General features: G+C 42.4%; 3 protein-coding genes across 5 annotated transcripts in view; 1 reads left to right on the forward strand and 2 right to left on the reverse strand.

Moving 5' to 3' along the window:
* Window positions 1-2,887: 2,887 nt before the first annotated feature.
* Window positions 2,888-37,997, reverse strand: LOC104283002 (transmembrane protease serine 11E-like). The gene is made up of 10 exons (XM_009881143.1): window positions 37,993-37,997; window positions 36,763-36,884; window positions 35,902-36,020; window positions 24,148-24,215; window positions 20,737-20,900; window positions 9,993-10,031; window positions 6,590-6,785; window positions 5,507-5,766; window positions 4,592-4,734; window positions 2,888-3,049 (listed from the first exon to the last, which is right to left on the reverse strand). Exons 1-10 carry the CDS (start codon window positions 37,995-37,997, stop codon window positions 2,888-2,890), a joined length of 1,278 nt encoding a protein of 425 aa, XP_009879445.1.
* An 18,216-nt stretch (window positions 37,998-56,213) lies between these two features.
* LOC104282988 (transmembrane protease serine 11E-like) lies at window positions 56,214-72,922 on the reverse strand. Its single transcript, XM_009881127.1, has 10 exons — window positions 72,830-72,922; window positions 64,845-64,968; window positions 63,576-63,691; window positions 63,080-63,147; window positions 61,386-61,549; window positions 60,327-60,365; window positions 58,299-58,479; window positions 57,805-58,070; window positions 56,778-56,920; window positions 56,214-56,375 (listed from the first exon to the last, which is right to left on the reverse strand). Exons 1-10 carry the CDS (start codon window positions 72,920-72,922, stop codon window positions 56,214-56,216), a joined length of 1,356 nt encoding a protein of 451 aa, XP_009879429.1.
* Window positions 72,923-102,450: 29,528 nt separating this feature from the next.
* YTHDC1 (YTH domain containing 1) overlaps window positions 102,451-102,706 on the forward strand; it is a 21,726-nt gene continuing 21,470 nt past the window's right edge. For 2 of the 3 annotated variants that reach the window (XM_009881131.1, XM_009881132.1), the window contains exon 1: window positions 102,451-102,565. In XM_009881131.1, the coding sequence (XP_009879433.1) occupies window positions 102,538-102,565 (28 nt within the window). In that variant the 5' untranslated portion in view covers window positions 102,451-102,537. The remainder of the gene's footprint in view (window positions 102,566-102,706) is intronic. The other variant, XM_009881130.1, reaches the window with a different exon arrangement.

A 102,706-nucleotide genomic window follows, 5' to 3' on the forward strand; every position in this document is an offset into this window, starting at 1 on the left:
GTGGTGGATTCCTGGATGAAGCTTCAGGTTCATTCTCAAATATATGTAGCGCTAGCTTAACTGAAGTTCCCCTTAGAGTATTTAAGAAAAGCAGATGTCCCACCTTGTCTTTGCTGAAACATCTCTAAAGCTCCAACCACTGTTAAAAACAAACAATTCCTAGGATGGGGAATGAACAGACAAAGCTGCAGTTTCAGAATAGTCTTATATCAAAATAAGAAGATTGTATGTGATTCAAAATATTTTAGCTTGGTTATTATTAAGCAAAAAAAGGACAAAAAAATTAGCAACTGTTTTTAAATACATTTAATATTATGAAACATATTACCTTTATATTGTTTAAATCCATGCTAAATCTTAACATCAACAATAATAAAAGGTTTTTAAAAATATTTTCTTTAACCACACAATATTCTCTTTGTTTTATTCTAGGGCAGAAAACAAACAGAGTCTTCATAAATAAAACACTGACATGGAGTATAAGACAAACCCAGGCCAGACAGTTTGCTAAAAAAATCTGTGAAAAGCGCAGCTGGCTGGCTCAGGACTCCCTGAGTAAGGTAGACATTCTCCCACACACCTCTTGGCTGTTTGGCCTCTCACGAGAAAACCCAAAATAAAGGCTGCCTTTCTCATTTTAAAGGTGTTTTATATACATATCACTTGCAGTGTGAGGTAGGAACTAGTTTATAGGGGTTGTGTCAAATCTGGGCCTCACCCCCTTATTGTTGCCCCTCCATTTTCTAGGCAAAAAGATAGATTTAAGTGCAAAACAAAGCCTTAGCTATCTATGAAAGTGAACTAGTGTTTATTTTCAATTGGAATTCATCAGCTGATTATAAGGAAGGACACTTGTCATGATTTTCGCCTTCAAAGCAATAAGAGGCACAAAAAACTAGTGTAGTTTTTTTCCAAAGGATGCCTTCGAATAAAGGGGACCTGAACACTAGAAGAAAACAGTGTTTCCAGGTGATCTAATATGAAACTATGAAGTTTCTATTTTTTAACTGAACCTGACCCAGAGTAAAATCTTAGTTGAAAAATAGCAGCATCTCAAAAGTGCATAAATTAAAAACTTCATCAATAAATTAAGGAAACGGATTTGCTGCATCTAACTATGCTCCTAACTGTCCCAAGATCCTTTTCATTTTATAACAGACAAGGAATATCAGAACAAAGATACTACTATTTCAATACCAAAACTAATCTAAAATCTTGAATAGATCTCTTTCTGAGATAAGGCATCTTGTATTTTACTGAAACTCAAAAGATATGTACAAAGACTGGAAGGAGCTGAATAATAAGACAACCCCCTCCTCCACCACTGAGGCTTAAACTTAGGCTTTTCCATCCATATGTAGACTTGTAATTCAGGGTGTGAGTTTTCAAGAAATGCAAAGCATCTCATTCCCAGGGATGCTGATTATTGGAGAGCTTGCACAGTAGGAAGGCTGAGGAGAGATCCAGTCCTGAGCAGAAGTGGAGGCAGGATGCTTCAGAGAGATTTTCAGCTGTAGTAGGTTCAGCTGTGGGGCTTGTAGCTTCTCTCATGTCTCATACAGACTCCTGAGAATCCTGCATTCATAACCTAAGCAGTCTGGTGCCCATTCAAAAGCTGAAGGAGACAGTACTGGAGTGACATTTTGGATCCTCATACTGAAGGCGTGGGCTCTACAGGACAGTAAAAGTGATGTCATTGGCCTCTCTTACACCAGCAATCCATGAGACGTCATGCACAGATGTAGGAAAAGTGCTTAATCGGTGGATAAGGATTGCATTTACTCTGAAGTTGTTATCAGGACTGTTCTTTAATACGAAATTACTCTTCAGCCTCATAAGACAGGATGATATTCATTCACAGCAGAGATGAATCCATCAGTTAAGCAATACAGTATCACTAATTGCTTTCTTTGAGTGAGATGGTTTCCACTGGCTGGCATGCCCTTGGAAAAGCACACTATTTCTTGAACGAAAAACGTAGTTCCCAGATTATTTGTGGTGAATATTTTTTTTTCCCTTAGCACAAATTTAAATGCTGGGTTTCCTTCCAGGGAGGTTGTTCGTGGGGACACGCTTACTACAAACAAATTTGGGTAGAGCTTATGTTTCTGTATCTTAAGCATATTGTGAGTTGAACAGAGTAGATCTAGAAGGCAACTGGTACACAGGTAGCAGCACAGTATTGTGATAAAGCATTTCCACGATAGCACTTTCAAGTAACTTGAACTTCACAGAATCCACCAAAAATCTTCTGTTAAAAATGTGCTTTGAAAGAAGAACATTGAGCTTTTCTCTTTTCCTTTCCAACTTGCTGCAAGCACAGAAATCCTCCTTTTCCTTAGCTAGGACCTACTGTCAGTCCTGGTTGATCCACTGTTAGCTACCAAGGCCACTGAGCAGGGTGAGCATCCAGGGTCTTGGCTGCAGTCTGTGCAGATGATTGATAGTCTCTAAGAAAAATAATAATCAAGGATTCGCTTTGCTAGAAACTCAGCTGTGACAGGATTTGCTTCACTGGAGGAAGTAGGTTCAGCTTCAGACCTCAGTCATAGCTGAAGAAAATTTTTTTTTTCCTGGAAAATGTTTACATTTATAAATCAGGTAAATTGGTAGCATTTAAAATTTAGTTTAATGACATCAGTTCCTAATTTCTTATAAGTGAGAATGTTTCAAGGCTCAAAGATGAGGCAAGCAATCTCATATATTTAGTATAAATTCTCAAGGAGTTAGGATCTCTGACAGCAAAGATAGCACTGGCTGTGGGCAAAGGTTGCTTCGGCCAAAACTACACAGGAATATATATACTAAGAAAAATAACCTTTCAGAATTACAGAGAGATATGAGTTGCATGTAGTCTATGTAGTTAAATCCATTTTTGATTTTGGAATTAGATGCCAGTTTTTGAGGTAATCCAGTCACGGAAATAAGTCACTCGTGTGTAAACTCCTGGTTTATTTGGTTTGGCACATTCATCTCCCCAGCTCACTATTCCCACGAGGTACCACATCAGTCTAGAGTCTGGAGTAACCAGTGGTCCCCCAGAGTCCCCCTAGAGAAAGCAGAGGGGAAAAAAAACATTTAATTGATCAGAAGGGAAAATATAATTCTCTCCATAGACAGGAGGATGTGTACAATAAGAGAAGAAAGCAAGCAGTATTTCAAGAGCTGCCATTTATGCAGAATCCAGGCTGTTTCTGAAACTTGAGTAGGAAGCCTGTGGCTTTTTCCTGTTTGCCATAGAACCTCCTGACCTGTCTCTGTGGATTTACAGTAAAAAAAAAAAGTTTCTCTTTGGTTTTGTGAAACACTGCTCCCCACCTGCCTTGTCGTTGTCCTCATACAAATTAGGGAAACACAAATATACATAGCAATCTAAGCCAGGAGTAACTTTTTTTTTTTTTTACAGTAACAACTGTCCTTTCAACAGATTATTTTAGTCACTCGCAGCAGTAACATTTCAAAAAGGATTTAATCAGGAACTTGGTCTTCTAATTAGACAATATCTCCTCAAGATGTTAGCCACTCTCAAAGGCTGAATTCAGATACTGTTAATAGCATGACATGGTAATAATAGTCAAACTGGAAACCTTACAGGCTGAAAAGCGATCTTCACACAACAGACCAAATTCCTCATCTTCCACCAAAATGCTTTACTGAAATAAACAGCAGTTGCATCCTTCTGTTCAGTTCTCTTCAATGCTGAGACAGACAGGAACAGAGGAATTGAACCTCTAAGACTTATTTTGCGAGGAGTTTGGCTTTGGACGTAGATCTGTAAGGACTGGGATTCTGGAAAAGGGTCTGTTTCGAACCAGCACTTAGGAGTACATTCTTTGTAAATAACATAAATAGAAATAACCTTTTAAAAAATTACCATTATGGAAATATTTTAGTTTGAACATAAGCATTTGCTTGCAACATTTGCAAACCTGCACCATGCGTGTATCCTTCCCATTCCATTTACATTCCATTTACGCTTAGCTTCTTTATAGGTATGTTTGTTTCAGACAGTTTTCCTTCCCCTGATCCAAGTCTGTTACCAAAGATGATATCATAACAGATCTGTTATGAGATGAGCTAGTCCAGAATTTCATTTCAATGAATGATAGTGCATTTTTGCTGGCAGCTTAACTGCTGCATTCTTAAACTTCTTCCTTCTCAACTGTACAGATGTCTGCTCTTGGGCTGCTTAAGACATTTAATTTTCAGCTCATATTTAGTATTTCAGCATTTAGTATCTCTGTCAATGTCTTGTCATATCACTTTGCAAACAAATTGTTAGTTAGATTTAACACACAAGAAATTATGAGAATCAAATGGGCTTGTAACAGCTATTCTGAGTTACAGAATAAGAATTTCATTTCGAGCTATGAAAGGTATAAATTCTGAATAGTATACTAATGTAGCTCTCTTAGTATGGGTTTTACGTGCTAAATGATATGTACTAAATGGTATTTCACTTTACAACTTAATTCCTGTTTAAACTGAGCCTATTTAAAGGACTAATAACACTGCCAGTTAAGATTTGGTCAACCAGATACTGGAGTCAGCATTAAAATAGTTTTCCTTTCTAATTTTCAGCTACAGTTACCTGACAAGCATCTACTCCTCCTTCCAAGTATCCTGCACACAGCATCCTGGGTGTTATGTCACCATCGTACACTTCTTTTCTGTTACAAGTGTTTGAGTCGATAAGTTTCACTGTTGCTTCCTGAAGAGCATTTGGAGTTGGACCTGAGGGAAAATATAGTTTAGGTATTTATCAACAGAATTACTTTGCGGTAGTTAAGATACAGGAAGAGCTTTCAATGTTCTCTGATGGAGGACCAGCTTGACTTGGTTTAATATGGAGGTTTTGCTTGTTGATCCATCTAGGTTACGCCCTTAAGGAAAATGTACATACTCATAGTCTCACTTAGGAACTGTACCATTAAGACAGAAGTAACAATTGCATGGTACATAGTGCCTTAAGTGCAAACCCGTATGTTTTATACATGTTCCATATAATACCACGGGACAAAAATTCCTTAGCAGTTTGCACAGATGATACGAAATGAAGGCATCTTGGTTCCATTGCTAAATCTACTCTTAGTATGGCCTGATAAGAGAGCGAGCTTGGGTAAATCACCATCTGCAGCTCACTGCACATTTTCCTGAAAGCCCACAGAGTTGTATGTAGCTTCTGGCTAGGGCTGGGAGAATAAGTTTTTAGGTGCTATATAAACACATGCATGGCTGGACTACCGTTACAATACAAAATGGAAAGGCTGGAAAAAGAGAACAGTCTTGTTCCTGTTTTCTGCTTCAGTGGTCAGTATCTTGTCTTTGTCCAGTCTAATTTTAGAACAAGAAACTGCTGCTCACAATGAAACAAACATATTGCTTATAGACAAAGAATTGGGCTTGCTGCCATACAGCATATGGCTACAGAAGTGGCATCAATTCAGTCGTTGATCACAGCCACTGTTTACATAAATACAGGTCGCCTGGTAGACTTGGGACTCACCGTCATTGGTAAGTGCTCCCCAGCCTGTGATGACAGCATAAATATTGTATGGAAAAGTCTCAGATGGCTCAGGCAGACAAACGCGGTGTATGCTACTCGTAAACTCAACTCGTCTAGAGAGCTGCACAAGTGCAATGTCATAATCATGTTCTGGGTAGCGGTACTTTTCATGAATAATAATAGTCTTGACCGATAGTTTCAAGCTTGGTGGCTTCAAAACAGCTCCAAAAGTAGCAGTCCACTTCTGAGGGTGACTCATGCTGAAAAAGGTAAGAGTCCTGTGAGTATTTAGCTGTAAATATAAGTGTTTGGGACTTTAAACTTGGTGAGCACCTTTACTGTAAAGCTCCTTCAAGCCACCTCCCTACTAGGTTCCTACAGCATCCGTCACTTCCCAAAATACTGTGTCCCATGTAATTGTGGGCTGCTGCTAGAAGAGGGCAATCCTGCATTACCTCCTCAACCACGGTCTTATACTCCTCCATTGCTCCTTGTCCCTAATCTAGCCATTGTGTGGCCACAAGGTGTAATCAAATCAAACAGCTTTTCTGCTAGAAAACTCATTTCCTTTACTCTTTTTGCATGTTAATAATCTGTTCAATCAGCTGTTCCATTTTACGTCCCCTTCAGATTCACAACTGCCACTCTTGAAACAGAAGAGCACTGTGAGTGGATGGCTGAATGGAGGGGTAGGAATGTGGGATTATAACTTCTGGTAGCAGCCTGCAGCAGCAGCAACCTACTTGTAACACGAAGCAGCACCTTTAGAAATGTTTTGTGCAACAGGAAGCAAATACTCTGCCATTTTAGTCACATTACCTTTTCTGTACTTCTTAGCTCAATGTGCCAAATGACTATTGATTTCCACTTGTACAATTGCCAGTTCTGCTCCAAAGAGTCAGCCTTTAATTTGTCATTGAAACATTCAAGTGATGGGTCTGCTTAGCCCTGACTTTTCTCCTCCAAAGCAGAAAATTGTTCCCCTGGAAAGAGTCAGGGGTGCGGTGTAAATCTGGAAAGCCACACAACTTGATATGCGTGGGGAACATTCTGCTGCAGGTTCTTTCTAAAATGGGAACTTACTCTCTGAAGCAGTGAGCTGCAGATACAAGCCAGGTATTGCTGATGAGCGTTGCACCACAGCGATGGATATTATTGTACTGCAAACTGGCTTGCCATGGCCAGTCCCCAGTCTCTGCAGAAGACAATCCGCCAACTATTCGCAATGACGATGATTTTGCCATTGACTTGACTGATCTATTCTGCCGTAACCCGCAGACTGTCAAAAAGGAGAAAGAGAGTATTAGCTACCCTTCTGCTTAGTAAATATGCTTGCCAATGGCTGCTGAAAACACATGTAAAGTTACACACCACCTAGGTTCTCTAACAGTATTAGCATCAACAAGAAAACACACCTTCCACCGGCCCCCCAGATCAGAGATCCTCATGCACAACCCATTCTGTTAGAAGGCTGAATTAACAACTGACTATTATGGAAAGCCATGATGGTCAACCATTCAGGCTTGGCTATGTGAGCAGCCAAAATCAGGAATCAGAACCCTTCACCACACACCCAGGACAGTCCTCAACTACAGGGATTGCCAACTTTAATGTCCCAGGTAATTTGTCATTAGGATAAAACACGAACAAGGCAAAATCTAAGGTGGGAATGATCCAAGCCATGGGTTTTTACCATGCATGCATGCAGATTACGTCAGCAAGATGTCACCTGGAAACAGGAAACTGTGCATTGCACAAATGGCAGTCTGCAAGTGGACCTGGAGAGGCACTTCAGGCAAAGACCATCACACTAATCCAAGCCAGAGATGACAAAGGCATGGATACCTCCAGCAGAGTGTGCATCCATGACGAAAAGTATTATCCTCCAAACTCAGAGAGACATGAAAATATCCATGGTTTCAGCCACTAAACTCAGGATATTCAGGAGCAGCTGAAGCTGTCCAGTAGCTTTAGAAACTTCCTCAATGCACAGAGCTGCTTCAGCTGTCTTCTCCTATCCAAACAGCATCGAATCCATCTTACCTGGACCAAGACCCACTAGTTTTCATCCAGGCTTCGATTTCAGCTAGACATTAGGAAAGTTGACAGACAGGACTATTCCAATCCATTGAAAAAGAGACAGAACTAAGAATTATTTGCATAGTGACAACACAATCCAAACCATTGCACTGCCTGTCCCCTGCAGACAGTGACCCAGAGGGGGACAAAGCAGAAATCGGTAGTGCATCACTGAAGAGCTGCCAGCTCCAGGGCCCTTGAAGTCCTCAGAAGCGAAACACTGGAGCCACGCAGAGAGTAACCTCTGCCCCTTCCTGCTAGGATCTGCACAAGGTTATGTTAACAGCGCCTCATAGTCAAAAGTAGCAGCAATAACACAGCAGATTGAAAGCTGTTCATAAATGTAAAAACAAAAAAACCCCAAAACTAAAACAAAGTCTCATGCAATATTGAGAAGCTCATGTGCCCAGTGTAGAGTCTGCCCTGTTCTGAGATTTAAAACCACAATGAAGGACATCAGTGAAATCTAAATTTACTTGTCCAAAATTTTCCATGTGAAAGGAAAACTGGAGAATATACCATAATTGATAAGACTGTCTCTGCTAGCATCTTTCCTTCCTGAAAGTTATTGGTATCGCTCAATTATTGTTCCTAAAACTGCACAATCCTGTCAGCCACCTGAGCAGTCAATGTTCAAAACACAGGGAAAAATTCCGTTTCATCAGTGCCCAAGAACACCGGCACCTAAAACCAACCCAAAAAGTGATGTTATTTAATTTTCAATTACTTGATAGCCTGCTGCTAAGTAACAGATCAAACCTTCCCAGAGTTAAAACAGACCAAAGTTGTAAGCAAAAATGGCTTTTTATGACTATTAAATCTCCAAACAAGCCAACTTCCTTCTCTGAAAGCTTAAAAACATCTCTAAAACAAACTACCTTAAAAACATCTCTAAAACAAACTACCTCAACTTAACCCCTGCAGCATACCTTGAGAAGCCCAATTCTATTGCCTTATATTTCCATAAGGAACAATTTTGTGCTACTAGCCATTCCAAAATCCAGAACATTTTCATTATAATCACAGGCTGATATAATTTCTATACATTTCCTTATGGTCCTTCCTTCTTTCCAATGCACACTAAAGAAAAGGACGTATTCCCAGTTTCTGAGACCACACGCCTTATTCCAAACTCTTCTGCAAGTGCCTAGTCCTGCTGGCTTTTGGGACACTTCTCCCTAGCGGGCTGTGTTCGCGGTGTCTGCTAGGCTGCCGTCCTTAAAGCACCAATCGAATAACATGCTGGTACATGTTGAGGCGTAAAACTCATCAATTAATGCGTGTATAGGAAAATAACAGGTAGCAAGGTGGCAATGAATTGTTATGCTACAGCATCCAAGACAAGTATACATGAAGCAGATTCTGCAGTCGCTGCTCCAAGATGCAGTTTTAATACTTTACATCAGGGAAACAGAACAGGGTGTCTGCCCTGTGCCGGCAGGATTAGACTTGACAAAGTTTTCTATTTAAGTACATGTTTTAATCTATTTATAATAGAGATTGCTTCTAACTGTAATCTGCTCAAATATAAAATGCGCTCAAATCCACGATAAGGACTCTCCTGCCTTTAGGGCATTATAGTACACCTTTCAGCGAGCTGCTGTGCCCAACACTAAAGCAGTCAACTAGCCCAAGCAATTAATTTCCTTTATTTATTGCAGGTCTTCCTCGCTCACTGAATTTTACTACGTACACCTTGGAGTCATCTGAAATAGCTCAGCTTTCATGTCGAAACGTGGCTTAGTCTCTGTGTGTCCAAATACACAATTAAGCAGACACAGTGTAAAAGCTCTCACTGGCACCAACAGCAAGTGGATCAGGCTAGTAAGTAAACCAGTGGCCTGAACATTACAGTACTCAGCTGTCACTGGCTAAGTCAGTCCTCTGTTTCCTCGATGGCAGGGCTGACATTTAAGATGCACCCTGCAGCTTCCACACCAGCACTGCTGGAGGCAGAAGCGTGCCATAGGCAGTTTTGCAGCAGGACCTGCACGTCTGCTCTCTGCCCACCGCTGGAGATTCCTATAGAGCCCTCAGCACTTGCTCTTTTCTCATTGTTTACTTTTTTCTCACAGAATGGCTGATATTTTTAAGAGAAGGAACATCTCACTGCAAAAAAACTGACCAAGGAACTCAGCAGTGGGTGTAGACTAGAAGGGATTTTCACCCCATCACCACTATTTTCAAGCCAGTCTTCCTAAGTATCCCAGAAGACACTAATAAAAGAGGCTTCCTCATGACTGAGCAGGATTTCTAAACAGATGGCTCATCTGTGTGAAGCACAAGGTCACATTCATTAGACAGGAGGATGAGAAAAGGCTTTTAAGGGTCAGGAAAAGTGCTTAGAGACTATTAATGCTAAATAAAACAATTTGAGATTTCCCAGGCGTAAAAAGCCCTCACTTACTGTCATTGAAGATTGCTTCTGCTCTTTTCGGCTCTATACCTGAAACAAAGAAACAGTCAGGGTAAGGCCAGGACAGCACAGACAAGGTTTCTCATCTGCATGGTCATCCCACCTGGCAGCTATTTGAGTACAGGGCACCACTGGAGGTACGGCTGAGGGGGGCTGCTAGAGAAACCAGTGTAGCCCATATGTGGTCATGTTCTTGTGCTGGCTATTGTACATTGTTCTCCAGGCAGCCAATATCTTCTGAGGACCAGGCACAGGGTCTCCCTGATCCTGCTGGACCCGGATGTTTCTGGAGTGGGGTACAGACAAAACCAGTCCTGTATTACTTAAGATTCACAAATTTGGTAGGAGAGACTTATACAGTGGAAAGTTTTGAAGTTCCTTTTTTTGTGAAAAATCAACTTGCTGCATTTTACAGCAGAGGAATGGCCAGAGGAGATCTGGTACTCGTGCTGTGCCCTCCCCGAGATCAGAAGGCACTGACTTGACTGCAGCAATGCCAGCTTACAACAGCAGTGGCTCACTCTCATTTCTCCTATCTTATTGAACAACAGGGTGTCCGGTACACTATTAATACTAAAAGACATAGTTAATAGCAATTTATTGCATAGCACAGCAGGTTCTAGCACTACATTCCCTCCTTTAATATACATGTTGTATGTTTATGGACAATACAGTATGCTGACAATAACAAGCATTGGCTCAAGGTGTAAGTCTAGTCCCCTTCTTCCAGAATGCTATTTTTACAAGAGCTACCATTTTATTTGCCAGCAGTCAAAACAAATGTAAAAAAAAATAATTAAAAAACCCCCCACACTTTTACTACAATTTTTTAATGATATGGTGATTCTTGTATAGCATCCACAACTTCACATTTTGCAGCTGGAGAGCCTTTCTCAGCAGATCCCTGTCCTTATCCACTTACTTCATTTCCCTTTTCTCTTTACAGCTACACAGAATAATATCCTAGTTCTGATCCAAAACCACACCAAGCCAGGAGGAGTCTCTTTTGAATGCAAAGGGCTCTGGCTCATACTTGTCACCTATTGTGCTTGTATCACTTGTGTTTTGCTTGTGGGCTTGACACTCCTCCTGGTATGCAGGGTAAATTGCATGTTTGTAATCCACCATTACTAGACCTGTACTCATTCATTTCTTAATATGACATTAAGTAGGCTACGATAGAAAAAGGAAACAAGCAGAACTCCAGCGCGTGTACAGCTTGACTGCGGGGAATGATAGAGAGCAAAGGCAGCGTGAGGGCTCCATGTGTGCATGCAGCCACTGCTTTATTTTGTAAGAATGCGAGATGAGTTATAATTGGACATTTATATAGCAACACAGTCTTACGCACTATGCACAGGAACTGTTCACATAATAAAGACAAATAGGTTTTACTGGTGGGCAAGCAACAACTTGCAAGGTCCCCTTTCAGTAAAAATGCTCACTTGCACTTTCTCAGTTGTATGAAAGAAGGAGAAAACCCCTGTATTGGGTCCGCCTGGCCAGGTTTTGGTAGGAGGGGGGGCTACAGGGGTGGGTGCCGTGAGGAGCTGCTAGAAGCTTCCCCTATATCCACTAGAGCCAATGCCAGCCTGCTCCAAGTGGGACCCACCACTGGCCAAGGCCAAGCCCATCAGGGATGGTGGTAGCACCTCTGTGATAACATATTTAAGAAGGGGGAAAACAACTGCGCAACAGCAATTGCAGCAGGAGAGAGGAGTGAGAATATGTGAAAGAAACAACTCTGCAGACACCAAGGTCAGTGAAGAAGGAGGGGGAGGAGGTGCTCCAGGCACCAGAACTGAGATTCTCCTGCAGCCTGTAGTGAAGACCATGGTGAGGCAGGTTGTCCCTCTGGTTTGTGCCCCTGGGGCAAACCCACGCTGGAACAGGCTCCTGACAGGACCGGTTGCACCATGAAGAGAGAAGCCCATGCTGGAGCAGGTTTGCTGGCAGGACTTGTGACCCCACAGGGGTCCCACGCTGGAGCAGTCTGTTCCTGAAGGACCACACCCCATGGAAAGGAAGAACTGCAGCCCATGGGAAGAACTCACATTGGAGAAGTTCATCAAGGATTGTCTCCTGTGGGAGGGAACCCGCACCTGAGCAGGGGAAGAGTCCTCCCCCTGAGGAGGAAGGAGCATCAGAGACAATCTGTGGTGAAATAACCACAACCCCCATTCCCTGTCCCCCCACGCCGCTTGTGGGGAGGAGGTAGAGAAATGGGGAGTGAAGTTGAGCCCGGGAAGGAGGAGTTTTAAGATTTAGCTTTTATTTCTCGCTATCCTCCTCTGATTTGATTGCTAATAAATTAATTTCCCCTAGTCGAGCCTGTTTTGCCTGTGATGGTAATTGCTGAATGATCTCTCCCTGTCCTTATATCGACCCATGAGTCTTTTGTTATATTTTCTCTCCCTTGTCCAGCTGAGGAGGGGAGTGATAGAGTGACTTTGGTGGGCGCCTGGCACCCAGCCAGGGTCAACCCACCACAGTCTTTTTTTGGCCCCCAAGATGGGGCATGAGGAATTTGAAATAAGGATAGTAATTGGGAGAGGTAACAGGCAAAACATGGACAATTGTAATTGTGGTGATGGGATGAGAGGTGGATTGCGTGTAAGTTTTCCACATTTGTTCAGTGTTGTGATGATGTTGTTTTGATTTTGGTGTGGGGAATCCTTTTTTGCTGATGTGAGTGAAGTTTGTGAAGATTGTGTGTTGAATGTGGATTTTAAGGTAATTCTTAAATATGTGATTCACAGAGGAAAGAGGTGGAATGTACAGGTACTTCTGCATTACAGGAATGTCAGGTGAATTCTGTGAATTTCCACAGATAATATGGTCGGTTGTTGCCAAGATCAAAATGTAATTATACCAGACAGTAAAAGCTAGGCCAGCAGGAGGATTCGGCAGTGGTGTAAACATTGCTGTTTGGAAAGTTACAAAGTGAGGAAAAAAAAAAAGGGTGCTGAGCTGTGCTAAGGATTTGGCTACTTCACCTGTATGTTTATATTGGCAAGAAGTGCTTTGAAACATCTGGCCCTACCTCTTTATTTCAACTACGATGAGCATCCAGTATTTTCTTAGAAATCCATATAGCCTTCAGAACTAGCTCATCATTTGAGTCACCCTAAAATTTTATAGATGGAAACTGGTAAGAAACCAACAAATGTAATCAACAATGAAAGAGCATCTTTTGCCTTCAAGTGCAATATTGATAATAATGTTTTATTAGCTCCTCTCTGGGTGGAGAGATTTACCTCATAATGCCTAATTATAAAGCCTGCAGTCAATTATTAACACTTACATTATGTTGCAAAGCTCATCGAGAAGACAAAAGGAGCAACCAGCTTTTTCAAGTGCAGTGCCGGAAGCAATTCAATTGGCATGTTCTCACTGCACTGAGTTTTGCGGTGACTCACGCAGCTGTTCTGCAAGGCACCTGTCTACATCTCCGTTTGCCTTTTTACGAGGCACCTAGAAAAAAGTACAAACCTCACGTGGGCAAAATTTTACCCATCGCTTCCAGTTGGACCGACTTGTGTGTAATCGGAGAAACAAGTATTACACACACACGCTGCAAGTCTTAAATAGCATGTCTGTACAGCTTTGAATTTTAGCGTATTTTATAATGTATGACAACTATGCAGCTGATGTGCTCTTCCACCCACCCACTGCTGAAGGAAAAAGGCCAGTGATGCCTGTCAATAATTTCAGTGCTGTATTCACCAGGGTAGGGGCACTGCTTCGCTTTAGGGATCTGCCAGGGTATCTGACCGTGTAGCCCACACTGGGAGCTGGAACAACAGTACTAAAGAAAACACCACAGCAAATGGAGAAAACCTTAAAGTACAGGGAGTTTTTAAGAGGTGAAAGCAGGTCTGTCTGGCAACAAAACGCATTGTGCAGATCAGGACAGGTGAAATTAAGGCCCAGGAACGCATCGTGCAGATCAGGACAGGTGAAATTAAGGGCACAATACCCAGGACTCAAAACCAAGATCCCAAATCCAAAGCAAACTTAGATGTTTGGAAACCTGAACTGACACTATTTTCAGATAAGCTGAGCCCGCAGTAGATCCCATCAAAAGCGGAAAGCGCTTTGGGTTACATGATACTGCTGAAAATCAGGTTGCTTACTGGCTTGCCTCATTAGGGGCTTGGCTTCGTTTGTTACTAGCTCGACGTTTTTTGCCTGGTCAACAGCATAGCTGTTCACATTGTGCCAGCCAACATGTTGCAAGCCCTGCCTTGAAGCAATCACTTGTAAGGCACGAGAGACAATTTCTCTGCCCTGCTCATTTACTAGTTGCCCTAGTTGTTTGCACTACCAAGAAAAAGCATCAATTAGTAACAATTAAACTGTCATATCTTGTCCCAACCGCATACAGCTGCAAAAATAGTTGTTTGTGTCACATTTAGGAAAACAGTGTTCAGACTTCCACTGTAAACAAGAACAAGTTCAACTTGAACATGCATTCCTACCTGTAAAATGGAACTTGCTATTTAATTAAAGCTTGCCTAACTTAAAAGAGAAAACTAATGTTTAAATTAAAATCACAGCAATCTATTGAAATGCAGCTTAAGGATGCCATTTCTCAGAAGAGGGCTCTTTTCTAACTGGACAAGCAATTTTGTTAATACAGTTATTTTGCATATTTAGTAAATGGAATAACCTTAAAACAGACTTGAAGTATTGGTCTTAATTTCTAACTAATGAGAACAGTGACTTGCAGTTACTATTTAAGATTAATAACTTCTCAGTAAATAACTTCTTTTTACTCCTCAACATATTTGTTTGAGCAAACATGGAAAGAAAAGAGGAGTAAGCAAGAACAGGAAAGCGTTTTCATTTTGGTAATTGTTTATACGCAATAGCTATTTAAGGCCAGGATTTCTAAGGTAGTTCAGTGCCCAAAGCCTGTGATCTATTTGACAACCATCTAAATGTTTGCAAGTTCATAGTTAACTGCAGAGCGAACGTGACCACTTATCTCTAAGGGATTCAGAAATTCCTACAGAAAAATATGCTCATTTTTCCACATCTCTAAATAATATCAGTGTCACTGCATCAGAGTAATTAATCTCGTGTCCACTGCCTCATTTCAGTTTAGCCACAGAGATCAGTTTTATATTAAAAGAAAAATAACAGGGAAAACTCTCAGTGACATAAGTGGACCAGACATTATATTGAAGTAGTTCAAGCAAGGCAGACAAATACATTATTAGGGGATATTATGCATTTTCAGTGTGGAAACAGCCAGAGATGGCAGCAAAATTAAAGACGAGAAACACGTTTTGACAATCCGATACAGCTTTACCCAGTTACATCATTTTTCACAGATGCTGATTCCCACAAGAAAGTTCATTTTCTTTAAAGGTTTCCACCTGTGATTTTCTATATGTCATAATGTAACTGCTAGCTTCAAAGGCAAACTGCATATTCCATCCTCTATTATATCAAGTCCCCATATCTTGCTTGTGTAAGTTGTTTTTTCGCACAGAGAAGGCAAGGTAGAGATTATCTTAAATGGGGTATGAAGGGAGGGAAGGATTGTAAACAGATAAAAAATTAAGAAAAAGTACGTGCTTCAGTACTAATAACACATTCTTGGATATGCATTTCAATTACAGCTTTTTGAAATGCACCAGGGAGCAGAGGAAGCATTTTCCCCACTGTCCTTTGTCACATTTTAATAACAGTTTCCTCAAAAAGAGAGAGAATTACAAAATTCTCAGCTGCATCAAAAACAGGGGGCTCACCTAGTTCAGTGTTATTTAGGGTAACAACAGTGTAGGCAGGCAAAAAAAAAAGGATCTCTGGCAAGTTTCAGTAGGTTACCAACCTGGGCAGCCGAGAGGAACGTCACAGGGTCCATCTGTCCTGCAGTGCAGACAGAGGTGCGGATAATAGCTCTACTCTAATACTCTTTAATTACGTTAAAGACTGTAAAGGCCCAAGGTTCTGAGGTGAAATGGGAATGAGAGCAGTGAGCAGCAGATTCAGTCATGTTCCAAAAACTGTAGCCAAATGGAAATGCAAGAGTTTCCTGAAAGATGGCAAAACATGATGTTTGGGCTCAACAGGAAAGTCGTGGTCTTGTGTGGTTACATAGTGCACACAACTTAAAACATCTCCCCACTAACCTTCAAATATTCTCACCACTATCTCAACAGGGATTACCTCCCCAGAGTTATGCACCCTTGCAGAAGTAGGAAAACATGGCTTAGATACAGGTGATGCAATTCTCATTCCTTCAACAGGGGAGAGTAACCTGGTAGAGACAAGACAAAGGCTTTGTACCTCTAATTGTCCCTGTCACCCAGTCCTTCCCTCCCTACTTCTGTCCACTGGACCTGTCCTCGCATCCATGACTTCCCCCCTGCTGCCATCAACCACATCTTAATGCTGTCCATGAGGACAAAGAGAGGTCCGCACCTCACAGCATATTTACGACAACTCCATGTGGGCGTCCTGCAGCCCGAGGAGGGATCTGCATGAGGAGCTATGTACCAGTTCTGTAGCGTGTATCCAAGCAGATACAGTTTTTAGCATTAATTTTCTCCCTGACCTACACTCACACCCCAGCTGCAATCAAAGTCTCACTACAGTAGGGGCAGCCCAAATCCCTTGCAACCTCTGCAGACGAGGCAGAGAAAGGGAAAAACTAAAATCAAGCAAGGAAATTAATTAAATCAACTTATCTGGGTCGTCTAAGAAGTTAGGATGGTTAGGATGTTTTCCTGCTTAATTCCTTCATCACAAGCATGTCCTTGCAAAATATTAATTTTAAAATGCATTTCAGTCTCTCCCATTTCAGTCAGCCCCTCTAGACTTGTTGCAAACACTGAAATGTACCACTTTGTGCCAAACTAATGGCATCAAAGTGGGGGAATGTCAGATCTCCACTGTACTTCCCAATGCACAGATGCATGTCCTGCTCCACTCCTCCACACTGCTATTGTGGCTAGCAAAGTACAGAAATCCAGACTGCTACATACATTATTTGAGATGAAACTTTGTTCAGTCGTGCAGGTCAGACACTCATCTGTATGTGGCTCAAAGAAGACTCAATAAAGAAGTGAGAATCTGTCTCCTAGGCTCTGTACTTTGTATTTGTAAGGAGCTTTAGCAAGCCCCAGATGCCAGATAAGTAGGAACAATAACAGTTGACTTGTTGATCAAAACCAATTCATGACTCATTGTTCATGGTCAAAACCCTTGGCTATGCAACAGGTGGGAATACTTCCTACTCACTCTAAACAGTGCCAGTGATCTTGCAACCAGTTTCTTTCTGACGTCAGAAGTACATTCCCAAAAATACATTTTGGGAGACTTCCAACCTACCTGACGAATGGAAATAGTCTGGCAAGCTACTCTACGCTTTGCTTAATAGGGATCCAAGCTGTGAGGTGACTCTACTTCTAACCAAGAAACCCTCAAGGAAAAAAAAAAAAAATCAGCTTTGTAGGAGATCTCTTTGGTGCCAGAACTATACAGAGGACAAACTGCAACACCTTCTTCTTTCTGTGCTAGTGAAAGAGCAAGTCCTAACGTGGGTGTTTCCAAGTCACTGACTTTGATATCTCATTTTGCTGGCCCTTGCACTGCTGTTCAGAGAAGATAGGGCTTAGTTTGCTTGATTCTGCACTGTAAAATATTTGGGGTTCCAGTGGGGTTTGTACACAAGTGCAGACATCTCTATCACGTATTTTTTATCAAAGCTACAGTGGATGTCTGGAGATAGCGCTGTCCTTGACCAAGGGACTATGAAGTCTAGCTAAATAAGAAAGAAGGGACTTCAGTAATAACACATCTGAAGATACTCTGATACCAATTTATTTTTGCAGCTGTATGTAAGGAATATGTACTGTTTAGTGATGACACAAAACAGAAACAATATTATTTTGTTTTCCTTCAAGTTTTGCATACTTGTTATTTTTTCACATCTGTACGATCAAGCTTCTCTCTCTTTTTGAAATAAACTGACCTAATAAAACATTGTCAGTTTAGATTTTATCCCCTCTTTATTCCCAATCCTCAGGAATGAAGAGGCAAAGCAAGTTCTACTCCTGGGCTGGCAGACTACTTAGCTTTGTACTGCTGCTGTGAACTGCAGCTGAAGATCCCAAGTGTTGCATCCAGTTTGCAGGAGTTTGTTGGAGCTGATCCCCAAAGCAAATACTTTCAAGTGAAGTGCAAGTTGAGACATGGTGTTGAACAACAAGAGGATTAGATGCAGGGTGGAAGACTTAAGGAGGTTCTCCTTATCAGACCCTCCTCACATGCGAGAGGTGGTGGAGTCTCCCACTCTGGAGACATTCAAAACCCGCCTGGACGCTGTCCTGTGCAACGTGCTGTAGGTGACCCTGCTCTGGCAGGGGGGTTGGACTAGATGATCTCCAGAGGTCCCTTCCAACCCTAACCATTCTGTGATTCTGTGATTCTGTAAGTGTGCGCTTGACCTGGTTTTGTTCAACTAGTTAGCTATGCTTAGCTATATATTATGGCCCCCAAATTAGAATCTTTTGATAAGGTGATTAAAATGAACAGGTTAACATTTTTTTACAAGCCGTTATGAAAATGTTCTGAGATTGCCTCAGTATAAACAAGGATTCCAGTTGGCAAAACCATCAAAGGTACAATGAAGCAAAATTTAGAAAGGTGCTGCAGAGCACGGAAAAGATCTAGGGCTTCTTAGCTTTCCTTGGTTTAAATACTAATGTTGGGCAGGATATTTCAGGAGGGCAGAAAGAAGTGGGAAATGCAAAACCTAGATCCCTCTCTGGACTTCCAGGATCTGTTGAAAATTGTCACTTGTCCTAGATTTAAAGAAGAAAACGAGCTTTATAAATTGAGAACTGCTTATCCTCTAAAAGCATAGGGGTGCTCTGTTCTATAGTCTTCCCTTGAGTCAACCTGGTTTTCTTAAACAGCAGCACCAACAGGAGCTTGCCTAAGCCTCATAGCACTGGTGAAATCCTATTAGCAAAGAAAGATCCAAATGGAACCTTTTATTGTCATCTCCTAGAAATGGCAAGGTATTGTTTATGTTCCTTTGTGTCACGTGTAACAGTTGCACAATGTTAGTCCTGTAGTGAGTAGTAGAACCTATGTAGTCAGTGTTTCATGGTTAGGCTGGCAGAGCCAAGAAAAGCAACATGAAGTTTATCATACAACTGTATCAAAGTAACACAGAGATGCCATCTTTTACTGAGACTGAATATTTAATGAAAACTGTAATTGTGATTCAATTATATGAGCTAATTTTTTAAACTAGCAACTGGTGCATTGCTGTAACAGCCCTGGTGCAGTTCAAGGTCAACTAAAACAGAGTTTTTGAGTCAATTCCCACATTTACCAGAATTAATTAAAGCAGCTAATCAGATAACTCGATGCGAAGATCACAGCATTTTTGTACTCCTTCCAATTTTATCCTTTATGTAAGGCACCAAATTAAACTGAAGCTCCAAAATTCACTAAATCATGACCTGACTGTCATTAAAAAAAAACCCAAACCCCCCAAATGAAAAAAAAAAAACACCAAAACCAAGAACTCTTTGAATCTCTCTAGTTGATGCCCACACACTTTTTTTTATATCTGGGAGAAAAAAAATCACGTCCACTGCTGAACAGGAACTACTGACCTATAAACAACACTGCAGAGAAATGGTGATTCTTTGCCCAAAGAATGTCACCAATCATCTTGAGCCATTCCAATGGGGAAGACTGGTTGGCCCATCAAGAAACGATGGGTGTGTGACAGCTCATATTTGAGTTTCACTGCATTGCCGCAACGCAGCATGCCCAGTTCAAGCACCAAGAGGCAGAATAAGACATTGCTCCTGGTCTTTTCTGAGTGGGAGGAAGTCTGGATCCATCCAGCAGGGAATCTGGCCCAGGCTTCTTGTTCTTTCGACACAGCCGTCTGGCCTCTGCAGATCTCTGCTGGTTTAAGCAGTCCAGCATGGAAAAGGAAGCAGCAAGTACCCACCCATGTACTGTACTGTCACCCTTGTGCTAGGAATAAGCAGAAGGTCTGCAAACACAACTGGAGCAAGTATCTGCCCCTTCCTTGCAACTAGCAACTCATTCTTGAAAAGTCTGACACCCAGAAAAAAGGCTGACTATATATAACCAAAGCCAAGTCAGAGAGAAGAGTCTAAGCCTGCAAAAAAAATTTTCTAACACATTAGAAATGTAGAAGAGGTGGGAAACCCACCTTTCAGTGTCTGCTTGGTAATTCACTAAATCAAAAAGATAATGCTGTTAATGTTCGTATTCTGCAGATGCAGGTCTGCTTTGTGAAGAAAGGGCTAGATCCCCAGCTGAGAAGTCACAGAGATAAGAATATTTTCCCCGTTTTTTTCCCCTTCCTCTGTGGGATTTGCAAGGATTTTGATCTTGGGGAACGCGTTTGTGTTGCTGTGTACTGAAGCACTCTGGTGAGGCTCCTACTCTTTACTCTGTGATAGTAGCATAAGGCTGGTACTGTAGTTTGGAGGGAGGCTAAGGCTATACTGTGAGGCCACAAAGCAACTGCTCCTGTTTATCCATATTTATGATATATTTAAAAGGCTCAGGTGGGGTTTATACATTGCCACTGATTTTGTTCTTACTTAATCAGCAGGGGACTGTCATTCAGACTCAGTAACAGCTATCATCAGAAGGGAAAAGTCAAGCCTCATCAATCAGAAAAGGGTAAGAACTACCATTAAGAGGAACGTAATATACTTACTTGAGATGGTAGAAGATCTGACACTTATTCGCAGGGGCCCTGTGTATTTTTTCAGGCCCCTCCGTAAGATCCTTTCAACTCTTTCTCGCAATGCTTCTCTAGAATCCGTGGCGGAGAACCAGAATGTGAGCAAAGCCTCTGCCATCACACCATCAGCATCTGGGCTACAAACCAACGAAACACAGTCTGGTTACCTTCAGCCCATTTCTGCATTTCTTAGTTTTTATCTCAGCTCCTCTAGCAATGGCAATGTAACAAAAAGAATTAGATACTTTTTTGAACATTTTGTACATTTCTGAGAGAGGGAATTGCCAAAAGAAATCCAAGCAAATTGCTAAATGGTCAAATGCATCTTAGGCTAGAAGAAGCCATGATGCTTTCTGTACAAATGGCCAGACCAATGTTATAATGGAGCCTAAACAGCAGTCACTGACTACATTCTTGGGACACAGGAGCAGGAGGGACTGAACTGATTTGATTGCAATGAAAAGCTGGATACACAGCACTTCAGAAACATCAGGTAGATGGTTAATGATATCTAGACAGGCCTTTCCAGGGTCCTGTACATACACAGAATAAAAATTTCCAATCATCATCACAAAGGTACTTGAGCAAAGGGGAGAGACCACACAACCCAATTCAACCACTGCAACCTCTTGGGAAAATGTGGCTAATAACCTCACGTTGTGCAACAATGAATGAAACTCAGCAGCATATCCACAATCTATTTATCACAGTCCCAGAGACGGACCACAACAAGGGCCTTTAAGATCTCACTGAAAAGTACTAGTGGCACCCACACTGGGACACACGATTCCACGGTTTTGATGTAAGATTAGAGGAAAGAAAAGGAAGAAAAATCTTCTAACAGACTGAATTCACCCAGTAGTAGTATTTGTTTTTCCTTAAAGCATCAGATACTGCAAGAGATTGACTGCTAGACTACAAACACCAAAGTGTCTAATCTGGCATAGTAAATCTTGCTCTGTGCTTGCAGATGGCTTATCCTTGGTCATTACACAGGGAAGATAAGAGCGTGCACCGAGAACCTTCTCCTCTGTGCCGCCTCCTACCTGAGCCAAGAAGCAGTGACACAACCCACAACACGTGGAATCACAGTTACTTCATACAGGAGGCAAGATAAAAGCAGGTTGCTCTGTCTGAAGCATCATTCAGATAGGAAAGGAAAAGAGATCTTCCAGTTGTATCTCACTATCTTGGAAATTTGTAATTACATAAAGGAAAAATAAGAAAATTAAAAATAGAAGGCAAGTAGCTTGTACAGAAGACTATGATCTTTGAAAGGAATGTGCACCAAAATGAAACAGCAATTCCTGCTTTTGCCAGTGAAGGGCAAATAAAAGACCATGTGTTATGAGCACACCAAGGCATGCTGAGTGTTTCGTAGCTGAGCAGAAAGACACGTTCCTTGCCTCAAGGATCTCGTAATTGAGACTGAGTAGCTATACGTGAACTTTCCAACAGGCTGTTTTTTCCCTTTGTGCCAACTTCAGCGTGATTGCCACTCCATTTATTTTCCAGATATTATCTGATCCAACTGTGGGTGTTGCTCTGCATTTCTGAGGTGTTCCCTTACCTCTCCCCCCACTCCTCTTCCTGTGCTGTGCCACACTGGAATTACTGTATCAACTCTTGCAAGCACACCACACCTCTCGAAACCCTCAGGTAAGTACAGCCCGCCTTGAATCACTCACTATATAGCAAAGGTCCAGAGCCAAAGACGCCTAGCCAAGATTTGTTTTGGCTTTCTCAGTGAGCAGTGGGCATTATTACTAACGCAATTTTTACACTGAGCTGAAAATATGTACAGTACTTTCCAAGCAAATTCACAGCAATGACCCTGTTTAAAAGAGCTTGCAGTCTAAGTGCTTAAAGAGGCATGAAGCCTGTATATCTGAAAAAGCAAACAAGCTTTGGCGCATACAAGTCTTGCATCCAGCACAGCAAACATCACAGCAAATACCTCAGTCTATCCTTGGGAACAAAAAGTAAAGAAAAATATTACTTCTTCTTACAGATTGGCCTTTCAGCTCCTCAAATAACCTTTTCTACACTTACAACACTCTAGTTGGTGTTGAAAAATATTCCTGAAGCTACATTCAAATAACAACTTCTGTGATTTGCCTAACTGGGGGTTAAGCTAAGGTAGAGCAGGAGGTAGGATTTCACAAACTGCAGAAGAACAAGGAGAAATACATTCAGAAGAATAAGATCTTGAGGCTGCTGTCATTAGTCTTGCAGCATTAGCGCGTGATTATTAAGACATTCAAGGTTTACTTGCAAAGCAATGGGCACTGTCACTCAGGAACAAGACCTTAGTATTACAATAGACAGTTCTATAAAAAGGCCACTTTCAGCACTCAACAGTGGTCAAAAACTCAAATCAAACATTAGGTATTATTGTGAAATAAACAAAGAATTAATGAGAAAAAAACCCCACATTTCTCAATGATAATCCCAACCACAGGTCTCTCAAAAAGCAGAGACAGAAGATCTGAAAGAGGTACGGAGCAGGGTGACCAGGTGACAAGGAACAGTTCCTGCAAAGAATGGCTAAGAAGGTTGGGACTTTCAACTGACAAAAAGAGTACAGCTCATGGGGTACAGGAGAGAAACGGGATATGATGGGAGTGTCCGATACCACTAATTGCATGGAGAGAAGGGATAGAGATCAACTTTTCATCATCTCTTCCAGCACAAGAACTAGGGGCCACTGAATGATCCAAAGAAGGTGGCTCTTCACAAGTAACTCCTTACTGGGATTGAGGTGCCCGATTTTCAAGAGTCCAGGGGAGACTGGACAAGTCCTTGGAAAACAACTCCACAGGGGGCTGCTAAAAAAAACGCAACCACTTCAGGAAATCCCAAGCAGTAAATAGCTGGAGGTAGGGAGCATACCAAGAAGCAGTTATCATACATGTCTGTCGTGCTGCTACTGTTTCCTAGGGACCTAGTTATGCCCATTCTTAAAGATGTAACCTTGACAAGTAGGACCTTCTGAACCAGCACAGCCATGCTTGAGTTTTACTTGACAAGCCCAGCACAGGAGCAATACTAGAAGTAAATTGATATCTGCATTATAGTGAAGGAAATAGTTTTGAAAATGCTTTTTATTTTTTAGACAGGTCAAGGTATATCTGCTTTATTAGCTAAAGCTTGCTCAAGATCTAAACACAAACTTGTATGGAATTTGGACTGACTAAAGTTTTGTCTTCTGCATCAAGATCCAAAGGAGGGCATGATTCAGAATAAGATTATGCTCAATTGGGGATGATGCTCCAGTCTTACATAAAATACACTTTACTGAATCCGATCAAATGGCTCTCTAGATGGGCTTGGTGTACATTTCATTTTATCTCAGCTGTGTGCATTTATTACAATCTCACATACCTCACTCTGATTAAGCGTGAACGGATGTATTTTTTCCTTAAAATGGAATTGTAAAATGTCTTGTCGATCTGTTGAAAAAAGAAAAATATAAGATAACAAGAAAAAAGGGGGGGAAACGGACATATTGCTGGAAGGACCATTCAGAAAATAGCATCCAGTTACAAACTCACAGCTTAAAGAGACAAGAAATGTAATGCAGCCCAGTCTCTAGATAACAGCTGCTGCAGACTTTTCCTAACCGTTTCCCATTTGGACTAAGGCACATCATAAAAAGTTAACTTATTTTTCTAAATATCCTATCACACATTAGTGTGCCACTATACTGCTGTCCCATCCACTTTCAAGCATAATGAGTGATATTTATAAACATCCTTGAAACACACTACTCCAGTTTCCCAAAGCACATCCTCCTAAATATGGCCTACAGAAAGGATACAGCATGCTGTGCGCCTCTCTTGTAAGGGTCCTTTCTGATACAGCATTTATCCTTGGTCCTATAGAAATTTATAGCAAAACTACCAGTGATCTGAAATTATACCCCCCAATCACCCTTGTGATTTGCCGTGTGCTGGGGGAATTCTCAAGCAATTCTCATCAGAAATAGGAAGTCTAGGACTCATAAGGACTCAATCCCCAAATGACATCTTTGCTGGTGCCTGCTTAACCACATCCTGCTTTAGGCTGAATGTTGTCTCAAGATTGCGTGATCAGCCTGAGACAGCGCAGTGTGATATAACATGCCATGAAATTCTGCCAGGAATGGCTCAGGATCACCGAAGTATTGAGAAATAGCAAAGTCACTAGTGAGCTATGCAGTTCCTTCTATCAGCAAGACCAATAAATGGAACGTATCCTGTAAACATCAAATGCATTACAGGAAAAAACTACATAGAAATGCTTCACAAAATAACGCAAGTTGTCTTTTCTGTGGTTTTTAGCCCATAAAGGCTGTCTGATTTAGCCAAGTGTCCAGATTTTCTGTCTTCCAAAGGAAAGAAAAGTAGTAGCTCTCAAACTTCTAGTATGTTGAAATCTTTCAGATACAGAAACAAGCACATAAGCATGAAATCTGGGGTGATTCCTCCCAAAGAACACAAAGCCTTTCTTTCCAGCCTTGGCTGTCATAAGATGAAGCCTCATGCCATTACACAGTGATACTGAAGCAGAATAATTTCAAGATGAAAACTGCAGATTTTATTATTTTAAGGTGATTTTAAGCATACGTTAGTAAGGGAAAAAAAAGAAAAGTTCTTAATGGTCATTCACGGAGCTGATCTTTTATCTTGCTGCCACTGGCAGTTATCTGGAATTACTTTGGAACAGACAAAATTCTATGGAAAAAATATATCAACTGTGACAAGCTACTATATATATGCAGAATGTGCTTTATCTTGTCACTTTGCAGATTGCCAGCTGCTACCACTGCATTTTATGAGGCATACAGTTAGAAATGAAGAATAAAATGTTTTGTTTTAACTCTGCAGCCTGTTCCAACACCACCCCTCTTGGTTGTTGGAAGTATCTGCCCTCAGCCAAAAAGTTCTTTGGTTTAGGTTGGTTGTTTTTTTTTTAATGACAAGTTTTGCTTATCATTTCTGTCACAATGTGAACTGCTTCACTGATGATTGTGTAAGCAGAAACGTGTAGTTAAGCAGCACTGCCAGCTTTGTGGCATGCAATGGCATGTGCTGTCTTTGGCCATACTGCTTCTGGGAACTTTTGAGATCTTTGGGACAGAGACTTCCTTGCAGAGTGCTTTGCCAAGAAAAGAGAGCCTTGAGCCAGGCTGAGCTACACCTCAAGCTCCTACATTGCTAAAAAGTAAAAAACTGACTTTCAGCTTGGGACTGAAGAGGGCAAGAATTCACAATCCCTTGCAAGGCAGGAGTAAGTCAATATGACATTCCTGAATCCTTTACCTCCTCCTGGCAATTGTGTTTTCAAGCTATATGTAACGTCTTGCCTCAGAGATTGCAAGTGTTTTTGCTACACTTTCCACCTGCATTTCTGCAGCAGGTACAGGGATCCTCACTTCTGTCGGCTGTTCTCTTGTGTATTTTTGCTACAGCCTGAGCAGCTCATGTGACTGTGTTTTTTTGTACTCCCAACACGTTCAGCTTTCTCCTTTTCTCCTCACCCTGGACCACTTCTTAGATGTTCTACATAGTCTGATCAGGAATACCACGTGCTGCAGCAAAGACAAAGATTTCCAGTGGCATCTGGCAAAACACAACTATACACAGTACTTTTTACGAAGGAGTCCAAATGCAACTGAACTATCAGCAACAGACATTGTTTTCAGAAAATTCAACCCAAAAGAGATGTTAGTTATGTTTATGGAGAGAACAATAAGCATATGCTTTAAAATGATACCAAAATTACTGGATTTGTGTTACTTCCATTCTCTTTCACAATTTCTTATCGGAATGAGAAAGTAGCCGCTTTTCCCTTCCTTTTACATACTGTCACTAACTTTCCTCTCCTTAAGAATTGCCTGAGTACTACATCACCAATAGATTAAAAAAATCCGAAACCTGGAGAGTGGTTTTGTTTCCAGTAATCCTTGCAGGGCCTTTAACGCCTCCAAACTTGACCTGGTATTTTTTACTTTTGTAATCTGCTGTATCTTATCAAGAAAGACATGCTAGCCAAACCTCTGCTCTGTGGCCCCTATCTTCTACCTGCTGATGAATTTGACAGATATGAATATGTCCCAAATCTCCTCTTTCCTTCAACGATGATTTTGGTAACCTGAATTATTAATAGTGATCTTTAAATTCATACAGACTTTATGTAAGAGGAAAAGATGTAGCGAGATGCCTTCAGATAATAACTTACAAAGATTAATGTTCTGTCCCATGTTTTTACTGTTCATCTTCCAGTAAAGCTTTTCACACCCATATCAAACGGCAAACATTTCTCTCCAGCCTGCTTATAGCTTTCTTTTCAGCTTGAGTCACAACCCTGGAAGCAAAAGCAACTTCAACTTCATCCAGTAACTAGGTGGGACTGCCTGGGAGAAGCATCTACACTCACTTTAAGCATTCTCCTTTGATTACAGACACTCAAAAGTGCCACTGTCATGACCAGATGTCTTGAATTCACCACTGATTAAGTGCATCTCACTTGTTTTTCTGGCCCTTGTCTAGCAACCGCTCAATGGTGACAGCTGCTGCTGCAGGCAAGGTTTATGAGCATTCTTAACCAAGTGCCAAGTCCTGCTCCTTTCAAGTGAGCGGCATTTTCCTGACAGCCTTTATTTTAGCATTTGTCCAAACAAGATTTTCTTTGATTTAATGTTTGCTGGCTAGTTTAGCTTAATGCCATCTGGTATTTCCTCAATTTAATTTCATATCCTCTATCCTTTTTACAAAACTTATCTCCATGTAGTATGATTTTGTAAGAGAAACTGGACTTCACTCCTGAACACTGGTCCATCTATGCCAATACAGTAACTAATAGTGGCAGGTACCAAAGATGCGATAAGACAAAATATTCCCACCTGTACAAACCCAGCCACAAAGGAAATTCTTCCTTGTTCCTTGCAGCAAGAAGTTGCTTTACACCATGATGAACAAGCCTTGTTTTCCTATCCTATCTTGAATAACTCCAGATCTCATCATTATCCTCTTTTTCTTGTGTTGCACCATGGCCAACCCTCTGAGGCTCGTAAGCAGCCAACTAAAATCTTTGTGATTTCAGAGTCCCCCAATATACCCTGCCTCCCTGGGACCCAGAAAAGCCCACAAGCTCTGGAAGTAGGCCACATCCGACAGGGATCACATCACTCCAGTGTAGGAGCTGCTGTGAGCTGGGCTTGCCCAGATGTGTAGCTGGGTCTGGAATGACCCAGCAAGGTTGGCTGTGTCAGCCTTTGCTTTCTCCCACTGCACACCGGGCTCCCACTGCACACAGGGTAACAGGGATTTATCAAAAAGGTTATGTTAAATCTAGTTTGACAGAACTTTCCTCTGGAATATTTGCTGAACCCACTGAATTACTTGCGTGGGACGTTCAAAAGCATTCAGTAGGTTTGGGAGCACAAATCCTCTCGTTGCTCAATACTATTGCTCTTTTCCCTGCTGCCAGGTTAGTCCTTCAACAGCTATCCTCATACTGCATTCTTCCTCTTGCTTCACTAGCTCTTTAGGATGTAAAGCCTATTATTAGTGATTTTTTTAAAGCTTTTTGACTATAAATATTAATTGGAACATACCACCTGGTTCAGTGACTCTCTCCATTTTTGTGGCAATCATACAATAATCATACTCATCAGTTGTATTAATTCTGTACTGAGCACCCAACTTGCTGGCCAATTTGCATCCAATTTACAGCTCAACATGTTGAGACCTCCAGAGCTGATCATAATGCAAATTCAGTAGCAGCTCCCTTGAGAACCTGACATATCTCCTGCTCAGGTTTCAGCTGAGAGGTTAGTTGGGAATCCTGCCACGGATTAGAGAGAGAGAGGGCAGGAGGAGAAACAGAGACAGGGACAAGCAAAATCTGAACCTGGCTTTGTCCCAAACCAGAATGTGGACATCACACTCCCCTTAGAAACAGAGATACCAATTACTCGCAGCAGCAGTGACAGCCTTACAGCCACAGTGCTTGCCCAAGGCGAAGAAAATTGACTTGAAGGAGAGTGAATGTAGTGATCCACAGGCCTCCAGCAAACCAGAAGATCAGAAACCACACACATACACAAAGACAGTACGTGTCACAGCGGGCAAGAGCAGTGTGATCCCATACATCTGCAAATGGTATCACAAACTCTTCACAGAGTTTAAACTAACTGGACTGCCCAAGCTGGGAGGGGAGTAAGCACTATCTGACTTTGCACTAAAATAAGGAGCTCACCTGGATGGTTCTTGGAAGCATTGGCTGTAAAAGAGAAATAACTGACCTTGTACAGTAGTTCCTAAAAAGATTGGTCTTTCGGATAAAAGAAATTAAGAGGACTAATATATGGGATAATATCAGGATTTAAAGTACCATGCTTATGCCTAGTGCAACCAATTTCAAAGGCATGTAATGGCCTGAGAGTTTCATTATAGCCATGTAATAGTGACAACTGGAATTAAGGTCACCTAAGTATTCTCGTTCCTACTCCCTGCTTTCAATTGTCCATAATTAGCTTCCTAAAACTTTCACACTGCCATTGAAATTTTGTCTGCTTAGGAAGGAGATTTTCCAACTTTTGGAGAGAAAACCAATTTTGGAGAGGAAATCGTCTGGGCCAATATCCAGAGAAGGGGTTTTGTGGGTTTGGGTTGTTTTTTTTTTTTTCCAAAAAGTATGCTTTTCCCAGGAAAATTACTCCACACCCTCTGTTTTTTTAAACAGCACTTAGAGGTAAAGAGCTGAAATCCAGGAGCAATTAGTTCTTAGGAAAACAATAGTGTTATGAAATCTAAGAAAGATCAATAGTGATGTATTCAGGTTACAAGTGCCCAAATACCATCAACCATTCAAGTTCAGTACCGAATTTGGATTCTTCCGTTTGATAACACCATGTTCTAAACAACCACTCTCTTGACCGGCCAGATTTTGATCTCAGTGACACCAGTTCACATCTTGAATCACTTCATTGATTTAATTACCTGTAAACAAGGCAGCAATTCTGGATTGTGGGTCTATAATTAAGATAAGATTCTACCCTTAATCACACATGCTATCGATAACTGCCCTTTATTACATTTTGAATTCCTTTTCCCAGTTCAGGTTCACATCCATTTTCCTTGTGCACATTTTATAGCTTTTCTTGCCACACACATGGATCTGAATCAGACTTACTTATTTTTTTTGGGGGGGTGGGGGTTGTCTTCTTATGATTTTTCTGGCTTTGTACATGCTTATTAGACCTTCTGCCTTGATGAACCAAGAAAACAATTAAAAGGAAAAATCAGCTTATATGCCTATTACCTAAGAAAATTACATTGCATTAATAAGCCAAAGAATCAGTGAAGTTGAAGGATCATTGAATTTAAGTTAGAGAAAAAGTTCGATATTAGGCATATTGTTGATAACTAATCGTTTCATCCTGGAAATTCATGCTGTTTAGGTAGACCACACTGCCGGTTTGAGATCTTACAGGTGAGGAAAAACACTAAGCGCTACACTGCATCTACTCATGCTGCATTTTAAAGTGCTTTGTATGTTCCTCAATATTTTTTTAGTTCCCTGTGCCACTGTGACCTGTGGAAACAGGAAAAACTGGAAAGAAAAGTTAAAGGAGGAAAGCATCACAGTTTCAAAATCAATGCAGTATATGCCTATGCCAATGGTCTTTTTCTTCTTTTGATTTCCTTAGGAATTTCTGAAAAAAGCATCACCAGTGAGATGCAAGTGCTTTCGGTGAGTTATTTCCTCTCTCAGTATACAGCATTTCACCTATATCTTTAAGGCCACACCTGTGCATATACATACTGACAGTCGAGTGTGGTGTCAACCTCTAATTCCAGAGCTAAATAAACAATTTGCCACACTGTCATCTTGGCCACTGTTACATTGCCATGTTTCCCAGTTGGCTGAATTACTGTGGAAAGATGCTTTCTGCTTTCTTTCTAGCCCCAGTCACCCATAGAGGGCACTCTTACTGTACCATGCTAAACCAAGGACAATGCTTCCTATTTGCGAGAACCATTCCCTTAGAATCATAGTATCGCTAAAGTTGGAAGGGACCTTTAAGATCATCAAGTCCAGCCATCAACCTGCCCTGACAAAACCACCTCTAAACCATGTCCCTAAGTGCCACATCTACCCTTTTTTTAAACACCTCCAGGGATGGCAAATCCACCACCTCCATGGACAGCCTATTCAAATGTCTAATAACCCTTTCAGTGAAAAAATGTTTCCTAATATCCAATCTAAACCTCCCCTGACATAACTTGAATCCATTTCCTCTCGTCCTGTCACTTTTCACCAGGGACAAGAGGTCAGCCCCCACCTCTCTACAGCCTCCTTTCAGGTAGTTGTAGAGGGTGATAAGGTCTCCCCTCAGCCTCCTCTTCTCCAGTCTAAACAACCCCAGTTCCCTCAGTCGTTCTTCATAAGACTTGTCCTCCAGACCCCTCACCAGCTTTTTAGCCCTTCTCTGGACACGCTCCAATGCCTCAATGTCCTTCTTGTAGTGAGAGGCCCAAAACTGAACACAGTACTCAAGGTGGGGCCTCACCAGTGCCGAGTACAGAGGATGATCACTTCCCTAGTCCTGCTGGCCACACTATTCCTGATACAGGCCAGGATGGCGTTGGCCTTCTTGGCCACCTGGGCACACTGCTGTCTCATATTCAGCCAGCTGTCCACCAACACCCCCGGGTCCCTTTCTGCCGGGCAGCTTTCAAGCCACTCCACCCCAAGCCTGTAGCGCTGCATGGGGTTGTTGTGACCCAAGTGCAGGACCCGGCACTTGGCCTCTGCAATACCCAGTAGAGGCACTATTTCTTTCTAAATGAAACTCATACTAATTCAATTCTATCAGACAGGATAAACTTGGAGAGCTGTATTGATTAAAAACTTTCCCCAATGTCTGTACTTAAGGACACAGAAGCTTCTCTTATCACGTCACTGAAGCAAGCTGTCTGTTTCTGAAAGAGATGTCCTGATCCACAATACTGAGTCCCGAGGCAAGAATTACTTGATAAAATTCCATTACTTCAATAGAAATGCCGGGATAGGCAGTAGTTCCCAGGGGAAGTACCGAGGTATCCTCTTAATACAATCCCCAAGCACTCTGCCCCAATCCAGCCAGTTAGTTCTGTGTTGTTTTCAGACAGTGGAAGGACAGGGGAGAGCCCAGGTACCTTGCAGGTGATGAAACGACAGGGGGACTCCATGCCAGTCCGTTCCATGGCTCGAGGCACTCACAGAGAGAAAACAAACACCTCGCCTTTCCCCCAGCCACCCAATTAGCCAAGGAGGGAGCCATGCTATGCTCATACCTGAGGAGCATCCATCCACCCAGCCCACGGCCTGGCTTACCATCACGTGGGAGCCAGAGAGAATAGGGGATAATGAACAGGGCATAGCCCCAGAAGCAGGGGAGGGTACAGTGTAATGCAAGAGTCCACAAAAACACATGGACTAGGACAGGGAGAAGCAGCCCAACAGCAGGGCTGGGAACAGCTCTGGCCAGAGGAGGAGACAGGGAGATACTAGATGCCTGGGAAAGGAGAAGGGTGGCATAGGCCATCCTCAAAGAGGGGAAAGCCCACAACATCTTGGAGAAAGTATCAGAAAGTTATTGTAGTGGTAAAAAGAGCAGACAGGTACATCTGCAAGTCAGTGGTGGGCAGGGTAAATGCTGGTGTCCATTACTACTGAGCAACCAGCCGTGTATTGAAGGGGTCACATGCTGTGGCTGATTGGTATCCACTACTCTCTCACAGCTGGACACTTGCTAGCCTTCAGCTGAGACAATTCTCCTTAAGATAGGCTTGATGAGGTACTCATTTCAAGCTCTCCTGAATGCACACCTCCTTCCCTTGGGGTCAAAGATGACTTTCCACACTGGGCACAAAGTCTCGCGACCCTCCTTCCCTGCACACAGGGCAATTAGTACTGCTGCCCAGAGTAGGCAACTGGGATCGTCCCAGTCACTCAGGTCTGTCTAGAGCCAGCTGTCTCAGCTCCCTCCTCACTACAGGGTGCCAGAGGAGCTGAAGCAGTAAAGCTTAGAGCAGGGCCTTAGATACCTCCCCAAGGATGCTGTTAGCAAGAGGGTAGTTAGAGCCTCCAAGGCATTTTGGGGAAATCCAAAAGAATGAATACAAGAAAATAATCCAAGCCTGGAGCAGGAGCAAACCAGTGGGTAAAAGTTGATCAGATCAGCCTGTTACTACAAGACAACAAGCCAAGCATTAAATGAACCTACTATAAAATAAAATACTATAAAAAATACTATAAAAAAACCCTACTATAAAATAAAGGCTCCTTGCAGAAGGAGCCATTAAGGCTGTGAGTATGCCCTTTTTATCCAGTGTGAGAGGGGACAGCCTGGCACAGTGCATTTTAGCTTGGCAAGGGAAGAACGACTGGTCCAGCTAGAAAAACGGGGAGGCTCTGGTGAGCTGGAACATCTCTTTCCACAGTGGCATTCAGTCAGGTCTGCTTTTTCAAGAGAGCACAAAGGGAACCCTGACAGCCACTTGCAGGAAGCAAAGCAAGGAGAAGAAACCTTTCATCATCTGTTCCTCAGTCCCCCCAGCTCCACCCCACAAGACATTTTCCAGACTTTCCAGTCAGCCCTGAGATGTTGACTGGTGCACGGAGCTTCATCAGCTCTCTGGCATGATCTCCCGATGCATTCCCTCCCACCTTCAATGAGATAAGAGAGTCGGGAATGTCGTTCACACAATGGGTGTTACTGCTCATCTCTGGAAACCAAAGCAAACATCAGGAGTTTGCTGCCAGTCCCAAGGAAAGTATGGGATGACTTCCCTATGGGAGCAAAAACTTTTTTTCTGGTGAAACATCAACTGAAAAGAGCTCCTTTCAGGGTTGTTCCAGGGACAAACAAAGGAGACTTCATCAAGGGAGGGATTAAAGAAGGGAGCGCTTGGCAGGGAGTCACACTAACTCAGGTAATTTGAATGTTTCTGATTATCAGAGATGATTCACTTCTGTTCACTTTGCACCAAGTATTGTGAAAGACATTGCATTTATCTGCATTGACTCACTGTTTCACAACATGAGCTTAAGGTATCGTTACTACTATGACGACGGTAATGCTTGGACATCCAAAACCGTGACACCAGCCAGGGAAAGACTGCAAAGGATTTTGGTAAAGCCAGACAAATCAGGAAATGTGATAAAAAACTCAACTCTCTGCTCCTCTATTAAAGAGGTGATATGAAAACTCTGAAAATAAAAATGCAGATGTTCTGAGACAGCTGTCAAGAACTCAAGAGGGTATTTCTGTCTCTGGAAAGATTGCTTTGATTTTTATCACCGCAAGCTGAGTTTTGCTTGTAGAGAATCAGACTTACAAGGAACATACTGTTATTCATTAGCATAGGGAGTCACTTTAAATAAGCTAATGGACAATTCTCAATCTCATACATCCTTGTAAGTTGGAACACCTGGAGCTAAAAACACAACAAGTCAAAGTTTATGGTAGGGACCATTTATATCAGCTGACCTAAAATAACAGCAAAGAACTCATGAAATTTGAGAGACAGAGGTAGAGTTAATGACTGAATTAAAGACAGCTCTTAAGAAAAGTCACAGGAATAAAGGAAAGACAACACAGTTCTCTGTACCTTTGTTATGGTGTTACTTATCAGGTACAATTAATACGCTCTGAAATAATGGTTCTCACTGCTCAACCAGCATTGGTATTTACTGTTACTACTGTCAGAAGTGCTCATCTCTCATAGAGGAGACAGGATTTCTATAGCATTTGCTTCCATTCAAGCATCTAAATTAATAGTCATGTTCAGAGGAAATCTGACTGCATTGGACACTGTCTGAAAGAACTTCTTAGCTAAAGTAAGTGTGTCTTTGCCAAAGGAGACACATATTTGAAAAATGAAGAGGGAATGGAGTGGGAGAAAGGAATACAACTTTACTCAATGAAGCATTATTCCTCAGACTTCTCCCCAGCTCCTGCCTTCCTCCCACCTCAGCAATACACAATGTCTTCTTGGTCAGGGAGAACATTCCCTCTCCAAGGTCCTATATCACAAGGTTAAAAGCCTGCAATTATTAGGTAATAGTTGTAAAGCGGTAGCACCTAAGTAAATGCAGCTTATGTAAGACTCTACACATACAGATATGCACCAGGAGCAGACCTTGGGAAATACGGTATGGTCCCTGGTAGTCAAAGAGGGCAGAAAGGAAACAAGTACAGAAAAGAGGACAACTTGACTAAGATCACCGAGGTGCTCAGCAGTGGAGCTGGGAAGAGATGCTAGCACTGCCGAATCCCTGTATAGCACCCTACTTCCCCAGAACAGTGTTCACCACAGCTCACATTTTGTTGTGGGCAAGTGGCATGGCCCTAAATTAAATGACAGTGGGGAGCAAAGCATTGATTGTCCTATTAAATGAGTACCTATTCAAGGTTGCTAAACAGGAGGTAAGAGATACTCATCGGACTCTGATGAATGAAACACAAAAAGATACAAGCACAATCACATGCTTATTGCTGTAAAGAGCTGAACTCTGTAATTATCGTCTGTGGTGAAGTGTCCCAAAGAGAAAACAAGAAAGGAAATTGCAATGTGTCTATTTATTTCCATAGCTACTGTATGACTGAGAGCCACTCAGCAGCCTCTGCTATTTGTAGGAGGGTTTCCTAACAAAACATACCAAAGGTGCAGGAAAAGGGCTTGTGTGTTGTTTTCTCAACACACAGCAACAGCCTGACAGGTAGAGTTCCCCACCCCATAAAGGAGAGGGTGCTTTCCTATGAGACAGTGGGGCATAAATCACAAAGCCAGGCTCAGGTCAGGGAAAGAGAAGACACACACAAATGAGTAGTGATAGAAGAGGAAGCTGAGATTATTGCCAATATCTTCTTCACCACTGCAGGGCCAAAGAGAGGGGACGTGCTAGAACAAATAGACTGGCAAGTGCCCGGTCTGCCAGGTATGATCATGGCTCTCCTGCTATCCGTTTCCCAGGTCTGCTAACCATGGGGGCTCAGGGTACACCAGACACCTGTGGTCTAAGAGTGTGCTGGTCACATTAATGACTCTTGTATTATCACACAGTCCTTAATAACGGAAAGGCACAACAGTCCAAACTTACCAGTCTCTCAACCCTCTCGCTCAAGTCTCTAAACCTTCCCGAGGATTGTCTGGACAATTCATTATTGTACCGGATGTTGGTGATTTTTATGTTGCCACTGTAATAGAATAGCTTCTGATCTGTAAGGGAAAGAAGAGGAACAGGCAATACTCAAAGCACCAAGATGAATGAACTTCAGAGAAACACCCGGGGCTGACTGATATCCAGATATCTAAGGAGTGGGTGAGCCGTCACCTGTATCCAACCCATTCAAATACAGCTTCCAAAAGCTAGGAGCACAGGAGTGAGAACTCAGTTGAGTTAGGTGATTTAAGCCAAGTAGTGACGAAAAGCCCGTTTTCCCCAATAGTTACATTTGTGGGCAACCAACAACACTTTGAGCTCACACAGGATCACAAGCTGCATCTTGCTGGTCAGCTACCTTCCTTCCTGGCCTGTGTGCCCACTCAACGCCAAGTCCTGGCAGGTGGCTGCTGGTGATGAGGGCAAGGGAACAGGGAAACACCACAGGTAGAGACAAGCAGAAGGCCCTGTTTGTCACTCCCGTAAGGGAGACCAGAAGACTTGTGTGTTGACCTCATCACAGAAGCAGATCATGAGGAAGATGCGAAAGGAGTGAAAGCAAGTGAAAGCCAAGAGAAACGACAGCCCTAAACCATCCTGCACAGCAGGAAATGTTCCTAAGAGATCTGCAAAGATGCTAAATGAGGAAGGAAAGAGAGCTCTAGAGAAGACGGTGGGTTTTCCCCAAATGAGCTTTAGACAGCCTGATGAAAGGCAAACTCACAGCACTGTGTGGTGCAACAAGCACAAAGGAAATGCACTAAATGTAGGAACAGCGATATGTTATGTAAAACTTACCATATGCCAGAAAATAAACTAGGAGACCAATGGTGATAGCTGCTGCCACTGCTGTTCCAATAACAATTAGAGCAATTTTCCAGGGCTCAAGATGTCTTATCTTGATGGCTGGCTGGTGAATTCTGGGGTAAAATAAGAACAACAAAGGGAAAAGATTAATAAGAGATCCTTTTCTATTTAAAAAAAAACCAACAAACAACAAAACAAAGCTAAAGTTTTCTCCCTCAACATCATCTGATTCTCCTCAGCAGTATTAACTGAATTCCCACCCAACACCCTTGAAAATGAAACCATGACTCAAGACTATTTTGAAATCGATGTTGGGATATGCTAGAAGTCATAGAATGCAGACAGGGTTTGAGGGGTTGGGGTTTTTTTTATTATTAGGGCCAAATTAAATAGGAGTCCCACTAAGCACTTTCTTATGTGACCCCCCACTGGAAATTTGCAAGAATAAAACTTGTTTTTCAGCTAGGTGAACTTTCATACAGCAATGTACGCAGCTTTCAATTGCTTAAACAAATCAGTTATCACAGACACACTGGCACCTTTGCTTCCAAAACTGCTTTGTGCAATAAAAGCGGTAAAAGGCATCCCATGCTTTGTATAGTACATATCTACACATTATCCAAGCTGCTCAGTCCATTTCAAAAGCAGGGCTGGATAAAAAAGAGAAAGAGATTTCAGAGGCCCAGCTTGTGCTTCCTGTTTTACTCAGACTAAATCTAGAAGCAAAAGGCAAGCACTGCCTTTAAGCAGTATTTGCTGAAGTGGTGGAATGACAGGGAAGGGCAAGGACATGTGAGTGGACCAGGGAACATAGGTAGGAAGCCTCACCAGATACTTCTCTCTGCCATGCTCTTAATTACACAGGTGCTAATCCAAATTAACTCAAGGAAAGTCAGCAGCAAATAGGTCAGTATTATAGTTGGACAAAAGACTGCCTGAAAAAGGTTACTTGCAGCAAATTCTGGCTTTAGCTATAAACTCAAAGACATTTGAAGATCTTTAAAGCCATTTTTCTATTACATTATCAGCCATTACAAAACAGAGGACAGAAACACACAATTTTTGGCAAAGAGTCCTTCATTCTAGAGCCAGCTACCTCACTCATGCAAACGTACCCATCTTCAGGAAAGCAGGCTGCAGGGATCCCATCCTGAGGGTATGAACTCAGTGAGTTCCCACCTTCATAACAAAGTACATATAGCTCACTTCTGGAACACATACCTCATGAGACATGAGTTTAAATACATTAAAATAAGTTGAAAATAATTGCAAGTGACCACTGCAGCTGCTTGCAGGAAAGAGACAGAAAGCACATTGTGCACTTGTGGTTTAACCCCAGCCGGCAGCTAGGACCACACAGCCATTCACTCACTCTGCAGTGGGACAGGGAGAAGAGGGAGAAAACGGAAAAAAAACCCTCATGGGTTGATATAAAGACAGTTTAATAGAACAGTAGCAGAAAAGAAAATAATAATAATAAGAATGGAAAAAGAATATACGAAATTGTGATGCAATACAGTTGCTCACCACCCCATGATCAATTTCCCAAATCCCGAGTGGCAATCATGGGTTCCTGCCCCCCCTCCCCGGGCTGACCCCCATTTATGTACTGAGCATGACATCTATGCCACAAAGTATTCCTTTGGCCAGCTTGTCCTGTCTATGCTCCTTCTCAGCGTCGATGGGAAGCTGAAAAGAGTCCTTGACTTAATACAAGCATTACTTAACAACAACTAAAACAATATGTATTATCAACATTATTCTCATACTGAATCCAAAACGCAGCACCTACTAGGAAGAGAATTAACTCTATCCCAGCTGAAACGAGGACAGCACTCCACATAAATATTAAAGCAGGTTCTGGTATTTCATTCTAATTTCATTGCAAAGCCTTACAGTTACAGCCTTATTACTTTGGCTTCGAAAACAAAAGACTGGGGCTAAATATCGTGACATTTGATTGAGTGGAAATAGGAATACTCATTTGTCACTCATATCCGTTCTGACTTGTCCTGGATCTCCTAGCTAGTGTTTCCTTCTCTCCTGCTGTCCTCCAAAACAGCTATTAATTAACCTCTCATCTAGTTTGCTTCAAAATGCATCTGTGAATCCATAGTAGAAAAAAAACAACCACAAAATCAATGGAAATTAAACAGTCCTGTTAAGAGTTTGGAGATGAGCAGCTCCAAAGTTATTTCTGAGACTACTGCATGGAAGTTGCCTTAAAACTTTAACTGGAGAAATGAAAAAAAAAAAAAACAAAACTGAAGGTATAAATAGTCAGGACTCTACCTCATTAAGAAGAATATTTCTAAATAGTAGCTCTTAGGTGAAACCATGGAGTCAGTGAGAGTTCAGCTTTAATTTGTCATGTGGTTTTGTTGGGGTTTTTTTACGCCGCTCCAGCTAGTAGTTCTTTGCATAACTTACATGCTTTGCAAATGTTTCTACGATGTTGAAGTTACAAGACAAGCCAACAAAACAAACAAAAAACCCACATTTAACTTGACACAAACTACTTATAGTCATTCTTGTAGATACTCTCATTTAAAAAGCAATTGTCTTGATTAAGCTGCATGGAAGGAAAAACACTCAAAAGGTCTTTCAGCTATAATGATCCTGGCGTAGCCCCAAACCAAAATGCTGGGTTTGAGAAGCTGATTTGAAAGGCTGAATGCCACCTCTACACCGCAGCAGATGAGCATGAAGAAATTACTGCCTATCATATTAGTGAAAGAGTGGTTTCAGACTAGAAGTAACGTGGCTGCGACACAGTTAAATATTGAGTACTATATAATTTGAAACATTTTCAGCATTATTTCATACATAGCATAATTTTTTTTAATAAATTTTATTCTTTATCTCTTCCCTTACAAGTCCCATGTTATCATTTAGCAAACAGAAGCCCCAGTCCACAACAGTTACTCACACATGTAATTTTACTCACACATATGACTTTCACTTAATTCATGAAACCTGTTTGAGAGCATCATTTCAAAGAGGTGCAGAGGGGACTCAGCATCAGCTTATAAACTGAATTTCCTCAGACAAGAGGCTGTTTGATAAATACATCTTAGAAAGTCCCTTAATAGAGAGGCTGACTGTTTTGGGACTTGGGATGTCTTTTTTTCCTTCCTTTTGTTCAGAATAAACTTTCTCCTTTCCTTTTAAATAACAACATGAAACAACTGTTAAGGTTTACTCTCCACTCCTAATTTGTTTTAAAAACAAAAATTGGTTTTAAAAACAAAAGGTATTTTTGAGTAAAACATCTGGTTAGGCTGTACCATCTGTATAGTTCCCATCTGAATAGAAGCGCAGGCTGCGCACACACCGCAAGGATTTCAAATCCAGGTTTTCAAAGATATTTGTGAGACAAAACCACAAAGATTGCTGATGCTTTTCCATTCCCCCATTAACTTTGAGCTTTATTGCTGCTTTGCTCTGTCTCCTTAGGTTCATTCCTCCAAGATCAATTATTTCATCTGACAACGTATCCCATTGTGTAAAGCTGGGCAGTACTTACATGGATTCAATACACACAAGAGAAGTAGCTATCCCAGAACTGAAACAGCTTTGATCCACATGATGACCCGTCAGAGCTTGAATACTCTGCAGAGAGCTGATGAAAGTTCAACAGTGGGAATTTATGTTCTCAGATCAAGAGTCAAGCAGTCCCTGCTAACTCCTTGGAAACGAACTATCCACTCAACAGAGAGGGAAAGGGAAGCATAACCTAGAAATGAGCAGCAGGATTAAAAACACTCCAGCTGAAAAGGTCACTGAAATCCTCCAGAGTAGAAATGGAGATTTTAAGTCTGAACCACGTACCAGCTGAAAGCCTCCCACTGACCTCAGTAAGCTTTCTGTCAGGGTCCCTTCTGCCTGCAGCCTACGTGGTCCTCCCCTCTACCCCAGAGACTGCACTTTCCCAGACAACCAAGCCCATGCAGTAATCTTAAATACACTGCAATCAGGGACTGGATTTCATTTCTCGGCAGAAGACTGCCAAGTCCCAGATAAAGATTTGTCTGATTAGGAAGAGAAGTGAAATATTTGCTGACAAAAACTGATATAAAATTGCCCATACTGACATAACAATTTTGTTTAGTTGTCCTCTCTTTGTTTCCTAATAATTCCGAACATTGTTTTGGCTTTTTCAGCTGGCATTCAGCTGTTTTTTTTCCTAGAAATACCCACTGAGACCTTTCCTGAGTGGTGGTAGGTAATTAGGAGCCCTGCGTGTACCCATCATGAGCACAAAAAAGCCCCCCAGGAACCCTTTCCTCAACAAGGAGCTCATACCAATAAGCACAGAGCCAGAGGGATCCCTCCTCTTATGCATTTTACAAGGCAGACATAAAGAGGAGACAGCTAATTATGTTTGTTAACTTTTAGTAACAGAGGAGTATCGGGGGGGAAAAAAGAGTCAGTCTCGAAGAACAATAAAAATCTTACCTAGTATCTTAACTTGTTTTTGTAAGGGTGCCATTCAATAAATGTATCATAAACATCGTATTAAACAAATCATGCATGCACATGCCTCACAGCAGCCTGAAACTGTTAGTTTAGAAAAGAAATAAGGGTGTCTTTTACCTATTGGAATTTAGATTCACTTCTTGCAAAGAAGCAGAATTAAAACTGCCTTCTACGAGCCAAACTGCCTGCTTCAGAGGAAAAGCCTCAAAGGTCTTCCTCACCAGGGCAGAAAGCATGCTCTGACACCTGTGGGAACCCCTCCATTACCTGCAGTGAACTTCACATCAGAGACAGTGTCTAGCTAAGTCAGCATGCAGCATGAAAGAGAACACAGGCTCTGCTTTGGCATGCACGCACTGACAGTGTCTGCTCAATAAAGGTGCTGACAGGACAGCCTAACAGCCAAACCCAAAACAGTCACCTAGAGATGATCTCTTGTGGGCTATTAAATGTCCTTTGTTTTTAGTCCTATAAGAGAGTCATGCTTAGACAGACAAATTTTCTCCTTAATTTTAGAGTATGTGTGGTACTTGTCTCTTATGAAGGTGCTTTGAGTAAAAAAAAAAGATAAAAAACACTGCATCAGCCTTAGCAATAATTGTAATATATAAATACACACATAATAGGACAGTGATGGTGTTTTAATCTGTTTACTGAAATAAATGTGTTTACTGGTGTATGAAATGTCACTGTAAAGCAGCTGTATTTACATCACTTCTGAAGAGTTCTGCAAGTCTGATACAACAGACCAGCCCTTCTGCCTTTGTGATAGTTTGTGTGCATCTGTGACAGCTTATATCCACTGAGAAACTGACCCAAAGTATCCAGCTTCTCCTGTAGTTTGGAAGCTTATTTTTCTGGCTGAATAATAACTTCTTCCACATTTTATACTTCATATATAATAAACCATTGCTAGTCTGAGTAGATAAACAGTGAGACGCTGTAATCTAGCAATGTATTTTCACTGAACAGAGATGGAAACATTTCTTCATGGGAGAAATGCTGCTGAAATTAGACAAGGCTTCTTAGACAAGAGGTTCAGCTGAGATTCTGAAACCCCAGGCAGTTCTCCAGTGACAGACAAACCAGACAATTCTCATGTTCAGTTCCATATTAAATCTGTCCCCTTGTCCTCACAAAATCTGTCCACAGACCACATTAAGTTCTCCTATTTTCTTCTATCAGAAGCATGTCAAATTAAGCCATCCCACGCTTTGTGTTAGCTCACCTTCATGCAGAATGAAGATCTGTGTAACCAGAAATACAGACATGGAAGGAGTACATGATGGAAGCAGAATGACTTGACTTTAAAAGCTTACGCTGACCCAAATTGCCCATTTATAAAACTGCCTGTGAAAAAAAATAATATGCCGACTTACTTCTGTAACACCCTCTAACCTGAACAGCAGAGGCCAGAAAAGCTGCTGGGTTTACACTGGGGCTTGCTTGGTTAATGAAGATGACTAGATTTTAAGGAAGTCCTTTCTCATTCCAGTTTTCCTGTCTAAAATGGTCAGAAATTGAGTAAACGTGTCAAGGAAACACAAATGGTACCAATTCCATATGAGTCAAATCTGGTGTGGTGTGTACCAGAATCAAAAAATATTTCACTAGGGTTTCCTGAAATCAGGATGTATGCTGGGACAAACTGAGCGGAATAGGTTTCTGATTGGCACTGTGCAGGAACCACGTCTGCCTCTTGCAATAATCAAGGTTAACTCCCACTAATGCCACTGGGACATGAGCGTCCTTGCACCAGGGCTGGTATCCATTTCCTGCTACACCTCAGCGGTCTGTAATTTACACTCATTTTGCCCACCTACTGCATGACAAATTGGTGCAAGTGGCACTGCATTTCCACCTACATATTCACTTTTAGACTGCCATATACGACACCAGCTGCCCTGTACCTCACCGTGCCAGGGCACAAGATCTTCACAAGGAAGCTGCGGTAGGACACTGCATTTGCTGCCCAGACTGCAGGACACAGCACAAAGAGAGTGATAAGACCAGCAAGGCTGTCTACTCCACCCAGTTTTCCTTAGCAGCTTTGCTTCCTGAAGGATTTTATGGAGCCCACGTTCCAGCTTAGCTTGAAAGGTTGTGAAAAGAGGCATCTTGGAACCGGATGAAGCTAATACTGAAGCACTGCTCTTATAATAGACTAAGGCACAGCACGATGTGCTGAAACAGCAAGGCTTACAGCCCCACGCTCAGATCTACATCCCTGTCCAGCAAAGAACTCTGGACATTTAACAGGCTACAGAGGATCTTTGATTAAGACCAGGCTGTCTCCATACCTTCCCAAATGTGTAAATATGTAATTATCCAACACAGATTTCTCCTAACGTACTTTAGACTTTATAATGATCTAAACAACTATTTAAACAGCTAAATCCTTTCCTAACTAGGAGGCAACCAAACTGGACTCAGATGTTGTTTAACTACCCTCTAGCACACTGTTATTAAAATTATTTACACCACTGTTGATATCAACAAGACATGGCAAGGAGATTTACATCTAACTAGGAAAAGCAATGGCTTTTCAATTCTGCTAGTTAGGTAACTTTCGCTTAGTTTTCCCTCTTTATGTAACACACACAAACTGGTGTTCACAAATGATGGGGATTTCTTCCTCACCTGACAATTAGAGCAGCATAGCTTTAAAGGTATGGATATTAGACAGGGCAGAGGATCTTTTGGTATTGATCAGGGTACCACTAAGGTGCACATAACCAAAAGCTGAACCCAGCCTTCTCCTGGCAACGTCAAGACTGTATTGACTAAAATGATATTATTCTCACAAAATGAGAAAAGCACTTAAGTGGGCATAAAGAATATGTTTTGTCAATCCAGAAACAATGTTTCTATTTCAGCATGTCCATAAATTATTTAAAAAAACACCCCAATTTTTAAAAATACAGAGGATGGAAAAAATAAATAGAATCTTGCAATCATCCACAGCCATTTGCTCAAAGCAACGCCAGAGAGAAGACTAACATTGTAGTCTTTAGCAATCACAAAAATTCAGCCACCCAGCCAAATCATTAGGTTGTTTAAAAAAATAATTTCAGATTCTTTTGGATTTTGTTTCTGAGGTCATACTTTGAAGCTTCATCAATCGCTGAGGCAACAACTGAACATCTGAAGACTTTACATCTCCGAACTGAAGACTAAGCATCTCCTATTGCCACATGAATCCAGGAGCCAGAGCGTTAAAAAGAAACATAACTCTAGGAGGCTCGCTGTACATTTATGACCAGATCCCTGCTCTGATCCAGAGAGAATAGTAGAGTGTCGCAGCTGGGAGACTTATTTTTGTAAAAATACTCTGAACTTTCCAGAACTGTCTTAAATATTGTTACAGTAAAACAAAACTAAGGATATCCAGCATCTCTGACTTCACAAAATACTTTCAGACACAAAACACCTTGTCAGTACCTCCTAGAAATCATGGTTTCTTCCTTAAAAATTACTAGGATTAAAACCAGCATAATGAACACCTGTAGTGTTCTCCTTATGTAGTTGTACTGCCATCACTGATTTAACTGGGACGTCTTGCAGAGATTGGGGGAAATAATATTGCAACTAGACCTGACCAAAACCCATGGTTTGCCAAAATCCTGTTGTTAACATTTGATTTTGACACAAAAGAGCTTCCTGGATTCTGCATTACTGCAATAAAAGCCTGCTGGGGCTTGCAGGATACGACAATCATAGGGAGGAAAGGTAAATGTCAACCTAAGCCATCACATCATCTTTCTAAAGAGAAAGCAAATCTTTGTGCTTCTGGCCATGCTACAGAAGGATTTCCCTCTGCCTTTCTCATTCCAGCCATATGCTATTCTTTTCATCCAGACCACAACCTCTGAAACCACCATTTCCGCCTGCAACTTACTGTTTAGCTTTCCCTCTGCCTATCACCCCTTTTCAGGCTGCGCACTTCAGATGGATCCATGATGTACCTTAGATCTAAAAGAATGAAAGGGGCAGAGATAGAGCAATGAGATTCAAGGTCAGGCAAGAGAACAAACAGATTTCTTTTCTGGATTTATATATGACCTTGAAGTCCTAAAGCTGTCCCATAGACAGTATCCTTTACCACTATTACACCTCCGAATCAGACTTGCCGAATTAAAACACGCCACCTACTTTTGAAGATCCCATGGTAGGTCCCGGTAGGTCTGGTAGCCTTTCTGACCACCAACCAAAGCTTGACTAAAGTCTGGACTGCGTAGCGAATGCTGCTGGAAAACGCAGGAGTTGTGTTGACTGGTGTGATGGGAAGGGAAAGGTGTTGAATGAAGATCCTTCATTGAGGCACAGCTGGCGCAACACCCAGCACCCTGTGGGTTATTGCAAAACAAGGGAGCGAACTTCAGAATAAAAACAAACAGAGGTAAGCATGGAGTTGATAAGGAGACTGTAACCTTCGGATCAGCTCTGCATCAAAGAGCTCCCCAGGCAGAGATGGACAGAGCAGATAAACCAGCCCAGGCAAGACGACTTGTTCTTCACCACAGGAGAACAGGAAGTGCGTGAGATTTCCCTTTTCCAGCACTCCCTTTCTGTCCAACTTGTATCCCTACAGCAGGCCTTCTCCTGAGTGGCAGCACCTTCTACCGTATGCTCACTGCAAAACCCACACGGGAGAGGCACCACACTGTCCGCAACGCTAAGTCACTTGCCTCCTGAGATAGCCAACACAAAGGCCGAACACAAAAACAAATACAGACGTAAATGCCTTGGTCAGCCAAGCCTGATCTCCCTCGGTGCTCGCTCCTCCACAGCTGTCCTGGACTCCCTTGGCATCAGGGACATGACAACTATAAGTATCCAGCCTCCTAATTACATGTTAGTCATTTAATGGCTGGCATAACCCCGCCTGTGGAAAATGCTTACTCTGTGAAAAGGGCCACCAATCTCCTTGGAATTCCCTTCTCCCAGCACAAATGCGATTCTACAGAGACAGCTGGAAAGGGGAAAAGTGGATATTCTCTAGTGAGAAATTCTACAGTTGCATCTAAAATCCCAAACCAAAAAAGGAAAGTTACCAGAAACCAAACTTCTGGTTTCTAGTCTTTGATGCACTGGGATTTGTGCCAAAGAGTTTGAAGCACTTGGTTTTCCAATGAAGTCTCAAGATTTCACAATCATTTTTATGGGAACACTTATCTCCCAGAAAGAACCTCAGCAACAGAGGGTTAAAAAAACAAAACAAAACAAAACCAAAAAACAAACCCAGCAAGAGGAAAATATCACCGAATCATACCAAGTTCTTTTCCCTCTTTCCCCAAAGATGCCCATTCACAGGCACTTCAAGGCAATTACAGAAGCAAGTGTTTGGACAGCCCATTTTTAGGACAGTGGGAAAAGCTGCACACTGATTTTTAACACTGATTTTTTCCCTTGCTTTGATCAAATCCATTGCTTTTTTTTGGCTTCTCCTAGCTCGCCATAGAAAGGCCATTGTTGCAGTTCCCTACCGTATGTGGGGTTTTACTGATTGAATACACTTACCTGTCAAGTACTAACATTTTCCCTTGGCATTCTCTTCCCCTGCCCCCTCTCCCCAACCCTGCTATTTTCTTTTTCAAGATTAGTAAAACTCAAAAAAGTTTGTGCACACAAGAAATCCCTGCTCCACCCAGAAACACCTGCACACCCACAGGAACTCCGGCACTCGATGGAGTGCTGGAGATCAATTACAAACCAATCCAATCCAGGAGTCAAGAAAATACCTTAGAATTCCTTGGTTTAATTTTTTTTTCTTTTTTAATATTGTGATCACAAAACCTGCCATACCTACAAAACACACTCCTAGAATAGAAAAAGCTTAATTAAGTTTGGAATGTGACGCAAAGAAGCACATGGCAGTTTCTGCCCAGGATGGTCAGGCTGAGGCTGTGCACAGTGGTCTGCTCACAGAGATAAGAGTTGGCAGCCCTGTTAGCAGGTTACTAACATTAATTGCTTCATTAGTATTTACAGATTACTAATCAGGTGCCCCGAGTACCCTAGCCAAGCACAACGGAAAAAGGTGGCCCTTGAAGATGCACAGAATTTTCCCTGATGCGCCTGGAAGTTCAAAGGCCAGCTCTACCCACCCTGGACAAGTAAAAAACATATTCCAGCAGAAGCAGGATTAAGCAGACAGCTAGAGTTTGAGACAAATGTTACCCGAGATCTTGGACTCTGCTACAAGATTTTGCAGACGAAGAGCATTCATTAGAAGAATACCAGGTTGCAAAGGGTCTCAGGAGGTAGTGCTAGAGGAAGGGTCTTGCGCAATAGATGAATAAATTTCTGATAACTTTCCAAACACGCTAGGACAGACCTTCTTGTTGTTACTCCACAGCATGAACAGCAGAGATATTAAAAAAATGTGATTTGATTTCTCTACAAGCAAGAACTTTTTGCAATCTGTCTAATAAAAATTGAAGTAGGTCGCTTTTATTTTCAAATTAATTAACCATTAAAATGAACTGTCCTGGAAAACAGTGGAAAATAAGGAAATATGCTTGCCTGTGTCAGACTATGCAAAATCAATTTACATATACCTGTCCCCCAGGAATAATAGTACAGACAGGCCAAAAAAAGACAACCGTTAAGGAACAATTTTCCTCACAATAAATTAGCAAGTTGCAAAGTGCTTGGTATTACAGGGTTATTCAGTAAGCTAAGGCAGTTACTAAACTTTTTGGTCAGTACTAGGGAAGCAGTACCGAAACTAGCTATCAAAGTGTGGGATGGAAATCCAAGAATGTGGGTGCACAGGATTTTGTGAATGAAAGTATAAAAAGATGTAACGACCATTCTCTCCGTTTAACCCTGCAAAGTCAGCCCAGCCGGTCAAACAGACCGCTTGCCTAAGAATGGTAATAATAGGCTACCTTGGTTTATGTTTGCATACTTACATAGGCTCCCTGGCTGTAGAGACGAATAACAGCTTTAGAGATGACCATTGGCCAGCCCTGTAGCAATAACATCCTTGGAATTTACAAGCAGAGATGTTTTACATAATTGTCTACCAGTTACTCAACCCGGGCCATGAATTTTAGACCAAAGACAGTGGTCAATCATTACTTTTAAACTGAGAAGCGAACTTTCTTGCCAGTGATATTTAACAGAACTGACAGAAGTGCTGTTAAACAGTGTGGCCTTAAACAACCTCAACTAATTAGACCTGCTTTCAGCAGGGGGTTTGGTGAGATGACATCCGTACATCCCTCCCAATCTAAATTACTCTGTGATTCCGTGAGCATCTGATAAGACCAAACTGGTGCACTGCGATGAAATCCCTCCCTAGGACAAGTCCGCTTATTTTCCATCAGTGCACCTTGACAGCTGAGTTACGGCTTCAGGCCTCCCCCCCTCCTGAAAAATACAAAGGCATCTTGCATTTGGCTTTCAAAATTCAGAGGAAGCTCTAAATGAGCTGTATTTCTTTATACTTTTTAACTTCAGCTGTGGACATGCTACACAACTTTACTGTTTTGACAAAAAAAGGTCACCAGGTTATTATCCCACGCTTTCCTTTGCCACATGAAATTCCCAGCCATGGCTTTTAATAACTGCTAAGTAGAAAAACAAAACCAGAAAATCCACTAAAAGGATAGAACGATTCTCCAGAGCCAATGTCAGGGCTGGGAAGGAAGCCAGTTCCTTTATCTTGAGCCTTGAAAAGCCACTCGGGGCCAGATTTTACGACATGCCCATGCAGCTTTGAGATACTGAACGTGCAGAGGCTCTCAGATGCTATAGCAATGGCCTCAAGCTCAGAAATATGCTAGATCCTGCCCTTGTTGGTTTCCAAATAGTCCCTCTTTCCAGGCCCTTTAACAGAAACTGCTACACCCGTCTGAGTTGCATCCAGATAGGCCATCCCAGAGTACTGACAACGCCCTTAGACAACAGAAATCCCCCACTGCCAGAGTCATTAAAAAAGAATTCATAGCCCGTCACCCCATTTGAGGCAAGAAGGTAGCACACATGTACCTGTCCTCTGCAGCTGCTCAGCCAGAGCTGCTGCCTGGTGCAGCGGAACAGGCCAGCCTGCATTTTCTCCCAGGTGTTGCCTAGCAGTCAGGCTAACAAGCTGCTCTCGACATCCACTGCACAAATCCTCTGCTCCCAGTCAAGATACACAGCATCTCCAAAGACACGGGAGGTCTTTATATGAATTAGACTAGACCTACAAGGAAATGAGACACGTTAAGATAAAAATAAATCCTTCACAGGCACAGCTAAAATTAAACGAAAGAACAGCAGCATTTTTTCACACATCAGACTTATTGGGAGCACTAACACAGAGCTCTGTGGAAGACAACACACTCAAAACACAACTTTTCCTACATCTCTGTGTCCCCAGAAAATGGTTAGCTTGGATTTGATTTCATACTATTTGTTAGCAGCTAACTTGTCTGGTGGCAGCCAAACAGAGTCTGGCTCTTTGAGATGCTTTCTGCCATGGCTATCATCTGTTCCAGTTTGCTCTGCAGCACCATGCAAGATCCTAAATGCGATTCTTGTGAGCAATGATTTATCATACACTGCATAAGCCTTCTAGGCTTCAACAGACTAAATTAGACATAATGAAAATCAAGCCTAAGACCTCCATCCTGCACCCATTTCAACTCTGGCTGTCCTTTCAGTCACAGTTCAGGAGCTGAGTCACTCTGATGGAAAAAATGCAGCATGCTTCAGGCAGGACTGCTCAGTACCGAAAGAGGGTTCCACTTGGTTTGCTGCTGCCCTGTGAGACCTTCTGGCTGAGCTCACTCTTGGGTAACCTGCTTTCTACCTAGGTGGCACAGAATGAATTGTTTTCCCTTCTGTACCCTGCTATTTTCATTGATTACTCAATGAATGGTAACAGTGCCAGACAAGTTTGGGACAACAGTGCTGGGTACTGCGTCTAAGGGTCAAGCATGAAGACGACTGGGTGTCGGTCTTCTTTAGGTTGTCTACCAGAGCATTCACCTGTCACGGAAAGAGCTGAGGGGCAGTCAGCTCATCTGAGATGGTACCCACCAGTTAGCCATGGCCATGTGCCTTTCCCTGAAGCTGCTAGGCACTTTGGGAGAACAGAATCACAGAGTAGCTGAGGTGGTGTCCTGGTTTCGACTGGGATAGAGTTAATTTTCTTCCTGTGCTGTGTTTTGGATTTAGTATGAGAATAATATTGGTAACACACTGATGTTTTAGTGGTTGCTAAGTAGTGCTAAGCATTGCGCATCACTCGTTTTGTATATTCTTTTGTCATTGTTACTATTATCATTTTCTCTTCATTTTCTGTCCTATTAAACTGTCTATCTCAAGCCACAAGTTTTATGTTTTGTTTTTTTTTATTCTCTTTCCCATCCCCCTGGGTGGGAGCAGGAGTGAGCTAACAGCAGTGTGGTGCTTAGCTGGCTGCCGGGCTAAACCCCAACAGGTGAGAAGGGAACTCTGGAGATGGTCTAGCCCAAAATCCCAGCTCAAAACAAGGGCAGCTGGAGCAGGATGCTCAGAATCACCTCCATTTGGGTTTTGCATATCTCCATTACCTCTCCTGACAGCCTTTTTCAATGTTCAACGACTCTCACTGTAAAACATTTTGTGTTCTTCACCACCCTCTAGCATGGGAGACATTATTTCCTAGTACAGTCCCTCCATCTGGTCTGTCCACTGGGGAAGGAACGATCCCAGTAACAGCTCCCCTTGGTATGCAGGTCATCTCTGCTGGCCTGGAGAACAGTGCCAGACTGTCTGGGTCATGACTCCAAAGGCTGCAGACTGCAGGTGATCCCAGGAGAAGGTCAGAGATGCGTGACAATTGCAGGCAGCTGACTGTACTGACTTACGAAGCACGATCTGTGGTTAAAACTGCTTCTGGATGCTAGGCTGATGGCAAGCCCTTCCTCAAGGAAGGGACTGCCCAGTGGCACAACTGGACGATGGAAAGCACAGGAGCTGCGGGGACAAACATCACAGGGCAATCACAACCTTTCACGTTTACTGGAAGGAGGAAGGACTTCAGTAGCTAGTCAAGTGAATCAGAGACATGCCATGGTTTTTTTGAACCTATTCAAGCTTACATAAAAGAAAGTAATTGCCTTTTTAGATAACAAGTTCCCAAAAACCTTTTCTGTCTTTACAGAAATAGTTTACTTGTACCTGAGAAAGAGCCACCAGCAATGAATGGCAAATAAAATAGTCTTCAATGGAAGTGTCACTTAAGAAAGGGTAAAGTTTTATTTTTAATGGAACCCAAAATAAAGCAGATTAACTGCCATTTGTTATATTTGTTTCTGAACTATTCTAACCAGATGAGTTTTGAAAAGTTTTCTTTGCAGCAATAATGGATCAAAGACCCCAAGCAAGATGAAATATTGACAGCTATATTTTATAGAAGGATCGTGGTTGAACCACACATACAGAAGAACATGAGAGTTATTCTTCTATGCAGTTCTTCACTTCAAACCCTTTAACAGAAACTCCACGCACATGACTCCCCCAGCCAGATACAACCACACCAGCTGAACATATCTTTGGGTCATGGCACAGTTGCCAGCTACTGAAGGCTCATAAATGCTCTAAGTGTCACAGACACAGCATGTGCTGTCAGAAACTGAGCAGAAAGCAGTTCTCTCTAAGCCACAAAAAGACAAAATATCAGATTTGTGAAAATGATGTCTTTTACAAAGTCTCTCTCCACAACTCCCTTTATTGCTCTCGACCCAGTAAAATGTGAGAAAAGGGCTACTGTTCTTCCAAACGCATAGCCACTTTCCCACCCATAGCCAACCTGGCATGTCCTGTAATACTGCAATAAAGCGGTTGCAACTCCTTTTTACCCTTTTAGATAGTCTCAAATTGCAAGACCATCCCTTTGGCTGTTAGGTATTATAGACCGGGATCAATGAATTTGTGCTTTGTTCTCCAAGAGCACGCTCTTCTAGCTAAGAATATGGTGCAATTTGTACCAAGTTTCCCATCCTGACGGGAAAGGGACAAGAAGTCTGCTAAGTGTCTTTGATCTACCAGAATCATCAGGAGTTGTCAAAATGGGAGGTCAAAGCAACAAGCAGCTGTATGCCACTGCAAACCTCCCATCCTATCAGATTCTCAAACTTACTGCTGCTCTTTGCTATCTTGTTTGCAAGAAGGCTGATGAGCTCAGAAGAGAGACCCATGATGCCAACAATACCTGACAATGTGCCTTTCCAGTCTACCCTTCCACAGGGCAAAGGTCTGGCCATGGTGTGGCAGAGAAGGCAGCAAAACCTGCTCAGCCCCTCGCTCACAGCCATAGCGCAGTGTACTTAAACTTAAAGGGGAGCATTTGATGCCAACATTCTGATGGGGAAAAAGACTGAAACTCACCCAGTGCTGCAGAGGCCTATGCCAAGAGCTGAACAGCTGTAGCCTCCTCAAACTTTGCAAGACAATCGCGTAGCACCTCTGCATCTTCAAGGCAACACGGACATGGTGCCTTGTCCTCCAGATCCTCTCTACTGAGCTGAAACAGAGCACCACCAACAGTCCAGAGCTTAAGGCTCTTCTACAATACGGTTCACCCTCTAGTGGCTGACACAAGACCTGTTTGCCTGCACACAAATTTGGGTAACCTCAGGCCAGGTGGGTACATTCTGTCCAAGTCCAGATGATGTTTCATACTTCTAACAGTTATGCTCTTCTTCTACTTATGCTCTAACAAGTCAGTAGAACCAGATCGTTAAGACTTCATAAAAGCCAGTACATAAATACATGGTATAGGATCAGTGTAACACATTCTAAAACAGGGAAGCCTGCATCTTACAGTTGCTTACCATGACACAGGAAATTAACAAGTACGTGAAACAGAAGGTGAATTTTTAACAGGTTTTATTAAATTTATATATAAATTACATTCCTGTGTGTCATGCTTGATTGTATAGTTAGATACATCCCATTCCGCCTTGAGTGAAGATGTTGATTCCTACAGAAACATGGCTGAGAGGAGATGAAGTGTGTGGCTTCATAAATAGTTGAGACTGCAGCTTAGAAGAAATACAAATCTGCTATGCCACCTAAACCAAGTAAAACGTATTGGCTACCTACATTGCTTCAGGTTTCCATAATTTCCCTCAGGAAAAGCCAGACAGTGCTGACATCAGTGAAGTTTTGCCATGAATAAGGATTCAGTCCCATCAAATCTATCCACACCAACATTCCTAGTGGATGAGGGGTCTTCTTTCTAGTATGCTTCTTGACAATCCCCATTTGTACTGCTTTGCATGACCAAGAGGCCTCAGAGCACGTAAACTACATTGCTTCCAGAAGAAATTGGATCAGAAGACTTGTTCCAGCTGCTATCAGGAAAACTCCACGAGGCAGTCCAAAATAAAGGCTCCCAAAACATACAGCATGTAGATGTCAGGTCCTCTTCAGCCCCACTCCTTGCTGCACTGTGCATTAAGGTGGATCAAAGTACCTCTCTGAGTAAATGCTGAGAACTAGTAGCTCCTTAAGCAAATGATGAGTTCACTTTTTCAGCTTTGTGTGCACCACTGTAGAGATTGATATTTACTGCAGCCCTTAAGCAAAATGCTTAAGGCTTTGATTTTTTTTTTTTTTTTACCCAAAATAAGCACAACTGGGAAGTTTACAGATGCAAAATAAATTTTTTTGACATCTACTTACCTGTTTTGAAACCGGTGAGACAGCTGGGATTTGCAAGCCTAAAAATATCAAGTTGCCAAGTTACAATGAAATCCAGCAGGATGGGGAAACCATTATGCCCTTTGAAAACCCAAGCCTAAAGCGCTTTGGGAACTAGAAATCCATGGCATCTTGTAATGATGCTTTTCTTCATGAAGATCAAGTTTTTATTCACTGTCCTAATAAGACAATTGCTGCCAACAAGAAAAAAATCATATACACCTGTCATACATAATTTTTAAGCTTCCTCTACAAACAATATAGTTCAAAACATGTTCTGCTTAAGGAACTAAAATGGGATTTGTTGGGCTCAATAGACCTACGGATCCAGTCTGACACTTTTTACTCCCTATGTAGAAACTAAGCCACTAAGTTTTGTTTCTGAAGCCCACAACATTCCACAGGAAAAGTTCCCTGAGGAAAAAAAAAAAATATTTAAGTGCCAGATCTCATGATACACACAAGTATGGAACACACAACAGCTGCAGACCCTTGTCTTTCATGCAGACCTTCTCTGTGCGTCCAAATATTCCAGTATCTCCAGTGAGGCTCTCGAAAAGCATGGTTCTCAGTACTGGCAAGCAGCCAGATCACAACATGCATAATCAAAATACTCCTGTTAACTCGACGGATTGCTGCTCTGCTTGGCAGCATTTGTATAGTCCAGAGGGGATCCTCTGAACTGGCGTTGACTACATCAGCTGACTTGTACTCAATTTGGACTACGCTTTGATCCTAAGACTGTAACCACTGAGGGCCTGTTTCTCCCAGATCTAACCACGAGCATGCCGAAAGCCTGCTGTTTCCCTTTTCTAGCCTGGCATAAGATTCTTGCTTACTTGCTAGGCTGGACCAGCTACAAGTCTTGGCAGTGTGGCTTATATCTCCTTTGCCGAGTTTTCTCTTCTGACCATAGAGGGTAATAGAGCAATCGAATGTTTCATTACCTAGCAACTAAGATCATCGCAGCGCTTGGCTGTTGTCAGGATCAGTATCCACACAAAGTAGTGGAAAGAGTCTGCAGACACACCAAGGAAAGTATCCTCACCAGGAACAGGCATGTTCTGCTGGTGTAGAAAATCTTTGAGATCTACATGACTGATGGAAATATGGACTCCTGAAAACTTGAAGTCAGAGAGAATATGAAGTTTGTGTGGTTGAGATCAATGAATTAGCCATGGTCTGGCAATGAGACACAGTAGATTCTTACTTTCCAACAGAAGACAGATCTTTACATAAGATTACCAGGTCAGAAGTTCTGCCCAGCTCTGAAGGAGACAGGCATTTCCACTGTAACATAAGTTTTTTTTAGGATGCAGCTGAAGATGTACATATTAAAGACTTGAGAACACCGTTCACAAGAATAAGCAGTTTGAGAGGGGTTTTTTGGCAATGGTCATACTAGATTGTTACAATTCTCTATCCTGCACAAAAAGCCAAGGATTTTTATTCAGAACAATACAATCTGGAAAGTTAAAAATGGAAATTAATTCAGCCAAATACTCTGATATGACAACAGACTGGTATGAACGTAAAGATGTTTTTGGTCTTAAGTCCAGCAATCACTCTCACAGCAAACGCCGTGGTAGGGGTTGTTCATATGAAGTGATGAGTTTGGGCTCAAACACATACACTTGTCCAAAGAAAGTGGACAGAAGCTGGTGTTCTTCACTGCTTCCCTCTTCAGGACAACACAGCAAGGAAAAATTCTCTCTTCACCTAAGTAACAGCCTGATGTGATATTAGGAACCAGGACTTCTTTAAGCCATCTTCTGTTCTTCATCAGAGTATGTTCCCTGGAATGATGCTCAAGACGAACTCAGAAGTGCTGTAGCCTTGGAGGCAGAGGCTGTATTGTAGCTGGTCTACAGAGAGATGGAGCCTTGGGAGCACACAGTAAATGGGCAGGCCACATTTTAGTTAAAACGTGTCTTGGATCCTGGTAAATGATTGTTTAGGCTCAAACACTTTGCCTGGGTATAAAAGTAGGGGCCAAGGCATTTGGCCACAGAGAAAAAAGGGTCAGTATATTGCATAGGGACCAAGGCAGTAGTCCCTTTGACAGAGTACTTCCTGAACAAACAGCTGTCACGTGGATCAAGTCTGTTCCTGTCTGGCTATAGGCCAAACCAGTTTCAAGTCCTAGACTGCTCCGAGCTTGCTCGCACTTGATACAAGACCACAAGTTAAGCCAGCAGCTGTTTAGAGGGTAACCACAGAGCAGAATGTGTCAGAGAAATCGCCGTACACAGCCCACAAAACTTAACCCTCTGCAGGTTTCAGATGCCTGTTTTGGAGTTGATCCAGTTTCGATAGTAAGTCACTCGTGTGTACACTCCTGGTTTATTTGCCTTGCCACATTCATCTCCCCAGCTCACTATTCCCACAAGATACCAGATTCCTCTGGAGTTTGCATGCACCAGTGGCCCACCAGAGTCACCCTAAGGAGAAAAACATCAACAGTCAGGAACAAAATAAGCAGTGTTCACCTCACTAATGCAGCAAGCCTCAAATTGTTCTGTTACAACTGCCCCATATTTGTCTCTAGACCACAGCTGTAATTCAACATCCACACTGTTTACTGACAAGAGTGGCTGACAGCCTATGTCTAATTCAGCCTCTCCCGCTCCAAACCCTCACATCTGTATTCTCTCACATGTGCATTACACATAAGCCCCAAGCACCTAAGTGCAGACTTCAGCCACAAAGCTCTTCATTTATATCTGTCAAGATATTGAACCCCATAAACTTAATCAAGATTCCACAAGATATGTTTTATTTCTAGGAAACATCACCTCCACCCCACCTATTTCTTTTTTACTATTACCTATAAAGACACTTACCTGGCAGGCATCCACCTGCCCCTCCAGATATCCAGCACACAACATTCCAGGTGTTATTGCTCCACCGTACACTTGTCTTCTATTACAAGTCTCAGTGCTTATTATTTTCACTTCTGCTTGTCGAAGCTCATTAACACTACGGCCTAGAAGAAGTGGCATTAGAATTTGCAGACACGGCATGCAACTTAAAACAATCAAGGATTAGGACTAGCCAGATTTTCCTACAGCTTTTCTGCCATTACAGGTAATGAAGGGAGCTACCAAGACAATGTCTCCAGAAGAAGAAAGTTCCCCCCCCTCCCCCACCAAAGTCCTTCACTTGTACCCAAACATAACCCTTCTCCATCTTTCATCCTTACCAGATGCTTTTTAGCATAAAAGGCTAAGAGATTTTTGTACATGTTTCAGGGCTCAATTCAACTGTAGGCTACAAGGTAGGTCCTTGATATCATTGGAAAGACCTATTTGGTTAACAGCAATGTAGCTTTGGACAATCACTACGTACCCCAAGAGTCTACCAAGAAACACAACCTCAAAAGCGGATTTATAGTCCCATCATCTCTAACCTCACCGACACAGACTAATTTTAATGAAGTTCACTCAAGTCACTAGATGAACTGAAGCCCGATTTATGACTGAAGAGATAATACCTAACGAAAACTGTCACGATACACCTATGACAAAGCTGAATGGGGAAGGAACTCATGTCAGGCTAAACCCAGGGGGGCTGGGCCAGTGCGATCAGAGAAGAGAATGTATTGAACCCACACAATGCATGCAACAACAAAATAAAAGCTGCTCTTACTCCTGTAAGGCTAACCTGTAGGGTCTTTCCCCCATATTCCAATCCACTGACCAAGCCAAAAAAAAAAAAAAGCAGCAAACTAAGTGCACAAGTGTAGCATTAGCACACGCACCTATCAAACACCAAGTCTAAGGAACCCAAAATAAGCAAAAAACCTCATAAAACTAACAGCAGTCTTCTCAGATATGTGTGACAGGGCACAGGAAGGCAAGAGATGCTTACCATCATTCTTCAAAGCTCCCCAGCCTGTGACAAAACAGGAAGCATTGTCTGGGAAAACGTGAGATGCTTCAGGAAGACAGACACTGTGCACATCACTCGTGAACTCAATAGCAGAAGCAAGTTCCACAACAGCCACATCATATTCATGATCAAGGACGAAGTCACTGTATTTTTCATGAACGATAATCCTTCGGACGAGTTTTTTCTGCTTTGGAGGTCTCAGCAGAATTCCAAAGCTAGCAGTCCACCGCCGGGGATCTCTTAGTCTGCAAGATATTTGAGGTTATGTCACAGCCATGCAAAACAAAATCCCCAAAGGAGCTTAGCTCTCCGTTTAACCATCAAAACATAATGTGGCCAGGTTTGCCTAGCAGGACAGAGAAGAGCTAAACTTCATGATCTTTCAGCAGATACAGACATTGGTGGGCCATGAAAGGTCAGAGCACCCGAGAGTCCTAAAGGCCTGTAGGATCAGAAAGGTGCTGATGACTTACCCTCTAAAGCAGTGGGCTGCAGTCACTAGCCACGTATGACTGATCACTGAGGCACCACAGCGATGGATCCCATCAAGCTGAATACTAGCCTGCCACGGCCATTCCCCATCCTGCGCACGCTGCCCGCCAATTATTCTCTCCACTCCTGCGAAGGCGAATGTCTGTCTTCGTATTCCACAGCCTGTCAAAGAAAAGGCAGCTCTGCTTTAGCTGATTGAGGGAAACTGGGGTGTTACTTTGGAAAAGGCCCGCATGGGCAGAGGCGTAACAGGGCAGGGGTGTCAAGAGACAGCCTTCACCTGAAGTAGTGCCTCCAATAGCAGGGAAACCAAGTGTCATGGTTACAAGCATCTCAGGATAGATGTAGGGTAAACAAAGGAGTTCGGTAGAAGAGTCACTACTTTTTCATTAAGCCAGTTTTCAGACACACGAGCCCATATGTACTCCCATGGGAGCTGAAGGCTGTATATCTGAGACACTGTTTATTTTCCCAAGTTGTAACTGTTTACCTAGTTAAAAAAAAAAAATTGCCTCTACAAACCTTCCTTTTTTGGTATTTGACCATATTTCCCTTTGTACAGAGGGAAAGGTAACATACATAGCTTTTAGTGTGTCTGTGCATACAGGTACATACACAGATTAGTAGGCACAAAGACATGCATTGATAATTAACCTAAGCATTTACATTCATATAGCTTTCATAATAACAGCATGTAGATTTCATCTAAAGACTAAACCTCTCTTGGTACTGTATGAGAAAAAGAAAAAGGCACATCCCTAGTTAGCTTCTGTTTTGTTGGGTTTTGGTTGGTTTTTTGGTTTTTGTTGTTTGGGTTTTTTGGGTTTGTTTTTTTTTTTCCAAATACTTCTCAAAAATTGAGTATGAAAACACTGAGGAACATCCACATAAACAACAACCATACCAGGGCAGCTCTAGGCTTTAATACACACATCACCATTAAAAATATGCACAAGACAGACACTGCATATCACTTGTGAACTCAGTGGAGGCAGTCTTCCCATTATTTGTAACATCCCACCTGTATAGCGAAGGCAGGACCAACATAGTCAGTATAATTTTAAGTGTCACAGAACTGCTGAAGACTAATTTGCAAAATAAAAAAAAAACCAAACCAAAACCCACCACAAAACCAAACAAAAAACCCACCCACAAACTAAGCAAACGAAGAAAGGATTTTGTCAGGTCACCTCCAGGTCAGCCTTGACAACAGCCACAAAAAAAAAATAAAATAATAATAGTGTTCTCTTCCTCCAACAGTTTACTTATAGCCACTGTGCCAACAGCACAGCACAGTCATGTATTACTCTGCTGAAAAAAGTTAGATCCAAACCAGTTAATTCTCAAAGTCCATTAAAGATGAAAAGCTTATGTGCAAAGTCTCAGAGACTCTGCTGGGGACTGATGTAGTCCCCTAGGAGGGAACTTATGCTGTCTTCCTGTTTCCAGAGGAGCTTTAAGACCTCGTGGGGGAGCGTAGAACAGGAGAGGGACTGAGAACCTGCCCCTCTCCAGGGCTGTGCCACTGCTTTGCTCTCACTGTGGGCAGCTCTTCTCCCTCTCCCACCTTCCGGCCTTTCCCTGTATATTGCAAGGTTTAGCTCAAATCCGACAGACAGCTATTTGCTAAACCTTTCCGCAGGGAGGAGGGGACAGGAGGCAAAATGTTTCTGGAGGATTCCAGCAAGAATCTTGGCCCACAGCAACTGCAGTCCTTGTGCAAAGCTCACTAACAGCAGCTGAACTACATGCCCCTACTTCCTATAACCAACATTAAAGCAAGTGCTTCCCACCACCAAGTCATAATGTCTGATCCTGCAAAGACTACAGAGCCAGCATGAGTGCAAGAAAATGAGCTGAAGTCTTCCCTGGCTCACGCGCTGTCTACCGGTCTAGTATCTTTATCAAGCTATTTTTCAAACTTGCATATCAAAAGTATAAGAATCTTGTAAACACAGAACCTATAGCACCATGTCCCTGGACCTTTTCTATAAAGCGTTTATACTTACAGTTGTTTAAAAGGTTATCTCCCTTTTCCTTATTCAACTCTGGAAAAAAAAAAAAAAAAAGACAAACACCACCGTGAATATATCTCATACTGCTATGTGATCCGGCACAGCCTCCTTCCCTGTATTCAGCAAACACACATTAAATGTCTTGCATTGCTGCATGGATTGACAGTGTGGTAAAAGGAGTAATTTACTCTGCTGGAGAAGTTCAATTAAGCCTCTGTTCCCTACTGAAAGTGTCAGGCCAAAGGATACCTCTTTTTTGCCCTAGTTCACAGCTAACAAAAGCAGCAGATGATTGCAAATAGACGCAAGTATCATCTACATGTGCTGGCAGCTGTGTGCGATATAGATGCCTGCATGCATTGGTTCAGGTTTGGTATGGCAAGGTGGTCAAAACAGTTTTCACAAATCTTCAGTGCTGGGATTGACTAGACCTAAACTGTAATGTCACCGATTTCTTTCCTGTAAAACCCCCTCTGCCAGATTCTGATGGAAACCAGCAACAGATTAATGCGAGAGGATTACTGCCCAGGGAACCTCAGGGCTTTGTTACGAACCCTTGCTACAGCAATCTGTCAAATAAGGAAAGGAAATGGCAGGAGGTGGAGAAGGGAACCATCTCAGCCTTACATCGTTTTAATAGCTTGAGGACTCTGCATTTCAGCACCTGGTGATACAGGTTCTTGTCCAATTCACTGTGTGCTTTAACAAATTAATCTGTGAACCCATCGTCACAAAGTTGGGCCTTTTTTTCATGGTTTGGGGCGGAGGGGGAATGGGACTATCTCATTCAAGGGAGCTAGGTCACACAGAGAGAGCCTCTGATGCACAGAGGAGAGCTCACACTCATAAATCAGTGCCAGTAATGCTTTAGTTCTTTTCATGCCACTTTTTTCAAGTTCCCAGGCTGTCAGCCGTAACACACGATTTTGAGAAGGCAAAAGAAGAAAACAAGAATAGCCTATATTTGCATAGTAAAGTGAAACTCATTACACTAAGAACAGTAAAGCATGAGGAACAAATTCCAAGCTAAAAACACAAACCTAAGGCACTTGCCTGTGAGTCTAATGGTAGACTGGTCAACATCCAAGAACGTGGAGCTTGTTTGCAGCCTTCTGCGTAACACACGGTTGATGTGACCCCAGCTTGTTGCCTTACTGTCAGACGAGGCAAATTTAAATACCAGAACAACAGATGCCAGCACTCCACCACGTTCTGGGCTGCAAACCAACAAAAACAAAGTGGTGTCATTCTCTTTGCCCGCTAATCCTCTTTGTTCTGCTTTGCAACATCTGCCTTCTTTATATGAGAACAGGTCTGGTCTGCACAGACGTATACAACAAATAGCATAGCTATGTGCAAGTAAAGGAAGACATGTCAGCAGGCAGCAAAATGCTTGGTTCTTGCTATAACAATGATCAGAGGGAATTTTCTGGGAACTATTTTAAGCAGTACAGCTGAGAAGGTGAGGAGGGATCAATCCCTTTGGCCTCCACACAGCTCATAGTCAGTAGGACACAGATGGCAGCAGGAACAATACAGCAAGTTAAAACCTTCAACAGATACCAAACAGGCCATTCCTAACAACCATTCAAAAAAACCCAGTTTAGAGCCACAGAAGTTAAAAAGGTCTTTTGGCATTTCTTTCCATTTAAGTCACTTGTCCATTTATCAGCCAGTTAGTTCCATGGTATCCAGAGACAAAAATTTCAACAGTTTGAGTTATCAGAACAAGGCATGATCACTTACTGTCAGTATAAAATATTGGGCCCAAAGGGGTCTAAAGGAAAACTAACTGAAGCCTAGAGGAAAAGACAGAAGAGATGTAGCTGAGCTGATCCAGTGCCTAGTCACTCAACAAGGTATCTGTACTGAAAACAAGCTTAGAAGAGATACACAGTTTGGTCAACCTAAAAAGTGTAAGGATGTTCCTTGAAGTCTAGCTCCCAAGTTCTGTAATTTCAGTTGATATACAGTATGGGAAGCTTGTGGAAGAAACCAGCAGCAGAAAACAATCTAGAACAGTTTAAAGAAATTACTCATTCCATCTAGAGATAGGTAACGGCAAGAAAGCCCAGAAATGCTGTGAAGAAGGACATTTGTGGGAAGTCTAGCGCTCTTTGCTGTCTAGGGAAGAATATGCCACAGCAGAATTAAGCCTTATAGAAATACAACTCTAAACCAAAGTAACGTGAAGGAGAGGGAAGCGATGGCTCTTATCACTGAAAGTGATACATAATTACTGCAGAGAGAGGAAAGACTTAAAAGCTCTCACACAGGACCTTTATACCTGCATGTCCCACTTGCCTCCATCCCTCAACTCCCTATTCTCCAGGGAGAATAGTCACCTCCTGCAGTACACCATGCAAAGGGGTAAACATCAGCCTGAGCTTCCACAGGAAGCATTAAGTGGAATAAAAAGCTGTTTCTGCATCTCTCAAGCCCATAGCTAGTAGTGAAGGCTGGGATCACCTAGTAATACAGTTACTGCATCACAGCCACAGACAACTGGTGTTCAGGTGATCAATCTGTAGAAGTATAAGGCCAAAATTCTCTTCCTTGCTGATCTCTGAAGGTAACTGAGCCTTCCGTGTTGTTAGCACCAAAGGAGAGCGACAACCAGCCAAGGCTTAGTTATCCTGCTGGTGTAATCCAAGCATAAACAACCAGGCATGCTCCATATGGTCAAGGGGTAGGAAGACAGGATATTTATTACATCCCTGCTTATTCCTGACCTTCACTTTACTTACCTTAGACTCACAACATGGGACCTGATGTACCTTTTACTTAGGAAGGACCCCTTGAATACTGCAGATATCTGTTAAAGCAAAAAAGTGTGTTAAAATAGACCTGTAATATGTACATGCTCTCAAGATAAGTCTTGTGAGCCTCCAAAACACAAGAAAACAAATTTCTTAAGATCTCCACATCTACAAAGTTACTGCTAAATTTCCAGAGGACACAGTACCAAAATAAACAGCTGAGTTGCCCAGTTTTGCTGTCCCTTCTGCTCTGTGGGTGCCTGTTTCACCGCAGCACTACTGGAACAGACAGTACCCATGCTTACCACCTGCTTGCACACAGTCAGCAATGCATCTTTAACTCACTAAAGCAAGGTTTGAAAGGTAAGGACAGCTACATAGGGATCAATCATAGGCACAATCACCTCTGACTCTTTAATTCCAATCGCACAATTGCAAGACTCTTCACTATAGGTCAAGCAGAAAGAGAAACACCTTAGCTTACCATGGTTTCGATCTCTTGGCTCAGGTGCCTGAACTCTTCTGTGGTTTGCCTTTCATACCGAGGATCATACTCGACATTGGTGATTAAGAAAGATGCATTGTAATATCGATCCTGATCTAAAGAGGAGAAAAGAAAAAGTGGCTGTTCTCCTTCAGTACAATGCAGATATACGCAGCACCCCACAGAGCATGGCACAAGTAAGGCTACCCAGGCGCTGGCTGCGACCCTGTCAGCTGTGGAATTACAGCTTTAGCAGCACTTTGGAAAAAGGGGTTTCTGGATCATCTTGCTGCTCCATGGACCAGCTAGGGACTCATTTCTACTTTAAGGACCATCCCAAGTAGTTCTAAATTACACCCAATACAAATTTATCTGGGGACCATCTTCTCATCAGCCTGAGGCGAGCACAGGACGAGACACACCAACCCACATATGTCTCTTCTGACTCAGTAGACACACTCACTCCTCTCTAGTTGCACTCTGGCATGTCCCTGCCCTTCTGAGACGCAGGTGACCCAGAGCTGTTTGCATCCATTCAGCAATCAGGTTAAGTTTAAAATCTGTCTCTCAGGTGAATGGCAGAGAAGGGCCCCATAGTGCAGAGTTAGCAAAAAGCAAAGCTAAGCTGTAGCTCTGCCACTGCTCTGTCTAGTGTCCTAATACAAGCCACAGACTCATTGACTCTTGGTGAGCTGTGACAGCAACATGATTAGTTGCATGCCAGCAGGAAGGCATTTCAAAACTCCTCATACTGGTATCTCAGAGACTGGGAATGGAATGGCTTGGCTTCATTCATCTGCTACCGATACTGGGCCCTTGGCAACCAGGACTGATTCCTGGGCTCCAAAAAGCCTAAACCTCTGTCCTTACTCTTTCTAGAATATTGTTAGCTAGAGGTGCCAGGTTCAGTTTCTGCAAAAACCCTGTTCAAGACCAAGCTTACTATGCATAGCCTAAGTACTAGGCATACCCCGGGCTTACACAGAAGACTGATAGCCTTTGGTTAACCATGGATACCAGTGGAGGCACCAGGGCAAGACAAAAAACAAAAAGAGGGACAAAACTTAAATCTCTGCTTCAAGTAAATGGTATTTTGAGTATTCTTGCAGGTTTTTCTAATCAATTCAGATCTTGAATAGGGTCTAGTAAGTTCTCAGGCCGATTCTATACCAGGGGTGAATACCTAAATCATCAGGCAAGACCACAATAGCAAGCAAAACACAACAGATTTCTGAAGACTTGTGACAACAAAAAGAGTGGTGCACTTACCATGGCACAAAAAATATGTTATCAAGCCAATGATGAGGGCTAGGCCTACTATCACCGACACAACGATGACTGCTATCTTCCATGGCTCTATACGTTTCGTTGCTCTGTCCATCTGGATCACTATCTGCATTGAAGAAAACAACATGAAGAAGTTTATTACAAAGACAATAGCGCATCCTGAGCCAAATCATGGCACAGCTTAGCTCAGCTGACAAACCCCACAGAATGAGGTAAGTTGGGAAGGACCTTTGGACCCTGCGGGTCTGACCTTCTGCTCAAACCAGGTACCGCTCCAGGCTTTGTCCAGTCAAGTTTTTAGTATCTCCAAGGACAGAGATCCCTTAGTCTCTCAGGAGACCTGGTCCAGTCTCTGACCACCCTCATGGCAAAAGCTTTTTCCTTATATTTAGTCAGAATTTCCTGTGTTCTAACTTGCCTCTGTTGCCTCGCTTGCACCCCTGAGAAAAGCTTAGTTGTGCAGGTATTGCTAGCAGAGGCAATTTCCCATCTAGAAGTATTACACAGATTTCAAGTGCAGCTGACTGCCTGTGCAGCTGCTTAAACTGAACATAAGCGTACTAATTAATGCCTGACCAAGTAACTTCTGCACCAAGGATACTTTAGGCTACCAGCATTTGACACACAGATTTGAGTTATTTTTAGTTGGTATTAGTAACAATTATTGATCCCCTACAGGGTTTGGGTTTTATTGCACCAAAACCACATGTACATTGTAAGAGACCGCATCCTGTCTCCTGCCAGACAGTCTGTCAGAGGGAAGAGAAATAGCTACCTGTGTAAATGCGATATGCCAACAAGACCCAGACTTAGTGACTCCCTGAAAGCCAACAGCAGACCTGTAAAAGGGTTGGGAACTTGACTCACACATGGACAAAGGTACATAAGCCTTTCTCTTCCACTTATGTCCTCCTGTGCAGCATTAAGCAAGAGAACATTAGGAAAACTGCATTTTTGCGCATGTCCTCAGCAGCTTTGTTGTAGGATGATGCAAAGCCTTAAGCACAATTATTTCAGATCCCCAGTAATTCCACAGCACACTATGTAGTAATTGTTGTCATGCCACGCACTGAGTCTCTACATCATGGTCGGCATTAGTACAGGGTATCGAAAAACACGTGGGATAATCTCTCAAAGGTGCCTAGAGTGCCAAATGGCAGCAGCCAGCTCTGGGGAGGAGGGACACAGCTAGCTAGTCACCATGCTGTTTTACACCCACTGATCCATGTTTGTATTGCTGTGGACCAGACATACTAAATGCTATTGTCCCCTTTTCAGGCCTATGGCACAGCCATTTCTGAGCAACCTCCAAGGAAACAGGGGCAGGAAGGGGCAGAAAGGCAGGCAGAGAGAGTAAGTCTTTGCAGGTTTTCTGACTACAAGGTGGCAAAGAAGAAACCGCAGTGAAAACGGAGCAGGATACCAGCAGAGGCTCCATCTTAGGCAATAAGCTGAGGGGGCAGATGAGCAGTGAAGACAAGGGTATGATGCACAAATCCAAGACAGCAAAAGACGGTGAAGTGGTGGGAGAGCAGAATGGGGTTATGCGTACTGCTTTTTTCAGCAACAAAGCCGAACAAAGCTACAAGGAAGAGACAGTAAGCAAGGCAAACCAGGGAGAAAAATTAAAAAAAAAAAAATACAGCCACAGAGGAAGCAGCTGAGAGGGCTGCACACAGTGAGGGTGTGCTCAGCAAGTGACAAGGAAGTTGGAAAGAACTCAGAGTTTAATCTCACATAAATGCTTGGTTTTGGCTTGTGAGAGTGCTGGCAGGTATCCCAGTCCATTGCTTAAGAAGGGAAGCAGGCAAGTTTTTACCCACTCAAACAGGTGGCATACTGGAAAGAAAAAGTTAAACAGGGTAGCTTCAGCCAGCACCACAACTGCAGGTGGTCACAAGCAGCAGCTTAGCGTTACCAAAATACACAGGACGGGTGACAAGGACCAAACCTTCTGCTTCAGAGTCACATGCCTAGTAGCCTAGTACCTCTCCTTCAGTTATGCCTGCATTATTGGGGCAAAGTTAAGTTCTGGCAATGCACAGTCCAAGTTCTCCCCAAATCTAGCTGTCTCCCCAGTAGACTGGCTCATTTCTCTGATGGCAAGGCTCTGCAAAAAAGACTGTCAGGCAGTTGATAGGAGTCTGAAAGCCCAGGGTTGCCAAGATTACTTTCTTTGGAAGCTGCAAGTTGCAGTAAGCACATAATATACACATACTAGAGGTCAACAGGTTCCATGGATGCCTTGACTTCTTGCCATCTAGACCTTCACTGTATGCACTCTCCATTACCCTGGAGACAGGTAACAGATGAACAGATACAGAGATTTGAAAAAAACTTAAGACCAATGGGACTGTCCTGCCTCAGTTTCTTTAACATGCTGCAGCCTCCCATGGAGCACTCCGATCCTCATCTCAAAGCTTGCAGTCTTTCACAGTCCCAGCTCATGAAATTGCAGCTTACCTAATGGGCAGCCAATTACTGCCCTTGAGGGCAAGCCCCTTTGGCTAACCAGAAGAGCCCACTATGGCAATATGCCTCTGTCCCTCCTTAGCTAGCCACCTCTCACGTTTTAAAGATTCTGCTTTAGCATCTGACTTTGCCCTCCTCACTGAAGAGCTTTCGCTTTCCAGTGAGCCCCTGCCATCAGTCTCGCTCAGACTGGTTCCCTGTGCTTCAGCTGTCCCCACCCCAGTGTGCTTTCCACCTGAACGGCAATCAGGGCAACATCCCTCCATTGCTCTTGACACAGAGAACACGCAGCACAGCACTGACGGCGTATGGCTGACTCTGCAGATACCAAGGCAACAGTACTCTTGTTTCATAACCACCGGCTTTCTTGAACTGTATACAGACAGATTTCCTCAAGACGTGGCCTTGTGCCTAAGCTACAAAAGCTTAAGACTCGCACTTGAGAAACAAGCGTCTCATTGCCGTGGGACTCATGCTCTGACAGGCAGCACTGTCCTCCATTTCAATCTGTCTCTATTTCCTTTTTGTGCAAATACCAGCTACATCAACAAACGCTGGTGGCACAGACCCCCTTTCTCCATTTCAGAACTGCTTGCTCTCCACAGGTGACACAGGCTTACAAGGGGAATGTTAGGAACTGCTGGGGAATATGGAGACATTTGAAATGAGGAATAAAAACCTCATGCACTTCTGATACTGGTTTCACTTTAAATTTTTTATGAAAACAGTTTAAATGAAGCACTTCCATATATTTCTACATATAGGTAATTAATTTGTATGTAGGATATACAAATTAAAGTGGAAATACCTCTTCAGACCCAAACCAGTTTTGTCCCTTTAGCAGGATGCTCTCAACTTCTATCTTGCTAAGTACCAGAACAAAAATAAAAAAAAAATCTCTTGTACAATGGAAGCACCAAGTCTCATCACCTCCCACAGAGTACAATTGCCATCATCCCTCAACTCTGATGTCTGTGAGCAGGACCCAGCTCAGCAGCTCCCAGCTTTTTTTTTTTTGTTTGTTTATCTATTTTATCAGCAGACACTCTAGTCCCAGTTGTGCAGAAAGGCTGGGAAAGAAACACTGGTTTTAGCTTTCTAAGAAATACCTAATCTTTTGCCACTCATTTCAGGAATTGGCATCAATGCAGGGTACAGATGGTCTTGTGGCCTTGTTTGACCCCAAATCAGCTATCGTTTACTCTTTGAAGAACAGCTTGAGTGCAGGCAACACCAAATGTGTATTGCTTGTATCAGAGTAGCATATACTTCCAGTAGCACTCAGGAGTTCTAGCCTTTGACAGTCATGCTAAGGTCTATATTCACAAAACAAAATATACTCACAACTAGGTCTGGTTTTGAGTCTGCCTCTGCTGAGGCCTACTAGGATGTTTAGTGAAAGACAGTTCTTGTTCAGGTTACGTCCACTCAATGCATTCAGTCATTAATCACACACATTACACTTCCAACTAGCTCCTTCACCCACTAGCCTTCTTGCTATTATACCATGGAGGGCAGGATTGTTATGGGCTACCAGAATAACCACCTGACAGGGATTCCTGTGCCTGGGACATCCATCTCTGTAGTTAAATAGTTCAGTGGCAGACAGATCCCCCTGTTTAGGAGTCAGACTTCTGCATGGTTTTCTCCGCACTCTCGTAACCAAGAAAACTCTGCTCCACCCAGCAATGCTCACTGGGCAGAGAAACACTGATTCTCTGCAGTGCTGATGAATGCAGAGGTGATCTCATCGTCTTCAGCCATAGATGCATCCTTCCTTTCTTTCTTCTTGTGGCAAAGAGGCAATGCTTAATAGATAGGCGTTCTCCTCAGAAAACCCCCAATACCACAGCCGTCTGTGTAGACGCCTTCCAGAGTCAGGTGTTTTGTACAGCCTCACATTTCTTGCTTCCTCATACCACATGCTTTGATTTTTCTACTGCTCAAACTCCAGTAAGATGTGAATTAATTGTCAGGGGCGCAGACAGGGGAATTCAGGTAACACCGACACATTCATCCTCCAGCATGGATGAGGATAACTTTCGTTCCTCAAGAGCAAACCTTAGCAAGACATCAGAAGCCAGACTCCACCAGGAGATCTTGAAAGCTGAGTCCTCTCTGCTCTGAGTCTAGCAGCTTTTGGTCTGCAGTGAATTAGTGATAAGTTTCAAAGCCAAGATCTTTCAGTTCAGTACAAAACTGCTTATCTTGGCAATACTCTGGGTGAACATTAGACATCCCTCCAGCAATCCCTGTTCTCATTTCAAACATACTTCATTCCCGAGGAGCCCAAGACAATCCATAGACACAGCAGCATCTGACAATTTTATATTACAGTTCATTTGGGTCTGGAAATGCGAACTATTAAGTCTCCTACTTTACACATATTGGCTCTGAGCCAAAGAATGTGTTTTGATCACTAAAAAGTTATTCCATACTGAAAAAAATTCATTTGAATGAACTATTTTGGAAATAGCTATGTTTGTATAGTATTAAGTTATTTTAAACACAGTAAAGTTGTGTTTAGAGAGAGATATATTAAATTAAGCCTCAATACAGGATATTTTAATAAGTGAAATTCAGCAAGAAATAAAGCTACGTTAATAGTTACAGGCACATTAGGAAGAAGAGTTGTATTGAAACTTTACAGAGCTAAAATTCTCTGGTCTTCTTTGTGAAACCAAAGAGAAAACAGTAGGATTTCAGGTTGGATTTCTGATCAACTCCAAATGAATTCTTTACCTTCCAGTTTGGAACATTTACCCAAAAGCAAAAGACAAGCACGATACACACGCGACAAGCTGTTTTTCCTGTCTCATCCTGTACCAAACTCCCTAAGAAGTTACTATGTTCATTTACAATGCAAGTTCAGCTCCCACCTCTGCCTGACAGGCAGATATTTCACTATATTGAGCTTATCCATCTCTTATTTGATTCACTATATTGAGCTTATCCATCTCTTTGCTAGAACAACTTTGCATTATCAAAAGCCTCAGTAAGAACAATACCAGAAAACTGATCAGAAAATGTCTGTTCAGACAAGAAAAGGAAGTATAACTTTTACCATCTGTGTCCTAAGAAAAGGCACTAGTAACTGAGCTGCTAGATAAGAAGGGAACAGCTACCCTGTTCTGTTTTATAGATTTGCCCTTGACATTTTCTGACTTCTTAAGCTAAGCCCTCATAGCAGCCCAACCTAGATTTGCTTTTAGATTAATCTAAACCATGTTTTCTGGCACCATCTGTTTACTGAAGGTGCTTTGCCATGCTCTGCATAGAAGAGGTTGCATGTTTTCTTCTATGTGATCTGCTGTTGTCTTTCTATAAGTTTACTATATTTTTTATTATTATACCCTTGCTTACTGATATTCCAATACTCTCAGAAGAACCAGTGGCAGAGCTTGGGTGTCACATCTGCTGATGCGGGTCTCTCCACATTTATAGCCATGACCAGCTTTTCCATTCAAAGATGGATTCAGACGCATCCCTACAAACACTCCTCCTAGAAATGGGACCTTTCAAAAGACAACTGAACAGACTAATCTGCTAGCCTGGAGAGTACAATTTGAAAAACCAGACTACATCCCTGAAGCTATCTACTTTGGCAGGGTGGTTGGGAATGACAGCAACTGACGTACATCTGGCTTAGTCCGGGAGTCCTGTAGCAAAAGCACAGGACCATGAAGCAAGACATACTAATTCCCCTCCCCCCTCTGCCACAAGCAATCACACCAACCTAATGCTTTTCTGCTCTTGTGGCATACTCAGGACTCATACTTCTAAGAGAAAGGGACAACCTCTACTACTTTGGGCACTGAAACAGAAGCAGCTAGTGCTTGCTAAAGTACTGCAAGACCCTTGTTTGGATGAGGGCAGTTACCTACCAGCCTCACTCACGATGTTTGATATCTCCCAAAGCAATTCTGATACAATGGAAGACTTCCAAACATTGAAGGGATCTGCTGAGGGAAAAAAAATGTGTGTGTTCTTCTATGCGTCATGCTGAATCAGCTTGATCTCCCCACACCCTCAAACATCCCACAAAAACAGTAGGTGCTGCATGCCACCCCTCTGCAGTCAGATAGAGCATCACTAATGTATTTGCCACTTACTAATTGAGCTCCTCCCCTTAACCATCCAATTCTACCAAGGTCTTGCTGCTTCCCAGAAGCACAATTCAGCTGGGCAAAGACAACAGCTCCAAATATTGTTCTTGACATTTGTATCTAGATTCAAGGGCAGGATTCAGTCTTTGTGTTAACTCAGAACTTACCAGTAACTATATGCATGATGCCAAAATGCTGCTCACACGAGCTTCCCTGATTAATCACCTTCGCAATCAGCACGAAAGGTTTGATGTTCCTTACTCTCATCCATTTTGCATACAACTTTTTGGAGGTTGTGAGCTCTTTAATTGTTGGGATACAGCTGGCCTCCCATACTACTACAACTGTCTGTGGGACATAACTGTGAAGCGGACAACTGAAATATCCTTGATCAATAACACATATTTCTACAGTTGACCGCCACAGCCAACGTCTTGAGAAAGACCCCCATGTTCTGAAATAAGCTTTAGTACAACTAGGAGTACAACTCACTACATAAGGACTTTACAATCTGCATGAACATGAGGGGCCATCCCAGTGTAGAGAGAATATTAAGTACATGGCCACTGACTGCAATCAGTTTAGGATAAGGTTCTGCAATTTCTACATCATCTTTACCTCTCAGATTTCCCCTTCTGGCTGTGTTGATCATAGACAAGTATCTTATTCTGTTATTCGGCAGTACCAGAGTATAGCAGTAGATCTCTGCTTTTCAGCCCTTGAAAACAGCTCTGCCTGCCTCACTTTATCCCACTTTGACTGGTTGAAATCTACTCCAGAAGCAAGACACCAAACAAGCAGTTATAGTCTTTGTGGGTTTTCAGTTTGATTTTCATTCCAAGGCAGGGTGGGTGAAATGGTCTGGTGCCAGATTTGGTACGTTTCCAAGCTGATTCTGCACAGATTAACACTTCACTGGCTGCATAAGAAGCCCATGAAAATAAACTAGAGCACAAGAAGCTACTTTTACCTACTTTACTCCGCTCACCCTGTTGTACCATGCTATTAAGCTCAGCGATTGTGACTGCAACACATTCTAACCGCACTAACACAAACGACAGATCAGAGTCAGGGCACAGTGAGATGACTCTCACTGGTCCCCCACTGCAACCTTTGGAGGCCATAAGCCACCTTGCTTTGTCACCATACCATGCTGTAGAGGAGCTGAGGAGTTCTTGGAAAACAAATGCATTTTGGGTGAGAAGAAAGGGTGAAATATCAGAAGGATTACTGATGCATGGAAGGCAGCTCAAATCAGAAGCAAGCTCAAAGCTAGTGCCATTCTCCCCACGCCCTCAGTCAAAGCTCAATATGCCCTATAAATCTACACATAACATAGCCATGCTGCCCAAACTACCAAGAAGCAAGTCAGAAGGCTGAGACACTCACCTCTGGGTACCACTGAGATGTCAGCAAGAAGCTGTTCTGTTTGGGAGATGCACTTTCCTGAACACCACAACGCACTGTGCAGCATCTCAGCATAGACTTGAGGCTTTATCTCCCGAATTAGGAAAGAAAGGAGTCATAGGCAAGTCAGAACAAACAAGTCCAGCAAGTCTCAGTGACAGAGGCTTACCCAGTAGCATGATTCCTCCCCTAAAACAATAACAATATACTTCTTTCATCACACCTTTCATCCAGGAATCCCGAAGCCTTTTCAGAGCATTAACTACACCCTGCAACACCCCGAATCAGAAGAGCCATGAAAATTTTGCAAGGACGCAGAGTTTATTTCCTTCTTCGGTATAGTTAAAAACAAATCAGAAATTATGGGCAGGACCAATGCAGAAAAACTGTATGTTCTAAAGAGACAGTGTTCAGTCCCAGGCCAGATAAGGAACTAAATTGATATAGATTCAGTGGCATGTGCTTCAACTTCCTTGAAATTGGTCATTTGGCCAGACAAGAACTTGCCCCCATAACAACAGCTACATTCAAGTTTGTCATTCTTTTTTAACTCCTTAGACAATTTTAATTGTGGCCACCTAGCCACACACACATTTTTGTCCTGGAAAAATCCTTTTAGGTTATAAACATTTCCGATACAAATATTTGCAGGCTCTCTAGATAAGGATTTCTACTTGTGCTAGTTACAGCAAGTTAGCTGACAAGTCAGTTAACACAAGCACAAACTCTAACCTGAAGTAGCCTTTCTCAATCTTTTCTTGGGAATCCTTTTTTCAATTTTAAAGTTCTCTCAGTTCTACCAAACTTACTAGAAGATATATATGCCCACATAGCTTTACACAAACTCGTTTCAGAAGGTAAATAAAGACGGGAGAACATCACAACAAGATATGTGTGTGGCACATATTTTCTTTGCTTTGCTGCAATAAAGTTTTAACATCTAGGGACTCTTTTCCTCCACCTTAATGAACTTCATTTGACCCCTCTACAGCTCAGGGATCACCAGCTTAGTAACACACTGATTTGAATACATTTTACACAGCTGCAGTTCTTCCTTCCACCTCATATCAAATCCATGACCAAGAAACAGGAAGTCTGTCTTTCTGGGAAGGCCAGTGTCTTTTGAATGAAACACAGGCTAAAGATAAGCCTCAGCTTCTCATAATTTGGACTCAGTCGATCTCTCAGCATAATTTGTAACAAAACACAATGAATAGTTGCTTATGATGCACATAACGTAATCACTTCTCAATACTTTAACTGGAAGCTGCGTTGCCATCCCATATAGGATCACTTCTATTGAGTCAGTCCAGATGTGCAAGAGAAATGCACTCAGAAGCCTAGCTAGAGGGTGACAATTTCCAAGGGTAAAGTATCAAGTGTCATATTATTACCTGACCCTTGTGTAGGTGGTGTGAAGATGTATTCATTCCAGGCAGCCCACAATCCTCCGAGACAGAGCCCTTTCTTGTGACTCGATTGTGGCATAGGTGGAAGAATGCATGACACACAGGCTTCATGGCAATCTCTGAACAGTCTCACCTGCAGGCAAAAAACCTATTGCTGCTTAAGGAAAGAGGTTAAACTGAGGAGGTTTTTTAGGGCACTGAAAAGCTGTTTCAGCCCTAGTTTCATGGCAGGAAAACACCAAACTAATTAAGGATGTAATAATCCTGGTCAAGGGTCCCCCCGCTCTGCACAAGGTGTCTGTGTATCTTCTTGTACTGTCAACAATTCCCTCGGGCAGAAACCCCATCTGAGAAAAAGGGACGGGCAATAGCCATCAGTAGTTCAGTTACCAGGTACCTAACAGGCTTGGCTCCTGATTTCAGAGGCAGTGTACTGGTGTGCCTGCTGGTGCTACACTGACAACAAAAAGCCTAGACAAGTTGGGAAATGCTGTGAAGGAGGCAAGGGTTGTGGTCCACCTCGGTACCACTTAAAGAAAGAAGAGAGATCCTGGAGGCAGAACATAGGATGCTAAAGACCAGGACGCCCATCATAATACAACTGGTGAGGAGGAAATGTCTCAATGCATGACTAAAGCAATGGAGTAAGGAAGAAAGGCTCAGGTTCATCAGGGACTGGGGAAGCTTCTAGAGGAGATTAAGGCTAGCAAAGGATGCTCAGATTTCCACCTGAACTGAGAGGGAAATGGGATCTGCAGTTCATATCAGGAAGATCATACAGAAATTTCAAACTGACAAGTAGGAGAAAGCAGACTGGTGCACACAGGATGCACTGTTCTGAATCCTATGGTAGACAATGCAGTCTCAAGTAAAGAATAGGACAGAAGTTGACAAAAGTCAAATAGTAAACAAAAGTAGTAAAAGAAGTTTGATATGAACAAGGTACAGCGACAGAAAGCCAAAACAATGCTTTGCATGTTTTGCAGAATTCTCTAAGATAGTGATGGCAGAGATGCAGAATGTTTACCTTAAACAAGGACATGGAGAAAGCAGGTATAAAGGAAACACGGTGGCAGGAAGGCAATGAAATGTGGAAATCCCAGGGAACTATTATTTCAATTACTCTGAAATAAAATGTGAAATCTTTACACTGACCACTCAGATAATACTAGATTTCTAGATGCTGTGAATAACTGTTTCAGGAACAAGCAGCTAGGAAATCCACAAAATGGGAACCAGCTCTTGATTCAGTCCTGACTAGTACACACAATTGGTTTATCATATTTCTGCCATGTACCTGAACTATATCAGCATCAGACTCAGCACTTCTACAAACTCCCAAAGCCAGAAGATCAACTACTGCCATGTTCAATTTCAAAGACAGGAACCACATAAAAGTAGAAAAAAAAATATCAATGAACCTAAAAGGGGAACCTCAAAGAACTGCACGTTTTCTGGAGACAGAGAAGCTATTTCAAGACATCATATTAGTCTCAGAGCAAACACGTCCCATCTGTTGAAGAAAAAAAAAAAGCATTGAGGAAGACTGAAACTAGACATGATGGTATTAAAAACAAAAACAAACTAAAACCATTAGGAGCAAGAAAGCAAGAAAGGATCAGCACAAGAAACTGGGGGAAAAGCCAGCAACAAAGTGACCAAGATCAGATAGCACCAGGGTGAAGGATGGAAAAAATGCATTATTGATGACAACATGCAGCCTCTCACCCAACACTACTTTACTACCAGAAGACCAAGGGAAATCTTTCCAAAAAAGCATTCTAAAGCAAGCATGGGGAACATTTGACAGTGTAGTATGATATACAAAATGGCCACATTAGCACAAGCAACTAAGTAACAAAAGTAGCAGGTATTTCTATCAATATGCTATACGGGGTAGAATCATCATAGCTTTTGTAAAGCAAAGTGCTGCCTTGCAAACCTACCTCAATTCCTCAGCAGGCCAACAGCTGGTGCAGGAGGCGAATCTGGTTGATAATGTCTGCTTGGATTTCCAAAAGAAATTAAATAAGATCTGTCACAAAAGCCTCTTAAAAGATCTGAGCTGCCATGGGATATGAAGGCTTGAGATGGAAAACCACTTAAGAGAGGAAACAGAAAATAAATGATAATGCTTTCTGTGAAGCCAGGTCACTATCTTACACAAAGCTCTGCTATGTTTGTAAATGGAATGGAAAAGAAATAGTGAGGTTACAATCATCCAATGATAACTATCTACTCATGAAAGTAAAGAGAGAAACTACAACATGCTCCAGAAACATCTCATAATATTGAGATACTATGTAATAAAATGACAGATGAACCTTGGAATGAAAAGATATAAAGTGACACACATACCGAAAAAAATAGCCCTATCCTTACCTACTAAGTGTCAGGCATTGACTTGGTTATTCTTTTCAGGAATAAGACTGAGACAGAGTCACCTATGAGAATATCAACTCAGGAGGAGTCAAAAAAACAAGAGGAACACTAGAAACTATTTATAAAGGGAACAGAAAAGCAAAAAGGGAACAAACTTATAGCACAACATTAATCCACGTTACTCCTGCATACTGCACTAAACTCTGGTCCATTGCCCATCTCAAAGCCAATGCAGTGGTCCCGAAAGAAGCAGCACACCTGATCAAAGGTACAAAGCAGCTTCTATGCACGGGATGCCTGAAGAGTCTAGAATTCTGCAACCTGAAAGAGGTATGGAGGAAGGGATAGCAGTCTAGAAAGCAATGTGTGGAGTAGTGGAAGTGAACAGGAAAACAGTATTCACTGTTTCTTCTCATATGGTAACTAGGGGACTCCAAACAAGAGCCGCAGGTTTAAAACAAGCACAAGAAGATACTGTCATATATACAGGTAAGGTATGCGACTCCTTGCTGGAACGTATGTAAAATGTCAAATATTTTGCACATTTAAAGGGAATAATCACTTTTCTGAAAGAAAATTCCACACAGAGCTCTTAAATATGATGCTTTCACCTTTGTGATCCAAGAATTTCTTTACCCAAATCACTGGAAGTTTTAAAAACACTCTCAGGAAGCACCATAATCTGACTGCTGTGTTCTCATCTTCCCTAGATGTCCTCCACTGCCTACTCAAGAAGTCTCTAGTTCATTTAGCTGCCAGGCACTCCATAATCGTAATGAAATATTATTAATCCTGTGATAGAACAACTGCCAGCTTGGGATCAATGTTTTCCACATCTGTCTCCTGAGCAAAATGTGGTCTGACCTGCCTAGCTAGATCAGTACCCACAGGAAGGATGTATTGGTGTCTTTGCTCTTAGACAGCTAAGGAACCGCAGCAGTCCTCTCAGACCAGTTCAGTTGGAGGGGTCCCACAATGTTCGTCTAGTCCAACTGCCTGGAAATTATAGGCACCGTGCTTCTCAGCACTCAACAGTGCATTCAGCTCAGGTTACAGAGCTTTGCAGCAGCATGAATTCCACCTTATGACCACCTTATCTGTATGGTATCTGTATCTGATGACACAGCAGACTCTAGAACGGGGGGGCACAGTGACCCCCTAGGTAAGCTGAACCGTGTTCCTCTGATCCCAGACTGCCTAAAGAGATGTCACAAAAGCAAGAGCACCTCATATCTTGCACATGACCGAAATTTGCCACTTTTTAGAAATTAATTGCAGACATGCACTGTCATTTTCCTAGATTCCTCCAGAGCTTCACAAGTGAGGTACGGTATACAACAGGCACTTACCTGAAGTCAAGACAGAAAATTACTTTTTCTTTCACATGTGTATACTGGGATGACATCAGTTCATCAGTGATCAATGAACTAAGCATGTTCTTCATCTTTTCTCCTCTAGAGGTATCCAGTTGTCAAGCCACCTGCCAAGGAAAAAACCCCACTTTATTTATAATAATCCTAAATTAATATTCGAATAGAAAACTCCTGAGAAGATATTTGCATTTACGAAGACTCTTGCCAAACAAATTGCTTAGCTCTTTTGTTGGGACAAGAGCTCTTCCCTCAAGAACTGATCCAGTGCTGCCACTCCAAATACAGCTCTTAAGGCAGCCAGTTATGAGGCAGCCTTCCTGAATAGAAAAGCTGAAGGAAACTCAGGATACACCTTTGTAGCCACACGTTTAAGACAGTCCAGTTCCCAACGCAGGACACTGCGACTCCTTCATAGTTGTGATCTGCAGACACGTTCCCAAAAAAGGAAGGCTGCCTACAGGCTCTGCAAGTTAGAATATAAAGGCCTATATAATTAAAGTCACAAAGAAGCTTGCAACTCAGCTCTGTTGTTACCCCTGACAAATGCAAATCTAAATTTCATAGCTTATGCTTTTCCTCATGGCTACCCACAGGTATCTTCCAATATTTTAGCAATATTTTAAATATTCTGAAAGAACCATTTTGAAATATATTCATGTTAAGTATTCAGGAAAGACACATTCAAACTTTTGTACGTGGAAAAAGTACAGTGTACACCCAACACACCTTATAACTTGCCTTGTCCCTGAGTTTTAGTGTCCTTTCCCACAAGATGCATGTGGCTCAACCCTGCCACTGGGTTTCAGTCACATTCATTTGCCTTTACAAATACCAATTATTAGACTGCACAAACTGGCACAAAAAGCTTATCTTGGCTCATCTCTGTACAAGTGGGTTTCTGAAAAGAAAATCTACATATTCAAATAATCCCAAAATTTCCTTACAAAGGACTCAAAACCAGGGTTCCAGACCATGATTCTTTAAATCAGGTATTTAGGAGCAGGAAGCTTTCAAAGATGTGGAATTTCCTGGCATTAACTCTAGTTAGACAAACTTCACTAAACACAAAAGGACAGCCAAGAACACAGTGTGTGTGCAGCCTTGCAGACCGACCAGCGCTCAGGTTCCTCTGCCCGGGCTAGCAGTGAGGCTGTGTGAGCACAATGCCTTTGCTTGGCAGATGCTGAACTATCCCGGTACAGACCTGCCTGTGCTTCTCTGAAGACTTGGCTCCAAATCCTCACCTAGTAGTTAAAATAAAGGTCCTGAAAAACAAAATCAAGTCAATTTTCCAGAAGCCATCAACATCCTTTATCAGGCCCCCACAAACAGTAGCTACTAAACCTTTGCTTTCCTTTCCAATTTTATTGAGGGAGTATCTTTCATTATGAAACTTCAGGAAACAAAAGAAGTTTAATACACAAGGACCTTCACGGACTCTTTGCTTTTTTCTTGGTAGCACCACTGCATCTGAGACTGTCACAGGGCTGTGTTTGATTACAGTTGTCAGAGAATTTGCTGCCAAGTTTATTTTATTAATAGTCTGTTTAATTCAAGTCAAAATATGCTTGGAACACAAAGCCTTCAGTCCAACTTTGGAGGCTGCTCTAGTCTGATGCTTGGTCTACCTGGTATGTTCAAACTGGATCATCTGGCTGATGTCAGGTCCCCCTGAACATGAGAATCAAAGTAATACTCAGGAACAATAACTGCAGGAACTGAAGCTGGAAGAAACCTGACATAAAGCTAGACTTCTTTTCTTTTTTTTAATGGTGTTTGAACAGAGGCACCCTATTGCAGCAAGGCATGTAAATAATTTAATTAGCCATGGTTCTGTTATTAAAGAGAAGAAAAAAAATTCCATGAAGGGGTAGACATGTAGCTGACTCCCAGAGTAGGTTCACAGCTTCATCTTAAGCACCAAAGTTTCTTGCACAACACGCACAGAGAGTGGACTTTCCCCACAAACAGCTCACCATCCCATCTGGTTCATAAATGCTCTGGTACCTTTAGTGTTATCCAAATAATCCCAACATCCTAATCCTTCAGTCTCATTCCTTGCATAAAGGATACATTTGTTTGCTTATGGTTTTCTTACTGTAAGTACTGTTTCAGCCTTTGGAAAGGCATTTGCTAACTACCTCCTTTAAGCACAGGGCTTTGATTTGTCAGTAACAAAACACTAACAGGATTAGGTTGATCTGCTAGAACTGTATCAGCACAAGCTACAGAATATTCAGGATTCTGTTCAGTAGCAACCAGTCTAAATAGCTTGTGTGCAAGCTGGAAATCAGTTAAAGCAGAGCTTACTGCACAAGCAAACTTAAATCTTTTACTGCGGCACTGCCAACTTAATTGAACTCATACATATTGCAAGCAGATGAGGAGAGATCCAAAGCCAGTGGATACAGAAGTAATTTTTTTATGTCTGTGATCCTTCACTTTTTTTTTTTTTCCTGTGCCCTTAAGAGCAAACTGTATAGTTTCACCTAGGGCTCTGAGTCAAGCAGCATTTACTCAGTCTCTCACTTAGGATAATCCTAAAAAAACTCCTCCTTATTAAACTACTGTGAAGTAATTTTCTGGTTGGAGCCTCCTGCTGCCTTGTCAATCTCTTCTCTAATTGAGAAATGTACATCATCCAGAATTGCCCTGACTTGCAGAATGCTGAAGAATTGTCTTAAAGACTAAGCCATTAACAAGATCTTGCTATACTAATGTGTCATTGGAATTGCTTCAACAACCCTTGTGACTCCTCCCCATCATGTTTGCCACAACAGCTCTCATTTTCTTCCTTAAATGATATTGAGACATATACGTGCCTAAAGTACATACTATCGCCATAATATTTAACCTCTCCGTGGGCAGTTCTTCTTGAAACACAGAGAAGCAAAAACAATCATCTGCTGTTGTAATGAATTGCCCGTGTAGAAGTTAGTGCAAAACCAGAAACTGATATGCAGGCACAGGTCTACAGCTGACTCAAATCATCTTCACTGGATTACGTGATACAGAGTTGTGCTAATACCCACTAGCTGAAGATTTCTTCCCATTACTTCAGGGATGGCTATTCAGGTACAGGCAATGATGCGTGTGCTTGGAGATTAAGCTACAAGTCTTGTTAAAAGCAAAGTAAAAAAAGGGGAGAAGGAACAGAGATATTAAGGAAAAATATCTCTCATTATTTGTTTTTTGGATTTATGTTCATCTCTAGGGGATGAAAGGCAACTCCAAAGAGTAAAGCAATTTTATATTTCTGTTTTCTGTTTAAAACAATTGTTCTACAAAGCTAATATTAAGATGAAGAGAAATTTAATTACCCTATTCCTATCATGAAGGATGAAATGAACATGTTCATAACAGGACAAAATATTTCCAGGTTATCATTAGTCTGTATGAAGAAAGAGACTCAAAGAAATGGAAGTGGACGTGATGTTGAGCACAGCTCTGGCTTCTAAATCAGGAAAGGGAAGGTGGTGGTGAGGAACATTAAAATGAGAATCAAAAATACTGCAAATTAGACCTTGGAGCATTTGCCTATGAAGGCTGAGGGTGCCGTGAATGACAAGGGTCTAAACTCAGCTAAGTAGAGGAAAAAACACATTAAGAAATTTGCATCATTCTCATGATCACTTTTAGTCACCAGAAAGGAGTCAGGAAAATTTGAGGCTACAGCAACAAATAAATGAATATCAATGTTTGAACTGCTGGACAGCAAAAGGGAACAGCTTTCCAATACTAGCCCAGTGGACCCTGCAGTCTCATGGATCCAGAAATCTTCCCGCGACACTGAGAGGCATGTCACAGTCTCACTACAGAGACACCAGACTTGGGGAATACAGAGCTAAAACACCATGCAAGTAGCTATCAGCATGCGAGGGACACCACCCATGACCTGTTGCATTTCATCGCTCTTGTCCATGCTGTGCAGAGGTGCACTAGACCATAACTGGCAAGACCACAACGTTGCCCCCAGCTGTACACAACTGCCTGCGCCTCCAAGCTCCAGTACTCAGAGAGGGCTTATTCCCACAGACTGATCCAAATTCCCTCCTACACCCAAAGTGTCCCAGCAGCAAAGACTAGCAGTAATCACAGATGACTCCTCTAATAAGCCTGGAACTTACACTTACTAGACCCTACAGGAAACAGAACAAGGTACAGACTATGCTTAAAGTACCCTGTAACACTCAATATTATAGACAGATAGCGCACACAGTGGTGGAACACAATCTTTCTATAATCAACAACCTTCCACTGCAAACATTGAGTCACAGTGCTACAAGAATTTTACTAGCTGGAACACAGCATTTTAAGAATTGGGTTTTTTTCTTTCTTTTAAATATAAAAGGACCACCCCCACCCTGGTACCAGTACTTTCACGTATGTACACTAAAACAGAAGGACACATATATATGGAATGCTTAGCTATAACAGGGCTGAAATAACAACACGTCAACATCTTAGTGCTGAGCATATGGGTGATCTCCCTGCAGACAGTCAGGGTTCTCAGGATGTTCCACCCTTCCTGCTTGCTGAGACTGGGTGGGCCGGACCCTGGTCTGGATTGCTAAAAAAAGAGAAGGCTGGTGCAGGGAGCCAGGCTTACAAAGCTTTTGGGTGGGGAGACGGAATCGAACAGTGTGCTGGTGACAGCTGAGTTTCTCAGGCTGCGTCTGCATACTACAAACAGTCTGGGTGCCTCCCCTATCATGGAGAGATGAGGCTCTCGAACTTAAGCAGAAGAGCCACTGTCTCTTCCAAATCATCTCTGCTATGCACAGTCACTGCCAGGCAGCACGTGCTCAGGGATCCAGGCCAGCGTACTCCAGGGCACTGCAACTAGAAGGGAAGTTTTGGCAGTGATAAGCCAGCTCCTGTGTTGCACCTGTGCAGGAAAAAGTCAGCAAGATCATTTCCAAGACAATCTAGGTAAGGTTGGAGACCTCGGTGAAATAGCACTCTGACGTTTTGCAAGGGATGCAGGGACAACAGGTCTGAGCCAAATGGGCACAATTCATCCCTCACTTCTCTGCCCCAAGTTGACAGAGGAGCAGAGCTGGACTGAGTGGATAGTCAAGGGCCTGTTGCTGCTGCAGTCATTAACCCACGTCCTCCGTTGACAGTGAGCAAAGACAGTATACACAACATGAGAGACACTGAACCCACCCTCCTTTCTGGAGGCACAGCCCTCGGTCATCTGCTTGTAAGCTAGCATCCTAAAGAACTTAAAGGGGTGATACACCTAACTGTATGGCCTCATCAAAATAGTTACTACAAGTAAGGACAGAGGAGAAAAAATCAGATCTGAAAGCTGTCATAGATTAACATGAGAGTACACCAAGACTGAAGCAGGTACTAGGTATTTGGACACAAATCAGGATTTAATTCAGAAGTAAGTAACAAATACAATAGTATACAGCAAGGTGAAGCACAAGATCAAAATGCTTGTAGACTAAACAATAACTCTTAAAGATCATCCACTGAAAAGAGGAAATACTTGACCATGCTGTAGGCAATCCAAAAATGGCTTGGAGCCAAAATTCTGATTCAGCCATCAAAAAGGCAAATACAAATCTAGTCAGTATTGCAGATGAGCTACTCTGAGACATAAGTAGTATGCCATGCACAGCAACGCAGATTGCCTGTGGAGCATCACGTACAATTCTACTGCTACAGATGAACTACAGCTAGAACATACACAAAGAGGGTTGTCAAGAGAATGAAAGCAATGGAAAGCTATTCTTAGAAGAAGAGGGTAAAAACTACAAAAGACAGAGCTCACAGTCTATTTTAAAAGGACATGGAGGACAAGAGCTAGACAATCAAAATCTGCTTGGGCTGTTATTCTACTATGACACATGGCTGGAATTAAAAACAGCTGCACTGTTGTAAACACCAAGCCACCCAGTGAAATAACAGCGACAAAACTGCATAGCAAGCCATGCATTTTTCCTGGAAACAGCCATACTTTGACATAGCACCTGATGCAGTCATTTTGTTTATGACACTAAGTGCTCTTTTGCCTGGCATTACTCACATTCGGAAAGACAAAAGTCTTCAATGGCAGGGGAAAAACACTCCTTAACTAGTTTCAGGGGATTAGAGGGAGGAGAGTATCTTACTGGTCCTCCTGGATGGTAGCTCATCCTTAAGTAATCAGCTCCCTCTTGACTAGTCCTTTTTTCCCCAAATTCTCTGGACTTGAGTGGAGGGAGCAGAGGAAGCAGAGGAAAAGAACTACATTTGGAAGGGAACAGAAATGGACACATAATGCTTAAAGAAAACTGACTGCATGGGTCCTAATTATGCAAACTGTCTTTCAGCACACAGCTGATAGCTTGAAGCCACAGGGCAGAAAGAAATCACTTCATATAAACCTGTCTCAGCTCATCCAGCAGTTTTTATTCCTGAGCCACAGATAGAAATGCTCTGAGCTTTGCCAGACTAACTACAGTGCTTTTCAGGAGAGGAAAACATGCACAAAACATGCACAAAAAAAAAACATTTCACCCTTCATCTGTAAGCTACCTCTGGGTGACTTTTCACCCTTCATCTGTAAGCTACCTCTCCAACAGGCTGGCTTCCCTGTAGGATGGCACACAGAAGAAGTCAATTTCTCTGCAAGGTCAGCTCAGGCCATCACATGGCCTCACAGTCTGCTGATCAACAGGAACATCTGTGAAGCTCTCTTAAAAGCTTTTACACACTGAAATAGAGTCTAAAGGCAAACAAAAAGGATTTGTCAGGGTCAGTGCATAATATTCATTAAAAACTGGTCTTGCACCCATTCTAGAAGAAATGCTTTGCAAGAACAAGTGTCGCAAGACATGTTCTAGCCAAGAGCATTCATGACTGTGTGACTTAGTTGCTAATATAAACAGGAAATCCCTTTCTCTCCACAATGAATGATGCTTAATAAAAATAGCTGATATTGCTACAACTTGAAGGCATGCAAATGCCCTCTCTGCTTGAACCAAAGCTTATCTAACAGGTGTAAGCACTAGCAGAATGCAAAAGTCTCGAAGTTTGCATGATTTTTACTTCAGGAAGTCAGTAAGACTCACTCACATTGACATAGCCCACAAAACAAACACTTTGTAATGATGGTGACTCTACAAGGGTTTGGCAGTTGATTTTGCACAGACTAGTGCTCATCCATTGCAAACACTGTTTTAGTTCAAATACTCAAGAGCTGCCCCAGCCTAAACCCTTGGGAAGTGCTTGGCAGCCCTAAATCTTATGCTGGAGATAAGGAACATGTATTCAAGATGTTCAGCCATACATGACATTCCCACAGGAGTCAGCAAGACATGGGTTTTGGAGAAAGAAAAGTCTTCAATAAAAAAATTTACAACTTTTCAAAAATATCTTGTCTCTGCCACCAGGAAGACCAGAATGACTGCTAATCTGTTTGAAAAGGAAAGCTGAAATTTCCAACATCTCTGGCAGCAGAGGAAGGGGGAAACTCACTTACTATTAGCCATACTTCAAACATTGACACACTCATGGTAAAACTACTAGTAGCTGACACTCACAAGTATCAACTCCCACCCTTGCCCCCGTAGCTTAGCAGTCAGGTGCTGCTGGACTGGCTCTTCTGCCTCCTTCTTCAAGATAAAGGAGCCAACAGCAGGCAGCTCTATGCCTGTGCTGACATCTCTATCATGCACGTGCTCCAACTGCTGCTCAGGAAAGGTGAGGGTCTGCCCAAATCCTTCATGCCAGACCCAAAAGGACATCTCAGATAGCCCAAGGTGTCTCAGATAGTGCTAGAAGCCAACAAAACAAATAAATCAAACCCAAGGGGACACTGCTCTTTCCAGTGCAGGAACAGGGATCTCCATTACACTGGCAGTATAACGTGCTTCAGTAGTCTCCCTGAAAGTTCAGCACTGCTGGAGAAAAATTGATTCCCAGACATGATCAGGTAGGGAAGTGCTGTTTTTATCTTAAATAATCCAGGATCCTTACATTGAGAGCAACCCGTGGCTAAAGTCATTCAGGCTTAAATTTGTACCAAAACCAAAAGCTTTCACCTGGTAGGCATTTAAGCATTCGTTTCTATTTATCTACACAAACAGCTCCAAGTACTTTTGAAAGAAACAGCTAGCTCTATGCCTATCGCCTCCTGTTTGAATATACAGGCTTGCCTTTCAAAGCTACCAATCTTCAACCCTGTATGTTGGCATTTAGGATCGCAAAGGACAAGTGTTGCGAGGTGGTCCTGTAAGGAGCTGAGGCTAAGGAGAGATGACTGCTAACCATCAAGTCACCACATGTTAGCTAGCTACCAATTATCTGCTAAACTGTATTAACCAGTCAACTGCCAATTGCAGGGTAACCTGAACTTACTTCCAGCTGATTTATAACAACATGTTAAGCTAATATAATCTTGCTTTGTGCTGTGATGGGACAGAAACAAGTATGCAGTCAACATGACTCAGTTGAGCCGTACCGTGTCGAACAAAAGCAATCCAAAGGTCACCCCTTTTTCCAGCGTCCCTAACATTCCTTCCTGTAACACTGGGGTGCGGCACCTTTGCAGCATTACCAGTGGTTCACTATTAACCCCTTCCCTTATCCGGAAGGAAAATACATTAAAAAAAAAAAAAATTAGAAGAGAACCTAAGAAACCTGTTAACCATGAATCTTTTCTTCCTTCCCTCTCCCCTCCACATCCTGTATGTTTGTGGTCATCCTCGTAAATAGCCCCAGGACTAGTTTACTTAAATTGTATGTAACCTCTCCTAATTAATGTTGGAAAGAGGTGGAGCTGCTGTTGTAACAGCAAGAGGCAGTCTGTCACTAGCCACAAGATTTAAGATAAAAACCTAACAGGCAGAATTCTCCCACACAGTCTACCAAGGCCTGACAAAAATCTAAATATAATCAGTTCAAGGAAATGTAAGCTCATGTTACTCTACTTCAAGTGTAATGTTTGCCAATAACATGGAAAACTTAATTGTGTGAGGAGTGAAGACTCATTTATATTATTTAAGCTACGTCTTCATTAAACATTCCTAACCGTTAAGTAAAACAGCCTGCTTTGTTCTAACTACAACCCATGACTGGAATAGCATACGTTACACCGTTTTATATTCCAGATAAAGGCATCCACCTTTCTGTCTTGAAGACCAGTCTTCATTGACCTTCCCCCTACCTCCACTTCTGGTAACAACCACATGTCTTTCCTCTATAGATTGCAGGTTTTAAAATAACAGCTTGATGACCAGCTACATCCAGTTGTACCTCCATGATGGAGAGGATTAACTGCTACTACCTGAATATATGTCTAAGACAAGGGTCAAGAAGAAGCCTGATGAAAATGAAATGGAAGATCAAAATATGCTTTGGTTGAAAGGTGCTTCACTAGGACCTAGATTCTGACCACCTAAAACTTTAATCAACTTCTATATGGAAAGGAAAACCACAGTTTGCTGCTTGCAATGGCATGTTAATAAAGCATGATATATATTATATCTATACATATTTAATAACAAAGGGTATTTTATGTCTTTTCAGTTCTTCATTCTCTTTCAAGAAAGCCAAGCCAAACAATTCAAATCTGTCATGAACAAGAAGCCACTTGGCTCCAGCTGGGAAAACACCAGGGCTTGCTGTTGCTAGAGCTTATAAATCCAACACCTGAACTGGTCTCTGACTGGAAGTGGCTCTGACTACCAGTTTCTTCTCAGGACCCCTGTATACTAGTACTGAAGACTTGGAACAGGGAGATGATCTGTCTGGAGTTTACAGATTTATACTGCAGACAGCTAGGCAATTCATATTCAGCTGTTACATCCTATCAATAAACTATGTTTTTTAAAGCTGTTCTTTTTCCCTTTCGTTTTACATGCTCTGTTTCCTGGGATAAATCTACTTAGTGCTCCACTACTGTGCTCCAGTATCGTTGTCTACAATACCCACGATTTAACAGGGACGGGTTCAACTCTGAGCCCCTTCTTGTGACAGCTTACAAACATTACTCAGATCTGTCACTGCTGGGCATGTGCCAAGCGTTGGCCAACTGCTTCCCAGCTCTGCAGGAGGGGAGAAAGGACAGGGAAACCCAGCAAGGGCAACCACAATACCTGCACCCCCTCCTTCACCCGGCAGTCCTGCTTCCACCACATACGTGTTTAATGACCTACCTCTCCCCAATGCACAACAGAAATCAGAAATGGTGAGGCCTAGCATGGGAACACAGGCAAGCTTTGCTTATTCTTTACAGCTTCCACCTGTGCTTCCCTGTCCTCAGCCACTCCAGCTGGGTATTTAAACCCTGAACCCACACAATAGCTGTGCAAAGGATTAAGAAAGGCCACATTTGCTACTCACACCTACTGTTGCACAGCTTATAGTAGGAAGAACTGCTCATCCTCCTTGGTCTGAGCACCTTATGCATAAGGTAGAGAAGCTTTCACATGAACAAAAAAAAACAGTTCAGACATATTGTCAGTCTCGTCTGCAGCTAAATGAAGATATTAACTGCTTCCTTCCCAACACAATAGATATAAAGCAGTTTCCTTGCTCAAATTCTCTAACCCTCCAGGTGTCACTCCTGTCTCCTCCACATGGGCTACCACCAGGAATTCCTTCCACACCCTTATGAAGCAACCAAGGTTGTCCATGGCCATCTTTTGCAGTAGTTTTCCACAGCAGGCACGCTACAGAACTGGCTGAAAGGCTAAATCAACCTTTGATTCTTTCCAACAAAGGAGGAAACAGGAAAGAAACAACAAAAAGACAGTGCTGGAGGCAAACCCCTCCACCCCCATGAAGACTTCTCCGGACATGAGACAGTGACTGCACAGATCACGTACCCATGTGCGTGCAGAACTTTCTCTAGGTAGCCACTGGTACCTAAACCAAACCATCTTAAAAACACACCACAGTGGCTCAACCCAAACAAGAAGAGAAGCAGATACGTAGCACCATTGCAGGTTAACTGATGAATTTATTTCTTCAGCCTCTTAGGCAGCTCTGGCAGCTTCTACTGAACTTAGCTGGCCAGACATCTTCTAGAATGCAGTTTAACCCATTTAATGCTACCTGCAGGATGTCTGCCACACATCCAGTCCTGTGAGTGACAGCAGCGTGGGCGTGTTGGACCTATTCTTAGTCTCTCCCATCAGGTCTCAACAACTAAATGGGTTAAGCATTTGTAAGAAATGTGAAGGTTGTTTAAGGTCACCATGCTGGAAGCCTGGAACAAGTTTATTCTCTTGTGGCAAAAAAGGCTTTAGAAACAGGAAAGAAAAAGACACAACAGAGCAGAGGAAGGGAGTCTATTAAGAAGATGCCCTTCAAGAAGCTGGAGATATGTCCAAATGCAGATGACAAAAATAAACTCTGGTTCATAAAATGCCAATGCAACATAACAAAGGCTCAGGTAAAGATTCAAAGAATAGTGTGATCAAGACATAATCTGACTAATATATCGCTTTCCAGCATGTCAGAGCAGGAAGTGCATAGGGTCAACAGGCTATCAGACTATTAAAGGAGTATTGACAGAAGATGCATTCGAAACAAAAAGTTAAGGAAGTTCTTAACGCCAGCCTGGGGAAGTTCATACTCTGGAACCTCTTTATAAATAGATTATCTCCTATGTTCTCCCTAAAGTAAGCGTCAGCAGAACAGAATTTGATTTTATTCATTATTCCATTACGTCTTGCTAAGGTCAGGTAATATTCACCCAAACATTCAAAGAGAACTCCTTCAAAGGGGAGCAGGAGGAAGGGGAGAACAGAAGCTTCCCCTCCTGAAGACCAAGACTTGTGAGGGCAGCTAGGAGGAAGAGTTACTGTATTAAAACTTGAGGTGGCTCTCACGACATTATTTCCACACATATAAGGTAGCTGGCAAATCAAACACAGACCATCAGCACATGGCAATAAACACAAAAGTAGAAGTGGGACAGACATCAAAATTTCTGCCAGGTTCTTAGCTAAACCTCAAGAGGGAACGGGATGAAAAACAAGAAGCCTGAAAATCTCAGTAGACCACCTAGCGAGGTGGCGAGCAACCAAACGTGCCTCCAAAACATCAGGGGACCATGCAGTGATAGTTTTAATCAGTCTGTATTTTTTGCTATTTCTGCCAACATTTCTAAGCACCTGTAGTCAGAACAAGCCTCACCCTTTCTCAAGAAAAAAGTAAGCACGTCCTCTCAGATTTTTCTCCTTAAGATAGTATGACAGACATGCAGAGCACTGGAGATGAGCTGGGGGAAATCCATGCTAACTCCACTAGGTCATTTAGACGAGACTGTACAGCATCTGGCCTTTCCCCAGACCACTGAAGAGGCTACTTCAACCTATTGCAGTATGTGCAGCCACAGACTTGCCTCGTCCAGGATCGGGCTGGGATTCCCAGCTGGATGTCAGAGTCTTAGAACAAGGTCAGCATGGAAACACTGTCAACTATGTACACAGCCTAACAATCTCATTCCTAGCATAATTCAAAAAAGCCAGTAATGACCAAAGGATTATTACTATCATTCTAATTTTTAGCTCTCGTGCCCCCAAATGAACAGACCCAATAGGAATTCTTACGGTAACACTAGCTGTGTGGAAAAGGGGAAAAGAGCTTGCCTGCTCTTTTACGTCCTTTAATCGTTCTAGAGGGCGATTAGAGAGCTGCAGTGTGACAGAATTGCTCTCTCTGGCTTTAAGTGGCTGAACTGTTTAGACTGAGTTTACCTCAAACATATTATTGGTATTAAGAGCAGACATGGAAATAAATCACATCCAAAACTGGAAAACAAGTGACTGAATATAGGTGTTTACAACATGAAACTGCAAAGCACCTTTATCTAAAACACTAAACACTCTGCTTTGTCTCCACATACTAGTAAGAGACATGACTTAACCGTCTACAGGCCAGGTTTAAGTTCCAGCACTTGAAAAATGATCAGACAATGCAAATGCTCCATGCATTTAGTGAAATTAAAAGTAATGAGTTTACAGTGGGTCTTTACACACTGTACAATTACAACCTTGCTGCAGGATATGAATGTGACAAACACCTTTGTAATATTTATGAAAAATATAAAGCAGTTGACTATCCGGCTTTAAATAACAGGCCAGTTCTAGGCTGACATCACTCTTACTTGTAACTGGAGGGAATTTGTCTCCAACTGTGGTAATATTGCAGAAATCCTCACTTAGCATGTTCTGAAGCAATCAGCAAATGGGTCATAAAAACAAGCATCTCCCAAGGACATAGACTCCTGCACAACGGGCACTGGCCACTAAGAGACAAACTAACTCATTAGTTAAACCTGGATCACTGTAAGTTACAACTGTTCTGGTCTACCCAACTTGCACTTAGATAAATGCATTACAAAGCTGTAGAGGAAAAGAGAAAGAACAAGCAACAAGCATATCCTTACAGCATCTCCCATGGCGTTACTCCCAAAATGACCTGATCATCAGATTATATTCACTTTAGTATTTCCATTTTTCTTTTGAACTATAAGTGAAGTAGCAGATCTGGTTTTGGATCTGTACCAGACTGATATCATACCCATCCTATTTGGTATGGGAAGAAAACTATATGACAGTCTGGTTTCTTATGGGAAAAATTCTTCCGCAAGCACACTTCCCCTGTATTTACCCTCAATAGTTCGATGCCGCCACATATTAATGAAAGGAGGAGGATATTTACAACCCTACTGAGAGACCAGATGGAGTTTCAGCTCAGGTCTTCTAGACACCAGGGGACCCTCATGAGCGAGGTGATCAATGACACAGCCAACACCACTGACCAAAAGCCAGTCAGCTAAAGATACACGTAAACCCAACTTCCTCAGTCTCAATGCACACAGCTGGTGTTTTGAGAAGGCAGCAAAAATGCTGACCTTGGCTCTGCAAGCAGCGCTAGCCATCTGGACAGAGAGACAGCAGAAGCTAGGCTAAAGCCTCCAACCCAAGAATTAAGCAAAAGCCCCTAGTCTGTTCATCCACTAATAGTGCCTAGCTCCTAATTCAGAAGTTCTACTCTCCCGTACAACAGCAGAAGGGAAAGCCATCACAATGGCTTGCCAGCAGGTTCTCAAGAAGCCAGCATCGATGTACTCCAGGCTCGCTGGGGCTGCCAAGCAGCCTGTCTGCACCCTGTCTGCTGCCATGTGTAGCAGGTCTCACCTGACGAGATGGCCTCTATAGCTGCGTCTGTCTAGACATCTCTTGAGTAGCAAGCTCTGCAGAAATTTAAGAGACTTTTCAACTCAAAAAGACAAGTTTTACTAGAACCTAAATTAACTTTTAAAGCAGGAAAAGTGAAGTCCCTATGCAAAACACATCAGAAATAAAACAGATTTATAGACAGGTCTCTCCTAAGAGACTTATCCCCTTTTACAGGTTTGATTCTGGTCACTCTAGTGGGTTTCTGATTGCAGCAAACCCTGTACAATCCCTCCCCCAAGGAAGCTGCTCTTTCCACGACAAGAGGTCTGGCCATCTGCTCCCCAACTCTGTAGCATCTCCTCATCAGTGGCAGGCTCCCAGGTCTCTGCCATCCTTTTTGCCACTTACCAATCAGCCAGAGATTATGTCCTAAGCATTAGGGCTTCGTGACCTTGTACTGTTCCCCTCTTTCTTTCAGGAAGAACAAACTTCATGTCATCTGGGTTGCCTTCATACTGCCCATATTTGTGTACACAATCTAACTCCATCCATTCAAGAGTTTTTAATTCACTGCCCAAATTAACTACGTGGATGTGATGTGACCTGCTTGATAACACAGGAACTGTGTTATCCCACAGATTGAACTCCCACAGACAATCCCATAAGCACTGTAAGATGGTTTACCCACAAAGTAGGGCCCAAGCACTCTCCTGCAGAAAAAGGGCAGCTGAGAATAAGGGGTCCCCAAAAGCTAGGAATGTCTGTTCCTAGGAGGGACAGCTGTCATCCAGCTTTCCAAGACAGGGCAAAACACTGATCAGGAACCAAGTCTGAAGATTCCTGGCTTCCTCAGTGTTACAGTCTCCTTGTCAGTCTTGATGGTTACTTAAATTGAGCAAAATATCCTGCAGCCAGTTCTCAAAGGCATTACAAGCAGAATAAGTGGAACTGATTAAGTTAGAGTAGCTCATATACTGATTTTTTTTAATGCTTTTGCTCTATAGAACAGCTTGAAAAATTGAATTCATTTTAATTGTTTTGTTTTTAAGAAAAATTATAGACACCTTAAATTTTAAGTAATCTGGCATTGTCAGAATGACCTTGAGCAAACGAAAACACCCCAAACTTCTTTTGTTCCCAAAATTGTCAGGTTTTTATCTAATATATCCACATTTGAAGCAACTATAATACCCAAGGAAGCCATAATTAAGATAATTAACCTATCATATACACATAATTAATATTTCTACTTCAATACTCTGAGGAAGAACTAACATGTTGTTACATGATACAAATTTAAAGAGAACTTCAAAAGTAGCAGTTGGTAGGCTATAAAATAAAATAGGAGGCAATTAAAACAGTTTAACTCTTTGCAGAGACTACTATCACAGAAGAGTATACTTGGTCTGGTTGAGATGGACTTAATTTTCTTCATAGTAGCTTATAGTGCTGTGTTTTGCATTTGTGACCAAAATAGTGTTGATAAGACACCAATATTTTAGCTATTGCTGAACAGTGCTTGCATAGTAACAAGGCCTCCTCTGTTTCTCACTCACTCTTCCCGACTCCATCCTTCATTTAAACTACCTTGATCTTGACTCAAGTGTTTTTCCTGCTTTTGCTCGTCTGATTCTTTCCCTCATTCCACTGGGTGGGCCTCAGGCATCAGCTGGTGGGTGACTAGTTGCTGGCCAGGGTAAGCTCCCCTCAGAGTCACACAAGACAGAGTTACTCCTGACAAATCAAGGAACTGGGTGTCATGCAGGTCAGATTAAAGAAAGTTTAGGAGACTTAGGGCACCAGAAAGAAAAAGTACAGGTGAATTGAAAATATATTGTAATAGTGAAAATATATTGTAATAGCTAGGGATTTCAAGAGCCGAGAACAAAAACAGCATGTAGTTTTTCCATTACATCAGAAGCCAGCTAGCTGAATGGTTTCTAAACTACCAGGACAAGGATAAAGCAGATAAAGTCAGTGCAGTGACACTACATATTTCTGCATCTGCTTTCACTTTAGGAGACACGGAACAGAAGATCTTTAGGCTTGTGTTAAACGTTTTCAGGAAAATGCAAGGTACTTCTGGAAAAAAAAAGAAAAAAAAAAAAAGCCAAAACTCAAAGTACCAAAACCCACAAATATGCTCATTTGGGTCCCACAGTCCATGCCTGAGGAGCCCGAGACCTGCAAGTGTCCTAAAAGTGAAACATTAAATCCTGCGTCAGAAACAAGCAGACAAGTAGAGCTTGTGACCCAACGGTTCTGACAAACTAAAAAACCCTGCAGATTAAATCAGACCTATGTATTATGACTCATCTGAATAATTGCCCAGCAAGCTGTGCCTGAAAAAAAATCTCAGCAGGCAAGAATTTCTTCACCTGGGTCAGAGAAGGTGAGCTGTACTTAGCTGCCTTGCTTTGCAGCAGAACTTGTCAGTGCCTTGCAGAGAAAGCCAGGTGGCAGAGGAAGAGCTGAAAGGAGACAGAATAAACAACAGTTCACAGTACAGCTGCAATGAGCTGCAGAAGCAGATTACCCCAACAACCAATGTATAGAGAACCAAAGTTGAGAAGAAAGGGATAAGCAATATTTCATATGCATAAACACAGAGGCATATGAAGAATTTTGATGACCAGAAGTTCTCTGGGAGCATCCGAGAGGCCAAGTTAAATCCTTAAGCTTTTATGGAGTGAACCACCATTGCCTGCATCTCAAATCTCTTCTGTTCCGTTTCTATTACCTACTCCCACAATAAGTCCTCTCTGGGAAAAGCCCTCTGAAGGCACAGGAGTTGTCTAAGGCCCCTCCTGCTACCTCTGACGCATGCGCTATCCCTGAAAACCACTGCTTTTCAGCAAGGCTTATCAAGCCCCACAGGAAGCCTTGCCAGACAGCTGGCACCACAGCTTCCAGCAGCAGGACTCAGTCATTAAGAGTTAGCTCACATACATTATGCAGCCAAAGCACAGTACCACAAACACACACCGTACAAGAAGAGGGGATCATCTACATTGTATTCTGGTTTACAGTGGTGGATTTTTGGTGGGAGGGGGAGGCATATACATAATTGGAGGAAATTAAAGGCTCCAAATGTGCAGAAGCCCTTCAGGACATAATTTAAAATATTATTAGTTTGCATGATTCTAGAGGGACATACACACAGGCTCAGAAACACCATCTCAAATAAGAGAAATGGACAATTTCCTGAGAAGGATGACTGATTTCTTTGAGCTTCAACTTTTTCGGTGCTATACTGAAACCTACTACATGACATCAAGGCTTCAAACACATGTGATCCTGTCAATACTGATCCTGATCAATGTTTTCCTTCCACCATTCCATTTCTTCCCACTTGTCTACTGTAGACAAGATACTTCCTGGTAATTTAGTTTCATTCCTTTAACATTTATGGTAAGGCATATGAAGTATGAATCCTACTTCTAAAAGTCAAAGGCAATAGAATAGCCACCCTTATAATATCTGAGTACTTAATAATTGTCCAACCTGTTCTTCCAAGCTTCAGTTGCAGATACTCTAAAGCTTCTGTAAATAAACAATCAGGAGCACCTAAACTATAGTTGATCGTGCCTGTGGTGGAGGAGGAATCAAAAGACCCACCAATATCCTTTCAGCCCCAGCTTCTATTATAGCTCTACTGTTTATCTATGAAACCTCATAGTTTTGCTGTCTGACTCATGATTCTAAGCATCCGATGATGGCAACACAGATAAACAGAATTGATAAACAAGCAAACTCACAAAGAACAAACAAAACAAAACTTAAAATAATTGAAACAGGACATAGAATGAGCAAGTATAAACTCCAATCCTGTGAAGCACAAGTATTCCAGCAGCCCTAGAAACAGAAAAGCATTGTGGTTTAAAAATAGGGTGTGATACCAGATAACAGCAGTGATTCACTTGGAAGACAAGGAGAGTACAAAAGCAAGAGACAAGCCAAAACCTGCACTGTAATGACAACACACAGAGTCACAGCCTTAACAGCTCCTTTGGTGCTGGAATGAGAGGTTAAGAACAGGGCAACCTGGCTTTCATGGGAACAAATCATAGGAAAAACTATATCCATCATAAAAGCAAAAGCCACTACAAACACAAACGGCTATTACCAGCTTCTCTACCAATAGTGATGCACACTACAGCCATCTGCAATTAAATACAGTAAGCCACTTTTTAAAAATCAGCATAGCTTTTCTAATTTGAACCAACACATTTATACACAACCAAGAATCTGACCCTAAAGACTGCAGATACACAGAGGGAACAATATTGGGAGCAAAGGAATTTCCTGCCACAGTAGAACATGCATGTATGTCTCAACTTGACCATTCTCCACATGCTTATGTGTGTGGAATGAGACAGTAACTCCTTATGCAATTGCTAATGTCTATTTGCATACTGCCCCCTTTTAAGGAACGACACCACACTTGGTCCCATTATGCTGGGGTTCATGTTTTTGGAGTCACAAGATGGATATATACATAACCTCTACACAAACACACAGATATCACACAGACACGCGTGCTAAATAATCATTTCTACAATTATGAGACAGATTGCATTTTGTTCTTAGCTGCTTCCTGCCCTTCAATTGCCCTCAGATGTTGCTTTTATTAGTCTAAACCTCTGAGCAGGTGCTACTTTGAACCTGGTTTCTTAAAGAAATACCATTCATTGGCACCATCTGCCAACAAACCCAAGAGGCTCTGAAATTTTAAGAATTTGAATGGAGGTGGGGGAAGCAGGATTTATGCTCACACCTTGTTAGGCACCAGAAACTCCACTAAAGACAGAGGGGTTACTAGGTTCTGCTTTGGTTAGACTTCCCAAAGAACTACTTATGAACAGAAAACCCCCTACAAACTCACCAAACGCAAGCGTCCTTCTTTCTCTAAAGATTACTTCCCAGCAACATTATCCCAATGATTATATTCAGTCTTTAATCAAACCTCCAACCCTGAACAGCTCTCTGCAGCCAGAAACTGAGCAGGAGATGATCAGAACTGCCAGCGTGCAGAAGGCCTTGCTGTACTTGGCTCCAACTGTGAGAGCTGGAAAAGGTAACCTTTACAGCCTGGTACCTAAGCAGCACACAGTGCTGCCTCTCTTGCAATTCTTGTTTGAAAGTCTATACTATCAGAAAGGAAAACCCTCTGCATTTCTTCCTCAGACAGGACAGAATGGAGGAAAAATACGCTGGCACAAGACAGGGAAACTTGACGTGTTCTCTCCATTATGTTACTGTCTCCATTATGTTATTTGTCCATCACATACATCTTTAAACTACGCTGCTGCCAATGGGTGTGAATACTTACTGTGCGCAGAGCACTGGACACTATTTTTGTGACGGAAAAAATTCCTTGGTTCGCATCAGGGTGCTATTCATCTATTTCAGGATAAGTTAAGGTAGGGCTACCTACCTAATGATAGGGTCTATCATAGTACCATGTAGACACCTAGTCTTGTCAAGCCTGTTCTTTAAACCCCTGTCTAATTGGGCTAGACAGTTTGTACCACACAGTAATTGTTCATACACTTCCAGTGAGATGACAACTGAGAGCTGTACTTTTCAGCAACTATAAATCACGGCAGAGAGAGGGGAGTGAATAGAGAATACCAAATATGTTCCTCACCCCTTCAGTGCAGCATAGCACATTAAGCTGAACTCCTCGTATAAGGCTTACTGGCAATAAAGAGCTAACTGTAACATGATTCGGCGAGGAGCATAGGGCCATGCTTAACTTCAAGTATCTGGTTAGGACCTCGTGGCTTCCGTAAAGCTCAGGTGGGAGCTCTTGTAGTTCTGTAAATGCCCAGCTGAACTCAAGTCAAGCAAATGCAAATGCCAAAATAGACCTAAGAAATACCTCTCAGGGATGACCTTAATTGCAGCCTTACACCATCTCTTGCTTCCCAGGAAAACAGACACAGCACAAGGAACAAAAATTTACCACTTAAAATATCATCCAGAATAAAGCCTGACATCTTCAGACCAGGTCTAGCTAGGCCAAGCAGTACTTTCATGCCATTGATCTAGAGTGGACTTTGTCTTTCCTCTCCTCTAACCATAACCACTGTAGACCACTTTCCTGCGGCAAAGAAAATAAAACCAGTCCACATTGGTCTGGGATCAAAACATGTACCAAACGCAAGATGCTGCCACCTCCTGATTCAGTGAAGGACTGACCTAGAAAATCCACTGAGCTGCAGCTGGTCTGAGTGCATCCAGACCAGGTCAGTGATGGCTGTGAGAACTGGGGGCAGCACAACTGAAAGCAAGGGACAGGAGAAACAGATGAACACCATATCCTGCAGGAGAATACAGTGGCCGCATCAGCTATATCATGTAACCCTACTTTAGGGGACTTTTATGGGACTTCCCATAGGGGACTATGGGAAAATAGTCTACCTTTTAAAGTGGAAGTGTTCAAACAAGGGAAAACTGCAGTGATGCCTATGAAATGCAGCTTCTTCGGGTCTCTCTGCAAAACCAGAGTCAATGGGATCACCCAACAAACTCCGCTCTGTCTTAACTTGCTTGTCACTGAAGTGACTAATCAACCCCCCAGTGTCAGTCTGTCTCACAAGCACTTCCAAAAGCATTTCTCAGGTTTTATTTATTCATTCAGAAAAATCTCACCTTCCTTGAAAGGCAGTGCAAACAAATAGGTATCGCCCTTAACACCATCAGCATGAGAATCACATTACTTAAGCGAAGGAGGGGGAGGAGGAAGAAGCCAGAGGGAAAGAGAAGTCCTCGAACACTAACGGGAACGATGGGAAAAATGCAGCCAAATCCACATCTTTTGGGAGACAGGGGAAAAACTTGTTGGCTTCCAAGAACTTGAATTTCCTTTTCTTTCTTCCCTCTTCCATCTTATTAAGTTACTAATGAAAAATATATTTTTGAGTAATAACTATAGGGAGTTTCCTGTTTACACAGCAGTAACTCCGTGAGCCAATAAACTCAGTGGCCTGAAGTTCCTGGCCTTGACACACACTCAGTCCAGAATACAGTAATTACCTTGTAAACAGGAAGCACGCTACTGCCAATGCACCCAGGCACAGGAACAAAAGGCACACAGAAGTTACACTTCTGCACTAGCACCTCCTACAGCTTACTTAAAGTGCAAATCAGAAACCAAATCAAACACAAATAATACTTCATGGCTGTCTGTGCCAAGAAGTGTTTGCCAGCACTCTCTGCAGCTTTCTTAAAAAAAAAACAAAAAAAAACAAAAAAACCCACACTTTTTTTTGTTTGTTTGTTTTAATTGTAAACATCTTCCATGGGCTGACAAAGCCAAAATACTGTCAGGCATCGCAGGGTAGCTTTAGAAAGGCTTTCAGGCATAAGCAAATTGGAGCAAGGTAGAGGAAATTTTTGTTATAACCTACACCTTACTGTTGCAGGGTTGTAAGTTAGTGTGCATACATTCTGAAAGGTATGCTGAAGGTATTCTGACTTTATGAGAGTCATACACATGGTAACACCAGCCAAATGTATGCGTGTAACAGTAGAGACTTATATACCAGGATGCAGCTACATGAATGACTCCCCACTGACTTCCATTATAAATGCCTGCCTTTTGATAAGTGCAGGAGCAGTAACAACTCTTACCCTCCAATCTGGAAGACAAATTCTGAATCAGTGGATTTTGCATTTTAATCTAACTTAGACAAGCTAACCGACCTTACAAAAGGTGGTATCCCCCATCTCATCTTGGTTTTCTGCAGTTCCAAGCCATACAGGCTGCAACAGCCCTATGAAGAAATATTTTTCAAAAAATATACCTCTTGAGCATTCAGCAACAATCCCTACTCAGTCCCTTCATAGACAGCAGGAGGCCTCGACATAAAAGCAGGCCCAAATCTCATCTCTAATGTAGGACATGATTATTCTCTGTCACCCTGAGAGAGAGTCCATCAGCAGTGGGTTGCACAAAAAACATGGACAAATAGGCTAACACTAAAATGTTATGAAAAAAACGGTTCTGAAAGGCATTCTGCAGACACCAAGGGAACTCTTCGACATTCCTTTTAAAACAGGTTTGGGCAAAGCAATTATGTGTCCCTTAATATAAAAATTAACTAAAAGGAAACCCACTACCAAGCTGAGCTCTCCCTCCCCCTTTCCATTACAATTTGCTATACTGTAATCTAGGTGGGAAGCCACAGCTACTAGCTGCTTTGCTGCACTAAGGAGTCTCTCTTACCCTATAATTCTTGAACAAGAGCGCATCAATAACAGAACAGAAGAACAGTTAAGGTTGGAAGGGACCTCTGGAGATGCTTTAGTCTATATAGAGCCACTACACCCTTGAGAAAAGCATCAGCAGCTATCCTCACTTGCAGTCTTCCCCTCCACTCCCAAGATAGTACAGTAAAGGTGGTACTCATGTCACCAATATTTGACCTTTGTGCCACTTGTAAGGCATGAAACCCACCAAAAGGGCCACACTTGGTTTTAAAGCACAGGCTTCTCCAAAGCTGTCTTGGTGCACCTGCAGATTCAAAGAGAAGTACAGAAACTGACAAAGTGCAGCTCCAGTTTATTTTATTCCGGCCCTTCCATTTAACTCATGTTAATGACACCATCTAGTGGATTACATGAAAATAGACTTTTTTTAAGAAATGACCCAGTACACTAATACCACACTGTAATTTCTAGTAAAATTAGAGAATGCAGTTATTGTTTATAAATAACACATGCTAAATAAACTGGTTGTACCCATGCCAGTCACTGAAAGGTCACAAGCAGCTTACTCAATTGATGACAGGAACACAGACACACAAGAATTGTTTCAGTCTGACTATAGAATCAAGAGGTTAAATGCCAGTAAAACAACTGGTGTCAAATCCTTCATATTTAACAAAATAAAACTCCAGATAAAGACTCGTGGAATTAATAATTGGTAGTGCTACAGCAATAATAAGAACCTTTATTCAGATCAAAAAGCCAATACAAAGTTGAAGAACAGGTATCTTTATCTCTTTCTGTAAACTTCACAATCAGTTCTGTCATTTTCACCTCTTCACGTAATTCCAAATTCTATCATCTCTCTGCAGAATTATTTCAGTTCTTCAGGGGTGCTTTTATCCTCTTTTGAAGCTTTGTTTTCACAGTTTTGATTTGAGATGAACAATACCAACCAGTGCTAGAGTGCCTTTTGCACTCCAGCCTTCATCACTGGAAAGGAAAGGTCCTTCCTCAGGCTAACCAACAGCTACTGCGCTGACCAGACCATTTTACTAACCCGTCTGCTCTGCAAGCACAAGCAAACACACATCCTGGCACTGCGTTGTTCTGGAGGGAAGAATTCAAGGCAGATTTGACGAGCTGCATCCATCAGGCTACTGTAGCTAATACCCACAGCCTTAAAACAAAAAGATATCATTTAGTCTACAGCATCAGTCACCTTCCAATACATCTATTCCAGTTTTTAAAAAAAAAAACAAACAACAAAACACAAACAACAAAAAACCCCAAACAGGTAGAGCTTTATAACAGCAGCATTCCAGCTAATAGGATTTAAAATACCACAGTGGACAAAACAAGCTCTTACTTGATAATTGCAAGTTACACACAGCCCTAATAAACTAATGAAGGCCACTCAAGCTGCCTGAAAGGGCAGCAAAGATGAGGTGGTAAGTTTTCAGCTAGGTTGTGGTAGGAAAGAAGCATGCGCTAATCCCAAATTTCTTTAAAAAGTAACCTGGATTAATAAAGCACATTTGTTTTATATTTGAAAGGATACACTATAAAACAAGCTGAACATAACCAGACACAAGAAAAAAAAAGAATTTTACTTAGGGAAAAAAAAACAAAAAACAAACCAACAGCTAAAGGAAACCCATGGCAGCAACACCTAACAGTGGGTAAGGCCATGGTTACTTTGCCCCACTCAAGACCCACAGGAAGAGCTCCCAACACCTCGCACAGCTGTCACAACAGCGCAGGAACCAAGAGAGATGGGGTCCCCCTCAGCTTCCCTCACTTTCAGAGAGCAGAAACCTCTTTCCTTCCCTACAGCTCTTTTCCCATCAGAGGAAACAGCTCACGGCCGCCCTCTAAGACGGACCCACCCCGCAGTAACATCAGACACCAACTACCCACACCACCAAACCGACGATAACAGCGAGCTGCTTTCTCCTCAGCACCCAGCAGTAACAGCACAGGGCTTTTACCAAGCGCTTCCTCGCCCCGCCCGCTCCCTCTCGGCGCATGCGCCGCCGGCTCTCCCTCCGCCCTCTCCGCCCGCGGCGCCCTCTGATGTGCGGCGCGTAAACAAAGTGGTGTATTCTGGGAAGAGGGAATCGTTACGTACAGGAAGAGGGAGCCTCCATCTTAGGCGCTCGACGCGTAGCGGCGGCGGGATGGCGGCTGATAGCCGGGAGGAAAAAGGTACTAGGTGGTAAGGGTGTGGGTAATGGCTAGGCCCCGGGGAGGGGGGAGGGCTCGGGCGGGGAGTCCCCCCTCCCGAGCCCTCCCCCCTCCCCGGGGGCCGCTTGGGTGCTGGGGCCCGGCCTTCCACCCGGGGAGGCG

Source organism: Charadrius vociferus, unplaced genomic scaffold (assembly GCF_000708025.1).
Source record: "Charadrius vociferus isolate BGI_N301 unplaced genomic scaffold, ASM70802v2 scaffold953, whole genome shotgun sequence".
Lineage (NCBI taxonomy): Eukaryota > Metazoa > Chordata > Aves > Charadriiformes > Charadriidae > Charadrius > Charadrius vociferus.

Excerpts from the sequence above, each read along its gene's own strand:
- LOC104283002 (XM_009881143.1), bottom strand. Across the intron at positions 10,032-20,736 it reads CAGATCTTCTACCATCTCAA|GTATAGAGCCGAAAAGAGCA; the intron begins GTAAGTATATTA and ends TCTTTGTTTCAG. Across the intron at positions 3,050-4,591 it reads GAGGAGTAGATGCTTGTCAG|GGGGACTCTGGGGGACCACT; the intron begins GTAACTGTAGCT and ends TGCTTTCTCTAG.
- LOC104282988 (XM_009881127.1), bottom strand. The coding sequence starts at position 72,922 with ATGCTGAGATGCTGCACAGTGCGTTGTGGTGTTCAGGAAAGTGCATCT. Across the intron at positions 60,366-61,385 it reads GTCTACCATTAGACTCACAG|AGTTGAATAAGGAAAAGGGA; the intron begins GCAAGTGCCTTA and ends TTTTTTTTCCAG. Across the intron at positions 58,480-60,326 it reads AGATAACCTTTTAAACAACT|GCTGTGGAATACGAAGACAG; the intron begins GTAAGTATAAAC and ends TTTCTTTGACAG.